The 144179-nt window shown below is 37.0% G+C and overlaps 1 protein-coding gene and 1 long non-coding RNA gene across 2 annotated transcripts in view; both read left to right on the top strand.

The window, feature by feature from the left end:
• LOC131502428 (uncharacterized) overlaps window positions 1-5242 on the top strand; it is a 16096-nt gene extending 10854 nt beyond the window's left edge. The window contains exon 4 of the long non-coding RNA XR_009257049.1: window positions 5061-5242. This is a non-coding gene — a long non-coding RNA (uncharacterized LOC131502428). The remainder of the gene's footprint in view (window positions 1-5060) is intronic.
• Window positions 5243-34356: 29114 nt separating this feature from the next.
• Window positions 34357-100303, top strand: MTX2 (metaxin 2). Its single transcript, XM_058713162.1, has 10 exons — window positions 34357-34570; window positions 57144-57191; window positions 58185-58231; window positions 80675-80747; window positions 85459-85535; window positions 86801-86893; window positions 87400-87438; window positions 87824-87949; window positions 88835-88911; window positions 99859-100303. The coding sequence occupies exons 1-10, from the start codon at window positions 34531-34533 to the stop codon at window positions 100040-100042; spliced, it is 804 nt and encodes a 267-aa protein (XP_058569145.1). The 5' UTR covers window positions 34357-34530; the 3' UTR covers window positions 100043-100303.
• Window positions 100304-144179: the final 43876 nt, after the last annotated feature.

Genomic DNA, 144179 nt, shown 5'->3' with positions numbered 1-144179 from the left:
CCTCCGTTCATGCTCGCTCTCTGTCTCAAAAATAAATAAACGTTAAAAAAAAACTAAAAAAAAAAAGAGAATGCCTTATACATTTGATAGGACAGAGTCCCAAAGCTGCCAGGCTCTGGCAAGCTGGGAGAGCATCTTTTATCCTGCACATAGTCAGAAGGTTCAACTCTAACCTTAACCTCCAAACCCATTGACTGTCCACTTAGCTACCTTTGTTTTTCTTAAATTTTTTTTTTAACGTTTATTTTTGAGACAGAGAGAGACAGAGCATGAACGGGGGGGGGGGGGGGAAGGGGCGGGGCAGAGAGAGAGGGGGAGACACAGAATCCGAAGCAGGCTCCTGGCTCTGAGCCATCAGCCCAGAGCCCGACACGGGGCTGGAACTCACGGACCGCGAGATGTGACCTGAGTTGAAGTCGGACGCTTAACCGACTGAGCCACCCAGGTGCCCCCTACCTTTCCTTTTCTAACTGCTTTATTCTTCATGTACCCTGCACTTTAGTACATGATTATGTAGAGGCTGCCTTTTGTTGTTGCTTCAATAGTGTATGTTCATTCATTTATTCAAGTACTTATTGGGTGGGCAGGGACTGGGCATCAATGGGCAGCTGTGAATACGATGAATATAGTTTCTACTATAAGTCATGGAACTTAAAATCTGTTGGAAGATACACACAAAAAGGTAATGACCCCTGGTTGTTTCTTGTTTCACCAACTTTATCATAAGTAAAAGGCAGAATTCATATCTACTGTTTTGTATCCATTGGCATTCAGTAGGTACTTTGTTTTATACATTTTCTGCTAATAGTTCAGAGTTTCTTACTCTGCCTGCCTTGGTGTCAAAGGCACCAGATACGGCCTTGAGGCAAAGAAGGAAATCAGATCAGAAACTGATGCTTGTTTCACTCTTTCTATACACTCTGGGACACCTGTCAAATCGGCCTAGAGAGCTCCAGATCCAATAGATTGGGCTAGTTCCCCCATCCTAGTCCTTCTAGGAGGCATAGCTGTACCCCTCACAGATGAGGCTCCCTGGCCCACTGCTTAGAACCATTTTCCAGTAAAGAAAACAAAAAAGAGGAAAGAACAGCTCTCAGGGATAAGAGATCATTCTCCAAATCACTTCATTATTTTTTTAAAAATTTGTTTTTAACATTTATTTATTTTTTTTATTTTAAATTGTTTTTTTTTTAACGTTTATTCATTTTTGAGAGACAGAGACAGAGCATGAGTGGGGAAGGGGCAGAGAGAGAGGGAGACACAGAATCTGAAGCAGGCTCCAGGCTCTGAGCTGTCAGCACAGAGCCCGACGCAGGGCTCGAACTCACGAACCGTGAGATCATGACCTGAGCCGAAGTCAGATGCTCAACCGACTGAGCCACCCAGGCGCCCCAAACATTTATTTATTTTTGAGAGACAGAGCACAAGTGGGGGAGGGGCGGAGACAGAGGGAGACACAGAATTCAAAGCAGCCTCCAGGCTGTCAGCACAGAACCTGATGTGGGGCTCAAGCCCACAAGCTGTGAGATCATGACCTGAGTCAAAGTCAGACACTTAACCAACTGAGCCACCCAGGCACCCCTGCAAATCACTTCATTAAAGGGAACAGGAAAGGAAAGACCCTACCTGAATCAGTGGAGTGTAGTCATAATCGATTCCTTTAGTTTTCTTGCTAAATCCTGGATATTTATTGCCACTGGCTGATATATTTGACTCTTGCTTTTTGTAGGGATTAACGTGCCCAGTTTTTCAAACCAGTATATTCTGAGATTGTTTGGGAATGGCTTGTTTCAATTATTAATTTAATTTCCAACTTTCTTGGTATTTTTTCACTTTCAGTTAAAATTTCATTTGTTGAATGCATCAGGATTTGCATGATGTTTGACATGATTCCTTGTAAAGGAAATTAAGTAGCTTAAAATGGATAGTAGCCCTTATATTAGCGATTATCATTTGGTATTAATAGCACTCCTTCCATCTAGACCCCCCAAAAGTCAAATTAAAGAGTTAAACCAATTACAGAATCATAATTACCTTCATAGATTTCTTCAAATTTTTAACTGTTATGCAGTTATCTCTTTATGTACCTTAACTTTCGTTCATCTTAACCACACTTAGGACTTTTCCTTACGATTATCACCTTAACCTGTCATCATGTCCAGCTCATATTTGTAGTAATTTCCTTATGATCCTAGGCTCTATTTTTCATTTTAAGGCCATTGGAACATCTCTCACTTGTGTCTGCAGGGAATTAGGTAAAGCGATCCCCTGCTGCTTACTCTGCCTCAGGACTAAATCTTACACTGCTCTTTCAGACCCAGTCGGGTACTCGTCCATCCTGCTGAGACTTTCTCCTCTAGTGACTCTAGAGCTCGTTTGTCCATCTAGTTTATTAGCCATCTAGTCCTCACCTTGTCCTTTGGGTTGGAAGCACACCACTTGTCTTCTGGCTCACAACTGTGGCATCTTGTGACTCTCCCATGCCAGCAAAAGCTTCAGTGGCTGCCACAGGAAACACTCTCCAGACCTCCACTTAGAAAGCTTCTATCAGACTTGGTCCAGGCTTGAGGTGGAATCCACATGCCCTGTTTCTTAAAAAAAATTTTTTTTTTAATGTTTATTTAGTTTGAGAGAGAGACAGAGAGAGAAAGTGAGTGCAAGCAGGGGAGGGGCAGAGAGAGAGGGAGAGAGAATCCCAGGCAGGCTCTACTCTGTCAGCACAGAGCCTGACATGGGGCTCGATCCCACAAACCTGTGAGATCATGACCTGAGCTGAAATCAAGAGTCAGATGCTTAACGGACTAAGCCCATCCAGGTGCCCCTTAAAAAAATTTTTTTTTGCCTGGGTGGCACAGTCGGTTAAGCGTCCGACTTCAGCCAGGTCACGATCTCGCGGTCCGTGAGTTCGAGCCCCGCGTCAGGCTCTGGGCTGATGGCTCGGAGCCTGGAGCCTGTTTCCGATTCTGTGTCTCCCTCTCTCTCTGCCCCTCCCCCGTTCATGCTCTGTCTCTCTCTGTCCCAAAAATAAATAAAAAACGTTAAAAAAAAAAAAAAACTAAAAAAAAAAAAAAATTTTTTTTTGCTAACTAAGTGTCAAGTTGTGGAAGCAGGTGGGATGGATAGGATCAGAAAGCAGACGAGAGGTGGGCTTAGAGCTGAATGCTTTAGACAGAATTAGAATATAAAATAGGTGGAATTCTTTAGCAGAATTAGAATACATATTGGCAGAAAGCCAATAACTGGTATTTGTAGCCATTGCGTTCATATCTGCAGCTGCTATGCTGTTTAAACCCTTTTTAAAACTAGAATTAACTGGAGCTGTGAAGAGCATAACTTTCCTTAAGGAAACTTTAGCAGAAGGAGCAGTAATTTTCAAGGTAGAAAAAAAAAAGTATAAATATTCAGACTGAGTTCATCTAAGACAGATGAAACAGACATCTCTACGAAAATGTATCAGTTAGGATTAGATCCAGCAGCAAGTAACAGAAACCCAAAATAATAGTGGCTTTAACAAGTTACAGCTTTATCTCTTCATGTGAAAGTCTAGAAATAAGCAGTTCCTGAAGTCATCAGGCATATATGCTCCTCCTGTCTTTCTGTTTTACTGTCTGTCTTTAGCGTTCTATCTCCTGGTCCAAAGTGGATGCTAAGCCCCTAGCTGTCACATTTGCATTCCAGCCAACAAGAAAGAAGGATGCTATATACATATTCTTGTTTATATCACATTAGATAAAATTTCATCATATGGCCATTACTAGTTGCTAAAGAAGCTGGGAAATGTCTTTATGCCAGGTGACCACGGGCTCAGCTACAGATCAGGAATCGTATTGCCAAAAAGAAGGAAAGAATAGATGTTGGGGAATAGACAAGTATGAGGCAACTGAGGACTGTTAGGAGTAAACAGATCCACAAGAATTTCATGAAAACAAGTTCCAAAGAATTTCTGCCTTCTAGCATTACATAACTAACTTTAAATATATGTTAAATCATGTTCAGGAACATGTCTGTAACAGAACCACAAGCCAACTCTCAAGAGTCTGGTATTAAAAGCACATCACCAGTTATTATTCCCATTGCAGGTGTTGAGAATGAAGAAGACTGAGTGAATGCTGAAAAAAAAAAAAAGATCTCAGGGACCTATGGATAAATGGACTCTGGAAGTGTGACAGCACCTATCACAACTTGAGGAATGATTTTGACCATTGTCAGTGGAGTTACTCTGAATCGCGGATTTGGGACTTAGTGAGTTTCATTTAGGTCAGATTCTCCAAAGCAGCATTTCTGTGCTTCGATTTTCAAATCAGAGACACTGAAACTTTAACTCATAAGGATAGCAGCTTTTTTCAAAGGAGCATTTTCCCTCCCAAATGAGCTCATTTTACCCCTTCTTGCCATTTCTGGCAATATTAATATTTTTATCCAGTGGTACTCTAAGTTAACTTAATGTGCTTAGCTTGTCATGAGGGAGTGATTTATGTACCACCAGAGGTAAAGTTCACTAGTTTGTGTGGGAAACAAAAGACTTGCCCTATGAGCCACCAGATCACGCACCAGCACATTTTGGCCTTAACTTGTTTCCTCTGGAGGGTTCGTCCATCTAAATCCCTTGAGGCCAGAGACCCTTTCTATTTCACTTGGTCTCCCAAGTGCCTAGCTCAGTGTCTCTCACAAGGCTAGGTCTTAATAAATATTTGTTGAAATATTCTGAAGATGATTCATCAGAGACAACGACAGAAAAGCACGTAACAAAAATTAACAACACAGTTTTGGGTTAGCCTTGGGTCATTTCTAGTAGTTGTAAGAGAAAAGAAAATTCACAGCAAGACGGCACTGAAAGTCTTGAGCATTTGTAAGGAAGTGGCGAAGGAAAAACATTTATTTTGACAACTGCTCTTCGGTGTGAAAAATTCACAGCTGTAAACGGCAACAAAGGAAAGCAAACCTAATCCGTAAGAGCCTAAGCACTTTACCATACTAGATTTCAGGACACATGATTATTCCTTTTGCTACTTGTTTGTGAGTGTCGCCCATTTGCCAAAATAAAGATGTTCTTTCTCCAGCCAGACCCGAGCTGCCAGAGTGAACTAATGACTTCAGAATGGAAGACAGATGCTTCCTGCAGGAGAATTCCCCTGCAGGCAGAGAACCCTTAACCAGGGCTGGTTTCAGAACTTGTGAGCCCTGGTGCTAAGTGAAAATGGGGGACCCCTTGTTCAAAAGTCAGGGGAAAAAGTGTCATTAAAGATACTAAAATATAAAGTTTTCCCCCTTCTCCCACAGTATCCTTTTGACTTGTCATGGTGTTCTTTTATTTACTTCATGCTGCTCTGAGTAAAGAAGACTTAACATTTTAAATTATTATTATTATTATTATTATTATTATTTTTTACCATTCATCTTTCTATTTTGGAATTCCAGTTTTAAATTTGTTCAGATATATTTATTGAATTATTTGGGAACATTTGTTTTTTTTCTTCAATTTTTAAATTCTTATTTATTTATTTTGAGAGAGAGAGAGAGAGAGAGAAAAGACGAGCGGGGGAGGGGCAGAGAGAGAGAGGGAGAGAGAGAATCCCAAGCATGCTCTGTGCTGTCAGGGCAGAGCCCAAAGTGGGGCTCGAACTCATGAACCGTGAGATCATGACCTGACCTGAAATCAAGAGTCGGATGCTTAACTGGCTGAGCCACCCAAGTGCCCCCAAATTATATGAGAACATTTAACTTGTATGCAGGATAACCAAAATTGTACAATTTGTGTTTTGTAGCTTGTACCTGCATGTGTATATGTTTTTGTTCTTACTACCACCCTGGATATGTTGCAAAAAACTGACTCACCTGTTTTTTTCTTTCACTTTTTTTTTTCAATGTTTATTTATTATTGAGAGAGAGAGAGACAGAGTGTGAGCCGGGGAGGGGCAGAGAGAGAGAGCGAGACACAGAATTGAAGCAGGCTCCAGGCTCTGAGCTGTCAGCACAGAGTCCAATGCGGGGCTCAAACCCACGAACCATGAGATCATGACCTGAACACGAGTTGGATGCTTAACCGACTAAGCCACCCAGGTGCCCCTCTTTCACTTCTCGATACATGCACATTCTCCTAACACTCTGCAGAAGCCAACAGCTTCAATAAAATGCTTGCCTTGTGCTTGCTTTGAGTCCCATGCTGGATCCACTGGAGTTCTGTATTCATGCAGCATCAGGAATGCTATATGAAAGTGGGGTGGCAAGAAACATCAGATAAACATACATTGTGCACATTCTGCATTATCTGCTCACGCCCTGCTTCTTTGTCCCTTTGGACTTTGCTTATGTAAGCCAAGTTCAAGGATTAATTATTATGAATTTCAACACAGTGATAGAGCATTAAACCAAGACTGGGGCTCTTTTGACCCTGGGATCTGTGTGCCTGCACGGGTCATGTGCCCATGAATAGCACTGCATGTAACCAAAGTAAGAGTCGTCTTTTCTTTTTCAGTAGTTTGAAAAATCAGTAACCATTGGAAGAACACAAAATGAGCTCACATTAATGGGGCCATATTGAAAAATAAGATTGTTTTTGGCTAACTGAAGCCTAAGCTGAATCTTGGAATATTGTAAAAGAAGTAACAGGAAGGGCACCTGGAAGGAAGAGCATTGGACTCTTGATTTCCGGGTCATGAGTTTGAGCCCCACGTTGGGTGTACAGATTACTAAAAAAATAAACTTTAAAAAAGCAATAAAAAGAAAAAAGGATTAACAGGAAAAAAAAGAACTTGTAGTTAATGTTCAATTGAGAATCATCTTAAGTGCAGTAATTACATAGTTGTGTGGAAAATGAGCGCATTAAAGTCTTTTAAATAATGTTTTTTATTGCTGCAAACCTTACAACTTAAAAAAAGGCTAAACATTACAGAGAGGTAATATAAAAAAAGCTGCTCTTACAATTTAATGTATCTTGAAAAAAGTGTTGCATATACCTATAACATAACCATTTTTACTCCTAATTCAGACAGATGACATAAGATTAAATAGAGATACCAATCTTGTTCTTGTCTTTTCATGCACTAAAGTTTTATATTACTTCATTGATGAGAGCACTGTAATAGCCCCAAAGGAAAATCCATCTAAACATTTTCAATTTGAAAGGTTGAAAGAGATAATAGGGGCACCTGGGTAATGCAGTCAGTTAAGCATCTGACTTCAGCTCCAGTCAACATCTGACATTTTGTGAGTTCGAGCCCTGTGTTGAGGTTTGTGCTGACAGCTCAGAGCCTGCTTCAGATTCTGTGTCTCCCTTTCTTGCTCTGCCCCTCCCCTGCTCGCACTCTGTCTCTCTCTCTCTCAAAAATAAATAAATATTAAAAAAATTTTTTTTTAACGTTTATTTATTTTTGAGACAGAGAGAGACAGAGCATGAACGGGGGAGGGGCAGAGAAAGAAAGGGAGACACAGAATCTGAAACAGGCTCCAGGCTCTGAGCTGTCAGCACAGGGCCCGACGCGGGGCTCGAACTCACAGACTGCGAGATCATGACCTGAGCCGAAGTCAGCTGCTTAACCGACTGAGCCACCCAGGCGCCCCTAAAAAAATTTTTAAAAAGAAACAATAAATAAGCCATTAATTTGTTTTCATGTTAATACATTTTCTTTTAAATTAAGGTAAAAAGTTCAGCTACATTTTCAAATGATCAATAAAAATATAAATAATTATATTAGAATGATATGGGAAATCATATGAGACAAGAGAGCTAAGATGAAGTTCTATGAATAGACAACTTTGTGGATATATAAATATTGCTGCAAAATAAAGATGCATTATATGTTCACTAATAATTGTTTATAATAAAATTAGCCAAAAGCCCAATAATTTTTGTGCTTATTTTAATATTCTTTGTATTCCCATACAACCATACAACCACATGTGCAATTACGCATTGAATGTTTCTGGAACGACACTCTAAGTGTTGATTAGGTGCTTCTATCTACTGAGACTGAATGTTGAGAGAAAGAATTTTACTTTTTGCCTTTTTCTGTCTTCTGTACTATTTGGACTTTTTAACCCTGAACATGGTTTTATTTTAATAACTTAAAAACTGGCTAGTTAAAAAAGGTAGTCATTCAGTGAGTACACACTAACACTAAAACATGTACTACAGTTTACGGGCACACATTGTACATAGGCATCTCTATCATGATTTCATTCCATTCTTAAGTTGGTTGGAGCCACTCTTCAGCCCAGGGGGATCTTTGCATTAATATAATGCCATTGAGGGTCTCCAGAGGAACAAGTGTCTGCAAAGGGAGGGTTTTTTGCAATAGTAGGGCTTAATTGTCAATCATGAGAAAGAGCAGTATCTGTGAAACTTTTCCTGTGTGCAAATGATATTCTTTCACAATCTTAAAACATTTTTTAAATGGAAAGGTTTGAACGTACACAAGGGTAGAGAGAAGCGAGCCTCCATGCATTCAGCAATAAGCTTCAGCAACGATCAATTCATGTACAATCTTATTTTGTTTATACCTCCCCATTGAATTATTTTGGAACAAAACCAAATATCATATCTTTTCATCTGTAAATATTTCAGTATGTATTTCTATAAGGACTAAAAAAAAAAATAACCACAATAATATTATCACATCAAAAAAAAATCCCCAAGAATTCCTTAACATTGTTAAATATTCAGTTATTACTAAAATTCCCCTGATTGTCTCATATATGATAGAGATGACCTTTCTGAAGTTTTGGCAGTTCTTTTATCTCTTTATGTAATAGGATAAGGTTTATTATTAACATTTTCTGGTCCTTGTACTTACATACTTTTATAGACTTTCTGACGTGATTAAAGGTCTTTATCATTTTGTTCTTGAGCTTGTCTGTTCAATCCTCACCAGAATTCTTTATTTCCTTTAATTTGTCTCATTGACTGTTTTACTTCCTGCACAATTCTTCTTCTCTTCCTTTTGACAGCCCAGGCAGATTTACGGACAGTCCTGTGTTAGCCATGCCAACCTATCTATTCAGTTTATCCTTGGGAGATTCAGGAGAAACCTGTTGCAGTCAGTGTTTAGGTGTTCTTATAATATTTACTTAACAAATGTGGCCTTTAGAAGATCTAGGTAGACATTGACTGGGTTGACAAATAAGAAAAATAGAGGGATGGCAAATGCAGGCACAGGTAGATGGGAGAGTCACTCTGGAAAGATGCTTATATGAAATGAAGAATATTTTCCCCCAATTGTTAGAAGAAGCTGTGGCCAAATCATTCATTTCTTCAATAATTTACAGAACCTTGGATCTCTTGAAGTATATAATCTATATATAGAACATATGTATGTAAATATATATTTCCCTTGACCAAATATAATATTATATACTTTGTTGTTTCATATTCTTTAAACTATTTAAAAATAATAATTCACTTAATACCAACAACACATTGTGACACACTTTAGGAACTACTGAATTTATAGGTAAAAAAGCTAATGCTCAGGAAGATGGCTTTCCTCTAATGGGAGAGCAGAGGACCAGGGGAAAACACACAAGCTTGACTCTATGCTCAAAGTCAACTTCTTACCCCATATACAAAGGCAAAATAACATATAGTCCAAACTTGAATATATTATATTATATAATACAGTATTTTCCTAGAGAGTAAGAATTGAAAGCCTTGGATGGATTTTGGTAAACAATACAGTAATGTGTAAATGTCAAAGAAATGAAAAAAAAGAAATCTTTAATCAGACCTCAGCCAGGCTTATGAGAGTCACGAAGGTGTAAGCTCAACAATGATTAAAAACTATAAAGCATTTGAGTGTCTTAAATGATAAACAGCTTTACAATCTTGGAATTACAAAAAGCCTTCTTAAATACCATTATCACCAACCAGTTTAAAATATTATCAGTTTAACACTGATTATCAGTAGTAAAACACTATCAGTTCAAAAGTATTTCTTGGGGCACCTGGGTGTCTGTTGGTTAAGCATCCGACTTCGACTCAGGTCATGATCTCACACTTCATGAGTTCGAGCCCCATGTTGGGCTCTCTGCTGTCAGTGCAGGACCTGCTTCAGATCCACTGTCTCCTCTCTCTGCCCCTCACCTGCTCATGTTCTCTCTCTCTCTGTCTCTCTTTGTCTCTCAAAAAACAAAACAAAACAAAACAAAACAGCCATTTAGAATGAACCTGGACCATTTTCTTACACCATATAAAAAAATAAACTCAAAATGGATGAAAGACCTAAATGTAAGACAGGAAGCCATCAAAATCCCAGAGAAGAAAACAGGCAACAACCTCTTTGACCTTGGCTGCAGCAACTTCTTACTTGACATGTCTCTAGAGGGAAGGGAAACAAAAGCGAAAATGAACCTTTGGGACCTCATCAAGATAAAAAGCTTCTGAACAGTGAAGGAAATAATCAGCAAAACTAAAAGGCAACCAACAAAGTGGGAAAAGATATTTGCAAATGACCCATAAGATAAAGGGGTAGGATACAAAATCTATAAAGAACTTATCAAACTCAACACCCAAAAAACAAATAATCCAGTGAAGAAATGGGCAAAATATATGAAAAGACACTTTTCCAAAGAAGACATCCAGATGGCTAACAGGCACACAAAAAGATGCTCAACATCACTCATCATCGGGGAAATACAAATCAAAACCACAGTGAGATACCCCTCACACCTGTCAGAATGGCTAAAATTAACAACTCAGGCAATAACAGATGTTGGTGAGGATTCAGAGAAAGAGGAACACTTTTGCACTCCTGGTGGGGATGCAAGCTGGTGCAGCCACTCTGGAAAACAGTATGGAGGTTCCTCAAAAAATTGCAATTACACTACTAGGTATTTATCCAAAGGCTAAAAAAAAATGCTGATTCAAAGGGGTACATGCACCCCAATCTTTTTAGTAGCCCTATCAACAATAGCCAAAGTTTGGAAAGAGCCCAGATGTCCATCAACTGATAAATGAAGATGTGGCATATGTACACAATGGAGTATTACCTGGCAATCAAAAAGAATGAAATCTTGCCATTTGCAACAATGTGGCTGGAACTAGAGTGTATTATGCCAAGCGAAATAAGTTAATCAGAGAAAGACAAATATCATATGATTTCACTCATATGTGGAATTTAAGAAACAAAACAGATGAACATAGGGGAAAGGAAGCAAAAATAATATAAAAACAGAGAGGGAGACAAACCATAAAAGACTCTTAAATACAGAGAACAAACTGAGGGTTGATGAGAGGCTGTGGGTGGGGGGATGGGCTAAATGGGTGATGGGCATTAAGGAGGGCACTTGTTGGGATGAGCACTGGGTGCTATATGTAAGTAATGAGTCACTAAATTGTATTCCTGAAATCATTATTACACTGTAGGTTAACTAACTTGGATTTAAATTTTAAAAAAATGTAAAAAAATATATTTATTGAATGTCTTAAAACTGTGTTCAGTACTTTCAAGGAATGCAGATGAAAATAAAATTTGCCCTTTTATTTATTTTTTTAATGTTTATTTATTTTGAGAGAGAGAAGGAAAGCATGAGTAGGGAGAGTGGGAGAGAGAGGGAGAGAGAATCCCATGCAGGCTCCATGCTGTGAGTGCCGAGCCCAAGGCGGGGTTCCATCTCACAAACTGTGAGATCATGACTTGAGCCTAAATCAAGAATTGGACGCTTAATGGACTGAGCCACCAGGCACCCCCAAATTTACCCTTTTAAAGAGATAGTAATCTTTCTTGAGTCACAAACTAAAGATATTTTGGAAGCTATTAATTTTCTTCTTAGAAAGTGCACATTTGAACATACACTCAAAATTCAACATTTAGCTTTTGGAGTTTATGGGCATTCCAGAGGCTCCTCCATGGATCCCGTAGGGGTGAGTTATGGACTACAGTTGCCTCTTATGTATTGGGAAGAAAACTTTGTAGGAGTCACATATGCCCCTAACTTGCCATCTGATCTTGACGAAGTCACTCATCATCTTTAGGACTCCGTTTCCTCATCTGTGAAGAAAAGAAGCATGGAGTAGCTAACCTTCTGGAAATAACCTTTTTTCTTTTCTAGGAGCTAATTATCTGGCTGGGGACATAAAATGAATGATCATAAAAATATTCAAGGCAATATTTTTTTCAACATTTACTATGAAAAATTTTAAACAAAGAGCAAAATGGAAGGAATTTTATAGTGCCTACCCATGTCTCCATCACTTAAATTCTAGCATCCAGTTTTATCATATATTTATCTGTTTAACCATTACTCTATCCATCCAGCAACTAATTAATTAATTTTAATTTGAGAGACAGGAGAAAGAGAGAGAGCGAGCATGTGAGTGGGAGAGAGGGGCAGAGGGAGAGAGAATCTTTTATTTTTAATTTTTTTTTGAAAGAGGGAGAGGGAGATTGCAAATAGGGGAGGGGCAGAGAGAGAGGGAGAGAGAGAAACCCCAAGTAGGCTCTGCGCTGTCATCCCAGAGCCCGAAGCAGGTTTCAAACTCTTGAACTGTGAGATTATGACCTGAGCTGAAATTAAGAGTTGGACACTAAGGGCGCCTGGGTGGCTCAGTCAGTTGGGCGTCCAAATTCGGCTCAGGTCATGAACTCACAGGTTGTGAGTTTGAGCCCCCCGTTGGGCTCTGTGCTGACAGCTCAGAGCCTGTAGCCTGCTTCAGATTCGTGTCCCTCTCCCTCTCTGCCCCTACTCGGTTCAAGCTCTGTCTCTCTTGCGTGCGCTCTCTCTCAAAATAAATAAACATTAAAAAAATTTTTTAAAAAAGAGTCAGACACTTAATTGACTGAGCCACCCAGGCGCTGAGAGAGTAAGGCAGAGAGGTTGGGGGCGGGGGGACAGAGAGAGAAAGTCTTAAGCAGGTTCCAGGCTCACCGCAAAGCCGGATGTGGGTCTTGATCCCACCACCCTGGGATTATGGCTTGAGCTGAAATCAAGAGTTGGATGCTCAACCAACTGAGCCACCTAGGTGCCTCTATCCAGCAATTTAAAAAGTGATTTCAAAGTAAATTACAGACATCTTGACTTTCTCCCTACAGTTTTCAGCATGCGTATCATTCAGTTCAATCTTTGTTTACAGTTTTCTTCCTTTGATGTAAAATTTACACACAAAGAAAGGCAAAAATCTAAAGTTCACATTTGTTGAGTTTTGGCAAAGTATATAGTCACTCTTTGTCATCAATTCCTTGCTTATACCTCAACTCTCGTGTCCCTTCTCTCTTTATTTTACTTCACCTGGAGAAACCAAAGCCTGCTTAAACACAATTCTCCAACCAATAAAAAGTTACCTGTGAGGTTGAATAAGACTAGACAACAACAACTATGTTAACTGTGTGTTTTAAATTCATGATTTCTAACATCAGGTGCTTAATGCTTCCCAGCAGTTATGCTATACTTGCTTCATCCAGTCTCCCCCACTAAGTGGAAACGAAGTGTTTCTCAAACTATCTCGGTGAAGGGTCAACTTCGTATATTTTTAAATCCATTTTGGAATAATACTTTTGGAAAATACAACTTAAATGAGTTACAAGAAAAATGAAATAAAACAGAGACATACAAAATGCAAGTCCCAAATTTTTATCATTAAATTTAGCAGTCATAAAATTATTTCATTAAATTGCTAAAAGCTTCTAAATGCTTACCCTTAATTCCTGTACTTAACCTTTTCATGGACAGATAACAAAGAATTTGTGAAAAAGCACTGGTCTGTAGACTAGCCTTTTTTTTTTTTTTTAATGTTTTATTTATTTTTGAGACAGAGAGAGACAGAGCATGAACGGGGGAGGGTCAGCGAGAGGGAGACACAGAATCTGAAACAGGCTCCAGGCTCTGGGCTGTCAGCACAGAGCCCGACGCGGGGCTCAAACTCACGGACTGCGAGATCATGACCTGAGCCGAAGTCGACTGCTTAACCAACTGAGCCACCCAGGCGCCCCTAGACTAGCCTTTTTGAGGAACGCTGCTCTAAATGACTAGACTACTTTGCACCTTCTCCTCCCTCCTCAAACGTCTCCCTCGTACTTGTCCTCCCTCGCTCTCAGCTGATGATTTTGCTTCACTGAGACACTTGTAGGAATCAGAAGAGAATTCCACAAGCTCTTACCATTATGTCTACTCATCTGCCCCTATCTATGCCTGTATACACCATCCTCTCTCATGTTGCTATGGATGAACTGCCATGCTTCTAGAAACGGCCAGTCCTTTCACTGCACACCGGGTCATGCCGTCTCAACTCAGGGATGTCACTCTGGCAATTGTCCCCTTCTCTTTTGCATCATGATCCTCCCTTCTCCTCTCTACTATGTCATTCACATTAGTATACAATCATGCTGTTATTTCTCCCATCTTAGAAAGCCTCTCAGCCCTCTCTCCCTGTCCAGCTACACACTTAACGTCCCTGTCCCTTTCCTGCAAAACTCCTTGAATTAGTTGTTTATGGCAGCCATCTTCAATGTCTTTGCCTGATTCCCTGTTGGACCCACTTTAGGCAGATTTTCACCCTCACTACTGCATTCAAACTGCTCTTTTTCTAAGGTCACCAATAGCTTTCACACTTCCAAGTAAGTATTCATTTCTCAGTCCTCAGTTCCTTTGGCCCATTGGCAACATTTGACAGTTAATGGTCCTGTTCCTTGAAACATCTTCTGTCTTCTAGGGTACCACACTAGTTTGCTTTTCGTCTGACTTTTCTGGTTTTTCCTTTTCAGTTTCATTTGGTGACTTGTTGACCTGGAAATGTTGGAGTATCCAATCCTTGGACCTCTCTCTCCTCCTTTCTGTCTACACTCATTCCCTACATGATCTCATGCAAATTTATGACTTTATGTACCATTTATAGACTGATGAACTTCAGGTTCCCAGAACTTCTCCCTTGAATCTCACTTAGATTGCCTATTTGCCATCTTCCATTGGTATCTAATGAGCAGCTGAGCATCTCAAACTGAACATGTCCAAGCACAGCTCCAGATACTCCTTTCTGCCTCCAAATGCTTTCTCAGTCCTCTCTACCTTAGTGAATAGCAACTCCATCCTTCTAAAGTCCTAAAATCTTGGCATCATCACTGACATCTCTTTTTTTTTTCTCCTACTCTACATCAAATTTCTCAGCAAACCTTGTTACTTATCTCAGTTTACAGGAGACCCAAATGAGGAAGTGTTTTTGCATAAAGATCAAAGACTAATGCTTTTTTATTTTTATTTTATAGAGAGACAGAGCACAAGCAGGGGAGGGGCAGAGGGTGAGAGAGAGAGAGAGAGAGAGAGAGAGAGAGAGAGAGAGAGAGAATCTTAAGCAGGCTCCATGCTCAGTGCAGAGCCTGATATGGGGCTTGCTTTCATGAACCATGATCATGACCTGAGCAGAAATCAAGAGTCCGATGCTTAAGCAACCGAGCCACCCAGGTGCCCCAAAAGTAATGCTTTTCAAAACAGAAATATTAGGAGAATGCCAATACAGTCTCCAGGCTCATTGAATATAAGGGATGGAAAATGAGCAGCCTCTACTCCACAGGGCTATAGCAGGGTGGCTGGGGCACAGAAAGTTCTCAAGTTCTCCATAGGCAAGAGATGAGTCAGATTTTGTGAAGAGACTGAAGGATGACAGGAAGTTGCTAACAATGAAATGACTTTTCCAGAGGGCAAAAGGAAGGCTGGGGAGATAACACTGGAAGGATACATCATCATCAGCATCATCTAGTCTAATCTCTCATTAAAAGGATAGTTAAGATACATATACACACAGGTGCATTATGTTAGGCCCTAATATCTTGAATGCAATGCGTGTAAGGCAATGTTAACTTAATAATTTAATGCCAAGACAAGGTAATCAATAACAAAGTCCCAAATAGTGGCTAATTTATAAGAATTGAAGAAAAAGGACGCATATTATAATAAGTCCACCTATATGAGATACCTGGAGTAGTCAAGTTATAGAAACAGAAACTAGTATGGTGGTTGGGGAGACAGGAGTGGTGAATGTACTTCATGCCACTGAACTGTATTTAAAAATGGTTAAAATGGGGGCACCTGGGTGGTTCAGTCAGTTAAGCATCCAACTTCGGCTCAGGGCATGATCTCACAGTCTGTGAGTTTGAGTCCCCTGAGTTGGGTTCTGTGCTGATAGCTGAGAGCCTGCAGCCTGCTTCAGATTTTGTCTCCCTCTCCCTCTGCCCCTCCCTCCTCAAAAATAAACATTAAAATTTTTACAAATGGTTAAAGTGGTAAATTTTGTGTTATGTATTTTTTAACACACGAAAAAAGGAATTGAAGCAGTGTGCGTTTTAATACTGCTAATCCAAGTCAGTTCAGAGAATGTCAATTGCATACCCTAATAGGAATCTGACACTGTGGAAAGTGTTCTATTCACCTCCTTTAATTCCATCCTCACTGCAGCCTAGTCATGAAAGTATTGTTGTCTCTATCATAGAAGAAGGAAAACTGGGAGCCCCAAAGCATTCTTATCCAAAGTCACAGAGCTAGTAAATAATGGACCTAGGAACTATACCCGCGCATATGTGTCTTCAAAGTCTATGTGCTTTCTATGTGCTAATTACATTACGCTGACATAGGGAAGATGTAAACTCTGCTGTAAGAAGTTCCAAGGTCCACGTTTTAAGCATGTGGCACAGTGGTGGACCACTGGCAAGCACTGGCAACAGATGGTTAAAGTCAGCTCCTATTAAACAAAAGCCAGACTGTGCTCAAGTTGAGAAGCTGGTTGTGTGAATAGGAGCAAGCTCTAGGAGAGATGATTGAGGACCTGAATGAAAGAACTCTGTTCAGTGGCAACACCGTGGAAGGGCTCCTCATCACACATCGGATTCATCAGCCATCTCCTCACACACAGAGACAATAATTGCTATCGTGGGGCATCACCCTTTGGTTAATGCACAACCAAAATATGATGTGCTCAGAGGTGAAATTAAAATTTCATATCCGTCCTTTAGAAATATAAGTGTTTCATAAATATAAGGCATTAAAATGATTTAGATTTCACAAAGCAGTCTGGAAACAGGAACGGTTTTATCAGATGGGTATCATAAAGCTCATTGACTGTCAAAACGACAGTGCCAAAAAGGAATTGGGGACAGACTACTCAGGGAAGCTTTGGATAATGCCAACTTGAACTTTTCTTTTTTTTTTATTCCCACCAAAGTATGTTTTGGAAAATCTATGTATGTATCCTATTGTATAGAGAACTTCAAAAGACTAAAGTGGACCACTGCAGAAACCTCAGAATACTGTCTTGAGAATACTTCAAATATTTCCAAAACACATCAGTATAAAACATCTGCACTATAAATTAAAGATGCCAATTGGGTTGCCAGTAAAGGCAAAGTTTAATATTCCCAGATGTTATTATATAGTATCTTATGATATGTTGGCTGAGTATAGTATGCACATTTGTACATCATGGTATTTTTTCAAAATGTAAATCTAGTCCCTGGAGATATAACAATAGCAAGACTGAATAAATTGTCTGAAAAGTAAAATTTATATATATTTTTTATTGTCAGTTTAAAAGATGGGGGAAGGGAAAGAGCAAGAAAACTAATTCTTCTTTTAAATGGTACTTCTTTCTTACTGAAGTAGAAAATTCTTTTTTTTTTTCTGAAGTATAATTGACTTACAACATTAGTTTTGGGTGTATATGATAATGATTTGACATTTGTATAACAGTGAAATGATCATAATAAGTCTAGTCACTATCCATCACCATACATAATTACAAATTCTTTTTCTTATGATGCAAACTTCTAACATTTACTCTCTCAACAACTTTCAAATATGCAATAGCTGTTATTAGCTATAGTCACAGTGCTGTACATTACATCCCATGACTTATTTATTTTACAACTGGAAGTCTACACCTCTTGACCCCGTTCACCCATTTTGTCCACTCCCCAACTCAACTTCCCTCTGGCACCCACCACTGGATCTGTGAGCTTGGTTTTTTGTTGTTGTTGTTCATTTTTGTTTGTTTGTTTGTTTTTTTGTTTGTTTGTTTTTGTTTTCCACACATAAGTGAAATTGTATGGTATTTGGCTTTCTCTATCTAACTTATTTCACTTAATATAATACCCTGAAAGTCCATCCATATTGTTGCAAATGGCAAGATTTCTTTGTGCTTTTTTTTAAGTCTGAGTAGTATTTCATTGTATATATATATACCATATCTTCTGTATCCATTCATCCATCAGTGGACACTTAGGTTGTTTCTATATCTTGGCTATTGTAAAGAATGCTGCAATGAGTGTAAGGATGCATATATCTTTTCATATTAGTGTTTTTGTTTTCTTTGGATAAATACCCAGAAGTGGAACTGCTGGATAATATGACAGTTCTGTTTTTATTTCTTTGAGGAACCTCCATACTGTTTTCCACTGTGGCTGCACCAATTCACATTCCCACCAATGATGTGGGTTCCCTTTTCTCCACATCTTCATTAACGCTAGTTATTTCTTGTCTTTTTGATAATAGCCATTCTGACTGGTGTGAGGTAATATCTCATTGTGGTTTTGACTTGCATTTCCCTGATGATTGGTGATATTGAGCATCTTTTCATGTATTTGTTGGGCATCTGTATATCTTCCTTGAAAAAATGTCTATCCAGATCTTCTGCCCATTTTTTAATCCGATCTCTTTTTTAATTGTTATTGAGTTGTGTAAGTTCTCTATATATTTTGGATTTTAACCCCTTATCAGATACATGATTTGCAAATATCTTCTTCCAGTTAGTAGGATGCCTTTTAATTTGTTGATTGTTTTCTTTGCTGTGCAGGTTTTTAGTTTAATGTAGTTCCATTTGTTTACTTTTGCTTTTGTTGCCCTTGCCTTTGGAATCAAATCTCAAAAATCATCTTTAAGATCAATGTCAAGGAGCTTACTGTTCAAGTTTTCTCCTAGGAGTTTTATAGTTTCAGACCTTTAACTCAAGTGTTTAATCCATTTGGAGTCAATTTTTGTGTATGATGTAAGATAGTGGTCCAGTTTTATTCATTTGCACATGTCCAGTTTTCCCAACACAATTTATTGAAGAGATAGTCTTTTCCCCATTGTATATTTTTGGCTTCTTTGTCATAAGTTAATTGACCATATATTTATGGATTTATTTCTGGGCTCTCTTTTCTATTCCACTGATTTATGTGTCTATTTTTATGCCAATACCATTCTGTTTTAATCACTACACTACAGCTTTGTAATATCGTTTGAAATCAGGGAGTGAGATGCCTCCAGCTTTGTTCTTGTTTCTCAAGATTGCTTTAGCTGTGCGGTATCTTTTACGGTTTTATACAAATTTTGGGATTCTTTGTTCTATTTCTGTGAGAAGGGTGATTGGAATTTTGATAGGGATTGTATTGACTCTGTAGATTGCTTTGGGTAACAATATTAATTCTTCCAATCCATGAGCAAGAACTATCTTCCCATTTGTTTGTGTCTTCTTCAATTTCTTTTTTTTTTTTTTAATTTTTTTTTTTTTCAACGTTTTTTTATTTATTTTTGGGACAGAGAGAGACAGAGCATGAACGGGGGAGGGGCAGAGAGAGAGGGAGACACAGAATCGGAAACAGGCTCCAGGCTCCGAGCCATCAGCCCAGAGCCTGACGCGGGGCTCGAACTCATGGACCACGAGATCGTGACCTGGCTGAAGTCGGACGCTTAACCGACTGCGCCACCCAGGCGCCCCTTCTTCAATTTCTTTAATTGATGTCTTATAGTTTTCAGTCTACAAGTCTTTTACCTCCTTGGTTAAATTTATTTCTAGGTGTTTTATTCTTTCTTTCTTTCTTTCTTTTTTTCTTTTTTTCTTTCTTTCTTTCTTTAGTATTTTATTCCTTTGTTGTAATTGTAAATGGGATTGTTTTCTTAATTTCTCTTTCTAATGGTTTGTTGTTACTGTATAGAAACATAACAGATTTTTGTGTATTGATCTCAGCAACTTTAATGAATTTGTTTATTCTAATAGTTTTTGGTAGAGTCTTTAAGGTTTTCTATGTATCAAATCATGTCTGCAGATAGTGTGAGTTTTACCTCTTCCTTTCCAATTTGGGTGTCTTTTTTTTTTTTTTTTAATTACATGGAGGACATTTTATTTTATTAATTAATTAACTTTTGAGATAGAGAGGATGAGGGTGAGCGAGGAGCAGAGAGATAGAGAGAGAATCCCATGAGGGGCAGAGAGAGAGGGAGAGAGAGAGGGAGAGAGACGGGGAGAGAGAGGGGGAAAGAGAGAATCACATGCTAACAGCACAGAGTCTGAAGCAGAGCTCACTGGAAGCAGGGCACGAGCGCACCCGGATGAGGGGCTCAAACTCACCAACTGCGAAATCATGACATGAGCTGAAGTCAGACGTTAACTGACTGAGCCATCCAGGTGCCCCAACTGATTTGGATGTCTTTTATTTCTTTTTCCTGCTTAACTGTTCTGTCTGGGACTTCCAACACTATGTTGAATAAAAGTGGCAAGACTGCACATCCTTATTTTGTTCCTTATCTTAGAGAAAAACCTTCCTGTTTTTTACCACTGAATGTGATATTAGCTGTGGGCTTGTCATATATGCCCTTTAATATGTTGAAGTACGCTCCACCCATACCCATGTTGCTGAGAGTTCTTATTATAACGGATGTTGTATTTTGTCAAATATTTTTTGGCAAATATTTTGTCAAATATTTTATCAAATATTTCTCCATCTAATGAAATGATCGTATGATTTTTATTCCTCATGATCCTTTTAATGTACTGTTGAATTCAGTTTGCTAATATTTTGTTGAGGATTTTTGCATATGTTCAAAAGGGATACTCCAGATTTTTAATAAGCATAGATATGAAATGAATAGTTTCTTAAATTTTCGCATGGATTATTCCCATTACAGACTTTTGAGAGGATGCAATGGAAGCTAAATATGCTTGTTTACTTAATAAACTCTGTTTTTGAGGTATTGACTATATTATAGCTTACTCCATTTTTAGAGCTTCCTATATTTCAAGACTATTGGTTGAAGTCTATCTAGGATGTTCAAAACAAAATGAAGCGTGGTAATTTCACAACACCAAAGAAGCCATATTTACATTATAGAAGTTATTTTGGAGGATTTAGTGATTCATAATATCCTTGACCTATGGGAATTGGTAGCAAGGATAAAATAGTGGAAGCAGTTTCCTTCTGGAAGTTTTCTCCTACTTTACTCCATTTGGAGCTCAGTTTCAGTGGTAATAACCATAAAGAACATTTTTAAGTTTAAAGTTATTTTGGTTAACTCAAAAGACTATTTTTATCCAGTCACTGTCTAGTTCAATTATTCAATAGATTTTGAACTCAAAATATCATTATTGAAAGCAGAAAGGGAAAGTTGTCAAGTATGTATGTCCTTTATATAGGTAATATAGCTAAGGTATCGGTCTCCAAATAGTTTGGCCTTATGCAAAAACCTTCAGGGATCAGTAAACTAGGTTTATCTAGACAAACTAGATTAAATCACTAGCTAGTTGTGCAACCTTGGAAAAATAATTTTGGCTTCCTGGAACTATGTTTCCTTATTTCCAAAATAAGAACATTGGGCTAGCCTGGGTTGTTTTTGACCTGCTTCCCCATCAGAAGATCTCATTTTAGCAGTTGTCTGGGGAATCCTAGTTGGGAACCTCCAATTAGCCTATGTAGTCAATTTGAGGACAAATGCACAATGCCCGTTAGATGTTAAGCCGGCATCATGGAATTGCCAAAGTTTCCTTCAAATTCTAATATTCTATGATCCTATGACTTATTTGGTGACTATCCTTCAATCATCATCAACAACGAGTTATTATCATGCCTATTATTTCACCATATTGGGCTAGGCAAAGGGGGATACCGAAAAGTTTAAAAGACTCCTCTTCAATCTGGCTGGGAAATAGGCTACATAGATAAAATTAAGGAAACAGGTTGATGTGTACTGGGTGGTAAGATAACCCAGGGCCGGAGTGTTCAGGAAGACCTTTTCGGACAGGACTTGAGAAAGGTTAACAAGGTAGAAGAGGGTGGACCTATGGGAAAAAGTGATAAAATCTTTCCGGGTAGGATAAATGGAGTCATCACAAACATGGGAACAGAAATATTCAATGCCTGTCTTGGAAGAATAAGCAGAATAGTTTGGCTGGAAAGAATTGCATTATTATTTAATGAGTCTTTAATCCCAAATTGTGTATAGCAGCTTAGCTGTTATTTTAGCAAATGTGGTAGCTATTATTGCTATATTTAGCCAGCCTGTGGTACATCAGACTATCCAACTGTTTACAATTACTTTTATTAACCCTAGGGAAATTATTGATGTGTCTCAGAATCTAACATTGACACAGTGGAACAATCGGCAAATATTTACTGCATCCATATAGTACAGTATGAGAGTCTTTATGAGGCATAAAGCTAGACTGGAAAGGTTCTAGCCCTAGGGGAGCAGACTAGCTGCTGTTGTAGAATGCCCTCGGGGGAAAAAAAAAACAAAATAAAATACAAGATCACACAGCCAATTTAGCACTTTAAAAAATAAACCTTCAAGCAGCCTATACTTACAAAACAATGATCTAACTCATACTTATGATGAGAATCAATCACTGATGAATCTAAACCTCTATCTCTAGTCCAGGTCACTTCTCATCCCCATAAGCTCTAAGACCGGATTTCCTTTCTTTATCACTCTGTAGATTCTCTACATGATGTCCCACAGCATGCCAAACTTTAAGTTCCAATAGAATACGTAATCTTCTCTCACATTAATTAACTCATTAAAAAAGAAAATAAAATGTCCTCCATGTTATTAAAAACACCATCTCTCTCCAAACAAAATATAACAATAGTAGAAACCACATTCATTGCCACTTCTATCATAAAAAGCGAGTCACCAAAAAAACTCCAAAGCAAGCAAAACCAAGGCCATCTTTTCTCTGGTAATTCCCACACTGGTGAATGGCAACAGCCCAGTTGCTGGGTCAGAAACTTTGGGCCCTGGAAGAAGGGCACGTTGAGATGGGGGAAGATTGGATACATGAAGGGGTAGGGATAAGAGACTGTTATGAGGCCAAGGGATATGTCTGTCTTGATTGCTGTATTTCTACTGTACCTGGCACTTAGCAATTGTCCAATAAAATATTTGTTAAATTGAGTAGAAACTGGCCTAATAGTGGAAATTATTGCTTTATCAAAGGGGGAGATACATTAATATTCATTCTTTTGCTTTTTCTAGATAGTGTAAAGTTTGACCCACAAATTCTTGAATTGTTACTATTTAGTACTTTGGTTCAGCTTCCTCAGGGGCTGAATAGAATTCTGAGAGCTAGCTTCAGAATCGAACCAGTATTTACAATCTAACTTCTGAGGGAAACTGTACTTAGTATTTTAAGCAGCCAATTTACAAAGATACTTTTGGAACACACTTGTTTGAAAATTGAGGATTCTCTGTTCCATATGATAAATGCTAAGTGAATATTTCAGATGCTACTCACTTAATTGGGTACTAGGGAGGGCAAGATTGCTTCCAGGGGGGTAGGTAAGAGAACTTTCCAGGATGGAAGATTTATACAGAACATTAAGAGTGGGGCAGGAGTCAGAAAGACAGAGAAAAGGAAGAAAGGCCTTCTAGATGAGAGAAAAATTACGAACAAAAGCAAGAATAAAAAGGGCACAGAGGTATAGAGGGTAAATGTCTGAATAGAGAAGTATCAGAGATATATAAAAAGAATGTTACTGCAAAAGCAGCATTTTTAGGAAGATTAATTGGTGGTTATCTGTGGCATGATTTGGAGCTGAGACAGACTGGAAATGTGGAAATTAATTAAGAGTCTATTTCATAAATCCTGGCATGAGATAATGGCCTAACCCAGAGTGGCAGTGGATATGCAAAGAACATGCAAAAAGATAACAGGAAATGAATGCTATTTTGTTATTTCACAGAGCAGAAATTATTTTCTAGGCTTTCTGATTTATAACAAATATACAAATGACAGTGAGATATTCTCTCAAATACATCATTGTAAGGCCTTCTCTTGTTTTTCTTGAAAGTAGTTTTTGTTTATATAAGTCATTTATATCATTATATATAATGATATATAATTATACTGATAGAGTAACCAGTTGAATTTTTCATTGTAAAAAAAGGCACCACTGACACTTCTATTTCCAGAAAAATTGTGGATTAAACAACGTGAAAACATCTCTCAGTATAAAACACTTGGAAATCAGGGTAAAATAAAACATCCCCATACACCAAAGTGAAGACTGAGTTGAGAACCAAAACAGGGTGGCGGAAGATGATGCTATGATTGCCCTGGAGAGTTTATTGGTCTTGTTAACCTAGAGCCTTGGGTTTATTTCCCATGCAAGAAAACAAGAGGCCTTGGGCCAGTGTTAAGTTAGACATCCCCACAATGCTAAGGCCCCAAAAGGTTGTGCCTTCAGAGGAAGGGCAAGCTAGCAAAAATCAACCAACACAAGGAGGCAAGCAGGAGCTGGATGCTTTACACCTGTATTTTGGGTGGACTAAAGTCATATCCACTTTAAATTTGTAACCATAGGTCCTCATACCGATTTGTCACTTGAATTTACACTATCTGTAGAGGCTCTCCCACACGGAGAAATCAACCAAAAAATAATGAGGTCTAGGCTACGCTGGCATTACTTCTGGAGTGCTTGGTAGAAGCAAAGGAAAAACCTTTCTGGAGGGATATGCCTTTAGTCATAGTTGCAATAATTTCCACAGAAAGCTTCACAGATTAAAATTATAGGCTACACAAGGAAATAATCTACTATGAGTGAAGGTCAGCAAATATATCATATGGCATGATTAGACCCCAAGAAATTCAATTAATGGGAAAATTGGTTAGATATTCAAAATATCTGATTTTTACAACTATTTACTTCATAGAAGAAATTAAGAACATAAGAAAAGAACAAGCTGTTAAATTTTTAAAAAGTATTTTGGGGCCTCATTCTGGGCAGATTTCTGGGAGAGGGGAGCTGTTTCGGCATAAGCAGGGCTAAGACTGATTGATGGTTGGGAGTTGTCAGTATTACAAATCATGATGTCCAGCGAACTGGTATGAACTTTCGTCCCAATTGATTAGTGCCTATATTAAAAATGTCAGATATTTGGGGTGAGGCCTTGTGGCAGGGATCTCCATGAAGTGGTGATAATTTAAGTCAAATGGTGAGAAAAGAGTGGCTGTGAGATTTCTGTCCAGTTGGAAGCAAGACCCCAGCAGTCAGGTAAAATGTAAGGGTAATGATGGTGTGGGAGGGTGTCGAGGTTAGCTGCTGACAAGGACTAGGGTGACTGTCAAGACCCCAGTCAAAAGGGCTTGAGGTTAGGGGCACCTGGGTGGCTCAGTCGATTGAGCATCCCACTTCAGCTCAGGTCATGATCTCACGGTTTAAGCCCCTCATGGGGCTTGCTGCTGTCAGTGAAGAGCCCGCTTTGGATCCTCTCTCCCCTTCTGCCTCTGCTTCCCCACTGTTCATGCTCTGTCTCTCAAAAATAAATTAATAACATTTAAAAAAAAAAGGTCTTGAGTTTAGGACAGATATATCTAGGAGAAAAATGGATTACCAAATAAATTGGGAAAAAAGTCCTGTAATGCAGAAGAATTAGGCATGCACGAAGAATACAGGGAGCAGGGAAGATGTAGGTCAGAGTATGAACTATAGGTGCCCTGGATACCAGACTTAGAATACCAAGACTAATTCCAGACCCTATGTATGATAGGAATGGGGCTTCCAATATGCTACCAGGCTTGGTTCAGACTTGGTCAGAACTGGAGCAAATTTAGGATCTGAAACTGGGTGAAGTTCCATGAGGCAAGCACTGATAAAGCTGACTGTATTTATATATATGTGTATATATACATACATATATATATACACACACATATATATATACATACATGTATATATGCATTAGTATTAGATAATCAATTGTTATCTTCTTTACTACAAAATATCATGCAAAAGTCGATACGACCCAAAGCAATCTACACGTTCAATGCAATCCCTATCAAAATAACACCAGCATTCTTCACAGAGCTAGAACAAATAATCCTAAAATTTGTATGGAACCAGAAAAGACCCCAAATAGCCAAAGCAATCTTGAAAAAGAAAACCAAAGCAGGAGGCATCACAATCCCAGACTTCAAGCTATACTACAAAGCTGTAATCATCAAGACGGTATGGTACTGGCACAAGAACAGACACTCAGATCAATGGAACAGAATAGAGAACCCAGAAATGGACCCACAAACGTATGGTCAACTAATCTTTGACAAAGCAGGAAAGGATATGCAATGGAATAAAGACAGTCTCTTCAGCAAGCAGTGCTGGGAAAACTGGACAGCGACATGCAGAAGAATGAACCTGGACCACTTTCTTACACCATACGCAAAAATAAACTCAAAATGGATGAAAGACCTAAATGTGAGACAGGAAGCCATCAAAATCCTCGAGGAGAAAGCAGGAAAAAACCTCTTTGATCTTGCCTGCAGCAACTTCTTACTCAACACGTCTCCAGAGGCAAGGGAAACAAAATCAAAAATGAACTATTGGGACCTCATCAAAATAAAAAGCTTCTGCACAGCAAAGGAAACAATCAGCAAAACTAAAAGGCAACTGATGGAATGGGAGAAGATATTTGCAAGTGACATATCAGATAAAGGGTTACTATCCAAAATCTATAAAGAACTTATCAAACTCAATACCCAAAAAACAAATAATCCAGTGAAGAAATGAGCAAAAGACATGAATAGACACTTCTCCAAAGAAGACATCCAGATGGCCAACTGACACATGAAAAAATGCTCAACATCACTCCTCATCAGGGAAACACAAATCAAAACCACAATGAGATACCACCTCACACCTGTCAGAATGGCTAACATTAACAACTCAGGCAACAACAGATGTTGGTGAGGATGCGGAGAAAGAGGATCTCTTTTGTATTATTGGTGGGAATGCAAGCTGGTGCAGCCACTCTGGAAAACCGTACGGAGGTTCCTCAAAAAACTAAAAATAGAACTACCCTATGACCCAGCAATTGCACTACTAGGCATTTATCCAAGGGATACAGGTATACTGTTTCGAAGGGACACATGCACCCCCATATTTATAGCAGCACTATCAACAATAGCCAAAGTATGGAAAGAGCCCAAATGTCCATCGGTGGATGAATGGATAAAGAAGATGTGGTGTGTATATATATATATATATATACAATGGAGTAGTAATCGGCAATCAAAAAGAATGAAATCTTGCCATTTGCAACTATGTGGATGGAACTGGAGGGTATTATGCTAAGTGAAATTAGTCAGTCAGAGAAAGACAAAAATCATATGACTTCACTCATATGAGGACTTTAAGATACAAAACAGACGAATGTAAGGGAAGGAAAACAAAAATAATATAAAAACAGGGAGGGGGACAAAACAGAAGAGACTCATAGATATGGAGAACAAACAGAGGGTTACGGGAGGGGTTGTGGAAGGGGGGATGGGATAAATGGGGAAGGGGCACTAAGGTATCTACTCCTGAAATCATTGTTGCACTATATGCTAACTAATTTGGATGTAAATAAAAAAAATAAAAAATAAAATTTAAAACAACATGCAAAAGATTTTTTTTTGCACACAATATGACTTCTGTTTAAATGAATGCAACATCTCAATGAACAGATTTATGATAAATCCATCCAACTCTTTGCTATCTATCTCTCACTGTCATTATAATTTCTTCCAAAGTTTTATTGAGAAGTCATTTTCTCCTGTGCTGACAAAATATTTCTTGAGGAGTGACTTCATTGAAATTTTTCAATTAAAAAGTTCATTTGGAATGTTTGGAATGTTCAGGATGTTTTCTGTTTGAGACATAGAATCCCATTCAGCCTTGTCCCCACCCCACCTGCCATGTTGTTACTCACCTACAGGCTTAGTCTGGAAGGGCCTTGGCAGGAACTTCTCCCTTCTGGAAAGAGCCTGCAGCTTCTGGACTCCCAGGGTTGGGGATTTGCCTCTGAGAACCACAGAGTTTTTCTGATCCTCCTGGGTCAGACCTCTTGGGAACTGTGCTGCCAGATTCCTTGTGAGTTTCCAGAAACTCCTGGGCCTCTTGACTCAAATGGCTCCTTGTTCTCTCCCCTGCCCTCAACAGAGCCGCTCTCCTCCTCAGCACTCCACTGTCTCCAGCTCTAGGAGCCTGCTTTAGAGTGGCTTTCAGTACGCTGTTCAGTTGCATGTTAGTGACAACACTAGCAGTACTCTGTGGCAATCTTCCAAAGTTAGAAAGATCTGTTTCCTGTAAAATAGAAATAAAATTCCTAGATTCTGTGTTTGACTTGGAGGGCAGAGAGGAGGCGAAGGAAACGGGTGTACAGAGTGCTCCAAAATGCCAAAGTGTGTTCCGAGATGCATCTCATCTTGAGAAATTCTTTTGGAGAGATTGGTTAAGGGAATTTTGGTTAGTTGGAAAAAAAAAAGTGTAGAAATCTGCATACTGTTCTGTATTATGGAAGCTCATAATTCTTAGGAGCATGTTTGTAGTTCTAAGAAGTCCTATAATAAAGAAACTTACTTAATTTGGATTAGTGCTTTCCAGACTTTTTGATCTCCATATTTTTTTATTAAAAATTTTTAACGTTTATTTATTTATTTATTTATTTATTTATTTTTATTATTTCTTTTTTTTAATGTTTATTTATTTTTGAGACAGAAAGAGACAGAGCATGAATGGGGAGGGGCAGAGAGAGAGGGAGACACAGAATTGGAAGCAGGCTCCAGGCTCTGAGCCATCGGCCCAGAGCCCAACGCGGGGCTTGAACTCACAGACTGTGAGATCGTGACCTGAGCTGAAGTTGGACGCTTAACCGACTGAGCCACCCAGGCGCCCCAACGTTTATTTATTTTTGAGAGAGAGAGAGAGAGAGAGAGAGAGAGAGAGAGAGCATGAGTGGAGGGAGGGGCAGAGAGAGAGAGAGAGGTAGACACAGAATCTGAAGCAGGCTCCTGTCTCTGAGCTGTCAGCACAGAGCCAGAAGCGGGGCTGGAACTCATAAAGCTGTGAGATCATGACCCGAGGTGAAATCAAGAGTGAGATGCTTACCTGACTGAGCCACCCAGGCGCCCCATAAAGTAGTTTTTAAATTCTGCTTTTTATACTTAACATAGCATCATTCATATTCTCCATGTTGTTATGTTCACACATATTATTTACAGCTTCAGAAAGTATATGTCCTTGTTAGCCAGCTCTGGAAGGACAATATATACACAATGGGATGAGACCATTGTGTACAGTGGTTTTTCTTTTTTGTTTTGAAAACCTGCAAGTTGGGGCATCGGGGTGGTTCAGTGGGTTAAGTGTCCAACTTTGGCTCAGGTTGTGAGCCCTGCACTGGGCTCAGGGTTGGCAATGCAGAGCCTGCTTCTCTCTTTCTCCCTCTTTCTCTGCCCCTCCCCAACTTGTTCTTTCTTTCTCTCTCTCTCTCTCTCTCTCTCTCAAAAATAAATAAATTAAAAAAAAAACCTGCAAGTTTACTGCTACAGTGATTTAAGGTTGTTCGCTCACTACATTTATGTGAAAGTAACTACTTCCATAATATATATAATAACATAGTATCTACGTAAATAATAAACGTAAAAATTCTGTTGAAGACATCCTCAGCTTTTCCTCTTAGTTAACACAGTCATCCGAATTTCTCTCCCCTTCCCAACTCTAGGGGCTGTAGTCAAGGCTTCATGACATTTTATGACCCCCTTTATGGAAATGAAAAACATTAAAGAGCTTCAGTGACCTTTGTAGTTTTTTTAAAAAAAATTTTTTTTTCAACGTTTTTTATTTATTTTTGGGACAGAGAGAGACAGAGCATGAACAGGGGAGGTGCAGAGAGAGGGAGACACAGAATCGGAAACAGGCTCCAGGCTCCGAGCCATCAGCCCAGAGCCTGACGCGGGGCTCAAACTCACGGACCGCGAGATCGTCACCTGGCTGAAGTCGGACGCTTAACCGACTGCGCCACCCAGGCGCCCCAGACCTTTGTAGTTTTAAAACAAGTGGTAGCCTCACTATGGCACGCTTGATTCTTTGTGGCCTGTGGTATATGGCATTGGTTGCCTGGTGTCTTTTCCATCATTTTCCTTTGTAACAGATTCTATTCCTCCTTTGCTTGGTCTATCGTGGAACCCATCCGCTTGGACAAAGTATTTGCTTCAGAGGTGACAACATCCAAGCGATTGTAATTCTTCCCCGGGATTATTAATTTATGGAAGTTGGGGCTGCCAACGTAAGAAGATGTGAGATTGGCGCTATCTGGGCAACTGTTTTCCCTGCCAGCTGGGAGAAGGTGTGCCTTCGGCTAAAGAGAGTAACACTGAACAGATATGAGAAGTGCAAAGAGAGACACAGAGCTGATACCTTGGTCCCTAGAGCGCTTCATTCAGTTTTGTGAATTACTCTGGTGTACTTTCTACCGCTATGATTTAAACTTGCTTAGCTGGGCTTAATTGTGTCTTTATAACTTGCAACCAGGAGAGTCCTAACTAATTCAGTTCCTACAATGGTAGATGAGACATCAACCACCAGTGAAAAGCACCACTAGATACGGTTAAAAGACTCAGATCCCAATAAAAACATAAAGCTATGAAAAGGAGACAACACACATATTCTGCCAAATTAGGCAGAAATCTATCATTTTAATTTCTATTGAAAACTGGTTAATATTTGAAGTATCTAGGCCCACTGTAATCAATAATGTAGTTATTTCCCAAAGTGTAGCGTTGTAGTCAATGTGCCTGTAGTTCATTTGAGGGTGTGCTAGCCTAAAATACAAGAGGGTGGGATCAGAAAGTGAGAAAATGGTAAGAACTTAGTTCCGGATCGATCATGATTTCTTAGGAATTAAACAAAATGGATGAAAGAAGAGTTGAGAGATGTAAGGATGAATGGCTGACACATTTCTGTACCCTTTAAAAAATATCTTTGCAAACCTGATATATTAGATTGCTTGTAGTTGTCTACAGTTCTGTTATTTTTATTTTTTTAATATTTATTTATTTTTGAGAGAGGGAGTGCAAGTGAGCATGGGGGAAGGGCAGAGAAAGATGAAGACAGAGGATCATCCCCTGTCAGAGCAGAGACGGACATGGGGTTCAAGCTCACGAATGGCGAAATTATGACCTGAGCTGAAGTTGATGCTTAACCAACTGAGCCACCAGGTGCCCCTCTATTATTTTTAAGGAAGTAAAAACTGTTAACAGATGAACAAAAACGTTCTGGGGCACAACATGGTTACCTCAGTGTTTTTAATTGCATTTACACTTTATTTGGATTGATAGAATTATCCACGATTATTTCTGTTGGTGAGGGTGGGAGGATGGTCTAATTTGAATAAAAGGCATGAATTTATTACATCATTGTCAAATAAGTAGTATAATCTTGAAGGAATCTCAGCCAAAATTTTATCTTGCAGCCATTTGTCAAGAAAGAAGATATTTACATTTAAAATATTAACATTCTGTCAGAGAAAAATGAAATGCAGATAAAATGCCTTAGTATTTTAATGTTAATAAAGTATATATTCATCATGACAGCTGTATATTTCCTATTTAATACAGTAATGTAAAATCTAGATTAGAGACAGGAAAATATTCTCATGATGGAACAGTTTTGCAAGAAAAGTGATTTTATTAGGGCAAACAATGTTAATAGCATGCATTAATATTTTATGTTAAATAATTGTGTGATTATCCTTTTAGTAACATATGGATTCCCTAGCACTTTTGTTTTATCATCTCATCCTTAAAAATTCCAGTGGCTTGTTTTCTTGTATTTTCCTTAATTGTGATCTTAAACAGATCCTCAGTTTTAAATCTGCCAGTTGTTCTGATACAGATGCATAAATACATTTTCTCCAGTTGGTTATTTATTTAAAGACAGCTTGTTTGTGGATACTGTCAGGACATCTGCATTTTATTGGATCTAATTTTTAGTAATAAAGACCTCCCACATTATAGATTCTTTCCAGTCTAAATTAGCCTGTGTGGGAAGCAAAAGAACCATCAGTCAGGGAGAAAAAGTGAATCCATATGGCGCTGATGAGTCTGTTTCCCCGACTACAATGATGAAAGGGTTGAATATAGACAGTGCCCCCAGCAGATCCATGTTTCTTTCTCAAAAGCTTGCTAGAACAGGATTCGTGTCAGTCTCAACTCAGTATCTTTGAGCCAGTCCAGTTCATCTATGCATCAAGCCATAGACACCTAACGAAATTTTGTGGGTGCATTCTCCTTTACCTTTAATCTTGCTCTTTTGCATGTATGTCCAGTCTCTGGCACTTGCCATTCTCCTTCCATTTTGGGGCTCACCTTTGCCTTTGGGACTTGTTGGATTTTTGATTCCCTGGTCCAATACTAAGGACTTTGGTTCAGGCTTCCACACAATCTCTATGTCATGGAGAAATCTTAAAGAAATCAGCATGTGTCAAAAAGTAGTCAAAAGGGGCATCTGGGTGGCTCAGTCGGTTGAGCGTCTGACTTTGGCTCAGGTCATGATCTCACGGTTTATGAGTTGGAGTCCCACATCTGGCTTGCCGCCGTCAGCCTGTCAATGCAGAGCCCGCTTCAGATACTCTGTCCCCTCCTCTCTCTGCCCCTTCCTCCACTCACCCTCTCTCAAAAAATAAATAAAACATTAACAAAAAAAACGTAGCCAAAATTTTTATTCCTGCTTTTAAAAAGGGACAAACAAAATGTGGTAATAGAACTTGAATAGGTGACAGGTCTTCACTTTTACAAGTTAAACTACTTCACTGTGCAGAGAAACAGACAGGAATTGAAAGTTTTTCTTTCAATGGACACCCAATACCTGGAACAGTTAATTTCTCCTGGTCATTACACCCATGGGCATAGTATATTCTTTACTATCAATGTTATCTCCCGTAGCACAAACCAGAAAAACCTGTGATTTCAGCCCTTCGTCAACTCTGAGTCTCGGCCAATGAGAAGATACTGTGTCTTCAAACATGGCTGGGTTTATGTTCATTTACGTTTATGGGTATGTTTAAACTTAGTTTAACAAGTTTCCTAGTTTCAGAGGTGATGCAAATTGATGACTTACCCTTAAAATACTTATTATTTAGTGCAGTGGGTAGAATTGTGTCCCCCCCCCACCCCCCACTCCCCAAAAGAAGAAAAAAACCAGTATGTTCAAGTTTCTACCGCCTGGCACCTGTGAATGCGAGCTTATTTGGAAATAGAGTCTTTGCAGAAGTTAATATGAGGCTATACTGGATTAGGGTAGACCCTAATCCAAGGACTGGTGGACTTAGAAGAAGAGGGAAATTTGGACATGAACATACTCTGCCATGTGATGAAGGCAGAGATTTGAGTGATGTGTCTATAAGCCAAGGAAGATCAAAGATTGCTGGCACTCCCTAGAAGCTACAATGAGGTAGGAAAGGATTTTTCCTGGAGTATTGAGAGAAAGCATGGCCCTCTGTACACGCTGACTTTGGACATCTAGCCTCTAAAATTGGGAGAGAATAAAATTGTTTTAAGCCATTTAGTTTGTGGTGATCTGTTATGAGTTTCTCATCAGTGAAAGGGGGCTTTGGCTTACCAGATGATCTCTGAAGTCAGTTTCACTTGTAATACTTTATGCCTCTAAATCTGTAACATATTCTGATTTTTCCTTAATTGTATAGCTTTGTATAAACTGTATAGAAAGTCACTTATGGATTTAATGTCTCCTCCTCTTTCTGTCCCTCTCACCCACCTCCAAAAAGGAGAAGTGTGTGAAACTAGAGTATCTTAGTCTGCAAGATGAGCTTCATTTCGGGTAATAAAGTTGATGGACAAACTGTCTCTCAGCTTAGGTGTTAGTCTAGCCTCCTCTCTAGCAAGCATGTTTGAATAAAAGAATAAACACTAATGTCTGTCCATGGACTGATCAACCTAGCAGTATAGTGGAACAGAGGAAAGTTAACGTGGCATACTCCCTGAGCAGGCAGTTTAAACTCTCTGTTTCCTTACCCTTAAAATGGCTATCACAATACCGGCTTACTGGGTTGTTGAGCTGACATGAAACAGAATGCTGTTAATACCTTTTTTAAAGTGCCCGGTATGGCGTGCTTAAAAACTTTACTTGCTTACAAAATTCTCGTTTACAGAAAGGATACTGAAAACATCCGGGATCCCCTTTTCTGGATTCCCCTTTTCCGCGGTCGGCAACCACGCACCCAGGTCCATGGAGCGCTTGGCTGCGGCGGGGAGATTTGCATTAGGAAACCGGGCGCGCGGGGGGAGGGGGGCGGAGTGGCGCCGGCGGAAGCGCTCTCGCGCCACTGTCAGCTGCGCCGGAAGTTCCTGGTCGGGCCTGGCGGTAACCTTGGGGTCCTCGCCGCCTCCGCCGCCGCCAGGGTGGGCTGCGCGAGTCTGAGCCTCAGCCGGGTCGGGACTGGTAGCAGCTAGGAGACGCCGGGGTTGTAGGAGAGGACGCCGAGGGCCGTGGGGACCAGGAACTGCGGGCGCAGGACCGCCCAGCCGACATGTCTCTAGTGGCGGAAGCCTTCGTCTCGCAGATCGCAGGTAGCGCGCGTGGCCCTGGGCTGCGGGTGGAGGCGGGGGCGGCGCAGGGCAGTCGCCGGGAGCAGCGTGCGGGTTAGGGCTGCAGCTTTGCCTCAACCTTGCGGCATTAGATGCAGAACCCAGGCCTGGGGATAGAGGCGGGCACGGAGTACCAGCCTCGTTTCACAGATGAGAAAACTGAGGGGGGACACTTGGCCAAGGTCACCTAGCAGGGGCGGGAATACCGCCTTCCTTCTCGTGGGCGTACTTTGGTTCCCCTCCGGTTAGGTCAAGAGGGGTTGGGGTGCGTGAAGGATGTCGTGGGTTGGCATGAGGGGGCGTGGCTACAGGGGCCAGGTCTTGTAAGGCTTCATTCAGTCTGAGAGTGAGGTTGGCCTCCGTCGTTGGACCTGAAGTTTAAAGTGATTGTCACTAATGAGTTGCCCTTGTTACCTAATGTTGTTGAGGGGCTACCGAAGATCTTGCTTTCTCTCCCAGCACCACGATATTGCCATCTGCTAGGTCTGCAGGATTCGTCGAAAAGTTAATCTACATATATTTTTTAGAAACACCTTTGATTTGATGGACTGAATGTAGCTGATGTAAATAAAATAGATTTATGTTTTCTGTTTGCGAGGTTCTTACTGTAGTGGAAGAAATTAAATATTGTTGAGGAAGTGAGGAGACTAGACACAGGTATTGTAGGTATGTATTGATGGGATCTTTAAATGGAGTTAATCTTAACTTCCCAGAAGTATTTTCAACATGAGTAAAGAGACAGTTACCAGGATAAATAGGTACATTTAAAATGAAGTCGTGTCTTGGAAATGGAAAGTACTGAATGTGTCCTAAAATTTGTAAAATGGTTTTCATTGCATTGCATTTGTGTGAACATAACGTTTCTTTTTTTTCTTTTTCACTTAAATACATTGTTTTCTGGCAGAGAGGGAAGCCCTCACTAGATTAAAAGCTTCATGAGAATAGGGATCTATTTGTTTTGTCCCCCATTGTATCCTGAACACCTGTTAGTTGGTGCTTAGTAGAATTTGTGACCCGAGTCAGTGAATAATCTTAAGATTTCAAACAATGATTATTTCTCTTTTTACCGCTTATGTTAAAAAAAAAAAAAGTTAGATCACTGATTTAATTTCCATTTCTGCAATGTTAAAAAAAAATCAACCATTTCATATTGTATGCTGATACTGGTATACTGTATGCATGTATTCCAATGTGTGATTTCTTCTAAAGAAAAAAATGATAAATGTCTTTTAGTAAACTTAATGAGTTTGGACTTTTGTGTCAGTTAGTAAAATTTAAGAATTTCTAGGAATTGAATCTGTCTGTCATCTTAGCTGTTTGTAATGCTCTATTACCCTAGAAGGAGGCATTTAAAGATGGAAAATTCAATAAATGGTGTTGGGCCAGTTCCTAAGTCATAACACCACAAGAATAAATTCCAAATGAATTAAAGATTTAAATGTAAAATAAGAACAAGAACCAAACTGTAATAAAATAATTAGAAAATATAGGTGGTAATTTTCAATAATCTTGGGTAGCAGAGGAAGCCTAAGGACACACAGGATCCAGAATCCTTGGGAGAGAAAATTGGCAGATTTGATTGCAGAAAAATTTAAAAAGCTTTATATGGTAAAAGACATACGTTTCTACAGATTAATGAAAATATCAGCAGAATCCAGGGTAAAGGATAGGAACAGGCAGTTCACAAACAGGAAATGCAGATGGACAATGAACATATGAATAAATGGTCTCCGGCAATGAAAGTAGATAGTTTTCCAGCTAGTCAGATGCACAAAAATGAGTATGATAATTTCTAGTACTGACAAAGGCATGGGGAAAACATCTACCCTCAAACTATTGGTGAGTCTATAAATTATTACTACTTTTTGGGAACTTAATATAGCAGTGTTTATTAAAATATCGTCCTTTGATCCAGAAACTTTTCAGGGAATTTATTTGATAAAAATATAAGGACTATTGTTAAAAGCAATATGCATTATAGCATTAATTTTAATAGCAAAAAACCAGAAATGCACTAAATATATGCCAAATTACGGTATGCCCACATTATTACAAATACTAGAGATCAAGAGATACATCTGTTAAATATATCGGCTTGAAATTTATGATTATCTTAAATAAAAACAAGTTATAGTATAATATATATATTGTATGAACCCCATTGTTGTTAAATAAACCCTATATAAACATGTATATGTTTATGTAAGCACAGAAAAATAGAATATTCAACTAATTTTAACTTGTAATTTCAGAGTAATAAGTGTAGGGAGTTGGTGGAGGGGGGAGGAGTTACATTTCTGAATTGTTTGAATTGTTAGAATATTTTACTTGTGTGGCTTAAACAATATAATTAAAAAAATTTAAAAGATTGTATCTGGACGAGCGGTGAAATAAGGGTGGCCAAAATAAACAATTTATATGAAACCCTATGTTTGCCTTGTAAGTGACTTTTAAGTGTGACTCCAATCCAACAACTATTCAGAGTTTTCTATTTCTGGCAATAATATGGTTTTCTCGGAAGAGATCAATCTCAGGAGATTAGAGGTACATATCTATATAGTTCTATTATAAATAGAATAAATCGTTGTGAATCTGTTCTTGCAGCTGAGAGCTTTATTAACAATGTGCTTATTCTTCTTCCTTTCAGTGGATGTGAGCCGACACACTGACATTTCTTTCAGAAACATTGAAAGGCATCTTGCATCTATCTGATATTCTTGAGAGCCTTATTATTTTTATTATTATTTAAAAAAAAATTTTTTTTTTAACGTTTATTTATTTTTGAGACAGAGAGAGACAGAGCATGAACGGGGGAGGGTCAGAGAGAGAGGGAGACACAGAATCTGAAACAAGCTCCAGGCTCTGAGCTGTCAGCACAGAGCCCGAGGCGGGGCTTGAACTCACGGACCGCGAGATCATGACCTGAGCCGAAGTCGGACGCTTAACCGACTGAGCCACCCAGGCGCCCCGAGAGCCTTATTATTAAAAAAAAATTTTTTTGAATGTTTATTTCGTTTTGGTGGGGGGGAGGGACAGAGAGAGAGGGAGACACAGAATCTGAAGCAGGCTCCAGGGTCTGAGCTGTCAGCCCAGAGCCCGACGTGGGGCTTGAACCCCACCCTGCCCTCCGAATTTCGAGATCGTGACCTCAGCAGAAGCGGGATGCATAAATGACTGAGCCACCCAGGCGCCCTACCATTATTTTCTTAAAATGCAAATGCGACTCTTGTTTTAACATCTTCATTAGTTCTGTATTGTTCGCAGGTGGAGTGAAGTGTATAAGACCTGTCATAAGTAAGCCTCATCTCTTGTCACTCTTAAATTCTCACCTTTCTAAACTGTTTTAGAGTTCATCTTTGGCACATGTTGTCCTCTGCTTGAAATGCCCACTTTGCTTTTGTAACTCGTTTGTCCCTTAAGACTCTGGGCACATTTTAACCTATAAATCTATCTTATGTTTTTTCTTGTCAAATGAGAACTGTTTGGTTTTTTTTCCTTTTTGTCTGATAATAATTATGATACCTGGCCTTGTAGACAATGAAATAATATGAAGAATAAAGTAAAAATCACCTAAAATCGTAACACCAGGTTAAGACTTTAAAGTTTCACCCTCATCATTAAAACTTTGGTGAGCAGAGCTATCTTCTTCTCTGCCCCTAAATTAAAAAACAAATGAAACAAATTATCGAATGTACATATTTTTTTGGAACCTGTTTTGCCATATATCATTGAGATCTGTTTCCATGTCTGCAAATTGAATTATTCATCATCGTTTTCTGTGGTTACATAGCATTTCATTGTAATGAAGAAATCATAACTTATCCAGTCTTATTTTGGTGGGTATTTAGAGTGTTGTATTAGTTCAACCAGAGAAGCAGAAGCTGTAGGATTTTGATCTCTAGCTCTACCTTTGGCTCTAGCTCTAGCTTTATATCTGTATGTCTACACACACATGCATGGACACATACATGGAATTGGCTTATGCTGTGGTGGGGGTAGGCCAACCAAGGACTGTGTTCACAAGGCAGGTAGCCAGGAATGGGAGATCCAAGGAGGAAGAAAGGGTACGTGCAGCAGGTGCTGCTTGCAGTGTGTGAGCTCATAGGCCCTCTCTTTAAAGACTTCAGCTGATTAAATCAGGCACACCCCAAGATGATCCCTCCCTTTTTTAAAAAAAAAATTTTTTTTTTAAACATTTATTCATTTTGGAGAGATAGAGAGATACAAGCATGGGTGGGGGGTGGGGCAGAAAGAGACACAGAATCCAAAGCAGGCTCCAGGCTCTGGGCTGTTAGCACTGCGGGCTGGAACCCACAGACCGCAAGGTAATGACCTGAGCTGAAGTCGGATGCTTAACCGACTGAGCCACCCAGGCATCCCGATCCCCCTTTTGATTAATGTAAAGTTAACTGATTAGGGATTTTATTTATATCTGCAAAATCCCTTCACAGCAGCACATGGCTAACAGAGAAGGAGTTTATATGCTACAAAATGGCTCTTCTCTTTTGTTTTCCCAGGGTCTGCTAGAAAATGTCCCTTGTAGCTTATCCTAATCAGTAGAAAGAGAATTCTGGCAAATGTGGTTCAGTCTAGTCAAGTTGATGTATCCTAAAGCCATCACTGGCTTTAGGATAAAATCATCACATATGATTTTTCTGTGATGTCAATAGTGCTTTCAATAGACATATTTGTGTATCTCCTGAGTAGTTTCTTTGGATAAATTTCCTAAAGTGGAAGAGGATTTTGAATTGTTCTTATTACTTAATAATATGGAAAGGAAGGGTAAATTATAATTTTGAATTTTAATTTTTTTTAATTTTTAATTTTTGAATTATAGCTTGGATCTCTAGGTGATGATATGCTAGATTTAGAACCTTGGAAGAGGGATAAAAATAGTCCTGGATATTGAATCATTTTCAAAATCTTTTGGAACTGTGTATTTTCAATACTTATTTGCTTTTTGTTGTTGTTGTTTTGTTTGTTTGTTTTATGGCAAGATTTTTCCAATACATCATAGGGGAGGGCTGAGTATCCCCATTTGGGTTGTGTGAGCCCATTTGGAGCCAAAGAGGATGGAGTACTGTGATGGACAGACCGGACTCTTGCTTATCCCTGTACTAGGAGTGGCTCCAGGCTTTAGGGCTCCGCAGACCCATCATACACACAAAAGGAGAGAGGTGCTGAGCCCTAAGCAGCAGAAATCTCCCACAGTGTCAATCACTTTTTTTTTTTTTTTTTTTTTAAGATTTCATTTTTAAGTAATCTCTACCCCTAAAGTGGAGCTCAAATTTAAGACCCCAAGATCAAGAGTCACACGCTCCACGGACTGAACCAACCAGATGCTTCATCAGTCAGTCACTTCTTTCACCTTGTTTTTACACTTGTGGTGGACTTTGGAGTAAGTCAGACCTGGCTACTCACTAAATGTGACGTTGGGTAAATTACTTGCCTTTTTAAGTCTCAGGTTTTTTGTTTGCAAGATGGTTTCAATTTTAATTTTAATTAAGAAAATTTTAAAGATGAGAAAATAATAATGCTTAACCTTGTATCTGACACACTGTAAGCATCCTTTTTTGAGCCACTGTTCTAGATGAATGATATACATAATTGCTAATATTAACAATTTGATCCTGTTTAAAAAATTTTTTTTTAATGTTTATTTTATTTTTGAGAGAGGGAGAGAGGGACGTAGAAGATCCTAAGTAGGCTCTGCAATGGATAGCAGAGAGCCTGATGCAGGGCTCAAACTCAAAAACCGGGAGATTCATGACCTGCCCTGAAATTGGACACTTAACTGACTGAGCCTCCTAGGCACTTCTGATCCTGTCTGATAGATATTATTCTTGTTTTATAGATGAGGAAATTGAAGCTCTGTTGGGTAGTAGAATATAAAGGTTAGGAACTGGGCCATTGGAGTAAGACAGAAATGAGTTCTAAGCTCAGCTGTCCCTCTCGTTCTGTGATTTTGGGCAGACTGTCCCAGGCCACAGTTTCCTTATTTGTAAAAGGGGATAATATGTTTTATAATATATATTAAGCACTTAGTATAGGGTGGTACATAGTAATGTTCAGTACATGGTAATTGTTGTTACTACTTTCATTGCCCGAGAGCCTCTGAGGATGTTCCATTGGTAATGTTATCCTATTGCCATTTTGGACAGCATGTTGTCCAAAGTATCTTTATTTTTAGTAACCCTATACCATCTTTCTGAATGACCTTATTACTTCACCAATGCCTTTCTATATTTTAAGCATATCAGTTAATTTCATCATACTGTAATTATTAATCTTTTGAAATCAGTATAATATCTGTTCTGTTCTTTATTTAGAAGCTCAGTAAACTATATAAGGGATAAAAAAAAAGAAGACTTTCAATATTTCATTTATCTTTGTGGACATGTGGGTGCTTAATTATTTAAGTTTATTAATAACTTCATTCTAGCAGTAGCATTAATTTATAGTATGATCTGGGAAAGTAGTTTTATGGATTCCATGGAATCCATTTCTAAGCATCTTCAAAGTATTATCAAAACAGGCATGTTTACATTTTTTAAAAATATTTATTTTGAAAGAGAGAACGAACATGAGTGGGGGAGGAGCAGAGAGTGAGAGAGAGAGAGGTCAGGGGACAGAGAATCCCAAGCAGGCTCCATGGTATCTACACAGCTCCCAGTGCAGGGCTCGATCTCACCAACTGTGAGATTGTGACCTGTGCCGAAATCAAGAGTTGGATGTTTAACCTAGTGAACCACCCAGGTGCCCTACAACATTTTGGTTTTATATCAGCAACAAAGTATTGTCTATTTCATCCCTCTTCCATGTAAGTACTAGGAAATGTGGACTTTGACCGCAGTTCAGAAGGGTACTAGAAGCTCAAAGTGGAAAACGTAGTTTAAAAGTAAAATCGAGGGGCGCCTGGGTGGCTCAGTCGGTTAAGCGTCCAACTTCAGCTCAGGTCACGATCTCGTGGTCAGTGAGTTCGAGCCCTGCGTCGGGCTCTGGGCTGATGGCTCAGAGCCTGGAGCCTGCTTCGGATTCTGTGTCTCCCTCTCTCTCTGCCCCTCCCCCGTTCATGCTCTGTCTCTCTCTGTCTCAAAAATAAATAAACGTTAAAAAAAAAATTAAAAAAAAAAAAGTAAAATCGATGCGTTGCTATTGCTCACAAGGTTTATTGAGAATGAAGAAAATGATAGTCAAAGCTCTTAATACCTGCATGCCTTATTATCTAATGATGAAGTTGTAGCAGATAATTGAAAATATACACTGTGTTCAATTCTTTTGTTCTCGAAAATAAAGATTTTTTTTAGTTATTTTCACTTAGTATTCTGAGGATTCTCCAGTACTGAGGAATGCACCTAGGAATTATTGAGACGTTTTCAACTGGCCATCACATTTCAGAGAATCTTCTTTCATTCATATCAGCCACATAAATAGTCTCACACTGTAGTCCTTATCACCCTGGAGTATTTGAAGATGATATTGAAGGGGCAGATGGAGAAGCAAAGCAAAGACAAAATAGGTTATACTTCAGATTAGAGGCAAAGGACAATTTATTGACAGCCGTGTGGCCTATTTTATTTTATCATACTTACATTCAGGAATAGGTTGGAAACCAAATTCTCAGAGGCAGTGTTTTGTTGTCTTTTAGAAAAGTTTGATATGATGTTAAGATAACTTGAAAGTTTCTGACCTTGAAGTACTCCACAGTTATTTATAATGTGAGTTTTAATTTTCTTGTATGCTTTATTAACATTCCGTGCTCTGAAATTACATGATTTTTAGTTGTTTTTGGTGATGGGTACCCCATAAAGATTTCATCTTATTTCTGTGATGACTTTTGAGTTATTAATTAATGTTAGCTCAAGCCTTCCATATATGAGTGAAAAGTGAAAAAAAAATCAAACTTTTTAACATTTTTCAAACATTTTTTAAATTTCTTGGTAAGCAGTTATCAGATGGACTGAAGATACCAAATGGAGACGAGATATTAAATTCAGGCTTCTCATTTTTTGTTCAAAGACAGAAGTAATAATATTCAGCAAATTCAGCTACAGACATTTATGTGTAGAAATATTTGCCTTGCCAGTAAGAGAAATGCATGTTTTAATTTTTTATGGCTTTGTAAATGATCCTTACTCTATTCTTGAACACTTTTCTTATTTTTGTACGCTCTATAAATGAATCATGGTTTTGAACTTTTCTACATCAGTAATAAAAATGAAATTTGATTGGTTAGTGATAAAGAGGGTTATTTTCATAAAAACAATCATTTTGTCATGGCAATTCCCATTAACTGTAACTGCGTTAGCAAAATGGAAACCGTAAAAAGCATTTCGTTGTGCTTACACACTTAGCTGTGTTTTTGTGCTGATTATATATTTTTATCTTTAAGAACTTTTATAAACCAAAGAAGTTTCTTTATGACTTAGTCTGCATTTGGGTTTTCAAAAAAGTTTGTTTGGTATATTTATCCCAGGGGATACGGTATCCTTAGATACTGAAATGGAATTGCCTCACACATGTCGTATTTCGTTACCTGTTCAAACTAGAACACTGACTAGAACTTCATACAAATAAATTGTATCATTTGTTAGGCCTGAAGAGGGCCATCATTACTCCAGCATTTATTTCTGTAAGTTAGTATTGGCAGCTGATGCTTTAATGATCTGGCCTTTTGACCTCCTTTTCTTTTGATTGTTAGCCTTTACGTTATAGCAGAATGTTTTGGCTTCGTGATTGAGAAGTTTCTGATTTTCTTGTTTTATCAATTAAAAAAAGTTTTTATGTCAATAAGAATGTAAAAATAAAAGCTACTTTCTTTTTTTCATTAGGCATTGTTATCATTGTAATTTTTACTATTCATCAATTTGATGACGTACTTTGGCTAGTGGATGAGAATTGGTTATATAATGTTAGGTATTTATGTAGTAGTTTCTATTTATTTTTTTGAGTTGAGATTGTGAATTATTCTTGACATATTTTCTTCTCAAACAGATTTCTCCTTCTTGTCATATATACTTGTACTGATTTTCCCACACTATCATGTGGTGGCTATTTGGAGAAGGTAAAATCATTTTAGTCTTAAATATTTAGAAAGGGAGATAATGTCTTAGAAGTCATGGGGTACAGTTTAAAAACAAATATAAAGTATGTTTCATTATTTACTGTTTTGGATTATCTTTGTATCATAGGTAAATGGCTTTACTGGTCTGCATTTTATGAAAAGATTATGGTAAGCTTTGAGTTTAGCTAGCATACTTAAATCATTTTTCTCTTGGATTCTTTTTTTCCTCATTTCCTGAATAATGTAGTAACTGCCAACAGACCAGAGTTTCTGATGGAGGTATGCCATTGTAGTTACTGGGTTCCAAATTCTGGAGGTCAGGGAGCAGTAATGTGGTCAGGAAGCTGGAGAGTGAGATTTCAGGAAGGTAAAGTTTCAAAGTAATGGATTAATAAAATGGAACTGACTAGAGGGAAGGTGAAAATACCAAAATCCATGCCTGAAGCAGTAAAGTGGGGTTTATAAATGTGACATGGTCAGGAGTCTGATTTAGATGAACAGAGGGAATTCTGAGGCTTCAGATGGATTAATATTTAATTCTGTCTTTAATGATAGATCTGTGACTAATATAACTATTAAAACTGTAACTGTTCAGTTATTATTGTAGTATACAAACCACACCACAGCTTAGGGATGTAAAACAGCCATTTTATTATGTTCATGGATTCTGTGGGTCAATAATTCAGATAGGCCACTGGAGAGATTTCTTGTTTCTACCTCACAGTGTGTGGATACTCAGCCGGAAAGACACAAAGGCTAGGGATGATCTGATAGCTGGAGGCTAGAACATCTAGAAACGTCTTCACTTACATGTCGAAGAATTGCCGATTAGGAACTCAGCTGTGATTGTCTTCTGGAATATTTATACATGGCCTCTCTATGTGGCCTGGACTTCCTCAGAGCCTGGAGGCCATAGAGAGGTCAGACATTTAACTCAGTTCTCCAAAGGCGTATGTTCAAGCCACCAAAGAAGAAGATATATCACCTTTTATGACTCTGCCTTGGAAGTCTTGAAGCATCACTTCTACCATATTCTGTCAGTCACAACAGAGTTACAAGTCTGCCCAGATTCAAGGGGAGGAGATTTAGCTTTCACCTCTTGATAGGAGGATGGGGTAGGTGGGGTGTTGGTGAGGTTCTAGAAGAGCTTCTAGAACAGGATATACTGTTGTGGCTGTCTTTAAGAAATATAATGTGCCGCGGTAAACAAGGTGGTAATAATACTGGTGCAGAGGGATCAGCTGAGTTTAATTAAATCTGAGAACTGACTAGTCCCATTCATGAACTAATAGAGGTTCTAAAATGAGGTGGGGGTGGATGGGATGTGGGTGTGGGTAGAATGGTGTGTAAAGGTGGTAGGGTGTTACTGCACATCACAATTATCTGTGGAGCTCTCTAAAGCCACGCTTGCATTGCATGGCATCTCTCAGACCTCATCCATGCACTTGCACACACATTCCCTTTTTTCTCACCAAAGGCCTGTTACATGTGAAGGTTAAGGACAGCTCTAGGACAAGGATATTTTCAAAACCTCCATAGATGATTGGGTTGTATACCTCGGTTAGAACCATTAAACAATTTGGGAGAGAAAATGAGTTTATGAGTTTTCACTGTTGAATTTAGTACACATTTTTGTTGAGATGTTAATTTTGTTTGATGATTTTATTTCCAGAGTTATAGCAACTTTTTGCTGTCAGATATTTTTCGGGCTTTAGATAGCAAAAGACCTGCTTGATTTCCTATAGAGTATATTTGTTAGGTTAAGTACTTAATTTGTGCTGGGTCCTCTGCTGGGTGCTGGGTTACATAGAAGAGCAAAACAGTTCTTACCTTTGATGAACTTACATGCTTATGCAGAACACATCGATTGAAACGGATAATTTCTTTCTTCCTTCCTTCCTTCCTTTTTTTTTTTTTTTTTTTTTTTAATTTTAGAGAGAGCGTTAGTGGGAGAGAGGGGCAGAAGGAGAGAGGGAGAGAATCTGCACTGACAGCGCAGAGCCTGATGTGGGGTTTGATCTCACCAACTGTGAGAACATGACCTGAGCCGAGACCAAGTGTTGGATGCTTAACCGACTGAGCCACCCAGGTGCCCCAGATGACCATTTTTTAAAAGAGAATTCAAATCTTGCAGCCCAATTATAAGGTTCATATCTATTCATGATCACATGTAGTTGACCTGCTTTTCACTGGAAATTAATGACAAATGGCTGATTGTTTTTATAATGTGACAAAGTCTAAACATGACCATTTGAGAAGATGACACGTGTACTTACTAAGAAAGAATGGAAGGTTTTATATTTAACTTGTATTCACTTTAGCTTCAGTTATTGGCTTGTTGATGCTGTGCATTAGTCTTCTTGACCCTTGTTAACCTTCAGAAGTTTGTTAGTTTTATGAAATTGATTTTTGAATGCCATTTTGAAATTGATCTCCAGTTTCACATAGATAGATTTAGATGGTTCATGTTCAAGTCTCATAATGATGAACTTAATTTTACTTTCCTATTGATTGCATCTAATGGAAAAACTATCATTTAACCACTTTGGTTCCAAAATAAGTGATGCTTCGGTTCATTAATCTTAAAGGCTTACTCTGGAACACTGTAAAATTGCAACATGCTAACTAAGGCATGTTTTAAAACATGACTTTAAGCCAAATGCGCAAATACTTAAGTAGAATAAGATGGACAGAAATCTTGAATAAAGTTAATCTACATATAGCCTCACTACCACATTCTGGGGCAAATGAATGAAAGAGGTGAAAAGAAGTTAATCTTAAGTCAGGTGCATTCTGTGTTTCAGGGACGGTCTTTTTTTTTTTTTTTTTTTTTTTTTTTTTTTTTTTTTTGTGGTATTTACAGACCATCTGCATCAGAGTTACTGGGAGTGCTTGTGGCATGTTTGGATTCTTGGTCCTCATCTCTATATGGTATCAGAATTTCAGAGTTTAGGGTTTGGTGGAAATACATAATTTTATGAAGTTCCACAGATGATTCTTACATACTAAGGGTTGAGAACCACTGTTGTAGGATGATTATAGTTGCTTTAATTCTAATATTTAATTATCACCCAAGAATGTTTATTTGTAGGCTGTATAAGTTGTTAGCTAATACAGCTGTGTGTTCACTGACTGGAACCAGACTACCTGGGGTCAGACCCTGGCTCTTAACACTTATTCACACTGTGACTTTGGGCAAATTACCTGTGCTTGTGTCTCAGTTTTGTAAATTAGGGATAATAATAATAGTCTACTTAATAAAGTTGTGAGATAGTTAACATGCCAAGCACTTAAGTGCACAATAGACACAGTAAGAGTCTTAAAATTTCGTTTGCCTCAACTTTATTGAAGTATAGTTTACATACCCTTTGAAGTGTACAATTCAGTGATTTTTTTAAATGTTTATTTATTTATTTTGAGAGAGAGAGTGCGAGCAGGAGAGGGGCAGAGAGGGAGAGAAAGAATCCCAACCCAAGTAGTCTCTGCACTGCCAGCACAGAGCCTGATGTGGGGCTCGAACTCACAAACTGTGAGACCATGACCTGAGCCAAAATCAAGAGTCAGATGCTTAAACGAGTGAGCCACCCAGCTGCCCTTCAGTGATTTTTTTTTAAAGGATATTTACAGAATTGTGATTATTACCACAATCTAATTGTGGACCATTTCCATCACTCCCAAAAGAAATCCCTTCCTCATTTACAGTCGCTTCCTATTCCCAGCCTGAATCAACCATTAATCCACTCCCTATCTCTGTAGATTTGCCTATTCTGAACATTTCAGATAAATGGAGTAATAGTTTGTTTTCTTCAGTGACTGGCTTCTTTCACTGGGCATAATTCTTTTGAAGTTCATCCCTTTTGTAGCATGTATCACCATATGGCTCCTTTTCATTGCCAAACGCTATTCTTTTGTATGGGTATGCCGTATTTTGTTCATCCATTCATCAGTTGATGGTCATTTGGGTTGTTTACATTTTTTTTGACATTGAGAATAAGGCTGGTGGGAACATTCATGTACAAGTCTTCATGTGGATATATGTTTTTTTCATTTCTTCTGGGTGCATACCTAGGAGTAGAATTGCTGAGTCATATGGTAATTCTGTGTTTAACATTTTGAGAAACTGCCAAACTTTTTATATTCCCACCAGCAGTATGTGAGAGTTCCAAATTCTCTACATCTTTTAAACATTTTTTATTTTGTCTTCTTATTCCGCACCCCCCCCCCCCCCCCGCCCCACCGCCCCGCATATTGTTGATTATAGCCATTCTGTGCCTGTGAAGTGGTATCTCATTATTGTGGTTTTGACTTGGATTTCTCTAATGACTAATGATATTAAGTATGTTTTCCTGTGGTTGCTGTTTATTCATATATCTCCTTTGGAGAAAAGTCTCTTCAGATCCTATGCCCATCAAAAAAATTGTGGGTTTTTTTTTTAATTTTTTTTTATTACTGAGTTGTAAAAATTCTTTATTCTGGATATCCGCTTTATGTGTCTTGGAATCTTAGCTGTTATCACCACCATCATCATTGTCATTACCTACCTAGATAGAAGTTTTACGTAGTGTTTGACCAGAACTGACTATGAGTTTTCTTGAATTTTCAATCTGTTTTGCTTTCTGTCCTCTGCTTTCTGAATGGCAGGTTATTAGAACCCATTTGCCTTGGATAGTAATTCTCCTGTATCATTCATCCATATGCCCTCACTTTGGGTCATTTTAATTGTCCCTGTAAAAGAGATCCCAGAATGCTTCTCAGCCCCTTACACCATGTGAGGACACAGCAAGACTGCAGCAGTTAGAATCTCAGAAGAAGGCCTTCACCAGAGCCTGACTATGCTGGCATCCTGATCTTGGACTTCCAGCCTCCGGAATCGTGAGAAATTCCTGTTGTTTAGAAGTCACCAGTCTGTGGTATTTTGTTACAGTAGCCCACAGGGACTAAGACAGTAGCCTTACTACTATGTTACAGAATGCTTACCTGCCAGTCTTTTCAGGTTTGTGGAAATGACACCATGGCACTGCACTTCTTTGTTCTCTAACGTGAGCCATTTTCTGACATGAACATCGATCTCTGTCTGACTTTTGAGGCGATGGGACAATGGTTTTAAACTCCTTTTATGGGAAGGGTCACTTCCTGCTTACACATCCTGTGTAGTGTCATTAAACATCCCCTATGAAACAGTAGCTTGGCGACATTGATATTTAATACTTTCATGATCAGTATTTTCTGGGATGTAGTGTTGTCTTTGAACTGTACTATAGTCTGCAGGTTAAATTGCTGTTAAATCTAACACATAGCTCTTAAAATTCTAGTTTTGATAAAGTCCCATGGCATCATACTTTAAACATCTTAAAAATGTATTTTATTTATTTATTTATTTATTTATTTATTTATTTATTTTTTACATTTTTATTTTATTTTTTTGAGAGACATAGAGAGACAGAGCACAAGTTGGGGAGGGGCAGAAAGAGAAGGAGACACAGAACCTGAAACAGGTTCCAGGCTCTGAGCTGTCAGCCCAGAGCCCGACACATGGCTTGAACTCACAAACCGTGAGATCATGACCTGAGCCAAAGTCGGACGCTCAACCGACTGAGCCACCCAGGCGCCCCTTAAAAATGTATTTTAAATGAGGGCTTTATATCATAACTGCCTGAAACTTGATAGATGTCTGTGGTGATATCATGGAGATCATCAGCATAATATTTATGTCAAACTAGTAAACTTACTTCCTTCTTTCTCTGTGTGTCTTGCAGTAACTTGTCCATGTTTATGAGCTGCCAAATGCTTTTTGAATATTTTGTTATCTCAGTATTTGCATTCATACCTTTGGCAGAAGGCCATCCAAATTTAGAGATAGGGTACACATGTTTCTTACTCCTTTTGTATAACACTGTCTGAGTAGTCATAGGAAGCTGAAGAGATGACATACAGGAAGGAGCTTTTGGAATTTAGTTGCCTAAGGATATACTGGGTTTGACTTCATTAGTGCACAAATGATAGGGTTGTGTAGAGTTATTATAGCATTAATCAATTTGATGGATTGGAAATATGACAGTACTGAAGCAGCATGTAATATTAGTGCCTATTATTCTACAAATTATGTCTTCACCTACATTCATATGCCAGAAGAGTCATGTTGTGCATTAAGAATGCAGAACTTAAAAAACAACAGAGGGCACTTCTTTCCATGGCCCCTCTCCTGCCCTCTTAGATGAGATCATCGAGATGTTTATTAGGTCATAGCATTTCCATACCGTGGAATAGTCTGTATTGAATGGCATAGATAGAACATCGCCCCTGGAGTGACCCAGGTTGATACTTGGGAGAATAATTTACCTGCAGGTAAAATATAGCATCTGTAAGAGACATAGGGATAGCTATATGTGAAGTTATGGACCAGTAGTCATTTCTCTAAAAGTTATAATGGACTAGTAGTAAAGAATATTGATTTTTTTGTTGTTATGTTGTGTTGGTTGATAAAGCTTAAAAATAGTAGATGCTTTAAACGTAATTAAATGAGAAGCAAATATGTATTTTGGGGGGGCTATGTGTATTGTTTTACCCTGTGTACATTTCTAACACTACATATGCTTTCGTTTATTTTATCTTAGGGCTTTCAAAAGTCCCAAGAGTATGTATCCTCTTTTTTTTCTTTTAAACTTTGTTCTCTTCCAACATAAATACTTAAAGAATGGAGAAAATTTCTTTGAAAAATTAAAAAACACTCATTTTGATAAAAAAGCTTACCATTTCACTGAAGACTGAAACTTGAAGAGGCATCTCCTTTGCTTCTGGTAAAAGAGGCACTAAATATAAAATAATCATGGCAGTTTTGCCTCTGCAGAATTTGAGAGTAGGTAAAAGGCTAAGTAGGTAAAAGACTTTTAATAATGTTAATCGGATAGAAACTTAGTTATGAGGTGCTCTCATATTTGCTTTATTTCTAGATTTTTTTTCTTTATAGAATAGGAATATGTTTTTTCTTTATAAAAATGATAAAAAAACTTTCATGGGTCTTTTGCTAGGGAATAAGAAGTCATTCTGATTTTAGATAATTAATGTCGGCCACTAAGTACCTTAGAGTAAGTTATTGCTGTTATGAAAATGATATAGTAGTTTCTTATTGTGAAAGAATTTCTGAAAGGTGGGTAGTTTTACTTTGAAACTGTTGTAATAAAGATATTAGCTTTAATGACACTCAGACAAAAAAATTAAATTCAGCTTAATTTGTATCTCATATTTTGGCCACATTCAGTTTGGAGCAATTGAGAAGCCAAGTCTTTAATAAATCTTAGGACCATGGGAATTTTTTTGTATTCTAGGAACTTACTGCTTAGAAAGATAAGGTATTGACATAATGATAGAATAGAGTTGAAAGTAATATATGATATAAAACAAGTACAAACTGTTATGGACAATATAGATAAAAGAAATTAGATTTGTTCAGTGCAAAAGCCTTTTTGAGGTAGGTGGCATTTAAACTTGGTGTTGAAAAAGGTGTAGGATTTGGGTATTTGTGGTGAAAGGAGTATTCTGTCCAGAGGGGAATAAGTTGAACAAAGTCACAAAGGTGAGAAAGCATGAAGTATATAGCATTAAGTATTCTGGTGGGGTATGAGGGTCTTGTTACCACCCCCACCCCCCACTTCCCCAGTTAATTTGTGTGTGTTCTTTCCAACCTTTTCTCATAGTCAAAAAAAGATGATTTCACTAGAATAGAGGACTCTTCTTTGTTCAAGTTTATGTGAGCAACTCGGTTCCCTGCTAAAATGTCAAATAAGTAGTTATTTAGGGGCGCCTGGGTGGCGCAGTCGGTTAAGCATCCGACTTCAGCCAGGTCACGATCTCGCGGTCCGTGAGTTTGAGCCCCGCGTCAGGCTCTGGGCTGATGGCTCGGAGCCTGGAGCCTGTTTCCGATTCTGTGTCTCCCTCTCTCTGCACCTCCCCTGTTCATGCTCTGTCTCTCTCTGTCCCAAAAATAAATAAAAAACGTTGAAAAAAAAAAAATTAAAAAAAAAAACAAAAAAAAAAAAAACAAAAATAAGTAGTTATTTAATTAGAGCAGTGTTTTCCAAAGTGGAGTGGGGTGTATACACCCTGTGTTATGTAAGACAATCCTTTCAAGTATAGGAAGAAAGTATTGGAGCTTGGACTTCAATTTATTTTTTAATTCTGTTTTCTTTTTTAATGTATGCTTTTTAATGTGCGTGATTTGTTAGCTTAGGAATACCAACCATATGATTCCTAAATCTGTTTGGACTTGAAATATTTGGACCTCAAATATTTTATCGATTGGGGTTAGATTTTAAAAAGTGGTAATGCCTGGGTTAGAGTTGTAGGATGTGGAAAGGGGAATACTGAGATGACTGGTCAGATAACTGAAGGCCTTTTGTTTGTCTTAGGAATGCTACAACAGGAATATCAAATGGGAACTATATATTTGATATGAAACAAAGAAACAAATTTCCAGGTTCAGGGTCAGTGCACAGGTAAGTTTATAGAAGTAGATTCTGCCAGTTATTTAGGCAGCTGCTTGATAGTTTTGTATTTGGGTTATTGATTGTAGTATTAAATTTACTTGGTAAAGTTTTTTCTTTTTGGCCATGTTTTGTAATTTCTTTATCTTGTCTGCTGCATTCTTTTTTTTTTTTTTTTAATTTTTTTTTTTTCAACGTTTTTTATTTATTTTTGGGACAGAGAGAGACAGAGCATGAACGGGGGAGGGGCAGAGAGAGAGGGAGACACAGAATCGGAAACAGGCTCCAGGCTCCGAGCCATCAGCCCAGAGCCTGACGCGGGGCTCGAACTCACGGACCGCGAGATCGTGACCTGGCTGAAGCCGGACGCTTAACCGACTGCGCCACCCAGGCGCCCCTTGTCTGCTGCATTCTTAACCCAAACAGTACAGAATAATAACAGCGCTGATAGTGGTAATAATAAAAACATTTATTCAGCCAACATTTACTGATTGCCTATTAGGTGCTCAGTTCCAGGGATGAAGTAATGAGCAAAGACCAGAAATGAACACTGGAGTCATGGTGTTTATGTTCTAGTAAGGGAGATAATCAACCAGGTAGTCCTCATATCAGTATAAAAATGTTATCTTTGATAAGTGGTACAAAGGACTGTGCGTGCTATTCAAGCTTGTAAAGAGAGTATTTGCACTATTTGGGGAGGTCAGTGAAGACATCCCTGAGGATAGGACTGGCAACATAATGTGTAGGGTCCAGTGCAAAATGGTAACATGGGGCTCCTTGTTCAAAACAATACCAAGACTGTAATAGCAGCGTGTAATAGACTTAAAATCAAGCGTGGAGTCGTTCTAAGTGCAAGCCATGTGCAGTTGCTCAGGTAGCACGTCCAGGAAGCTGGCCTGAGATCTCAGCATGTGTGAGCTGAGCCATACTAGGAGTGAAAGATAGTGCCAGGGCAGAGGAAACAGCACAAATGAATCTTTGGGTCAGGAAGGAACATGGTGCAGTCAGAAGCTGTCTGAAGGCCAGTGTAGCTGGAGTGTAGAGTTGTTAGAGTGGAGTTATGATGAGGCCAGAAGGCAGAAGGCCAGAGAGGTAGAGACGGTGATATATAAGGCCAAGTTGAGGATTCTGATCTTTATTCCAAGAGCCACATCAACCATTGATGTGTGTTAAGTATAAAGTTTACTTTTAAGGCACAAATAATACCAGTATCTTGCACCTTGATAGCATTGGACAGCATTCTCTCTCAGTCCCCATTTCCTACCATACTCTTTTTCAGAAGCTTTGAGTTTTACCTTCTGTATTTATTCCAAGGCTAGCCTTTCCCAAAAGTAAGTTTAAAAAGGCAATGAATTCACACCAGGGAGTACTTTTGGTGGTAGAAATTGAACATAGCTTAGGTGAGTCGTGACATTTTACTCACTATTGAATTAGTCTATGGTCTAAAACATTTTAGGTCGATGGAAGTAAAACCAGTAAGAGATGAAAATGTTTTATTATTAAGATGTTTTTTTTTAAATGCTACAGATTTTTAAGGTCTATTGTCAGCACCATAATTTTAAATTCTTAATTTCCCTCTCATTTACATGTGGTTAGGAGCAAGGGGTGGATATTGACTTGTCTAGCCTTGGGAAAGATGTATAGGGAAAGCCGTTGCATTTTTGGGCTTTGTCTTTCAATAATAGGCATTCTCAGTAAAGAAAACCTCAATTAATATTGCCCAAACCAAGGAACAGCCATTCATATGAACAGCCATTCATAACATTCGTATTTGTTATGTGTCATAATAATGTTCGTGATTCATGGATTTACTTATGAAGGCAGTTAATAGAGCTCATTTCCTAGAAGGATACCTGCATGGTTGGTTTATAGATCCATTGCCATGCCACACTTAGAATTTTCACTTTTGGCACTCTATTGAATAACACTCTAGGTATTTCTTCTCCCATGTCATGTTTAAAATGTAATTATTTGAGCTGGTTCCAGTGGGAGATGCACTTAAATCAGTGATGTTTGTATACTTTGAGTTGCTCAAGGGTGAGATAGGCAGTTGATCATTTCTTGCATACTCTACCATTTCTTGCCTCCTCGTCCACGGATATAGTAGAATGCCAGGCTGCTAAACACACACACACACACACACACACACACACACACACGCAATCTACTTGCCTTCTCTTTTTAAATGAAAGCTTCTATTTGTGAAGATAACATCAGATGTTTTGGCAGAGTTACTTTTTAGAGTTTATTTTCAACAGTAGTTTCTGAATTGGAATGTATTTTGTATCATGGATCAAGGAAAAACATCCAGTTTTCACCCCTTCACCCCAGTTTGCATCTTTAGTTCCTTATTTATAACAGAGATTTTAGTATTTGTAGGCAACTTCTTTATTTTTAATTGTAGTCAGGTGTTATGTCTCAAGATTACTTTCACAAATGTCTGTTGTATTAGAACTGGAGAATTCATGGTGGTGATAATAAATTAATTGTTACCTGGAACTACTGAACACGTAAATTGGTGTTCATATGAGAACTCTGCAGTTTTGCAGTGTACTTAAGTAGCTTCTGAGTAGTCACAGAATATTTAAATTATTTTGAGTATATGCTTAGTGCTAAGTGTATGTTATTCCAATGTTTTGAAAAGTAATCTTTGTTTAGTACATGTAAAACCCAGTTAACCATAAATTAAAATAAACCAGACTATTTAATTAGAACACTCCATTACTTTAGCCTAGTTGATAATGTTAAGTTCAGTAAAGCTTTGGTTAGCCTGAATGTTTAGGGAATAGAATGGTAGGTTTAATCAAATGTCTTCTTTCTTTCTTTCTTTCTTTCTTTCTTTCTTTCTTTCTTTCTTTCTTTCTTTCTTTCCACAATTACTGTATGCAAAACATGGTCAGAGTAACATATAAATGGGACATATCTGTGCCCTCAAGAAACTTAGTTTTGGCGTCTTTGAAATTTTTGTAGATTTTATTTTCTGCTTTATTGCTTTAATAAGATTAAGATGCATATAATTGAATCTTTTTTTAAATAATTGAATCTTCAATGATGTAGGATCTTATAACAAATGAACCTCATTGTATTGTTTCTCATATAGATGTAAACGGTGTAGGTGTGCTGACCATACAATTTATCTTAAAAGGTTATTTTTTAGTAATTTGCTGATGTCAGCTTGTTTTTGTTTTCCTGACTTTTATTTTAAAAACACTGTTACACAGGTTAATTGGGCTCTTATTGAAATTTTACTTTGTTAAAAGTTTTACAGTAACATACAATAAATATGTAATTTTTACTGCTTTTTGGTATGTGAGTTGAAATTCAGTAGCTTTTACATATATATATAATATTATGAGCAACAGCATACAAAACTATGTATGGTCCATTGTTTGCTTGATGATTTCATGGTATTATTCCTAAATATGAGTTTGATTTTGTATAGCCCAAACCAAACCAAAAGTAGCATTTATAATTTATAATGATACTGTGTTTTTCTTTTCATTCTGAAGTATGAGTAAAAACAAATTAAAGCGTTCCTCCCTCCACCCCCACTCCCTGGACTGTTTAGTGCATCTTAAGGAGAGGTTAAGAATTATAGTCAAGCCTGGACTCAGGCCTAACATTAGTTTTACTAGTAGCTTCATTTCACAGTGTAGGTACTGCTTCATCATGTTACACCACTTTATTTTTATGGAGTGGTGGTGGTGGGTTCAAGGCAATGGAATGTTCTAGAATACAGTAAGATTCTTCTGTAGGTTTAAATACCACCAGCTTATAAGGAAAGATGCATAGCCTGAAAGAGATATATTTGATTCTTTCATACAGTGATGTCTGTTTAAAACTTTACTTTCTTAAAAGTTTACAGTAAAATATTATAAATATTGTTTCACTTTTTTTTGATAGTGAATCAAATTCAGTGTCTTATAAGTAACATTTTGGGATGTCTGCTTTTTGGAGGCTAAAGTAATGGCATATAGGCTGTTTTAGTTTTTAAATTTTAACTTTTGATGGCTAAAATGAACAAATCAGGAGACTATAGATGCTGGCGAGGATGTGGAGAAACAGGAACCCTCTTGCACTATTGGTGGGAATGCAAACTGGTGCAGCCGCTCTGGAAAACAGTGTGGAGGTTCCTCAAAAAATTAAAAATAAATCTACCCTATGACCCAGCAATAGCACTGCTAGGAATTTACCCAAGGGCTACAGGAGTGCTGATGCATAGGGGCACTTGTACCCCAATGTTTATATCAGCACTTTCAACAATAGCCCAATTATGGAAAGAGCCTAAATGTCCAACAACTGATGAATGGATAACGAAGTTGTGGTTTATATATACAATGGAATACTACTTGGCAATGAGAAAGAATGAAATATGGCCATTTTAGCAACATGGATGGAACTGGAGAGTGTTATGCTAAGTGAAATAAGTCATACAGAGAAAGACAGATACCATACGTTTTCATTCTTATGTGGATCCTGAGAAACTTAACAGGAGGCCATGGGGGAGGGGAAGGGGGAAAAAAAAGAGGGAGGGAGGCAAACCATAAGAGACTCTTGAGAACTGAGACTAAATTGAGGGTTGATGGGGGGTGGGAGGGAGGGGAAAGCAGGTGACGAGCATTGAGGAGGGCACCTGTTGGGATGAACACTGGGTGTTGTATGGAAACCAATTTGACAATACATTTCATATTAAAATACATAAATAAATTTTCACTTTTGATTGGGCAAGATGTCTTCCACTTCTTCTCCATTAAAACAACAACAACAAAAGCAACAACAAATACAACCTGCCACCAAATAAGAAACCAAACATGCATGTAAAAGAAATTATCTAACCTACTTACACAGGATACCATACCATCTAAGGTGGTGTGATTATTGCCATATATAGAAGGTAACCTTGGCAATCGACTTTCAGTTAAATGCTCTAGGCAAATGTTTGTGCTTATTAATTTGGTTATTGATATGTGTTTGCCTTATGTACCTGATTATCACTGCCTCGTTTCCACAGCTGCAGAGCCTTGGCCCGAAAATGCTACCTTATATCAGCAACTGAAAGGTAGGCACTTGTTCACGATTAAAAATGGTTATGTATAAAAATGTACTTATTACCAAAAAAACCCGTTGATAATGTCATTTACCTCTGAGAGAACATAAAACATAAAGAAGGGATTCTCTCATATAATTTGTATTGGAGAGTTTGCCTAAACTTGTATCTGCCAGTGTAAACCAACTATTCATGGCCTATAAGGTTCTTAGTTTATTATTGACTCATTATACTGGCTGCTGTAGGCAGTGTAAAATGATGTGGTTGCAGGAGCAGTTGGCAGATTTACTGCACCAATAGCTGACACAGCAGATTTTTGAAGTCCTGTGGTAAAGTGGGCTCTCAGTAAAAAGGAACTGTTAAAATGTATAGGCTAGGATGGTTCAGGCTCCCTTTAGCAGCTCTTCATATATCATCAGATCACATTATGGACCCCATTTGGGGCTCGGCAGCCTGCTGCAGTTGTCAGAAGACTGCAAAGTAATGAAGACTAATAGGCAGCAGCCCTAGTCTTCTAAGCATGGAATTTTTATTGCTGCAAACTTGTCATCTTTCTTTTGTGTGACAGACCTAGACACTCTGTGCAATATTAACTGCAAGCTGGTTTTATATGGTTTTGAATGCTTTTACTTTTAACTAGAGGGGTTTGAGAACATACTGTTTTACTTAATGAAAAGAAGAATAATATTTCTTGAAAACTTGAAAAATGAATTTGTTTTTAAGTGAGTGATTTTAATTAAATATTGTTGATGAAATACGATAAATGGTCAAATAGTTTTGGAGGAAATAGTCTTGTTTTATCATTGTGTACATATTGTGATAATTTAATCAAAATTATGATTGCACAATAGCATTGATAGAGAACTTTGTAATTACTTTGATGAAAGGCTGTACCTTTTATTTTTCAAAATAGGAATAGTGTTTTAAAATCAAAACATTTATAAGTGTATTATACTTGTTTAGCAATCTCACTTTTGACTCGGACCTTTCGTTGTATTTCCACAGGGGAGCAAATTTTGCTTTCTGACAATGCAGCTTCTCTTGCTGTGCAGGTAAATATGTAAATAATGTAATATTTTTTCAATTTGAGTTGCAAGTGTTTTTTCCTCACCAGGAAGTCTCTGATGTCGTATGTGTACAGTTTTTCTGTGTGATTTACCATTATCAATATAACATCTCATCTGTGAACTGCAATTTTATTATGCAATATTTTCAGTTAATTGTTATCAGTATATAAAAGAAAAGTCTTCATTCTTTTTATAAAAATCACTTCTATGCTAGATGTATTCTCTTCGTAGTTTAGCTTTTGACTAGATATGATGGTGTTAATTATTTGTGGTGACAAGTTCATTTATGGATACAATTTAATAACTTATTTGTAAAGATTTATTTACCACATATTTTTAAGCATCGTTCTTTCATTGTGCTCATTCTAGCCTAAATCCTTTTGGCAATCTTAAAGTAGACATACTCTTCTCTGGCTATTCCTTTTGTATTTATGATTGTACTGGTATCTGTTACCCCCAGACCACTTACTGACTGCAGTGGCTCTTTACATTGTAGATCACAGTTGTGGAATCCAAAAAAAGGCTAGTGGTCCTGTAAACTTTACACTGTACTATAGGAAGAAGGGGATATGTGGGGATTATTTGCTTTAAAAACTAATATAACAATGTATATTAATTAACTGGAATTAAAATAAAAACTTAAGAAAAAAAAATTCTTACAGATATTGCTAAAGGGCCCGGTATAACCCTCAGTGATTCTGTTTCCGTCTCCCTTCTCTTTCATTGTACTGAATTTGCTTATCGTATGATTAGACTATCGATAACTTACGCATACATAAAAAGGGAACAAACCTAACTAGTATTATAGATCATTTTTTTACTTCACGTAAATTTAAACAAACTCTATATGTTGTTTGATTCTTTTTTTGGTACTTGACATTGTTTTTTATATTTGTTCATATTGATAGATGTACCTCTAATTTATTCATTTTTATTGATGTATGTTATCCCACTGTATGAATATCCCACAATTCACTAAAAAAAAGAAAAGAGAGAAATGTTTATGTAGATTTATAGAATTAAAATTATTCAGACGTTTTACAGTTAGCTATTATTTATTTAGTTAGCTTACATAGTTTGAATCACAAAGAGGATTTTATTGTGGAACACCTACAAGATAAAAGAGAAACCTTGAGACGTGTGACATTTTTGGAGATGGGACTGTGAGCTTCTGGAGGACAGAAAGAAGGGGAAGAGAAGGGCCTGTGAGCTTTTGCTGTGTTCTAGGCATGATATTAGGCACTTGGTCATCTCACATTTTCTTATTCAACTTGGTATTCTCTGGGTTTACTGACTGACTGGTCGCATGCCATTCAGTACATTTTTGTGTTCTTTAAGATGGGGAAAGAAGGAAAAATGGAAAGAAATATATTTGGACAATAATTTATTCATATGAGGATCTATGAGTATCTTTAAGTTTCTTTCTTTTAGATTTACTTTAAATCTTTTTACCAAAAAAGTAAATTACATTTACTTTATTTATTTACCTTTATTTTATCTTTAGATACTAGTTTTATAACTAGTGTATTTTTTTATTATGTTCACTTTAGAGAAGCAGAAATTCTCGGTGATTGTATGCAATAAATATGGACTTTATGCTGCTGTTAATCTTGTTTTTTCTTTTTTTGGTGAGGGAGAACTTAAGTTTAGCTTTCAGATACTTAATAAGTAACATAGTGCCTAGCATACAGGATATACTCAGTAAGTGTTTGTTGAATGAAAGGTTTGTAAGTGTGGTGCCTGATAACTGATAGCACAAGCAAATTATTAGCTGTGTATAAAATAGTATTTTCAATGTTTCTCTTTGAAAAAATAGCTTCAAGACACAGTGAATCTTTTAGTTGAAGCACTAATTCTTTACCCTTTTTTTTCTTTGCCATTTTTGGGATAACTCTTTCAGGACCTGATGAAAACTGTAAAACATGTCTCAGAAAACATGCCAGAGCGCATACACAAATGGAAACATACCTAGACTATTCTGCACGTGGTTGCAGGGGTTTACTGATCTTGCTGAGGCTATCTGGAGATCCCCTGTGAAGAGCCCCTAAAATTATTGAAGTAATTTTTACCAAATAAGAAGGTATTTTGAGTAGGAATAGACCAGGGGTTCTCAACTGAAAGAAATTTCTACTCCACAAAACACATTTGTCAGTGTTTAGACATTTCTGGTTGTCCTAACTGTTGGGGATGATGCGATTGGCATCTGTTAGGTAAATGCCAGGGATGCTGTTAAACATCTTACAATGCTCAGGACAGTCCCTTCACGACAAAGAAATACCCAGCCCCAAATGAAAATAGTGTCAGTGTTGAGAAACCCTGGAATTAACTAGTTTTCAGTGCAAACCAAGATACCAGTATATTACCATTAAAAAAAAAAATGTTTTAAATAATCTGGGGAAGGGAAGAAAAAAAGAAATCTTAGTGTGTACTTTATTTAGTAACTCTGTTTTTATGGTTCCTATTAATTTACTTTAACCGTGGCTTTTTAAATCATAGTTGCAATTAAATATAAAGCCAGAAAAAAAGAACCTTTTAAAAATGCAGAATTTTGCTTAAGCATTTCAATTTTTTTGTTATCCTACATATGTCACTTAGATGATAAATTAACCAGCATATATTAAAAATTCTTGGTTTTCTCCAATATTCTTTGACTTGACAGCTGATAGTAGCCATGACTATAAATGTGACTTTTCCAGATATCTGATGTAAACTTTATGGAGTAATTTTCTTCTATATATGGACCAGTATCCGTTTAGAGGAATCAGTTAAATGTGTAAAATTGATGAAAACAATGTGACAGGTATCCATAAACTGGATATTTCTAGAAGATACCAGATATAAAGCATCAGATATTTTAATAGTCTGCCAGTTAAGCCATCAGGAAATTTAAATTTTACCTACCACATAGACTTGGCATTTATTATATTCTTGGAACTAAGTGGTCAGATCTTTTTTGATTAAAGGAACCCTTATGATTTCAGTTTAAAAGAAAATAAATTTTTTTCCCATGGCTGGTATTTCCTCTTAGATTTGCTTTTTTCCCCCCTCATTCACAAATTTTGGTGTTACCTGAAGTGTTTGCCTAGTCATATAACAATCTTGTATGTTGAGTATAGTGACATATTGGTGTAGCGTGTTCCTCTGGTTCTCATGAGCAGTGTGTGTGTGTGTGTGTGTGTGTGTGTGTGTGTGTGTGTAGCAGTATATATGTATGTATATCTATATATACATCAATCTGTGTGTGTTTGGGAAAAGAACTTTGATAATAATTCTGTTACTATTGTCTCATTTCCTAAACCTAAACCACTGTCTGACAGATGTATAATGTATGTAAAGTAGGCCACATACGTGGTTTAAAATTTCGTAATAGTCCCATTAAAAAAGATAAAAAGAAACAGATGAAAGTAACTTTAATAATGTTTTATTTAACCCAGTGTATCAAAATATTATCATTTTCACATGTAATCAGTACAAAATTTGTTAATGGGAGGTTTTTCTTGTTTTTTGAATTTTTTTAAATGTTTGTTTATTTTTGAGAGAGAGAGAGAGAGAGAGAGAGAGACAGAATGTGAGTGGGGAAGGGGCAGAGAGAGGGAGTCTGAATCTGAAGCAGGCTCCAGGCTCTGAGCTGTCAGGACAGAGCCCAATGCAGGGCTCGAAATCATGAACCAGGAGATCATGACCTGGGCCAAAGTCGGACGCTTAACTTACTGAGCCACCGAAGCTCCCCTGATGTTTTACTTTTGTTTATATTCAGTTCAAGATTTGATGTCTATTTTACACCTACAGCACATCCCAATTTATGCTAGCCACATTTCAAGTGCTCAGTAGACACATGTAGCCGATGGCTCTTGTATGGAACAGCACGTGTCTAGAAATACAGTAAGCAAATACATATGAACTCCCCTGCAAGTTTTCTATAAAAAAGTCTTATTTTCTTCAAGAAGTTTAGGTCTTTACTGATTTGGAATATGCTATGTACAAGTGAAATGAGCAGTTGGTCTCTTCCAAATACAGCATACCTTAAACATTACTTTTTGTTTCAAGTTTCCTCATCTGTAAAAGGGAGTTACAATAGAAGCTCTTCTGTTGGAGGTCATGAGGACTGAATGTGTTAATATATAGAAAAAACACTTAGAAAAGTACTTGGCGTAATGTAAATACGCAGCTAATGTTGGTTATTATTTCTTTCTCTCCTGTTCATTGACAGGAGTGTATATAATCCATGTCAGCAGGAGGAATGCAAGTTTGCAGGCTTTATGATGTCCAACCACACCCGAGTAATTAAAATCAATGTTAGGCTTAAGAATTTTTTTTGACACATAGGAATTTGTGTCCAAATTATTAATACTGAATATTTTAATTCAAACAATGTATTTTTAAAACAATACTGAATAAGATTTGTTTTAAAAGTATTGAATACTTTTATTGATGAAGGCATTCTACTGAGAGCTTTTATGGGAAGTATCTCATTCAGTCCTTCCCATAACCCTAGTGGAAGGTACTCTTATGAACCTCATTTTTAAAGATGTGGAAACTGAAACGAAGGAAAGCTTTTTTGCCCAAGGTCACAGAGCCCACAAATTGTGGAGGTAACCAACAGCAACAGCATTGGCTGAGTACCTGCCACGTGCTCATCACTATGCTGAGAGCACTTAATTCTTACTAACTCATTCAGTCCTTACAACAACTAAATGAGGTAGTGCTATTGTAATCCGCATCCTGCAGGCAATGTTAATGAGAACAACCATAATAACCGAAGCTAAAGTTTCCACAGTACTTACTCCATGTGCCTTGTCTTGTTAAATGTACCTCAGGTATCAGAGATAATTTTCACAGCAACTCTAGGAGGTAGGTAGTATTATTATTGCCATTGTACAAATTAAGAAGGTAAAGCCCGTGGCTCAAACTTACATAGGTGGTACTTAGCAGGGCGGGAGTGCCAACCCAGGGAGTATGGAGTCAAGAATCCATGCTCCTAACACTTTGAGCATAACAGTCCAGTCCAGTGATGCAGGTCTTTGAATTTTTATCCAAAAATAAGTGGACATTTAATTCAAGAATCACTTCTGACATTTCTTAGCAAGCTGTATCTTGCAATTTATAGATTACATTAAGATGTGAAAAATAAATGTCTGTCAGCTTTTGGATCCCTGAAATGTGATAAACGCAGTCTTACCTATATTATGAGTTATTGTGAAGCTCACTCAAGTCAGATAATAAACGAGAAGTTCTTTTGAAGGCAGTGAAAGCAATAGAAATAGCAGTAGAAATACAAGATGATGTTGAATGTTGAATTAGAGCCTGTTTTGACTACAAAGATTTATAAATACGTATTTTGTGAATGCATATAATAAAATGTTACTTTCTAGTAAGTTTTAGAAGGGATTTTGTTTATTATATATTAATCCAATTTAAAAAGAAACCTGTTTTCCTTTTTTGTATGGCTTACTCTTATTGTAAAAGTTTGAATTTATGTTTGGAGTGTCTCAAACTGATGATCATTATTAGAACGCTGCATATAAGAGAATGCTGCTTTTTTACTTCACTTAATTTGTATACTCACTTCCTGTAAGAATGACATTTAAGCCCGGTTAAGGGAAATATCACTATTCTACTTAATTTTCTAGTTTTCCCCTACCTTTTTGTGGATAAATACTCTGTCCCTAAAAATGAAAGGTAAGACAACAGAAAAAAAAACACAAAAACCCCACCTGTTTTCTTTCTGTTGAATATGTTGTATCATTTTAAAAAGTCGACATTTTTATAGGCCCTCTTAATTCTGGGCCACGAACACTAACATGTCAGATCTGCTGATAAATTGTTAGCTGACCCTTGCCTTTTCCTTTTAGCAAATGATGCCTTTTAGGTGGGCATATTAATTAGCAGTTAAATGATAATATCCTCATGTAGTGATTGGGAAGAGCAGGAGAAAGGAGTAGCTCTCTCTCTTTTGGACCGCGAGTCCATTGATCTACTGGAGAAATAACAGTGATTATGAAAATAGAGCCACTGTAAACATGTCATGGCATTCAGATGGCTACCGTGGACAGTGTACCTTGACAGCTGTAGAGGAAATGATTTTGAATTTTCAGTTTGGTTGGATAGATTTTTTTCCCTTAAACAAGTTGGCTATGGTTGTATGCAATTTTTAGGTGTCAGTTCAAACCTGACAAAGATGACACCAGTGGATATATTTTAATAGAGAATTAAGAGGACACTTTTATGAAAAACATTCTTTAAATAGATGCATCTTAAAGTTTTTGGACGTTTGTTTATCTCTCCCACTTGAATCATCAGCTGCAAAATGAGGCTTCTGTATTTTCTTTCAAGATTAGAAGGGGGGGGAAGGAAAGCTTAGAGATAGAGGGAATTTAGGGAACGTTTGTCACATAAGGGGACTTGTGAAATCCTTTTCAGTATTCTAAAATGAGAAAAATGGAGGCTACAGGATGCTTCCTTGATATCACTGAATTTAAATTCTTCAGATTGAATGTCATATCACCTTTATAGACCAGGAGTATTAAAGTATTTTGGTGATTTATGCTTTTAAGGATTTAAGTATATAAAATGCGATCTTCAGAAAAGATAATTTAAATTGAGGTGATTAAAATTGAACTGAAATTACAAACAGAATTTAGCAAATTAAAAACACTTTCAGTATTAATTTCTCAGCATATGAATGGTATGGCATACATAAAACATTTAAATTAGTCTTAAAAGGATTTGGGAGAATGAAGTATATTCAGAATACAGTTAGGTGGCTTTTAGAGTTGTCAGTTTTAGTAATTAGTGAAATAAAATGGTTTTGTAGGGTAATGGTTTGCTAACCTAAGTATCTCTTTAACCTAGCAAAAATGCGCTTTCCTGCAGTCAGGAGAGATTGCAAGTTAGAATGTCAACCATATACTTTTCTGGTTAAAAAGTAAATAGCAAGCGGATTTTAAAATTTGTTGCTATTAAGCAGAACAATGAAGACCTAGCAGTAAGATGAAAAAATGGCAGTCTATTTTTAAATAGAAAAAGGCTAGAATTCTTCATTATTAGATACACAGTATCAGCATAATCGATCTAGCAGCATTATATTTGAGCTGAAAATACACTTAAATTTGAGGCCATAGACTAGCCTGTGTGAACGAAACATCTTTCATATAGTTCTAAGATGAAATTACCCTTGAATGAATAGCATCTTCATTTATCTTCAAACCTCTTCTGTGCTCTTAGTGTATCTACTCTTTCAACATTCTACAACAAGAATTACATTATACCATTATACCAGAGTACTTCTGCAGTGTGAAATAGATTGGTTTGGAAAATGAACCTGGCTTTGCTATAAATTACATTCTCAGGTACAAAGAAATTTGTTATTTTGTTTAAAATAGTCACAAATATAATTAAGGTCTTAATTTATGTTAAACTACAAATATGGCTATTACTTTAACTGGATTAGGAACTTAATCTGTCACTTCAAGAATGATACCTAACACTTTTCATTTGTAACCTTAGATACATTATTTCAATTACAGGGTCTGCAGCTGTTTGATATAAAAAATGAATTATTTTGTAGGTAGATTTGTTCATGGTTTTTAATTTTAAAACATGCCTCTTCAGTAAGGGGGAAAATAATTCTTTGGTTGTTGTCACAGATTTTCTTTTGTGTCCTGGTAAAACAAGATATGAATTAAAAATCAGAACCATTTTCATTTTGTGCCCTGAAAATGGTATTGCATGCTTTGGAATAGTCCGTAGGGAATTCTTACGTGAAATATTTCAAATTTAATTATGAAATGAATAGAAGCTTTGTCCTAAGAAAGAAAACCGGAGGTCTGCTGTCTAAGGATAGCTTTACATGGTTAGACTGAAAATTGCTTTTCCCTATCTAGAATTTGGTAACTTTGTTAATGTGACCTATATACATTTAGAAGCTATGTTTATAATCCCTTAAATTCCACAATATTAATCAGTATAAAGCACCTGATCTTTTAAAAACTTAAGAACAATTCCTTAAAATTTTATATTATTTAAAACAATTTTTTTAACATTCATTTTTGAGAGACAGAGACAGAGTGCGAGCAGGGGAGGGGCAGAGAAAGTGGGAGACACAGAATCTGAAGCAGGCTCCAGGCTCTGAGCTGTCAGCACAGAGCCCGATGTGGTGCTTCAACCCACGAACCGTGAGAACATGACCTGAATCGAAGTCAGATGCTTAACCAACTGAGCCACCCAGACGCCCTTATTTTTATATTTTTATGAGCAAGCAATGTTGATTTTATTGCTTAAACGCAAAGAGTATTCTTGTGTGTTTAACTTGTAAGACAAGTAGATGTTCATTTTGTTTTTGGAATAGTGAAGCGGAAAGAAAATAGTTGGTGCTGTTTATTGGTAAATGATCCAATATGGAGTTACTGTTAGTTTATCAAAATGAATACATTTTAGATCCCTGACACCTACTATTTAGCTTATCCTAAGAATTTAAAATTTGGTGGGCTTTTGTTGTTGTTATTTTTCTCAGTTGGGAATCTTTATCTGTAAAATATAAAACTTTAAAATACTCGTTATAGGAGCTCAAAAAAAAAAGTTTCCTTTCTTTATTCCCAAGTTGTTCATTGAGTGCCAAATATGCAACTGGTGTTGCTTTCGGTTCTTGGGTTGTAAGAATTATTCTTTCTGGGGGCGCCTGGGTGGCGCAGTCGGTTAAGCGTCCGACTTCAACCAGGTCACGATCTCGCGGTCTGTGAGTTCGAGCCCCGCGTCAGGCTCTGGGTTGATGGCTCGGAGCCTGGAGCCTGTTTCCGATTCTGTGTCTCCCTCTCTCTCTGCCCCTTCCCCGTTCATGCTCTGTCTCTCTCTGTCCCAAAAATAAATAAAAAACGTTGAAAAAAAAAATTAAAAAAAAAAAAAGAATTATTCTTTCTGTACCTTTTGACTAGTTTATCGCTCCTTATGCTTAATATTGACCTTACAACTTTTATTTGTATTTAATTCTAACAGGGAGAGCTTATATCTTTCCCTATTCTGGTTATCTTTATTTGTTGCTTTCCTTCTGAACTTGATTTTTTTCCTACAGCTGTCAGGTGTTGATGTATCTAAAGTTGAGTCAAATATTCCAAAAGTAGTTTTCAGGTGAGAGTTGTATTAAGGAAGATCTGTTCTCTGTTGTGATCTGTCTTCATACGTGCTTTCATTAGCTTTTTATGGTTTTGGTACCAGATTTGCTCTATTTAAAAGCTTTTTCTGCTCATTGAATTGTGGTTTCTGATAATGTTTTTTAAGTTAAATTCCTGTAACTATTTTTCTAAAACAATATCTGCTTACTGATATTTGTCATTTTATTGATTTTAAAAAATAACTCTGAATTTAACAGGAGTTACATCTAACTTTTTAATGCAGTAATATTTGGTTCCATGAAATAACAAAATGCTAGTCTTTGTTGTAGTTTACTAGTTTTCTACAAACTTAGGTATGTTTGTATTTATTGTGCATATCTATGGCTTATTCCTCGAGCAAGTGTTACATGAGAACCTATAGTATGCTGAGGATAAAGCAGTGAACAAGATAGACATGGTCAGTGTGTGCTAATAGAGCTTACAGTCTGGAGGGGAGGCCTGTTATCAATAATTTATCAGTTTTGTCAATGTGTGGACTTTGAAAAATTATTCATAAAGTAAGCGTTTATGTCAATATCAAAACATCTTTATTCAGTTGTTTTTGCCTTGTTTAAAAGATTTTATATAAGGTATGTACTGTAAACCAGAAATAATATATTTACTCTTCATCTTATTTTTTAAAAAAGTACTTTTTGGGGTGCCTGGGTGGCTCAGTCTGTTGAGCGTCCGCCTTCGGCTCAGGTCATGATCCCACGGCTTGTGAGTTTGAGCCCCATTTCGGGCTCTGTGCTAACAGCTCAGAGCCTGGAGCCTGCTTCGCATTCTTGTCTCTGTCTCTCTCTCTGCCCCTCCCCTGCTCGTATACTGTCTCTCTCAAATATAAATAAGCATAAAAAAATTTAAAAAAAAAAAGAAGAAAGCTTATCAGGTAAAGGACCTTTCTCTAACAGTCAGATCCTGCCCAGAGATGGCTCGCTGGGAGGCATCTGCTTTGTTAAGTCTTACTGTTCTGTCTATACTGATTCTTAAAATTGATGCAGAGGATTTTCATTTTTCAAAAGGCATTCTAGTCTTCTCAAACAGTATGCTTCTTAAGTCTGTACTCTGTTAGGATCCATTAGGTTATGCTAGGCACTTAACTAGTGACAAGTAAGGAGTGGGAATGTGCTAATGGTCACCCAGTCATTGGTATGGTGTATGAGTCAGCAACAGAAAGTCACCTTCCTCTAAATGATGGTAGGACAGAATGTCAATGAGGCAGCGTCCTCCCTGTGCAAATGTAGTAGCCAGGGCAGGCCTGTTGTTGGCTAGCTGTGTTTCCCTTCTCATAATTTTATGAACTGAATATTTTTATTTGCCCTTTTGTTTTGTTTGTTTTTTGTTGTTGTTAACCTAATGCAATTAAAAGATGTTTGATATTTCAGGTTTCTTAATATTGCAGATTCTGTTTTCCTTCTCCTGTCAGATAGCATCATATTTATTTCTGTAAAAGAAATTGATGATTTTTTTCAGCTTTAAATTTAATTTCATTAAGTTTGCCCTTCCAGATCCTTTCTGAGATATTTTTAGTATATTTCTTTGGGAACAAAGAGTTAAACTAGGTATGCGTAATTTTTGAAATGTTTTGTTTTGTTGGATTTTCTCATTAATATTATTCTGCTTACCTTATATTAATTATATGACCTGTGTACTTAATTTAAATCTCCCGAAGGCTCGTAATTCTCCATAAGGTACAGCACCATATAATGCTGTGTTATACCTTTTGTCCCTGTGACTTTTTCATCCCATAACTGCAAGCCTGTATCTCCCACTCTCCTTCACCCATCCCCCTCCTGTCCTCCCCTCTGTCAACTGTCAATTTGTTCTCTGTATTTGTGGGAATCTTTGTTTTTTTGTTTGTTCATTTGTTTTGTGTTTTAGAGTCCACATGTAAGTGATCTCATTCCTTTTTATGGCTGAGTAATATTCCATGGTGTGTGTGTGTATACAAACACTACATCTTCTTCATCCATCGACAGATACTTGGGTTGCTTTCATATCTTGGCTACTATAAATAATGCTGCAGTGAACATAGGTATACCTATATCTTCTGAGTTCGTGTTTTTGCCTTCTTTGGGTAAATATTCAGTAATGGAATGACTGGATCGGAATCTCTATGCTGTTTTTCATAGTGGTTGCACCAATTTTCATTCCTACCAATAGTGCATGAGGGTTCCTTTTTCTCCACATCCCTACCAGTGCTTTTTATTTCTTGTCTTTTTGATAGTAACCATTCTGACAGGTGTAAAGGTGATAAATCTCATTGTGGTTTTGATATACATTTCTCTGACGTTGAGCATCTTTTCATGTGTCTGTTGGTCATCTGTATGTCTTCTTTGGAAGGATTTCTATTCAGGTCCTCTGCTCAATTTTTAATCCGATTATTTGGCGTTTTTGGTGTTGACTTATGTCCGTTCTTTTTATACTTTGGGTATTGACTTTTCACTTTTTAACCTTGGTGGGCTATAGATGCAGGGAACAGAAGAGATCAAAGGTAAAAACTATCCATGGTTGTGTTTTTATTCTGCGTAAATAACTATAGCTCTACCCGTTTCTTAACACCTCAGTATTACCATCCTTGCAGGAAAGTGTTGACAAAGATTATACTGATTTGTAGGTACTTCTGTCACCTCTGTCCACAAAAGAAAAGGGTGTGGGTGGCCTTTGAGGTTGGGCTTCTCAACATTTCAGGAGAATCTGCTTATCTGGTTTCAAAGCATATAACTGCCTTCGTGACCAGGTCTTTGAAAAGAGAATAGAGTTGTTTCCTAGTCATTGCCTGTCAGGAAAGTTTGACAAGGAAGTGATGTTAGAGCAGTCCATCTAAAGACTCCTAAGTCTCCCTTCTCCCACCAAAACCTTCTCATCCTGCACTTTTTCCTATTTTGGTAAATGGCATTTCCATTGTTGTAGTTGTTTATGTCAGAAAGTTTGGGCCATCTTTGGAGTCCTCTTTTTCCTATATCCACATCCAGTTGTCAGCAAACCCTTTTGGCCCTAGTTTAAAAATGTAGCCAGAATCCGACTTCTTGTCCCCCCTAGCACTCCTGTCTTAATCCAGGCCACCACCATTTCTTGCCTAGATTATTGCGGAATCCTTCTTTTTTTTAATGTTTTATTTATTTATTTATTTATTTATTTATTTATTTATTTATTTATTTATTTATTTTTTGAGAGAGAGAGACAGAGTCTGAGCTGGGCAGGGGCAGAGAAGAGAGGGAGACAGAATCCACAAAGCAGACTCCAGGTTCTGAGCTGTCAGCACAGAGCCCAATGCGGGGCTTGAACCCATGAACCATGAGATCATGACCTGAGCCGAAGTCGGATGCCCAACCGACTGAGCCACCCAGGCGCCCCCAGAATCCTTCTAACTAGTGCTTCTGCTTCTATGCTTCTACTGTTTACAATCTAATCTCTGTATAACTGCTTATAATCCTTTAAAACGTTAGATTCCAGCAGTTTTCAGCTGAGCACCTTCTTGTAATTGTTCTTCTCATGCACAGTAAAAGTCAGAATCCTTACAAGTTATCTGTAAGTCCTACATGATCTCCTGGTTGTCTCATGTTCCCTGTTACCACTCACTTCCTTAATCTGCATTGTCGGACTGGTCTTGTCCCTCAGACACACCAGTAGAAGCATAAGACTGTTTTAGTGCCTTTGAACATGGCTGGCTCCCTAACTTTCTTCAGGTTTATGCCCAAATGTTACTTTATTGGTGAGCCCTCGTCTGACCACTCTACTTATAATAGCAATACCTTCATACTGCTTTGTATTTCTAAGTAGCAGGAATCACCATACATATTTTCAGGTTTTTTTGCATATCATCTCTCTCCATTAGAATGTAAACTCAGTGAAGGCCGAGACTTTAAGGTCCCTGTTCTATTCTCAGTGCCTAGAACAGTTGTGATACATAGTAGCTGCTCAGTAAATATGTATTGAATATGGGGATGAATGCATAAATGTTTTCCACTCATTCTTCTAGATATTTAGAATTGTGTCTTTCTATCAAGTTAGTTCACAGGAAGCTATGCATTGGACCAAATAAATTAGCCTTTTGTAGGCCTTATTGAGCTGTGTTTTAATGTTTTACCCCGGCCCTTTAGAAGAAAAATAACACAAAAAGCAATTTTGCATTTGGTGTATGTTGTCTCATGTCATTCAGTAGCCATACAGAAGATTCCAGATGAGAAATGTCTTTTGGAGTGTAGTATAAGAAGTTGGGTTGAGGAGCAACTCTATTCTTTTTTTTTCCTCAAATTTTTATTTAAATTCTAGTCAGGTAACATATAGTGTAATATTAGTTTCAGGAGTAGAATTTAATGATTCATCACTTACTTATAACATTCAGTGCTCATCATAACAAGTGTCCTTCTTGTTATGTTATGATAGCCTACCCCCCACCCACCTCCCTCCATCAACCCTCAGTTTGTTCTCCGTAAGAGTATCTTATGGTTTGCTTTCCTTTCTTTTTGTTTTTCCCTTTCTGTATGTTCATTTGCTTTGTTTCTTAAATTCCACATATGAGTGAAATCATATGGTATTTGCCTTTCTCTGACTTATTTTGCGTAGCATAATGCAGTCTAGCTCCATCCACATTGTTGCAAATGGCAAGATTTCATTCTTTTTGATGGCTGAGTAATGTTCCTTTTTGAGGAACTCCCACACTGTTTTCCAGAATGGCTGCACCAGTTTGCATTCCCACCAACAGTGTGAGAGGGTTCCCTTTTCTCTGTATCCTTCCAAACATCTGTTGTTTCCTGTGTTAATTTTAGCCATTCTGACAGGTGTGAAGTGGTATCTCATCATGGTTTTGATTGGTACTTCCCTGATGATGAGTGATGTTGAGCATCTTCTCATGTGTTTGTCAGCTGTCTGGATGTCTTCTTTAGAAAAATATCTATTCATTTCTTCACTGGTTTATTTGTTTTTTTGGGTGTTGAGTTTGAGAAGTTCTTTTTAACAAAATTTTAATGTTTATTTTTGAGAGAGAGCGCGAGTGAGAGTGTGCAGGAGTCGGGGGAGGAGCAGAGAGAGAGGGACACAGAATCTGAAGCAGGCTCCATGCTCTGAGCTGTCAGCACAGAACCTGACATGGGGCTTGAGCCCACTATGAGATCAAACCCCAGCCAAAGTCAGATGCTTAACTGACTGAGCCACTCCGTTGCCCTGAGTTTTACAGGTTTTTTATAGGTTTTGGGGCACCATTCTTTTTTGAAGACTACAAATATTCCATTGATGGATTCACCGCAGTTTACTGAATCAGTCTCTTATTGGTGGGTATTAGGCTATTATTATAAGTATAAATATTATAACTACAGTATAATTATACTATAAATAGGGATTAGGCATGAATATCCTAACATATATCTTACATGATTTTAGGCATATATGTCCATATGATAGATTTCTAACAATACAATTGTGGGGTCAGAGGATATGTACATTTAGGATTTTCATAGATGTTGCTAAGCTACCCTTCAAGAAAACTGCATTGATTCATATTCCAGCTAGTGGTTAAATATAAATTTTATGTTATGACTAAGCAGACTTTTAAAAAATGTTTTTATTATCAGGAGTTTCTGTTGCTACATCAAAAAAATTCACATAGGAGGAAAACTAGAAGATTTACTGAGTTTTAGACTTCTTTAGTCTTCATTTTGTGATTTGATGTATTGTTGAGATTTTCATGTTTGTTCATTTATTTATTGAGCTGATAATCATTATCTGGCATATAACTGGGAATTACAAGAGTAAACGCTAGTTTTATTTTTTTTTTTCAACGTTTTTTTTTAATTTTTGTTTTTGGGACAGAGAGAGACAGAGCATGAACGGGGGAGGGGCAGAGAGAGAGGGAGACACAGAATCGGAAACAGGCTCCAGGCTCCGAGCCATCAGCCCAGAGCCGACGCGGGGCTCGAACTCACGGACCGCGAGATCGTGACCTGGCTGAAGTCGGACGCTTAACCGACTGCGCCACCCAGGCGCCCCAGCTAGTTTTAGAAGACAGAGGAATCTGAAATGAGAAGTGAGAAGAATCAGAAGCTTGTCACCATGTTACTGAAAGAGTACTGTAATGGGATCCCTGTCTGTATTCCTGATACTCTGTTATGTACAACACTTGAAAAGGTTTTCCCAACATTTAAACTGTTAGGCTTATAATCTAATCAAAGCAATGGCATTATTATTAACAATAACAACTTTTGAATCTAGGATTTAAGGTATTTGTAATGGTCTACTTGACTGATAACAGATTTTTTTTGTTCTCTATACTTTTGGCTTCACTTTCACTTATATGCAAATAAATTTTATTCTTCAAGACCAGTTTTTGCAAAAAGATCTGAGCCATGGTTCCCAGAAGATATGATTCAGAGGTAATAATTGAAGACATAGAACTTAGAATCTTTATGGAGTATTGTAGGTATCATCTGGGACTGTTTCTGGAATTTCTCTGATTTAAAAGTTCTCAGTGAATGCTCTTTGTAAAGAATTCAGAGTTAAGAAAAATATATAATCCTCGTATATTTTTTCCTTTCTCATAATAGCAATTGGTGACATTGTATACCCTTTTTAGCTTAGAGTTAGGAATTGTATTTTATTTATTTATTTTTAATGTTTAGTTTTGAGAGAGGGGGTGGGGCAGAGAGAGGGGGATAGAGGATCCGAAGCAGGCTCTGTGCTGATAGCAAACAGTCTGATGCAGAGCTCTAACTCATGAACCATGAGACCAAGAGCTGAGCTGAAGTCAGATGCGTAATACTGAACTGATTGAGACACTCAGCACCCCTGGAGTTAGGAATTTTAGATTCAAGTTTGCTACTAATATTAATAGACGTTTGAGGTGCTCCCCGTATTTGATTCTTAGGATCAAGCTGCTTAAGAGCATTTTTGTATATGTGTATGTTAGTGGCTATATGCCTTGTTTCTTTTTGATATATTTCTGGGAATGGAATTGTTGGCTGATAGGGTAGTCATGTGCTTAGTAGAAATGACCAAACATTTTCAAGGTGGTTGGATTAATTTACACTCTCACCAGTAAGTAATGTATGAGAGGCTTGTCACAAATAAAAACAGTCCACTGTCCTATCCTTTTCCTATCCCAAATCTGGATATCCAGAGATAACTACTTTCATTTCTTTGAGCTGTATTATTTTGCCAGGTATTTACCTCTGTATTTTTAAGTAAGATGCTTATGTTACTACTTCATTTAAAAATTTTGAAATTCCCCTCTTACAACTCACCTCCCTCTCCTCCATCTTCCCAACAGTGTTTTCACTTTTTGGATTAAATTAATATTCAGTGTTTACATTATAATTAGAATATAAGTGTTGATCTCAATTGAGTGGCTCAGTGTACTATGAACATACTCTTTCTCTATGATTTTCCTCCCCTTGGGTTAATAATTGTTTTATTTAATTCATCTGAGTAGTTTTCTCTCTTAAACTCTGACTGATCTATACTACTCCCCCTCACAGTGGCCAAATACATCAGATCCTTTTTGTCTTTTCTCTCAGAAATACTACCTTGGAAACTCCTGTTCCTTCTGCTTTAATTGGAACAGTTCCTTCCTCTGTTGGCTGCAGGGCTGTTTTCTTATGACTGCTATTCATCATCATCTAGGGAATTCTTTTTGCTTTTATGTTGGATCCCCATATTCTCTGGATCCTGTATTCTTTTTTTTTTTCCCTTGGTTTATTATTTTTATTGTACAGCACATTCTTCATTGGCTTCCTGAGAAAGGATACTTGGGCAATAAAAATGTAAAGACATTGCTTATGTGGTACTGTTTTTATTCTGTCTTCACATTTCATTAATACCTTGGCCGCATGTAGAATTTTAGGCTGACAAGATTTTTTGAAGCCCTTGTATTACCATCGAGCTTTCAGAGTTGCTCTTTGAGACACTGAATGTCTTTGTCATTTATCTGCTCAGTTCACTTTTCTTTTTCCTTTTTTCCCCTTTCCTTTCCTTTCTTTCTCTCCCTTCTTCTCTCCCTCCTTTCCTCCTTCCTTTCCTTTCTTCCTTTCCGTATGCTTGTTCAGATCCCTTAACCTCTTTATATGTTTGTGTGTTCCCATATTAAAAGAGGCATATTTGTTGTACCTACCACTCGGACAAAGCTCTTATGCAAGTACCTGGTACCTAGTAAGTGCTAAATAAATATTAACCATTATAATTTTTCTTTGAAGTTGTCTTCTCTGTATTTTTTGTTTCCTGTCAGTTCCTTTTTTGTGGCTTCTTTTGGCTCTGTATTTTATGTTCGAGGCTTTCCTCAAGTATCTATTGATCTGTCCTAACAATTTATATTTAAGAGTGAGACACTAAAAAGCTGATGGGGAGATGAGGGACTTTTTGACGTGTGGACTTCACTGTAGACTGATTGCACGGTGAGCTGCCATTTTTGTTGGCGGCTCTCCCCAACCTCTCCCACCCCTACTATCATATCAGCATTTGTAGGGCTTTTCTATAGTTACCTCTCTTATCTTGGAGGTACTTCAATTCGTTACCAGCGTGAGAGAGCTGAGAGGGGAGAGGGGGTGCTGTGGGTCTCTTTGGTCGGTGTGTACACTCTGCCCTCATGTTCCTCTTTTCCGTATTACAGCCCCAACCCACCCAGTTCCGCCCTGCTGTGCTGCTTGAGCCTTGAGTCAGGAGTCTCTCTGGGTGGGTTTCTTCAGAGAATGGACCTCTGTCTCCTACCAGGTTGGAGGTGGACTAGTTGTGTGATACTCATACACACTTTCAGCCACTCTTATTTTTAGTCCTTTACCTCACCTCCACCCTCTGTGGTACGTGGTGCCTCCAGTTGTGGAATCTGCCTAGTTTCTGTGATGTGGACACATTGATTTTTTTCCTCTGCATGCTCTTGGGTTTCAGCTTCCTCTGCCCTAAGTCTGCTTTCCATCTGACAAAAATGGGCAGATATTCCTGGTCTGCTTTGGTCTCCTCTCCCCTTCTTTGTGTCTTTCTGGGTTTATCAGTTTTCTATTTCTTCACTGTTCTTTTGGTGGATTTTTGGAGGATTACAGAGATAAATGTGTAACTTCAGTTCTTTATGTTTAGTTATCCATGATCTGGTATTACTTTTTATATTTTTTAGGAAATAAAATGTATCAACATTGCTTCAATGAATTTTTTTGATGTTATGAATTTAATTTATTTAATATGTTGAAACTACATCAAGCTTATTAAATTTCAGAGTTTAGAAGTCAGGTACTGGGTTCTGTGTGTGTGTGTGTGTGTGTGTGTTAAAAAAATCCCTTACCATTCGGGGCACCTGGGTGGCTCTGTTGGTTAGGCGACTGACTTCGGCTCAGGTCATGATCTCGCAGTTTGTGAGTTTGAGCCCCGCGTCAGGCTCTGTGCTGACAGCTCAGAGCCTGGAGCCTACTTCAGATTCTGTTCTCCCCCCTCTCTATATCCCTCCCCTGCTCATGCTCTGTGTCTCTCTCTCAATAATAATAAACATTAAAAAAAAAATTAAAAAAAAATTCCTTACCATTCAAAGAAAATATATTTGTTGGCTGTAGTTTTAATTTATTCATTCTTAAATTCTTAGTTTTCACATGTTAATAAATTTATCTCATCATTTTATCAGTTGGAGTTGCTCAGAATAAACCCTATTTAGTTTAGTTTTTTTTTTAATTGAAAATATTGTGGTGCTTAATGCGTCACTGTCATCAAAAGTTGATTGATCAGGGGCGCCTGGGTGGCGCAGTCGGTTAAGCGTCCGACTTCAGCCAGGTCACGATCTCGCGGTCTGTGAGTTCGAGCCCCGCGTCAGGCTCTGGGGCTGATGGCTCGGAGCCTGGAGCCTGTTTCCGATTCTGTGTCTCCCTCTCTCTCTGCCCCTCCCCCGTTCATGCTCTGTCTCTCTCTGTCCCAAAAATAAATTAAAAACGTTGAAAAAAAAAATTTTAAAAAGTTGATTGATCAATTGCAGAGTTTATGAGCACTCTCATATTGTGCAGATTGTTTTTATAATATTTAGCCTGATCACTTTCAGATGATGTTAGCCTGTCTTGCTAAGATGTCTTCTGTGCACTGATTACCATTGCTGTAGATCTGTATTGTCTAATAGAACTTCCTGCAATGATGTAAATGTTCATACCAATAAATATGGTAGCCATTAGCCACATGTGGCTATAGGGCACTTGAAATGTGGCTAGTGTGACTGGGGAACTGAATTAAAAATTTTATTGAATTTTAATTAATTTAAATTTAAGTTAAATAGCCACCGGTGGCTGGTGGCTACCATATTGGACAGCACAGTTATTGAACATTATTCTGATAGTATGTGCTAAGTTTTTGGTGCAGATTATTTAAAAAAAATTTTTTTTTTAACGTTTATTTATTTTTGAGACAGAGAGAGACAGAGCATGAACAGGGGAGGGGCAGAGAGAAAGGGAGACACAGAATCCGAAACAGGCTCCAGGCTCTGAGCTGTCAGCACAGAGCCCGACGCGGGGCTCCAACTCACGGACCGTGAGATCATGACCTGAGCCGAAGTCAGACGCCCAACTGACCAAGCCACCCAGGCGCCCATTGGTGCAGATTATTTTATATTATTAATCACTTGAATTAGTTTGGAATAAAGCGTCCAGCGGAGGAATAGGAGTTAGCTGAGTCACCCTAATTTCCTTATTATAATTAAAACTACAGTTTTCTTTGGATTCACATGGGAATAAAAATATGCAGACTGCAATTTCAGAATTGAAAATAAAATGTGTTTTAGGTTGGTGTATCATTCCAACCTAAGAAGGAGATTGAAAGTGAAAGCGAAAATTGAAAATTCTATTTTGGGACCTCTCAGAAATCTTCTTCCATCCTACAAGATAAAGGAGAAATATTGTTTGGATCAAAGCTTGGTTTGGATTTAAAGTTTTTATATTCTCAAAGACAGTTATGGTAATATTCTGGTTTGCATTTTTAATATTTGAATAAAATGTTCTGTTTGTGACATCAAACTTCCTTATAAACTGCCGGTTAATTTATAAAATTTCTTTTGAATGAAGGATGAAGGTTAATTAATTATAGTAAATGTTGTAAAATTAATCTTTGGGTAACTAGAATTATGTCATCAATTGAGGTCTGTGGTGAATTGAGCATTGCTAAATTGCTGGCCTTTTTTTCAAGTAAAAAAGTAGGGGTGCCTGGGTGGCTCAGTCAGTTGAGCGTCCGACCTCGGCTCAGGTCATGATCTCGCGGTCCGTGAGTTCGAGCCCCGCGTCGGGCTCTGTGCTGACAGCTCGGAGCCCGGAGCCTGTTTCAGATTCTGTGTCTCCCTCTCTCTCTGACCCTCCCCTGTTCATGCTCTGTGTCTCTCTGTCTCAAAAATAAACAAACATTAAAAAAAAAAAAAAGTAAAAAAGTTAAAAATTCACAGGACTGGAAACATGGCTTTGATTGCAGAACATTACCATTTTGCTTAATTTTTTTGGTGAAATATAGCTTTTTGGAATAAAGATAGTACAGTTACCACTATACATTTAGTTTAGCAAAATATACCATATTTACTATTTTTAGAGTATTGTAATTGTTAACAGGGGAATATTATCCAAACATTTGAGAAGATAATGTTAAGATAATGTTTCAGATTCTTTTTGTTCTTCTTTGAAGGCCTCAATCCCCTTATGCCTTCATTCTCAGCAGATGATTTCTTCTCCCATTTCACAGGATGTGAGCATTCGCATTTTCTTGTCCTTCTTGCTCACCATCTTGCAGTTACCACTGACACTGACCACCCCTTGCATTGGAGTAGCAAACTGTCCTGTTTTCTGACAAATAACCAGATCCCTCTACCTGTGCTCTTACATCCCTTTTTACCTTCTCATGGATCTTGTATGCCTGTTGTTCTCCCTGTTTCTTATCATTTCAGTGTGTTTTTGCTGTCTTTTTTTTTTTTCAAGCTCAACCTTTCTCCCTCATCGAGTACCACTGCATATTAATAGAAGGAAGACCCTTCTAATCCCCTTCTTCCTTTCCTTCTCATCCATTCTTGTTGAAAGAGCTGTTGATACTTACTGTCTCTAATTCTTCCGTTCTGAACAATTTGTGTTTTAATAAGCCTTCCACATAATTTTGATCCTAGTCTATACCTGTGGGTCAGTCAAGTAGTTCACTATTATAAATTGGAAGCACAGGTTATGGTATTTAGATGACAGTGTGCACTTACACAGAATCAGCTTTTGGTTGGTTGAGGTGGGGTTTAAAGCTAGACACAGTAATTGTTGGTGCATTAGTTAGAATTAGGTTTGGCTAGGAGTTACAGAAGACCCAAAATAGTAGAGACTTGAAAAGATAGAAGTTTATTTCCTTTTCTTATAAACACAGGTAATCCTGCTTCGGTGATTACCAAGGAACTAGGCATCTTTCCCCTTGTTGCTCTGCCGTCTTCTCTCAGCTTCTGCTTCATGGTTGGGTTTGACAGCTGTGGCTGTAGACATCCTTTTCATATTCCAGTGAGCAGGAAGGAAAAAAAGAGGACAGGTCATATCCATTATTTTTGAAGAAACTTCCCAGCCGTTGCCCAGAACTTTAAGTCCCATTGGTCAGAATTTAGACATTGGTCACATCCAGCTGTAAGGAAGACTGGGAAATAAACTTATTTCATGCAGCCTTGTGTGAAGATACAATTCGTGATTTTTAAAAGGTCATTGCATAACATTACATGATTTGGATTCACCGTAAATAATTTACCTGTTCTTTATTGTTAGACATTTAAGTTGCTTGTGAAATTTTTGTTACTATAAACAAAGTGAAAACCAACAACTTATGTCTTTAAAAAGTGAATTGGTAAGCATAAAGCTACACATTAGAACACTGAGTATATAAGAGAGAACTTGGAAGTAACAAAAATAACATTTTGAGAATTTTCCTCTAAGACAAAGATGAAGATCCTGTAAAGAATAGTGGAATTAAGCAATACCTTGTAAAATTTGGACTTTATAGTCATCTATTAAAGAAGGTTAAACCAATATATAGTATTGCTGACTTATATGAACTAATGGAATAAAATAAGTGTGGATAATTTACATTTTTTAAAGTGTGTATAAACGCTCTAAGTGTCATACATACATTTACTGGTGTCTAAGTCCTTGATTTTTTTAGCACTGAAATGACATTTGATTTTGTTCGGACAAGTATTTTACTTTAAATTGATTCATTCTTTTCCAGTGAAGTGTTACTCTATGAGCTTTTGCTTAAGTTTAGAAAATAAATAAAAAGTTTTGTTCAAATACATATCTACTTTCACTAGGCTAATTATACTTATATTGACTTGCAGGCCTTTTTGCAAATGTGTAACCTGCCTGTCAAAGTGGTTTGTAGGGCAAATGCAGAATATATGTCTCCATCTGGTAAGTTTTTTTAAATTTTCTGTTAATATTCTGTATTGGTGAAATTGTAGTGATAGTTCAGTTTGTACCTAGATTTTTTTGTTTTGTTTACCCTTTGAAGACTTTTCCCATGGTTTTATGAAGTAACAATTGTAAACTTGATAATCTTTGGGTGGACATGGCTATTCATTTCAACTCTGCGGTCATAGATGGTTAGTGGAAAGTCACAGTAAATATTAAGAAATATTAAGAAAATACATAATCTCAGATATCCCCAATCTTATTTACATAGTGCTGTTTCCACTTCAGAAAACAAATTTTAATATTAATGAATCCATTCATTATTAAACACACTTCTCTAAACTATGTCCTCTTATTATTCAGAGGGAAGAAGAGAGTGTGGAATAATTAATTTGTCAAAGACCTTAAGGTCATCTCTGAAAGCTTTTGGTTTCTAATTATTTCTTTTTTATTTTTATTTCAACAGGTTTTAAAATACTTTTTATTAAGATTTTAGCCTTTCTGCTATTTTTTATAATCAGTGTTGCCTTTTCTGTGTGTCATCTATTAGTAGATTAGGGTACAATTTTAAATAAATATGGTTCAGATAAATTTTTTTTTAATTGTAATTTTCAGTTTTTTAATTTTTTAATTTTTTTTAACATTTATTTATTCTTGAGAGAGAGAGAGAGAAACAGAGCGTGAGAAGGGGAGGGGCAGAGAGAGAGGTAGACACAGAATCTGAAGCAGGCTCCAGGCTTTGAGCTCTGAGCTGTCAGCACGGAGCCGGATATGGGGCTTGAACCTATGAACTGCAAGATCATGACCTGAACCGAAGTTGGTCGTCCAACCAACCGAGCGACCCAGGTGCCCCTGGTTCAGATAATTTTTAATATAAAAATATAGTGCCACAAAGCTGATAAATATTAACTAAAATTGGTATGGATTATAATTATGGTTTTGCTGCTACAGTAATAACACAGAATCACTCCTTTATGGGTAAATCCACTGAGTATAAATTGTTGGGATAAGTGAGTTACATTGCTTTTAGGGAGACATTTATCTGTCTCCTCACTGTGAAAATAACTTAGAAATGACTTGTATAAAGCATTTTTTTCTTTTCATCTTCGATTCTTAAAGGTGGTAATAATTATCAAAAGCTGTGAAGACAGCCTCCATACACACTGAAAATTCTACATTAATAGTCTACATTTATAGATTTATGAATATACATTTTAAAACATCTCCATAAAAGAATTTCTAGATTTGTAAACATAGACATGTTTTAGATTCTTGAAGCCCATTAATTAACTCATTTTCTATTATTTTTGTATAGAAATTTTATAAACTTTCTGAATTCTGGTGAAATGAATTATATTGGGTTCTGTCCATTTTTTCCTTTATGTAGTCATACAAAAAGAGTGTAGCTATGCATACAAAAATGTTAATAATCTAATACTAAAGTTACTATCCTTGGCAAATGAGGAAAAGCCATGTGGTTCATCCACCTGTTTCCTAAAATGACTGTACTAAGTATCACCTAGGTGATATTATGAAAGACAAATAAATACTATAGAGGCTACAAACCATACATATATACGTATATACATATATACATTCATAGGGAGGAGTCTCCCGTAAGTAGATGAAAATGGCACTTTCTCTTAAGGCATTTATTTAAATTGTATCATATGACTAGTATTACTCTCTTTCATCATATGATTTGGGGTGATCAAGGGATGTTTTATTTGTTGGAATGATCTTGTTCTAGTAGATTTTTAAAGCAGAGAGCATCATGGAGTAATCAGAAGACTGCTTGGCTAAGAGCTACAAAATTTTTACTCTAATCCTTCTGTGACCTTGTCACTTATTAACAGTTTCCTTGGGAAATTTCCCTTCTCTTTTTTGAGTGTCAGTGACTTCATCTGTAATATGTGGTGATTGCATTAGATGGTATCCGGGGTTCTTTTTGTTTCTAATATTTTCTGAACCTACAAACTTGCTTGCTTACTTCTTGCTTCCTTTAAAGACAAAAATTCTTTTTTAAAAGCACTTTTTAAAAAAAAATCTTTATTTTAAGTAGGCTCCATGCCCAATTGTGGGGCTTGAACTCACGACTCTGAGATCAAGAGTTGCATGCTCTACCAACTGAGCCAGCCAGGAGCCCTTAAAAACAAAAGTTGAAAAAATGATTATTTTGCATAAAATAAGAAATAAGGCCCTCAGATTTTTTTTTTAATGGTCTTTGGTGCCAGCGAATAAATGTCTCACTGTGCTTTTGCCTGATACTTGCAATAATAAGGATGTAACAATGGCTCCACTTTTTTTTTAAGTTTGTTTATTTATTTTGAGAGAGAGAGAGAGTGCGTATGAATGTGGGAGGGGCAGAGAGAGAGAGAGAGAGAGAGAGGAGGAGGAGGAGAGAGGATCCTAAGCAGACTGTGCTGTTACCACAGAGTCCAAGGCAGGGCTCAAACTCATGAACCTTGAGATCATGACCTGAGCTGAAATCAGGAGTCAGATGCTTAACTGTCTGAGCCACCCAGGCACCCCAACATTGGCTCCACTTTAAGTCAGGCTAGTGACAAAAAACATTATTTACTTCTAATTTGTTGCCTTGATTTTTATATATATCTTTATATTTAGAGATGTATGAGTACTCTGCTTTCCTGCTTCATAATCTACAATACTGAAAAAATATTTTTTTTAACTTATTTTTGAGAGAGAGAGCATGCATGGGCAAGGGGCAGAGAGAGGGGGACAGAGGATCTGACGTGGGCTCTGTGCTGAGAGCAGAGAGCAGAGAGCCCCATGGGGGGCTAGAACTTGCGAACCAGAGATCATGCCCTGAGCCGAAGTCAGATGCTTAACTGAGCCACCCCAGTGCCCAATACTCAAAGTATTTTTAAGAAAAGAAATAAAATACAAACCAAACTCGTTATTGAAAATGAAAAATACACTTTGCTTTCAAAATGCTATGCCCTAAAAATAGCTTTAGTCTAGGCATTTATCCACACATAGTTTTCATTCTTAGATCATTTTATCTCAGACGACCTGTGCTATTTCTAGCATTATAGTACTTAACAAAGGTTTTATCTCAAGCTAAAAAACACTATGACCCAATACTTTTTTACTTACTGACCCAATAAATTTACCAGTACTTATTTTTAACTTAGTTTTTACTTATTTACTAATTTTACTTATTTACCCAGTACTTATTTACCCAAATAAATTCTCACCTTTGCAAGATTAGAAGAAAGGTATGTGGAATGCAGTGTTTTTATACTGGTATCATGGAAATGTCTTCTAAATACATCAATAGAGTTGTTTCCCCGAGGGACTGCCTTTCCCTTATAATGCACGTTATTTTATGGATGTAGGTGAAGCTTTTGTTGGTGCTGTGCACCTCATCCTTTACCCTAGGTCTGCATGAGGCCGAGAGGAGTCAATCTGTTGAAAAGGACCATGAAGAAGCCTGCTGTTAGTGTGAACTCTGAATTAGGTCTGACAGCAGATTTCATCCTCTAGCTTTTGGGGTGAACTTCATTGCTGTTTGGAGACTATTATCATCTCTGATAATTTTGTCAACTATTAGTTTTTATAAAAAATGAAATATTAATTTTTTAGTGTGACATTTATAGAGAGAAGCCAGTTTTTATAAGCATACTTTTATTTTTTTCCCCCCAAATATGTCTGGGAACATACTTTGTATTAGAATTCATAAACTAGCATACCTTCAAAGATTGTTAATTCTCTTAATTCCTGATTTTTTTTGAGTCAAAGACATTTATTAATGTACCGTTATATGCTTAAGATATTGAACTTACGTGTCTGAGGTTTAAAAGTAGATGTAAAAAGAAGTTGTCTTCTTTTTTTTTTTTTTTTTAATTTTTTTTATTTTTACGTTTATTTTTGAGACAGAGAGTGACAGAGCATGAATGGGGGAGGGTCAGAGAGAGGGAGACACAGAATCTGAAACAGGCTCCGGGCTCTGAGCTGTCAGCACAGGGGCCCGATGCGGGGCTCGAACTCACAGACCGCGAGATCGTGACCTGAGCCGAAGTCGGTGCTCAACCGACAGAGCCACCCAGGCGCCCCAAGAAGTTGTCTTCTTAAATGTAGTTTAAAAATAGATTGATTCATTGGACTCTGAAGAGAAAGACCCACTACATTTCTTACAAATCTATCAGTGGTTGTGGACCAATGTCCTGCCTATTCATGTAAATTGAATAATTGTTTACTGCTATAGAGTGACTTGTCAGTGTTAGTTCTGAAAAGGGAATATTATTGTGGTCGGTTACTATATGCAAGTGAGAATTCTAGAAATGAATCTCCTTTTTTTCTTTTAAAATTAGTAATTGTTTATAGAATTTGGGGTGCCTGGGTGGCTCAGTCATTTAAGTGTCCAACTCTTGATTTTGGCTTAGGTTATGATCTCAGTGTTCGAGAGTTTTAGCCCTACATTGGACTTCATGCTGATAGCTCAGGGCCTGCTTGGGATCTTCTCTCTCCCTCTCTTTCTAATCCTCCCCTGCTCATGCTCTCTCTCTTTCTCTCTGTCTCTGTCTCTCTCTCAACGTAAATAAACTTAAAAAAATAGTTTATAGAATTTAACATACACATTTATAATTTTCAAAAGTTATAGGATTACAAGAGCAGTATATTAATAAAACATTCCATTTTTATGTTAATTTACTGAAAGTATTTTCATACATTTCTTTTTCCTCAACAGGTAAAGTACCTTTTATTCATGTAGGAAATCAAGTAGTATCAGAACTTGGTCCAATAGTCCAATTCGTTAAAGCAAAGGTAATAAAAAAGATATTAAATATATTTGATCACAGTTACTCTTAAGTCATTCATCATTCTTTAGCATGTCTTAACATTTACATTGATTTTAACCTAGTTTCATAAAATGCCAATATAAACTAGTGGAGAAATATTTCTAAAGTGGAAGTTTTTTTCCCCCGTAATGTAAATCAATGGCAAAAGATGTAATTTGATCTTTACAAAATGGTAGATAAGTTTCTAACTTACACTTATGAGAATTTTGGTCATAAATGAAAACTTAGGTTGTTATAAAATGTTGAGTTAACCTTTGAGAAGGAAATATAGGGTATATTTGGAAGTTGAATATTAATATATACATTTGAATTATTCAGCTTACGTTTTAATACTTATAAAGGACAACCCCCCACTAACATTTTGGGGAACATCTTTCCAGACTTTTTCTTTGCATATATAGAAAAATATAGATCTTACTATTATGTGCTATTTTGCAACCTGCCTTTTAAAATCATCAATATGTTTGGAAATTCTTCCATGTTAATGACTACAGAAATACATCATCCTTTTAAATTCTTGTATAGTATTCTTTTATATGGATGTATTATAACTTATTCACTTAAGTCTTTATTGATGGGCACATTAAGTTGTAGTCAGGTTTTGGCTCTTACCGAGTGTTCAGGTAAATATTTTCTATACACACCTTTGTAAACTTGTCAGATTATCTTTTTAGGATAAATTCCGAAGAGTGATCCTGTGATGTTAAAGGGGGCGTGCATTTTTAAAATCTCACCACAGATGGTTGTATTGAACTAAAGGATATACTATTTTATGCCTTTTTTCATTATTATAGTATATTAGAATTTAAAAATTAATGTCTGTTTCCCTATACGTTTACTAACATTTTTTTCAACTTTGACCACTTTATAAGTAACACATGTCAATCTTCTAGCATTTATTTTATTACTAATAAGGTTAGTCTCTTAGAAAAAAGGTTTACTGATCATTTTTGTTTTCTTCTTTTGTGAAATAATTGGAAATTTAATTTTGTCCGTTGAAAGATACACTTTTATGATAGCATAGAAATACTACTTACTAATATTTTGTAGTGATAGCAGATAATTAATGATTTTTCATATAAAATTTTAGGACATATTCTAGAAGTTTATTGGACATTTGTCATAAAACCATTGATGTAAAAACATTTATATTATTTGGTAGTAAGATAACTGAAAGTTATTCTCTATTTAATACGATGCTCTTTTAAATTTTTTTTAAATTCCCTTTAGGGCCATTCTCTTAGTGATGGGCTGGATGAAGTCCAAAAAGCAGAAATGAAAGCCTACATGGAATTAGTCAACAATATGCTGTTGACTGCAGAGGTATAATAGAAGATAATAGGCCTTGAAAATAAGCTTTTCCTCTTACAAAAGATAATCTTTCTTATAGGTTATTTTAAAATTATTGAGAAATAGGAATATAGTCTGTCAATTCTCGGACTAGGATGGTTCCTGGAATTATTTGGTTATTATGTTTGAACAAGTTGCCTGGCATTTCAGATCTAGTTTTTCTATTTGTAAAAAGGAGTGAATCTTGCCCATTCGTTATTTGACTTTGGCTTGGGATGTTTACTTCATTCATATCTGTAAAATACTTTGATGATATTTAGAGATACACTACTATATGAATAAGAAATACTTTTATGCAGTACTACCATCAGTTAAATTTAATAATTCTGTATGGCAACATTAACCAAAGGAGGGCAACTGTCTTACGTGTGACATTTATAGGGTTGGCTCATAAAAAATCACCATGGCAGAAAATAATTTTCTTTATCCATTTTCTCTTTGGTGTTCTAAAGTTCTAGTGACTGTTCTTTTGTTCCTAGTTGTATCTTCAGTGGTGTGATGAAGCTACAGTAGGGGAGGTGAGTGGTTCTGCAGCATTTATCTTAATTAAAATTTAATGAGAAAACACTTTTGCTCAGAATCTTAAGTCCCTGCTCATAAATGAAACATTGTGGTTTATACCATTAGTGATATAGTTTTTCACTTACTTTAATTTTGCTTGCACATACATTTTAGGGAAGCTGTGTGTCATCGTTTGATATAACTGGTTGCAAAGTACATAAAAGTTTATATATTTTTAAAGGGAATGGCTTAAAATTTTAATTTTTTAGCTTGCAAGCTGTGTATTTTTTTCAGATTGCTGTGTTTGTGTTCTGAAAATATGTTTTCCTGAGTATTCTGTTTGTAAAAACAGGCTTTGTTTTTAGAAAGAATCGTGTTGATAACAAAATCCTTTTGTTCTAGATCACTCATGCTAGATATGGATCTCCTTACCCATGGCCCCTGAATCATATTTTGGCCTACCAGAAACAGTGGGAAGTCAAACGTAAGATGAAAGCTATTGGATGGGGTAACAAGACTCTGGACCAGGTGAGTTCAGACTGAAGTTGACAAAAGCCTCAACTTTAATGCATTAAGAAATTCATTTTTTATATTAATAGTTTTTTTAATTAAAAAAAATTAAGAAAATTTTTGCTCTTATTTTTTTCTGACTTGAAGTGGTTTTTATTTGTTTTATAAACAAATTACGTAACACAGAAAAATTCAAAAAGGAAATAGAGATTGCTTGAAATCCTACCACCTAGAAATTGCCACTGCTATTTGGAGAACATTCTTCTGGATATCTCTTAATAACACTTTCTTTAAATGGGATTATGTTATACCTGTCACTCTATAATCTGATTTTTTTTTTCCCATTCATTAAACTAATGTCTCTTTTCCAAGGCTCTGCGTAGTCCTAGCAGCCAGTTTACCGATGTGTGCCATTGGCCACCAGGGGAATTGGGTAAATGAATAGGGATTGAGTAAATGACATAAATCCATCTCCACTAGCAGGAAGACCACTCAGATGCTTTTACTCATGGTTAGGTCAGTAGTGTCATCTTTATGAAACAAGCTTTTTAATATATGTAAGATCATTTGAATATATGGATTCAGGAAAACATTTTTGTAGGGTGTGGAGTTTTGAGATAAAAACTTTCCTGACAGTAATCCTTACAAGTAACGTAAGTGTACTTGTGTTTAAAGGAAAGCTGTTCTCACATTGTCTTCCTGTTTGTTATATAGAAAGTATCGCTTATGAAAAAAAATATGGCTTATGTTCTGTATGTGTTCTGTAGTCCGATTTAAATATGTTATAAAAAGTTACCTACATTTATATTTTTGTTATAAACTGTGGTGCAGACTAAGTGTTAGACACATTTTATTGTTTTGCTAATTTAAATATTTTTCTTTGTGGTCCGTTGCCTTTGTTAGGTCTTAGAAGATGTAGACCAGTGCTGTCAAGCACTTTCTCAAAGACTGGGAACACAACCATATTTCTTCAATAAGCAGTAAGAAAGTTTATCTTTTTTGAGTTTCTTTTCTATATTGTTAGGTTACAAACTTATTCTATCGTAGAGGGATTGTTTTATCAGTATTTGTGAAAAGATTTTGGTATATTTAAATTCATTTTTGCCCTCATTAGACATTTACTTGGCACTTCTTGGCTATGAGACACAGCTCTAGGCTCTGGGAGACTCAAATTTCTAAAATGTAGCCCTTGCCATTAAAAATTTGTCTTCAGGGCAGACATGTAAACCAGTCATTATTGTCTGACAGGATAGAGGTGCTACTACGGGTAGTTCCAGATGCTGTGTTTGGAACTACATAATCTTAATAACATTCTGCATTTGCAAAGTACTGTTAAAACATGAAGTGTAGCTATACTTTTTTATGTAGGGTGATACCCTGGGGAGTAGAAGACTGAATAAAAATAAACAATTAAAAACATTGTTGGATGGACAAACACTATTATGAACTTATCTTTTAAAAGTTAATGAAAATAGGGGTGCCTGGGTGGCTCAGTTGGTTAAGTGTCCGACTTCGGCTCAGGTGATGATCTTGCAGTTTGTAGGTTCGAGCCCCACATCAGGCTCTCTGCTGTCAGCATGGAACCCACTTCAGATCCTCTGTCCCCCTTTCTGTGCCTGTTCCCCACAGGTTCTCTCTATCTCAAAATAAAGAAATAAACTTAAATAAAAATAAAAAAAAATAGGTCTGTAAGTTGTGCTTTAATTTTAAAAGTTAATGAAAATACTTGTAAAGCACAGAAATGAGTATGAAGGATGTAGGTTAAATATGTATGTATGTATGTATATGTAAATTGAATAATTCATGTTTGAGACAATTATTTTGTAATCTGGAAAAGAGTATCAAGGCAAAGAATGAATTTTCCTTTTTTTAAAAAAATGTTAAAATTTGGGGCACCTGGGTGGCTCAGTTGGTTAAGTGTTTGACTTCCGCTCAGGTCATGATCTCCCAGTTTGTGAGTTCGATCCCCCTGTCGGGCTCTGTGCTGACAGCTCAGAGCTTGGAGCCTGCTTCGCATTCTGTGTCTCCCTCTGTCTGCCCCTCCCCTGCTCATGCTTGCTCGCTCGGGCTCTCTCTCTCAAAAATAAACATTAAAAAACTTTTTAAAAAAATGTTACAATTTTAATATGGCAGAATCATCCTGTGATACAATTTAAGATGGGCCTAAATTAGCATTTTAATCGCACTGTTTTACATAGAAATTCTAGACTTTTCTTGGCTCTGTAATACAAATTTTTGCTTTTTAGATTGGTAATTTTAAAAAGGTTTATTTGCTATTGTTTATTATATCTTTCTAGGCATTCATCTTCTGTAGCCACGTCAAACATCTTTTGGTATAGATATTAATATTTGTAACAAACACAACTGTGGTGATAGCTTAGAAATATTTGTTATATTAAGGAAGGGATGCCTAGGTGGCTCAATTGGTAAAGTGTCTGACTATTGATTTAGTCTCAGGTCATGATCTCACAATTTCATGGGTTTGAGCCCCACGTCGGGCTCTGTGCGCTGACTGCGCAGAGCCTGCTTGAGATTTTGTCTCTCTCTCCCCTCTCTGCCCTCCCCCACTCACGCTCTGTCTCTCAAAATAAATAAACTTTAAAAAATTTCAAAAAAAGAAAAAATATTTGTTATATTAAAGTATACTACCTATAATTGAAATTTGGAGTCTGTTGATCTCTGAAGCACAGAGGTCAAAGAATTCATACCGTGAAATCCTGGTAGGTAAAGCTTCTACAGCAATGTTAGTAATGTTTGCAATGTAGATTCTGTATGTGCCTCAGAGATCAACAGATCTCTGTGTGTCTCTAACACAAAAGAAATGTATCCACATGTTAGTATCAAGTAGTTCCTTGTCTTGCTGATATAGGAATTCTTAGGGGTTGAAACACTCAGAAGAGGTGTGTTTTATTGTTTGAAGTGCATTGTTATGTGTTAGGAGTTAGTTTTGTTATACATGCTATCTTCATGAGAGGCCAAGAGAATATATCTTATTTTTCTCATTTGACTCAGTGTCAGGGATTTCATAACCAGGTATCATTTAGCATGTAATTTAGTGGCAATAGAAAGAATTTTTTTTTTCATATAATGGTACGATTATATTTAAGCTTGTAATGAAAAATTCAAAGTTTAGAACAGGCAGAAAACCAACGGTTGCTATGGAGGAACCGTTTAATATTAAGATGTAGGTTTCTGAAATAGTTTTCCCTTGTATGAGACTTAAATAAATATTTTCCCCTAATGATTGAAAAATGAATACATTTTATTTTTAACTTTAGTTTTACCCCATTGTCTAATGCTGAACTGGAATTAGGAAAATATAACTTGTATTTTCACTTTGATATGACAGAATTTTTCTCTTTTATGTATCAAGAATCATTACTTTGTGAGATACCTTACCTTAGTGAATAGAGCACTAGCTTAAGATACTTAAGATACTACTAGATAAGGTAGTATTGGATTCCAGGCCAGTGGCCTGAACTCTCTTCTTGGCTTTAATATATACCAGACTTCAGCAAGTTACTTTATTTCCCCGTGTATCGTCCCCTTACCCTCTAAAATTAGATTAAAATTTTCTCCTAGCTTACCTTCTGGGGATGTTGAGAGGACTCATGAAAGAAACTCAGTAGTTGTACTTGATGAGAGAAGGGGAAAGGGAGATGAGGGAAATCCTGCAGCAGGAATAGGAATTGGGAAAAGAGGACAAAGAAGATAAATGGTGGAAAGAAAAAAGGAAGGTGAAATTGAAAGAAATTAGAAATAATGCAAGATAGTTATTAACATCAGGTGGCCTCTTTATTCTTAATAGTATATAGTGTTGGTAGCATTTAAATCTTTAAATCATATTTCTGAAATGCAGTTAAACAAAATCTGTATTTTCTTGTTATATATAAACTATCTTGCTGATGTGATCTCTTTTAAGACACATACTGACAGACTACTGGGTCATTTATTCTTTTTCATGTGAGCATGGACTTGGAATGAAAAAGTAAACTTTTCTTAAAGGGTTATTTTTATGTTACCTTTTTCCCCCTAAGTATAGTCAGGATGAATGAATTACATTGTTGCAAAGCATTTATGAGCTCCTTGCAGGTCTGTGTATTTTCTAAACAAAACCTAGTTGGTAGCAGAGGCTCAGTAAGTGTTTTTTAAAACTAGCTTAAATTGAGGGGCACCTGGGTGGCTCAGCTAAGCGTCCGACTTCGGCTCAGGGTCATGATCTCGCAGTTTGTGAGTTCGAGCCCCGCATCGGGCTCTGTGCTAACAGCTCGGAGCCTGGAGCCTGCTTTGGATTCTGTGTCTTTCTCTCTCTGCCCCTTCCCCACTTGTGCTCTGTCTGTCTCTCAAAAATAAATAAAATGTAAAAAAAAAAAAAAAAAAAAACCTAGCTTAAATTGAGAAATTGGAAGAAGAGTTATATTTGAAAAAGAAAGAGTGTTGTTATTAACTATTAAATGGTAAAACTTGAAAATAAACTTTCGTATACTGATGGGAAAGGATATTGAAGAAATGCTGCAAAAATTACACATAGGAATCTTAAGATGAAAGATTTCAGAGGGGAATTGGATTTTATTGAGGTTTATTCAATAAAGAAATTACCAATTGATAATTTAATCAGTAATGAAAGAACTCCCAACAAACAAAAGTCCAGGACCAGATGGTTTCACAGGTGAATTCTACCAGACATTAAAGAAGAGTTGATACCTATTCTTCTCAAGCTATTCAAAAAAATAGAAGAGGAAAGAAAACTTATAAATTCATTCTATAAGGCCAGCATTATAGATTTTCTGATCTGTATCTTTTCTGATCTGATTTTCTGATCTGTGTCTTTGCCTGATACCAAAACCAGGCAAAGATACTATCAGAAAGAGAGAAAGAAAGAAAGAAAGAAAGAAAGAAAGAAAGAAAGAAAGAAAGAAAAAAAGAAAACCAGGTTAGTATCTCTGATGAGCATAGATGCAAAAAATCCTCAACAAAATATTAGCAAACTGAATTCAGTAGTACATTAAAAGGATCATTCACCAAGATCAAGTGGGATTTATTCCACGGTTGCAGGGGTGGTTCAGTATTCTCAAATCAATCAGTGTGCTAAATCACATTAATAAGAGAAAGGATAAAAACCATATGATCGTCATCTCAGTTGATCCAGAAAAAGCATTTGACAAAGTATGACATCTCTTCATGATAAAAACTCTCAACAAAGTGGGAATAGAGGAAACATACCTCAACATAATAAAAGCCATATATTAAAACCCAGATAACATCAGTTGTGAAAAAATAAAAGCTTTTCCTTTATGATCAGGAACAAGACAAGGATATCCACTCTTACCACTTTTATTCAATATAGTACTGGAAATCCTAGTCACAGCAATCAGATAAGAAAAATAAATAAAAGACATCCGGATTGTTAAGAAAGAAGTAAAACTGTCACTGTTTGCATTTGACATGATAATATATATAGGAAATCCTAAAGACTCTACCAAGAAGCTATGAGAACTGACAAATGAATTCAGTAAGGTTGCAGGATACAAAATTAACCTGTAGAAATCTATTGTGTTTCTATTTACTAGTTACAAAGTAACAGAAAGAGAAATTAAGAAAATAATCTCATTTACAGTTACACCAAAAAGAATAAAAATACCTAGGAATAAATTTAACCAGGGAGGTGGAAGACCTATACCCTGAAAGCTATAAGACATTGATGAAAAGAATTTAACATGATATAAACAAGTGGAAAGATATAGTCTGCTCATGGTTTTGAAGAATTAATATTGTTAAAATGTCCATATTACCCAAAGCAATCTACAGATTTAATGCAATCCCTATCAAAACACAAATAACACTTTTCATACAACTATAACAAATAATCCTAAAATACGTATGGAACCACAAAAAACCCTCAAACATCCAAAGCAATCTTGAGAAAGAAGAACAGAGCTGTGGAAGTGTCATAATCCCAGATTTCAAGATATACTACTAAGCTATAGTAATCGAAACAGTATGGTACTGCCACCAAATCAGACACATAGATCAATAGAACAGGATAGAGAGCCCAGAAATAAACCCATGCATGTATGGTCAATTAATCTATGACAAAGGAGGTAAAAATATCTAATATGACAAAGGAAGAAAAGATAGATAGTCTTTTTAATAAATGGTGTTGTGCCAACTGGACAGCCACATGCAAAAGAATGAAACTAGACCACTTTCTCACACCATACATAAAAATAAACTCAAAATGTATTAAAGACCTAAGTGTGAGGCCTGAAACCATAAAACTAAAAGAAAATTAGGCAGTAATCCTTTAGACATCACCATTAGCAGCATATTTATGGATATGTCTCCTCAGGCAAGGGAAACAAAAGCAAAAAATAAACTTGGTACTACCCCAAAATAAAAAGTTTTTGCACAGTGAAACCATCAACAAAACCAAAATGAATGGGAGAAGATATTTGCAAATGATATATTCGATAAGGGGTTAATATCAAAAATACGTAAAGAACTTCTACAACTCAACATCAAAAAACCAGTCTGATTAAAATAGGCAGAGGACCTGAATAGATATTTTTCCAAAAGACATACAGATGACCAACAGACCCATGAAAAGATGCTCAACATTACTTAATCATAAGGGAAATGCAAATCCAAACCACAATGAGATATCACCTCACCAGTCAGAATGGCTATTATCAAAAAGACAAGAAATAAAAAAGTGTTGGTGAGGATGGAGAAAAGGGAACCCTTGTGCACTGTTGGTGAGAAAGTAAATTGGTGTAGCCACTGTGGGAAACAGTATGGAATTTCCTCAAAATATTGAAAATAGAAATATACAGTAATATTACTACTGGGTATTTACACACATACACAAAAAATAAAACACTGATTTGGAAAGGTACATATTTATTATTGTTGATAATAATTGTTGATAAATATTGTTGATACATATTTATTATTATTTATTATTGCAGCATTATTTACAAAACCCAAATTATGGAAGCAACCCAAGTATCTATCAATAGGTGAATGAATAAAGAAAGTGTGTATATATGTATGTATATATACGTAATATATAATTAAAATATACTATATATAATATGTATGCATATAACATGGAATATTAATCATAAGGAATGAGGTCTTGCCATTTGCAGCAACATGGATGGACCTAGAGGGTATTAGGCTAAGTCAAAGACAAATACCATATGATTTTACTTACATTTGGAATCTGGAAAAAAAAAAAACCCCAAAAAACAGAACAAATAAACAAAAAAACCAGACTCTTAAACCCAGAAACAAATTGGCAGTTACTAGAAGGGAGGTGGATGGGAAAGATACACAAAATAGATAAAGGGAATTAAGAAGTACAAACTTCTAGTTATAGAATAAACAAGTCATGGAGATGCAAAGTACAGCATAGGGAATATAGTCAGTAATATTGTAATAATGTTGTATGGTGACTGTAGTTATTGTGGTGAGTATTGTATAATGTATACAATTGTTGAATCAATATGTTGTACATCTGAAGCTAATCTAACATTGTGTGTCAATTATACTTTAGTGATAGTAATTTTAAAAATCACCACCTGAGAAAATTAAGGAGGAATTGCTTAAAATTTCAAAGGTTAGATATAAAAAGGGCTGGCAAGGGACTTGATTTACAAACTTGAATGACAGTCTTAAAGATCAGTGATTAGTATATAAAGAAAGAATATGTAGATTATTGCTAGAGTATGAAGACATGGCAAGTTAGTAGTGTAAGGGAGAGAAAAACTACTTGAAAACTGAGACAAAATTAATGTGTTTTAACTGAACTAACTATAAAAGGTATCCGAAAGAAAGAAATATGCAGTCATAATAAAGCAAAAAAGTTGAGTGCAGAGAAATTTAAATGGGAAAGATTAAGAAAACATTCACATTTTACAGTATTTTTATTTTGATATTCAAATGAAAGAATATTAGATAACCGATGGATGGTAGCTGAACCTTTTAGGATAATCATTTCATAATATATGTAAGTCAAACCACCATGCTGTACATCTTAAACTTATACAATGATATATGTTAATTATTTCTCAATAAAAATAGGAAGAAAAAGAATAGTAATAACCAACAGAAATGTGGGAAGAATGATAATGCAAGATAAGGAATTTAAAAATGTATTTATGACCTTTGAATGTTTTTCTAATAAAAAGTCTATAAAGCTAGATGTAATAATGTATATAAAAGATGTTAAAAATCTTAGGAGGAGAGTTGCCATCAGTATTCAAATTACAATCCACTACTTAACAGAAGGGTAGAAATGTTGTTTTTCTTTATATATGGTTTAGGAAAAATTATTAAAACTGGATGTTCATCAGGATCTTGGCTCTTAATTCAGTAGAAATACTGGGCAAAGTGTGTGTTTTGTACTTGCATATGAATTGCAAATATTTTCTGAGTTTATTGCCTTTTTTTTTTTTTTTTTTTTTAAATCAGGGTTAGGGGTACCTGGGTGGCTCAATCCGTAAAGCCTCTGACTCTTGATTTTGTCTCAGGTCATGCATGATCTCTTGGTTCATGGGATCGAGCCCTGCATTGGGCTCTAGGTTGAGAGCATAGAACCTGCTTGAGATTCTGTCTCTCCCTCTCTCTCTGCCCCTCCCTGCTTGTGCATGCACATGCACTCTCTCTCTCTCTCTCTCAAAATAAATACACTTAAAAAAATTAATAATTAGGTTTAGGGGTGCTTGGATGGCTCAGTCAGTTAAGTGTCCTACTTTGGCTCAGGTCACGATCTTATGGTTTGTGAGTTCAAGCCCTACATCAGGCTCTCTGCTTGTCAGCACAGAATCTGCTTCAGATCCTCTGTCCACCCCACCCTGCCCTCCCCTGCTCACACATGCACGCTCTCTCTCTCTCTCTCTCTCTCAAAAATAAACTTAAAATTTTTTTTTAAAAATTAGGTTTGTTACGGTATTTATATATAGTAAAATTGACAGTTTTATGTTTACATCTCTGATGTTTAGTAATCGTATACAGTTGTGTAACTACTATCACAGGTGTACTTTTTAAAAAGAAAGAATTGTAGGAATTGGTAATTTATATGTCATATATATATAATTAAGTAATGGCTGAAATTTGTAAAGATTACAAAAAATATGCATTAGAAGTTATGTATGTTTCAGTTGATATAGTATATTGTATTCTACTTCCTGTTAGATGTTCTAAAGTAACTTGCCAAAGAGTTCCTATCTTTATGTAACATAAGATCAATTTCTGTATGCTCATTACCTGTATAATTCAGCAACTTTTGAATTATGTGGATGTTTATTTGCAGCAAATAACATTTTGACCACTTCAGGGGTACTTTTAGACCACTCTAGTTTGAATATACACTTAACGCTTGAACTCCTTAAGAGCCTTCATTTATTGATAAAGGATGCCCATCTATACCACTTGAATTTGCATCAGGAAATAAATTCACCTTTTTTTATTATCTAATTCGAGAAGCAAAGAGTCGTTAATTCTAAACAGGAATTAGGAAAGATTGGTGAGATAAGATACATCTTTTAAGAAATATGTTTAGGGACATGGAAGAGTTAGTGTTTATATTAATTCTCCCAGAGTGCCTCAGCTCTACATTTGTCCACCTTCTATATCTCTGGTTCTTTTCAGGCATCCCTTTGTTATTGATTCTTCATTTATATGATAGGATCATGGTGCTATTAAGTCCAAGGACACGTTGGCTACCCTCACCTGACTAATAATTCTTCATGAATGCGTCAAAAAAGGGAAGGCTTTGAAAGAATGTGAATAACCACTATTGAAAAATTAAATACCCTGCATACCTTAGGCAGGATGCATTTCTCCCTATTTGCATCCAGCATATACAGGTTCAGTTCCTGAGATCCTTTTCCAAGAACTGGGGATATAAAAGATATATGCAGTGTTATCTTTAAAGAGCTTGGAGTAAAATGAGGGGAAACACGTGAACACAGTTATAGTGTGGTAATATAAATGCGTCACGTTTTTATTCATTCAAAACATAGTAAGAACCTACTTTGTACCAGGCATTGTTCTAAGTATTGGGGACACAGCAGGAAACAAGTAGGGAAGATCTCCCTGGTAGAGGGAGACAGACACCTAACAACAAATGTTAGATAGTATTAAGTGCCACATGGAGAATTAAAATGGATCACGTGGTAATAAGTGACTGCATGTCCACTTTAGTTTGGGTGTTCAGGGGAGGCTTTAAGATGTGACATTTAAACCTTATTCTGAAAAATAAGAAGCTGGTAATGTGAAGTCAAGGGAAGAGTGTTAGAGGCAGCAGGAATAATTGTGTCAAGGCGGTAAGATGGGCTTGAGTTTGTTACATTTGGATGGAAGAAGCAAGGCTGTTATTAGTAGTATGTTGACAGTGGTGGGAGATGAGGCTGAAGAGGTAAGCAGCAGCCAGGTCATCTAGGCTTTGCATGCTTCATGTAATGAGTTTGGCATATTACTGTAAGTGGGATGGATATTCGTTGGAATATTTTATGCTTGGAGTGGTACGGTGTGGTGACTTGAAACAAAAAATCACTCTGGCTACTCTGTGGACAATGAATAGAGCCAACGTTAGGAGGCTATTGCAGTGGTCTAGCTGAGAGATGATGGTGGCTCAGAGTAGATGAGAACGGAGGGAGAGAATTAGTAGTAATCAGGACATATTTGGCGGCTGTGCCTCACAACACTTGCTGATGGATATGAGGGCAAGAGAAGGAGAGGACTCAATAGTAACCCTGAGATTTTTGGTGCAGATGGCTGAGAGGCTAGTGGTGCCTTTTAGTTTGGGAAATGAGATGAGCATGTTTGAGATGCTTATTCACCATTCAGGCGGAGATGTTATGTAGTATGTATGTGTGTATGATTGAGGAATTTGGAAGAGGGACTGGGATTGGAGACAAATAGTGGGGACTTAGTGGCATAAAGAGGTATTTAAAGCCGTGCAGCAGCATGAGGTCATTCATCATTAGTGATCAAGGCCACATAGCTAGAAAGGAAGTGGCAGCATTAGGATTCATACTTAGATTTGATGGACCCCAAAATCTATTCTAAACTAGATCACTGCAACATACTTTCACATTTAGGTAGGCTAACACATATTTTCTCAAAAGCTTTATCGCTATGGGACTGACACCAATAATTAGCTCCTAATTATGATGATATTTTCCCTTTAGTAAGATAGTGCTGGCAATTATTTTAATATAATGTAGTTTGGTGATGCCTCATTCATAGACCATTAGTAGTGAGGTAGATAAATTTCAATTTTTTGTTACTAATATTTAATTAAAGGGGAAAAAACCCTGGAAATTTTTTTATTGAAGCTATGTTTATTTCTCTTTCAGAAAGCTAAGTGACTTGAAAAGTGGTAAAGTTAAAATTAAATCATGTTTTTGATACATGATTGGGTAATCAGGTGTTACTTGTTCCCGCACCACAGTGAAATCCTGTGCTTCGATACCATTTTGTTTATACATCTATTACAGCACTTACTAAATTGTGCTGTGGTAATTTATGTTTTGTGTCCCATGTCTTAGAATATCTGTGGTGTTCTCGTAGCTCTCGCACCTAGCACACAGTTCCTGGCGCATTGAAGACCTGTTTAGTGGATAAATTAATGAGTAAAATGAATATAAACGATTGTGCCAAGGTTATTTTAATGTCTTACTACTTTAAAAAGCAAGCCACACAACTAGCAAATCATGACTTAAAAAGTTTTTTTTTTCATGTCTTACAACAGAAACTCCCAAGTAAAAACAAAATAAATTCTATCAAGTTGAGGTAGGATTTATTTCTCATGTGACTTTCTTTTAAATAGATGAATAGAATGTTTTAAAAAGTAGTGTATATTCTACCATACAAGTTAAATGCTGTTCATGTTACTCTCATTTCTATCTTTGTTTTAGGCCTACTGAACTAGATGCACTGGTATTTGGCCATCTGTATACCATTCTAACCACACAGTTGACCAATGATGAACTTTGCGAGAAGGTAAAAAACTATAGCAACCTCCTTGCTTTCTGTAGAAGAATTGAACAGCACTATTTTGAAGACCGTGGTAAAGGCAGCTCATCTATCAGATCATCTTAGAGATATGTCTTAATTTAGTGATGGAAAAAAAATTAACTTGAAATATGTGAAAGACCTAGTAAATGATACCAGAATTTTAAAACCAAAAATACTGCTTTTTGAAACCTCAGAGTAAATTATATAATGTATCCTATACATGTACTTTATACTGTTAATTAAAGCAATTCTGAATGATTTCATTTGCTATGTTGTACTCTATATCTTGAAATTTTTGTTTTCCTTGAAACGTATGCCTATAAAAATAAAGCTCAAAGAACTGTATGGCTGGTGTATTTATTTCCTTTTGCTCTTTCTGAAAGCCACTCTTGAGTTTTTTTACATGGAATAAACGGTCTTTTCTAAGGCGAGTAATTTATGCTCCATACTTTTAAGATTACTTTAATAGGTACATGGTGAACCTAGGCATGGGAAAAATGTTCTTAAGAAACATGCACTCAGAAAATGTAAATAATTGGAAGGCAATTAAATCCTGGAACAGATTACCGTTTAAGAGAATTCTTCATATCTAAACCTAGTTGAAGTTTTATTTATTTTTATTTCTTTATTTTTTAATGTTGATTTTTAAGAGAGGAAGAGAGACAAAGCATGAGCAGGGAAGGGGCAGAGAGAGAGGGAGGCACAGAATCCGAAGCAGGCTCCAGGCTCTGAGCCGTCAACACAGAACCCAATGTGGGGCTCAAACTCTCGAACTATGAGATCATGACCAGAACCAAAGGTGGACGCTTAACCGACTCAGCCACCCAGGCACCCCTTGAATTTTTAAACATCTCATCAGAGCAGCTATAATTTATATTTGATAAATGGATAGTTTCAAGGACCTTATTTTTTTGAGACAAGATTATTTTAATGATGTTTTATTCCTCTTGTGGGGAAGAGAGTATAGTTTTCACTGAGGTATCAACAGGAATTTATATGTAAGTACTAAGGATTATATGTTTTGTCCCTTTCAAATTTTCTCATATTTTATATAAAACCAGGGATGCTATAAAGAGATGTGAAAATCATGTTAATTCTTGAAAATATCTAGAATAATTGTACATTTGTATTTTCTGTCTATGTAATACCAGGCATTTTTACTTCATTTAATCCTTACAAAAACAATATGAGGGATATTATCCTCAATTTACAGAGGAGGGAATGGAGACCAAGAAAGCAATAATGCCTTGCCCAAGGTTATAGAGTTTTAAGCAAGTGGCAGAGTTGGAATTCAAACACAGGCAGTCTGGCATCGGTTTGGCCTTTAGCGAACGCTACACTTTTTGTTGTCAAGATCATAGATTTATACCATATAAGGGATATATTAGGTTCTCCTTGGTCTAAATCCCACGTAAACTTTGGGTACTCTCTTTGGACTATAATGCTACTTATAGCCTTCCTGAACTAGTTTTGTAATGTATATTCTTAAAATAAAAAATCCCAAGTTAACCTGTGTTTTTGCAGAATTTTTATGACCTTTTTTTTGGTGTATATTTTTGTATACTTGTTTTGTACTTAGTGATTTTTTTTTAATTAAAAAAAATTTTTTAATGGTTATTTATTTTTGAGAGAGAGAGAGAAAGAGACAGAGTGCGAGTGGGGGAGGGGCAGAGAGAGAAGGAAACACAGAATCTGAAGCAGGCTCCAGGCTCTGAGTTGGATATGGGGTTTGAACTCACAGACCGAGAGATCATGACCTGAGTCGGTTGGATACTTAACTGAGCCACCCAGGCACCCCAATGCTTTTTTCTTTTAATATTACTATAACATTCATTTAATTGAACCAGAACCATTTGTACTTCAGTATATACATCTAGACTCTTTTCTTTAAGTTGTTTAATCTTTATCTTTTTTTTTTTTTAATAATTTATTGTCACATTAGCTAACAGTGTATATACAGTATAGTCTTGGCTTTGGGAATAGAGTCCCATGATTCATCACTTACATACAACACCCAGTGCTCATCCCAATAGGTGCCCTCCTCAATGCCAATCTCCCATTTTCCCCACTTTCCCAACCTCTCCCCCCCCCCCGGCCCCAGTTCTCTATTTTTGAGTCTCTTATGGTTTGCCTCCCTGTTTGTAACTTATTTTTCCTTCTCTTCCCCTATGGTCTTCTGTTAAGTTTCTCAAGATCCACATATGAGTGAAAACATACAGTATCTTGGTCTGACTGGCTTATTTCACTTAGCATAATACCTTCCAGTTCTGTCCCCGTTGCTGCAAATGGCAAGATTTCAATCTTTTTCATTGCTGAGTAGTATTCTAGTGTGTGTGTGTGTGTGTGTGTGTGTGTGTGTGTGTGTGTGTGTATCTATCTGTCTATATATACATAATCTTCTTTATCCATTCATCAGTTGATGGACATTTGGGCTCTTTCCATAATTTGGCTATTGTTGATCGTGCTGCTATAAACATTGGGGTACATGTGCCCCTATGAATCAGCACTCTTGTATCCTTTGGATAAATTCCTAGTAGTGGTATTGCTGGGTTGTAGGGTAATTCTATTTTTAATTTTTTGAGGAAACTCCATACTGTTTTCCAGACTGGCTGTACCAGTTTGCATTCCCACCAACAGTGCAAGAGGGTTTGTTGTTTTGTTTTGTTTTTCACAGTTACCCAGCAGTTTTTATTAGGACATGGGCCTGGCTCCCATAGGAGGGGGATGGGGGAGGCCAGGGTCCCCCAGACATGGCAGTCTGAGGGAAGGAGGTGCTGGCTGACGTGAGCGGAGTCCCCATCAGGGAGGACACAGCTGGCGGTCCCTCTCAGGAGTGGCTGGTCCTTTGGGCCTTCTTGATTTCCTCGGACAGTGCCTCCTCCAGGGCCTGATAGGCCTTGTCCAGGTTGTCATTGATGATGATCAGGTCATCAATGAGTTCTTGCCACATCCTTGCCAACATCTGTTTCCTGAGGTATTAGTTTTAGCCACTCTGACTGGTGTGAGGTGGTATCTCAATGTGGTTTTGGTTTGTATTTCCCTGGTGATGAGTGATGTTGAACATCTTTTCATATTTCTGTTAGCCATCTGGATATCTTCTTTGGAAAAGTGTCTATTCATGTCTTCTGCTCATTTCTTTACTGGATTATTTGTTTTTTGGGTGTTGAGTTTGGTAAGTTCTTTATAGATTTTGGATACTAACCCTTTATCTGATGTGTCATTTGCAAATATCTTCTCACATTCCGTTGGTTGCCTTTTAGTTTTGCTGATTGTTTCCTTCGCTGTGCAGAAGCTTTTTATCTTTATGAGGTCTCAATAGTTCATTTTTTGCTTTTATTTCCCTTGCCTTCAGAGACATATCAAATAGGAAGTTGCTGTGACCGAGGTCAAGAGGTTGCCTGTTTTCTCCTCTAGTATTTTGATGGTTTCCTGTCACACATTTAGGCCTTCCATCCATTTCAATTTATTTTTGTGTGTAGTGTAAGAAAATGGTCCAGTTTCCTTCTGCGTGTTGCTGTCCAGTTCTCTCAGCACCATTTGCTAAAGAGACTGTCTTTTTTCCGTTGGATACTCTTTCCTGCTTTGCTGCAGATTAGCCGGCCATACATTTGTGGGTCCATTTCTGGGTTCTCTATTCTATTCCATAGATCCATGTGTCTGTTTTTATGCCAATACCATACTGTCTTGATGATTACAGCTTTGTAGTACAGGGTGAAGTCTGGGATTGTGATGCCTCCAGCTTTGGTTTTCTTTTTCAACATTACTTTGGCTATTCGGAGTCTTTTGTGGTTCCATATAAATTTTAGGACTGTTCTAGTTCTGAGAAGAATGCTGGTGCTATGTTGATTGGGATTGCATTGAATGTGTAAATTGCTTTGGGTAGTATTGACATGTTAACAGTATTCTTCCAATCTATGAGCATGGAATGTTTTTCCATTTCTTTGTGTCTTCAATTTCTTTCATAAGCTTTCTGTAGTTTTCAGTGTACAGATTTTTTACCTCTTTGGTTAGGTTTATTCCTAGGTATTTTATGGTTCTTGATGCAGTTGTAAATGGGATCAATTCCTTGACATCTCTTTCCGTTGCTTCATTATTGGTGTATAGAAATGCAACTGATTTTTGTACATTGATTTTATATCCTGCGACTTTGCTGAATTCATGTATCAGTTCTAGCAGTTTTTGGTGGAGTCTTTCAGGTTTTCCATGTAGAGTATCAAGGCATCTGTGAAAAGTGAAAGTTTGACTTCCTTGCCAGTTTGGTTGCCTTTTATTTTGTTGTCTGATTGCTGAGGCTAGGACTTCCAACCCTAGGTTAAACAACAGTTGTGAGAATGGGCATTTCTGTCATGTTACTGATGTCAGGGGGAAAGCTCTCAGTTTTTCCCCTTTGAGGATGATATTAGCTGTGGGCCTTTCATATATATGGCTTTTATGATATTAAGGTATGTTCCTTCTATCCCAACTTTCTTGAGGGTTTTTATTAAGAAAAGATGCTGTGTTTTGTCAATTGCTTTTTCTGCATCTATTGACAGAATCATATGGTTTTTACTCTTTCTTAATGTGATGTATCACATTGATTGACTTGTGAATATTGAACCAGCCCTGCAGCCCAGGAATGAATGCCACTTGATCATGGTGAATAATTCTTAACAATATACTGTTGAATTCAATTTGCTACTATCTTGTTGAGAATTTTTGCATCCATGTTCATCAGGGATATTGGCCTGTAATTCTCCTTTTTAGTGGGGTCTTTGTCTGGTTTGGAAATCAAGGTAATGCTGGCTTCATAGAATGAGCCCAGAAACTTCCCTTCCATTATTTTTTTGGAATCTTTACTACTGCCTGTATTCTTATTTTAAAATGAGGAACATTGGGAGACAATGGTTATTTATCCCAAGTTGAGTTATTTACTCTTTCTTAAGACTTACTGTATCTATGGATCACTCTGGGGGGCCTTGTTTTTCTCTAGTGTTGACTTAATCACCATCAAAATAATGCATTAGAAAGTAGAAACCTTGACCATCCCATTATGGTGATTTAGTTACCTGCTTTTATCTTTTAAATTTGGGTCCACAAAGCCAGTTTATAGTAGCTAAAAATGATCATTGAAAAGCTGGTTTGCTGTCCAAAAAAGTTAAGTGTTGTTTTACTGACAAAATACCTAATGTATATACTGAACTTTAAAATAAGTAGCATGATCCTCTATTTAAATTAAAATTTAAATTATGAGTAGTGAGAAAGTTTAAATCAAGATAGATGCAGTTTACAGTGTCATTTGATGACTTCTGAATGATGTACATTAAGGATTTAATATATCTTGTATTAAACCCTTTAGAAGTCCCAACTTGTTATTTTTAACTGACTTGACTACTGGACAAGTAGCCATTGTATTAACTAATTCATTAGGAGCCCAAGTCTAGGAAAGGTGAATTATAAAATGTCAGTCTGTTCATTTAATATATCTTGATACTTTTTTGAAGAACAGATAATGAGTAGTTGTTTTTATTGCTGTTGTGTATGATTGTCCCTTGATGAGGATGGGTAAAATGTAGCTGTACATTGAGATATTTCAAGATACTGTGTTCTAAAGTAACACTTAATGTAGTAACTTTTTTGAACTTATTTGAACTTCTTGTTTTAATTATAACCAGTTGCCTCTTATGAGCTAATGTATGTATTTTGAGTCTTAAAAGGAAACATTAAGAAGATTGATTATATCTAGACTGATATAAATATTTTCCTAATCTGTTTTTAAGTTTTTAAGAATTGGGGTTGAATTTATATCTTCAGGGTTTTTTTTTTTTTTTTTTTACATTTTTATCAAATTACAGTAATTGAATTTGTGGTAAACTATAGTAGATTCTCTGGATTTTCGACTTTGACAATCCTGTGTTCTGTGAATAGAAATGATTTTATTTAATTATTTCTAATCCACATGCCTTTTACTGGTTTTGTTTTGGTTTTGTTTTGCCTATAGCACTGACTGGGATTTCCATTACAGTGTTGAACAGGAGTAATGAGAATGGACATCTTTGCTTTATTCATGATCTTAGGGGGAAAGTATTTAGTCCACCATTAAGTATGATTGTAGGTTTTTGTAGATGCCCTTTAACAGATTGAGAAAGTTCCTTTCTGTTTCTGGTTTGTAGAGAGTTTGTGTGTGTGTTTAAGTTATGAATGAATGATGTATTTTATCAAAGACTTTTTCTGTACCCATTGAGATGATCATATCTTTTTTTTCCCCTTAGTCTGTGGAAATGAAGAGTTACATTAATTGATTTTCAAATGTTGGATCAGCTTTAGTTTCCTGGGGTAAATCCCATATGATCATAATGTGGTTGGATGTGATTTCCTAGGTTTTGTTAAGGATTATTGTGTCCATATTCTTGAGAGATGTTGGTCTCCAGTTATCTTGTAATACCTTTGGTTTTGGTATCAGGTTAATGCTGGCCTCATTAAATGAATCAGGAAGTATTCCTTCCTCTTAGAAGAGTTTACATTTGGTATTATCTTTTCCTTGAATTTTTGGTAGAATTTATCAATGCATGAAAAGAACGGCCCTTATTTCAAATGACTGCCCTGCCTCAGTTTGAAACTAAAGTTCTCTTTTCTGCTCATTATAGATCTTTGATAAAAAATTATATATAATTGCTGAAAAGTCCGTTTTGCTTGCTGTTTGCTACAAGTATTGTAAAACCTTTCCTGAATGTAACCCGCCATGTGTGGTAAATGGGTTATAAACCTCCTTAGGTAAAAGTCTGATATGTAATGAAATAAGCAATTATATGTAAACTAACCGGCATTTCTCGCTTCTGTAAACCTGCTTGCTTAACGCTTTCCCCACCTACCCTACCCCTTTCTCCCTTCCCCTTTTTTCTTTTCTCCCGCCACGAGTAACAGACAAAGCCTTCCCGCCTAAAGGACAGACAAAGGACGCCCAATCAGAAAACAACGAATGTCCTTACTTTAAAATCAGCCAATCAGGCCCCTTATAATTTAAAACCTCCCCTATGCTATTTGTCTCTGTCTATAAAAACGCTGTACCAACCTTGTTCGGGGCCCCTTTTTAACACCGGCGACGAGTGTGTGGGGGACCAGGTTCGAACCTGCAATAAACGATCCCTGCCACTTGGCTTTGGCTCACGACTCTGGTGGTCTTTTGTGGGAGATTCCTGAACTTCGGGCATTACATGCAGCTGGCTAGGCCTGGAGGTTTCTTCGTTGGAAGATTTTAAACTTAAAATTTTAATCTATTTAATAGATTTAGGACTATTCAAGTTACTGGTTTTCTCTTGAGAGAGTTTTGGTGTGTGCCTTTCCAAAGAATTTGTGTATTTTTCTCCATAGGCATTGAGTTCTTCGTATTCCATGATTATGTCTGTAGCATCTGTAGTAATATCCCTTCTTTCCTTCTTTATGTTTGTATTTTTTGTTTTCTCTTTTTCTTAGTCTGGTTAGAGATTTATCAATTGTATTGATTATTTTTTCTGAAATCCAGCTTTTGATTGCATTGATTTTCTGTGTAGTTTTGTCATTCTCAGTTTCTTCTTTGTTCTCATTATTTCCTTTCTTTTACTTCCTCTACATTTTTTTTTTAAGGTTTATTTAAGTAATCTCTATATGCAAGGTGGGACTTGAACTCACGACCTCAAGATCAAGATAGGGTCGTGTTGGGTATGCTCTACTGACTGAGCCAGCCAGGTGCCCCTACTTGCTCTACATTTTATAGTTTTAATGTGGAAGCTTAGACTGTTTTGAAAGTTTCCTTTCTAATCTAAGCTTTTAATATTAAGCATTTTCCTCCAAGCAGTGCCTCAGAAATCTGAGATATTGCGCTTTCATTTTTACTCAGTTTGAAATATTTTCCAGTTCCCTTATGCTTTCTTCTTTGACCCATGGATTATTTATAAGTGTATTTTTTTATTTGAAAGTATTTGAGGATTTTCCAGATATCATTCTATTATTGATTTGTAGTTTAATTCTGTTATATTTCTAGAATATACTTTATATTTCATTTCTTTTAAATTTGTTAAAGTTTGTGTTATGGTCCAGGATATAGTTGATCTCGGTAAATGTTTCATGTGCAGTTGAAAGGAATACTTTGCTATTGTTGGACAACTGTTCTATATATGTTTTGAGTCTAGTTGGTTGACAATATTATTCAGGTCTTTTATATCCTTATATTGATTTTCTGCCTACTTGTTCTACATTACTGAGAAGAGTGTAGAATTTTGTGTTATTTTTTTTCTCCTTTCATTTCTATCAAATTTTTTTCATACATTTTGAAGATCTTCTGTTAGTTATATATAGATATTTAAGGTTAGTATTTCTTCTTGGAAAACGAATCCCTTTATTGATGTGTACTGTCTTTCCTTATCTCTAGTAATGTTTCTTGCTTTAAAGTTTTTTGTCTGATATTTAGTTATTTTGGTTACTTTAGTTATTTGATATAGCTCCTCTATATTTCATGTTACTAATATTTGCAAGATCTCTTTGTTTTTATCGTTTTACTTTTAGCCTACTTATATCCTTTTATTTAAAATGTTTTTCTTTTTAAATAAAGAAGCCTGGGTGGGTCAGTCGGTTTAGTGTCCCAACTTCAGCTCAGGTCATGGTCTCATGGTTTGTGAGTTCATGCCCCACATCAGGCCCTCTGCTCTCAGCGTGGAGCCTGCTTTGGATCCTCTGTCTCTCTCTGTCTCTCTCTCTCTCTCTCTCTCTCTCTGCCCCTCCCCTGCATGCGTTCTCTCTCTCAAAAAATAAACATTCAAAAAGATTAAAATGTTTTTTTTTTAAATTTTTTTAACGTTTATTTATTTTTGAGACAGAGAGAGACAGAGCATGAACGGGGGAGGGTCAGAGAGAGAGGGAGACACAGAATCTGAAACAGGCTCCAGGCTCTGAGCAGTCAGCACAGAGCCCGACGTGGGGCTCGAACTCATGGACTGCGAGATCATGACCTGAGCCGAAGTCGGACGCTCAACCGACTAGCCACCCAGGTGCCCCTAAAATGTTTTTCTTTTAAATGGCTTAGGATTGAATCTTGCATTACCTGACAATTTCTGTCTTGTAATTGCTGTGTTTAGGGTGTTTACATTTAAAGTAATTATTGATACAGGTGGATTAAAACATATCATCTTACGAGTTATTTTCTGTTGGTTCTACTTGTTCCATGTTTCTTTTAACTCTTCTTTCAGATTGGGTTTTTTGTTTTTTGTGTTTGTTTTTAATGAGGCCATTTTATCTCTACTGTTGGCTTATTACCACTATTATTTAAAAAAAAATTTTTTTTTTAACGTTTTATTTATTTTTGAGACAGAGAGAGACAGCATGAACGGGGGAGGGGCAGAGAGAGAGGGAGACACAGAATCGGAAGCAGGCTCCAGGCTCCGAGCCATCAGCCCAGAGCCCGATGCGGGGCTCGAACTCACTGACCGCGAGATCGTGACCTGAGCTGAAGTAGGACGCTTAACCCACTGAGCCACTATTATTATTTATACCTTAATTTTTTTATAGTGGTCACCCAGGGTTTACAATATGTATTTAAAAAAATGTTTTTTTAATTTTATTTAAATCCAAGTTAGTTAACATATAGTGTAATAATGGTTTCAGGAGTAGAATTTAGTGATTCATCACTTACATATAACATACAGTGTACAATATATATCTTTAAGCAGAGCCCATGTTCAAATAATATATACTGCTTTACTCCCAGTCTATGCTTGTCTTTTTATTTACTCAGTGGTGTCTTTAGAAGAGCAGAAATTTTTAATTGTGATGAAGTCTAGTCTATCACACTTTTTGTCTATGGATTATGCTTTTGTTGGCATATCTAAGAAATCTTTACATAATGCAAAGTCCTAAAGATTTTCTTCTGTGGTTTCTTTTAGAAGTTTTATTGTTTTAGCTCTTACATCATCTAAGTCTGTGATCCATATTAAGTTAATTTTAATGGGGTGAAGTAAGAGTCTAAGTTTTTGTGTATTTGTTTGTTTTTGTATATGGATAATATAATTGCTTTTGTTTGACACCTTTTGTTCCATGTGAGAAATATGGGAGAAAGATCCAGGTGAGAATTTTGTGCCTTTCCTGCAACTACTGCTGTTCTCACCAAGGGACCACAAGGGACACTTACTTTCTTAGATTCTCACTGTGTCTCCAATTTTTTTTTTTTTTTTTTTTGTAAACTTCCTATGAGGTCCTTGGACAAGAGCCTGGCAGTGAATGTGAATTCCTCTTTTGCTGTGGCCCCAGGATTTTAATAGTCTTTTGTCAGGCCACACTCAGCAGTTTATTAGAAATTTTAGCTGAGTTCTTACCGTTGTCCAGTAGTGTCTGTTTATCTTTTATATTTCAGTAGTGTCTGTTTAAAATTTTTTTTTTTCAACGTTTTTTATTTATTTTTGGGACAGAGAGACAGAGCATGAACGGGGGAGGGGCAGAGAGAGAGGGAGACACAGAATCGGAAACAGGCTCCAGGCTCCGAGCCATCAGCCCAGAGCCTGACGCGGGGCTCGAACTCACGGACCGCGAGATCGTGACCTGGCTGAAGTCGGACGCTTAACCGACTGCGCCACCCAGGCGCCCCCAATAGTGTCTGTTTAAAGTAAACAAATGCTTGTGTGTCTTCTCTCCTTAGACCTGGTTAGTTGGCCGTGCAGTCTCAGCTTTCTGCCGGTCGAGAACTGGGGTGAATTTGTAGACGGCCAGTTCATCATTATTCTGAGGGTGGGAGCAGTGCGTTTTTCAGCTTTCTACATTCTAAAACTGAAAATCTGGAAATCTAGGCTGCTTGTTAATCTTGAGATAAGAAATGCTTATTTAGAACTAAAAGTGGTAAATTCTTAGAGGTTTTAGTATATAAAATTTTAAACATACATAAAAGAGAAAATAATAAAAACTCCCATGTACCAATGAACCACTCCTTTGCTTCAGATGCTCCCAACTGAGGGCAGTCTATAATCCCATTATTTTTATAAGCTTTATTTACTTAATATATGATGTACATAAGTTCATAGAAGTTTGCTTTTGAAGATATACAAACATGTTCTTTTATCTCAGTGGCTTAATATATTGTTATGTGGATCGTATTCACACCGGAGTTAAAAAATAGGACATTTACTAATATCTTAAAGACCTGTGTATGACACTATTTTCACCCAATCCCAGCTCTTTACCCTACCACTGGAGTTTGCCACTATCCTGAATTTTGTATTAATCATTCCCATGATTTAATTTTTTTGCTTTTGATCTTTCTATAAATGGAATTATACTATGTGCATTCTTCTGTGTTTTCCTTCTCTCCCACAATATTACATTTTTGAATATCCATTTTCTTGTGCTTAGCAGTGGTTAATTATATAGTATTCTTTTATCCCGAAATGTAACACTTGATTTCTCTGTGCCCTTGTCCGGACGTTTTGGTTATGTCCAGAGTCTTGATGTTCTAAAAAATGTTGCTTATGAACAATCCTTTACATATCTGGTATAAATGTGCAACAGTTTTTACAGGGTATATGCTTTTCCAGAGTATAATTGCTGTGTTGTCAAGTATGTGTATATTTAACTTAACTAGGTAATTCCGAATTGTTTTCATAAATGTTTGTGCCAGTTTGCACTTTATACCTATCTAACTCTTTGCCAAAGAATTATTAGACAGGTTTTTCCTAATGTGGTTATAATTTGTATTTTCAAGATTCCCAGTAAGCTAAGTATATATTTATATATTTATTGCCAATGCTTTTTTTCCTTTTTTTTTTTTTTTTGTGATATGACTACTCATGTAGGCTTTGCCTGTTTTTCTGTTAGGTTGTTTGCCGTTAGTAATTTATAGGAGTCCTCCTTGCATTACAGATATTAATGCCTACTTGGTTCTGAGTGCTACAAATATTTGTACTCCTAGTTTGTGGTTTGTCTTTTCACTCCCTTTATGGTATATTCTAATGTTCAGAAGTTCTTAAGTTTTATATAGTTGAAAGGTTAGTCAGTCTTTTCCTTTATGAGTTGAGCTTTTTGTGCCTTGTTTATAAAAAAAGGACACCCTTTCCCATCCTTGTGTATAATTCAGGGATCAGTTTTAGTGTCCCATCATTCATGAGAATAAGAAGTCCTTATTGTTTTCCTTGGGAGGTGACCCCTAAGCCTTTGTGGCTGGTTTATTTTCTGCATTTTAACCTATCAGGTAGACACAGTCTTGAGAACCAATATGGTTATAGTGGATCGCCATGTCATAGAGCCCATAACTGGAAACTAAATGTGCATTGTGTGATGTTGAGTAGAATATTTCTGTGTATTTTAGTGTTCCCTTTGTAAGCTTTGCTTACTTTATCAACTTAGGGGAGACCTTAAAAAATCATATATCAAAAGTAATACAGGCAAAGGACACTTTGTGTAATTCCTAAGCACAGTTGAAATTTGTGGAGGAAGACAATGAAACTGATATCAGATATGTTGACAAAGATACAATTTTCAACTGCATCGCATACTTATAAAAGTTAAGAAAAAAAAAGTCAAGTTCTTCACATACTGATTGGCCTGAAGGATTGTCCTACAAAGGACTAAACTCTGCTCACCTGGGTCTTGGGTATTTTGATGACAACATATGATGATCCTGTTAATGAACAAATCTTTTAAAACATTAAGAAGCAAAACTAAACAAAAGCCCACTGGAACTTATTCTGGATAGTTTAAACAAGAAGGAATTCATTATAAGATGTTAATGGCTTACAGAATTTTTGAGAATGCTGAAAGCAACATCTAGGTTGTACTTTCAGGAATGATTCCATAGGACTCGGTCACCAGTGAAGCTTCTGCCCCTTACAGTCGGGAAACCGTGGGCTCCACAACCATTCCATCACTGCTGTGATCAACAAGCTGCCACGATCGGGATGCTGTTGGCATGCTGCAGCGTGGATCAGGAGTCCAGCAGTGCCTGCTGTAATACGCATTGGCAACGTGGATGTCCACACCCTGCCTCTTAACTTCACAAAGCTAGTGACTAGATTACCAGGCCTCTGCTGATGCTGCTACAGAAAAAACCTTTATGGAATGAATTGTACCTTGCCACGTCACTTTCGCTTTTCAAATTTTTCACAAATGCATCTGGTTGAACCTAAGTAACATCCAGGGCCCTTCTTGTAAAGCCCGTCTGGAAAATGTAAGTTTTAAATTTCTGGCTTCTGCAGGAGAGCATAGCACCCTAAAAGGATGGTGTCACGGGTGTTGAACATCAATCCACTGTATTCATCAACTGTGAGGTTATAAAGCCACTCCTCAATATTTTCTTATACAAGTTTTGCCTTTCCTATTGAAGTTCTTAATGTACCAGGAATATCTTTTTTTTTTTTTTTTTTAATGGTATGAGGTAGCTATTTAATTTCATTCTTTTCTCAAAATGGATAATTAATTTTCCCAGGACTGCATATTGACCTTCTTGACTGGCCAGAGTTTTTCTGGCTGGTCCAAAATCCCAATTCTATTACCTATCCCATTGCACATAGGATTGTTTCTTGGCTATACTATAACATTGTTCTATTAAGTTGACTATTCTACTTTGCGTCAAAATCAAATGCTCAGGGTGCCTGGGTGGCTCAGTTGGTTAAGCGTCTGACTTCGGCTCAGGTCATGATCTAACGGTTCCTGGGTTTGTGCCCTGTATCTGGCTCTGTGCTGGCAGCTTGGAGCCTGGAGCCTGCTTCAGATTCTGTGTCTCCCTCTCTCTCTGCTCTTCCCCGACTTGTGTTCTGTCTCTCTTGCAAAAATAAATAAATATTAAACATTTTTAAATAAAAAAAATAAAAATAAATGCTCATAAGTGTAGTTATATAAAGTTTTGGCATCTGATAAAGCAAATATCCCATCTTATTCTTTGTCTTCAGGAATTGATGTTGGATCTTTGTACTTTCTTGCAAATTTTAGAATCAACTTTTAAAATTTCACCAAAAACAAAAACTAGGATTTTGATTGGATTTATACTGAATCTCTGGATTATTTTGGGAAGAATCACTACCTTTACAAAATTGAGTATATTCTTAAATGTGTCTTGCTTCCATATGTTTCTTTAATGTCTTTTGATAAAGTTTTTCTCCACAGAGAAATCTTGTTTGTTGATTTTGTTGCTGTTTGCTCACTTTTTCTATTTTTAGTTACTATAAATGATATTTAATTAAAATTTTAAATTGTTGATATAAAGAAATGTTCTTGACTTTTATGTGAAATCTACCCTGTAATTCTGTTGAACCTTGTTATTCAAATGATCTTTCTAAGGATCTTTTTTTGGTTTTCTATGGATAAAATAATATAATTCCTAGAAAAAGGCAGTTTTAGTTCTTTTACACTTTTGTTTCTTTTTCTTGTCATATTATGGTAACCAGCACCTCTACCTTAATGTTAAATAAGAATAAAAGATCTTTTTACTTGCAGATTAATTAGATGGGAATTGACATTTTAAAAAAATACTGAGTTTCCTGTCTCAAAACTTGGTAAATCTCTCCATTCATTTAGATTTTCTTTTGTTTACCTCATGAAAGTTTTATGTTTTTCTGCATATAGACTGGTTTTTTTTCTCCTTATTAACAGGTTTTATCTTTCTACTTCTTTGCATATCTGATAACTTTTCATTTGATGCCAGATATTGTGAACTTTATCTTTTGGGGACCTGGAAAATTTTGCATTCCTGTGACAATTCTCAAGCTTTGTTTTGGGATTCAGTTAAATTACTTGGAAATGGTTTGATCCTTTTAGGTCTTGTCTGTAATAATTGTCAGACATGAGAGCAACAATATTTAGTCTAGGGCTAATTATTTTCTCTTCTGAGACAAGACCCTTCTAAATACACTAACATTTTGTGAATTATGAAAATTTAAAATCTCACTGGTGGGAATAGGCACTATTCTTACCCTTATATGTCTCTAATCATACTGCCCTCTCTAATCCTTTTAGGTGTTTTTCTGGCCTTGGCCCCAGATTATTTCCCCATACATGTGTACTGATCAGTATCCTGCTAAATATTCAAAGGGGATCTTCTGTGGATCTCTGGAGTTCTCTTTTCCTTCTACTATTCTACCCTGCAAACTCTAGCTACCTTTGTCTCCCTGGACTCTCCCCTCTACCTCTCCAATTTAGGGAGTCTGCCAGGCCCTGCTCAGGTTCCTCTTCCCTGTGCCCTGTCCTGGAAACTCAAGACAGTAATGCGGGCAAGCGTAGAAATCACTTTGTTTCTCATCTCTCAGGGATTGATGTCCTCTGTTGCCTGATATCCAGTGTCTTGAAACCATCGTTTCATGTTTTTGTCTGAATTTTAGGTTTTGTCTGGTTTTAGGTATTTCAGGCTGGAGGGTAAATCTGGTCCCTATTACTCTTGTCTTGGCAGAAGCTGCTATCCAAATAAGAGTAGTTTTAATTTCCAAGATTTTTATGTATCTTTGTTTCACACTTAACAGAATTCTCTGGAGTCTCTAAGAATTTATTGTTGGTTGTTATTTTAAATTTATCTTTGGTTGCATAAGTCACTCTTTTTGGATGAAGCCTTCTCTTTTGAATTTGGGGTCTTTTTCTCATGGGGTTGGTTTTCTTTGTATGTTTGACAATTCTTGGTTGTCTGCTAATCTTTGCATTTGAGAATCGCTGATCATTTCTTTGCAGATGCTAGTAATATAACCTTACTTGGTTCTCATTTTTCACAATAGGCTTCTAAATAGAATTTGGTGGTGGTTTGTCTTGTGAGTGTGTTGTTTCTCATTCTTGGGATTAGTTGTTCCTGTGTGCTTCACTGTCTCTCTGATCCCAGGTCTGTGCTCACTACATCATCTGAGAGTAAATACTGCTATTGAACACTTGCTTTGTATTCTAAGCAAAATCTGGAGAAGAGCTTCATTAGCCTGGCTTCTTAAAATCCATTTTTCTAATTAATCACTTGAATACTGAGGATCCCTTCCTGTACTTTGTATAACATGCCACTGACCTATGTAATTTCCTTAGATCTCATTTTTTTGATGATAACCTTCTGCTATCATTTGGAACTTTGGTTTCTTTCAAACTTACTTCTTTGTAGATCTAATGCCATCTGCTTTATTTTTTTCCAATCAGGAGTTCTTCAGAATTTCTGACCCTCTGGGAGCACTTTTTCTTGCTTTTCACTGTTGTTATGAATATATATTTAGAACACACACACACACACATATATATGTGTGTATATATATATACACACACATATATATATGTGTACATATACATATACACACATATATATATGTGTATACATATATATATATATATATATATAGGCTATAGAATAAAGGAGATGTGGACACATGTTCAGTGGTTCCATAAGGTTTCATTATATGAAGATGTGCCATTACTAACAGATTTTAATGGTTTACAGTATGTATAAGTTACATTATAATGAACATTGTTGAACATATATCTTCACATGTTTATGTAAATATTTCTGAAGGATAAATTTCAAATGGCAGAAATTTTCTGTCAGAGAGTATGTGCTTCTGGTTTTTAATACATTTTAAAACTATATATTATCAAATGTCTTTTTAAAAAGTATATTTACATTTGTCCAGGCTCACAGAATGTACAATACCAAGAGTGAACTGTAATGTTCTGTGAATTGTGGACTTTGAGTGATTATGATAGGTTTGTAAATGTGAGTTCATCAGTGGTAACAAATGTACTCCTTGGGTGGGGGATGTTGACAATAATAATGCATGTGAGGGCGGGAGTATAAGGGAAGCCTCTGTTCTTTCTCTTCAACTTTGCTGTGAACCTAAAACTACTCTAAAAATAAAGTCTGAATTTTTAAGACATATTTATTTAATAAAGACATACAGTGCTTATAGTGTATGAGGCCTTGTTCTGAGCTCTTTACAGATATTAAATAATTTATTCTTCACAGTAAACCTATGATTGAATATCATCACCTTTTTCAAGATGAGAAAACTAAGGAGTTATAGAGAGATTAAGAAATTTGTTCAAGGTCACATAGCTAATTTATATCAATTTAGATTCCCATAAAACTGTTTCACCGTGAAACATGTATATCTGCCAATCTAAGTAAAAAATATCTCATTACTCTTGCATTTTGTATCTTCAGTTTTATAAGTGAGGTTAAACATTTTCATATCTTTATTGGTTATTTGTAACCTCTGGTTTTGTCTTTTGCCATTTGGATTGTTTCTTATTGATTTACATGGCATGATCTTTGTGTCATAGATAAATTAATGCATTGTTCTCATAGGTGTTGTGGGTATTTGTCCTCGGCTTGGCATTTGCTTTTGACTTTATTTTTTCCAGAAGTAAATTTAAACATTTTAAATGTATTGTTTTAAATGTAAATAAATACATTAATGTAAACGTAAATGTAAGTAAATACATAAATGTAAATGTAAATGAATACATTAAATGTAAGTGTAAATGAATACATTAAAATTTAAGTGTATTTGTTTTCATTGTGGCTTTCTGATCTGTGTGCTTCTTTTGGTCTGTTCAGAAATTTCAAGGCAAGAAATGAGAGAGTTAAGGACTTGGCTTTATTTTTTGTATATTTATTTACTTGTTTATACAAATTTCTAGGCTGTTGTCCCAATACCATTTTACGAATTCACTGATTACAGTTGCCATATTTAGGGGCTCCTGGGTGGCTCAGTCAGTTAAGCATCCAACTTTGGCTCAGGTCATGATCTCGCAGTTCACGAGTTCGAATCCCATATCGGGCTCTGTGCTGACAGCTCAGAGCCTGGAGCCTACTTCGGATTCTGTGTCTCCCTGTCTCTCTGCCCTTCCCCTGCTCATACTCTGTCTCTGTCTGTCTCTCAAAAATAAATAAACATTAAAAAAAAAAAAAAAGAATTGCCATATTTATTGCATTAAATCGTAATTTGAAATTTGGTCCAGAAATGTTACAGTGACTTTAGTTATTACAGTAAGCTATAGCATTTCTTGTTACATGGATTATCAGTTTTCAAATAATTAAAATGCAATAGAATGTAGTTAACAATGAAATTGCATCTGGCATTATTTGAATTTCTCAGAATGAATCAGAAAGTATTCTAGGATATTGTAATGCTTTAGGGTTATTTTTATTAAAATCAGTTATAATTAGAATGAAGAACCTTAGTGCCAATTAACTGATATAGGTAGTTGCTAGAATGCTAGATACACGTTTAAATCATAATTGTTAACCTTTCTAAAGTTCTAAAACTTTGTTTTGCCACATCATTATTTATCTTTTTTCCTTCCAGTTTTATTGAGCAATAATTGACATATAGGAGTTGAAGGCATACAGCATGATGGTTTGATTTATGTATTTGTGAAATGATTACCACAATAAGTTCAGCTACTATCCATCTTTTTGTATGTATTGAAGAAGAGAAAGGAAAATGGAAAAAAGTGTTCTTGTGATGAGAACTCTTAGGATCTACTCTCTTCACAACTTTCCTGTATATCACACAGCAGTCTTGGCTATAGTCATGATGTTGTTCATGGGATGTATTATATCCCCAATACTTACTTATTTTATAACGGGAGATTTGTACCTTTTGACCACTTTTTTCATATTGCCCCTCCTCTTACCTTCTGCCTCAGGTAACCACAAGCCCTACTTTTTTTCCTATGAGTTTGTTTTTTTTTGTTTTTGTTTTAATTCCACATGTAAGTGAGGTGACACAGTGTTTGTCTTTCTCTGTCTGACTTACTTCACTTAGCATAATGCCCTCAAGGTCCAATCATGTGGTCACATATGGTAGGCTTTCCTCAATTTTTAGAGCTGAACAATATTTCTCCTGGCTTAAAAAGTTTCTGTTGAGAAACCCGCCAATAGTGTTATGGGAGTTCTCTTGTAGGTAACTTCTCTCTTTTGCTGCCATTAAAATTCTTTCTTCGTGAGTCTTGACAGTTTAATGTGTCTGTGTGTGGCCCTATTCAGGTTCAACTTCTTTGGGGTCCTTTCAGCCTCATGGATCTAGATTTCTCTCCCCAGGTTTGGGAAGTTTTCAGCCTTTTCTCTTTAAATATAGTTTCTGTCCCTTTCTCTTCTCTTTTTTTGGAATTTCCATAATGCAAATATTGTTTCTTTTCTTTGAGTCCCATAATTCCCATAGACTTTCATTCTTTTATCATTCTTTTTGATCTGTTCTCCTCTGGGTACTTTCCAATGTCCTATCCTCTGGGTCACTGGTTCTTTCTTCTGCATGGTCAACTACCTGTAACTCTATTCAATTCTTCAGATATTGTATGTTTCAACTCTAGGATGTCTGTTTTTGTTTTTTGTTTTTTTCCTTTTTTTAATGGTTGCCAAATCTTTGTTGAACTTCCTGTTTTCTTCCTGTATTGTATTCCTAATCCCACTTAGTTGTCTGTTTTCTTATAGTTCACTAAACTTCTTTAAGAGGATGTCTGAATTCTTTGACAGTTCATAGATCTCTATTTCTTTAGAGTTGTTATTGGAGCTTTAGTAATTTTCTTTGATGGCGTCATATTTACCTGATTTTTCATATCCTTGATTCCTTACATTGGAATCTGCACATTTGAGTAATCAGGCTTCTCTTTCAGACTTTAAAAGTTTGCATTGGTAGCCTAGCCATTCAGCTCATTTTGGGTTTCTAGATGTGTCTTCTGGTAGTGTCCTTGGGCAGGTGAGGCCTGCTATTATTTATTTTGGGTGAGGCAACTGTTTGAGCTCTGAGGACTGGGATGGTGGGGTGTGTGCCCCTGGCTGAGAACACTTGGGTAGTCTGCCGGCTTGGTTCTTTACCCAAGTGAGGCTGTAGGATGGGCTCCATGGGTTATCTAGGCTTACTAGATATTTGGGCCTGGGTACCATAGTAATAGATGGGGTTGTGAATTAGCCTTCCTGCCCTGGCAGGGTGACAGGACAGGACCCAGGGCCTATACAACTTGTTGTTTGGGGACCCAGTTAAGTCCAGAGGGTGCACTTCATTTTCTGGTCAGGTGAGGCCACCAGTTTTGCTCTAAAGACAGGAGAAGCCCCAGGCAGCATTCCCTGTTCAGGTTTCCCTGTACCTAGGGCTGTTGAATGGGCTTCACAGCTTCCTGGGTGCTCTGGTTAGGTTTCCTGATCAGAGAAGCTGAAGGCTGTATTCAGCAATGCGCAGGGCTATGAATTAGATTCCCTGCCCAGGCACAGTAGGAGAAATAGCTCTAAAGCTGGTGAAGCTCTTTGTTTGTTCTCTTTACTCCAGCCGACCCACACCTCAAGTTCCCTGACCGAACAGGACTATCGGCTTTGTTCTGCAAACTCTGCCTGCCTCTCAGCTCGGGCGGGCGCTGCTGGGCCAGCACAGCTCTCAGAAGTTGTCACCAGCCCTTCTGGTCAGATGGGACTGGCAGACACTCCCAAGTGGGGCTGTGATTCAGCACCTTGCCTGGGCATGAGCGCCTGGGCTCTAGGGCCAGCACAACTCCTTGTTTGAGGATCTGGATCAGGCAGATCTGCACCTTATTGAGTTTCCCTGGTCAGCGTGCCGCCCTGACTTGGTTCTGCAGATGAGGAAAGCCACTGGCTGGGATTACTACTTGGGCACCGCAGACGGGCACTCGGTCCGCCACCATCTGCGCGCTGCTTGTGCCAAGCCCCTCTTCTCTGTCATAGTCACGTTCCCAGTGCCAGTGGGCCCCACAGATTCCCCTGCAATCTTGTGATGCAAGATCAGAGTAGAGGTTCCTACAAAGCGACCCACAATGCAGGGGAGGAGGCTGGTTCTCTTTTCCCAGTGGAGGAACCAGAGGCTCAGGGGAGACCTCTCTGAGTGGTGCCATGCTGGCCTGGGGAGGGGCAAAGTGGTCAGCATGTAACAGCTTTTCTCACCCTTCTAATGTGGTCTTTCTTGGTCTCTGAAGTGCTGGGGTGCTTCAGTCTCACCCCATGTTCTAGGATTCTCTCAAGGGTGTCTTCTCTTCCTCCCTCCCTTCCTCTCTCTTCCTTCTTCTGTCTTCCTCCTCCCTCCCTTCTTTCCTCCCTCTCTCCTCTCCTTTTCCTTCCTTCCTTCCTTCCTTCCTTCCTTCCTTCCTTCCTTCCTTCCTTCCTTCCTTCCTTCCTTCCTTCTTTCCTAGAGAGAGAACACATGTGCATGCTTGTGAAAGCAGGGGAGGAGAAGAGAGAGAATGAGAGAGAGAGAGAGAGAAAGAGAATCCCAAGCAGGCTCCATGGCCAACACAGAGCATGATGCAGCAATGTAGGGCTTGAACTCACGAACCATGAGATCATGACTTGAGCAGAAATCAAGAGTCAGATGCTTAACTGACTGAGCCACCCAGTCACCCTCTTTTTTTTAATTTTTAAGTAAACTCTATGCCCAACATGGGGCTTGATCTCACAACACTGAGATCAAGAGTCGCATGTTCTAACCACTGAGCCAGCCCGGTGTCCAAAAAGATGTCTTGTTCTTGAGTAGTGGTTAATTGTTCTTGTGAGGGGGAGTGAAATCAGGAACAACCTATGTCATCATCGTGGTGATGTCACTCTAGCATTCATATCCCATTAAAACACTAAAGATATATAGCATTCATTTTATCCTTGCCTACCTACTGATGAGGTTGTGTTGGAGGAAATAGTATTATTTTAATTTGAGAAATGATGTTTTTCCCTCCTGACTCATACTTTTTTCCATTAGTGTGAGATGCTCAAGGACTATACCTTAAAAAAAAAAAACTAAACACTTTGTTATTTACTAAGTATTTTGAAAACTTTACCAAATATCAAATTACTGAAATACGAACTTAGGTGATTATACTGACTGTTAGATCAATGTCCTAAGTTTGGTTTATTAGGTATTTATTCAGTATTGTTGTGGTTTTTACACACAATATGTGTTTAATATGTGCACTTTCAATGATTATTGAGTTAAAATTGTGTTCTTGAGAGGAGAGCATACTCTCTGCTCCCATATAACATGTATATTTTGTTAATGTTGAACATGTAATTATTTCATTTTGGTTTAATAATATATTCTAAAGAAATACCATTCATAGGCACAAAGTTGTTTCTGGGGGATTAGTTCCTTATTGTTTTTCACTGCCTAGGTTTTCAAATTAAACTTAACAAAATTCTTTTAAAAATAATAATATGTAAAAGAACTGTAAAATAAAACTCTTAATTTTATGCTGTTTTTTCTTTAAATCAGAGATGTTGCCTTACTGAGCTTAGTTCAATATACTTTCATCAATGTAATGTTTCACGCCTGTAAAACCAGAGAGAATTAAGAATAAAACATTAAGGATATTAGTATTTTTAGGTTTTTGTTGTATGTATTTGGTTTGAATTCCTGGTCCTATTTATTTTTTTCTGTTGGAATAAATGAGGTATCATCAAAGGAATATTGTTTAGAACTAGTACAACAAACACAAACTGAAAACCAAGAAGCAAACACCGAGAGGAAAAACAAATAGCAAGTCTCATTAACAACCATACATGGAGTCTCACAGTAAAAAGACAAAGCTAATAATGAAATTAAGTCAATTAATGATTTTTTAAATGTCCAGGCTTCTAATGAGGAAAGATCACTCCCTAACTGTCTAGTTGTTTATCATGATAAATAGTTGATGTTTTAAATAGACTGGAAGATTACTTAATCTATGATATATTACTGGATATAAGGCCATAATTATGTAAATAATAATTTAACACCTTCATATAATGTAGATTCACAGTAGCATTTATTGCCAGTCATTTGACTATATGATGTTAAAATTTTTTTCCAACCAAAAGCAGTAACGTTTTAGACATCCGTTACCTATCTGTTCCCTCAGAGAATCTAGAGGTGCTAAATTTCTCATTGGACAGCACAGGAAGCAATTCGTCAAGTTCTTGAAGACCCACGTTGTCTTTCTCTTGGTATCATATTCTTATTGCATCACTAGCCTAATACTCTTGAGACTTAAGTTCCAATGAGATTTAATATTTACATTCCCCAAAGTGCTTATTTTCATTTATTTAGTAAAAATCTTTAGTCTTCAGGGTCGGTGCAAGGTAAGTTGTCTGAATAAAGATCTGCCTAATTTACTGCCCCTTATCTCCAAGAGTGTACCTACTTGTTGAACATATGGTAGATACTCAACAAATAGTTAATGTGTGAATTTAGGTCAGGGATAACCCCTGATGTTTGGAAATGAAACAACACACTTCAAAATAACCCAGAATCAAAACCAAAATCACAGGGGTGCCTGGGTGGCTCAGTCGGTTAAGCCTTCAGCCTCAGCTCAGGTCATGATCTCATGCTTCCTGGGTTTGAGCCCTCCTGGGTCGGGCTCTGTGCTGACAGCTGGGAGCCTGGAGCCTCCTTCAGATGCTGTGTCTCCCTCTCTCTCTGCCCCTAATCTGCTCATGCTCTCTCTCTCTCTCTCTCTCAAAATAAATAAATAAGCTTAAAAAAAAAATAAATGTTCATATTAGAAAAGGAGAAAAAGTTTATGATCAACGATCTTAGCTTCCACCTTTAGAATGTAGAAAAAGAGCAATTAACCCTTAGTAAGTACTATGAAGAAAATGATAAATAATGGAAATCAATAAAATATGAAATGGACATACAATAGAGAAAATCAGTGAAAATGACATAGAAAACAGAAATGAATAGAGAATAATCTATAAAACTCTAAATAATTCCAAAAGAGAAATGGATAGCCTTTTAGACAGATGTTTCTGGAGCAACTCAATATCATATTAAAACAACAACAACTTCCTCAACCATACACAAAAATTAACCCAAAACGTATTGTAGGTCTAAACGTAAAAGTTAAAACTCTAAAACTTCTAAAAGAAAATACTAGGAGGGGTGCCCCAGTGGCTCAATTTGTTAAGCATCTGACTTTGGCTCAGGTCATGATCTCACAGTTCATGGGTTCGAATCCTGCATTGGGCTCTGTGCTGACAGTTCAGAGTCTGGAACCTGCTTCGTATTCTGTGTCTCCTTCTCTCTCTAGCCCCTCCCCCGCTCACACTCTGTCTCTCTGTCTCTCAAAAATAAATAAACATTAAAAAAAAATTTTTTTTAAGAAAATACTGGGAAAAATCTTCATGAGTTTGGGGTAAGCAAAGATTTTGTAGATAGGACGCAAACACTTATAAAAAATGAAAATATTAAAAAGTTGGACTTCATCAAAATTAAAAGCCTCTGCTCTTCTGGAGACACTAAAAAATGCAAAGGGTTGCCACAGAATGGGAGAAAATATTTGCAATAATGTATCTGATAAACGTCTTTTATCTAGAACACATAAAGAACTCTTAGAAATCAGTAAAAAGACAACCCAGGTTGAAACTTGAGCAAAAAAGTTACACAGAAATTATACCATATATATATATATATATATATATATATATATACCCATATATATATATATATACCCATATATATATACACCATATATATATATATATATATACCATATATATACCATATATATATATATATACTATACATATATATATAGCCAATAAATGTGTGAAAACAAACTTAATGTCAGTTATCACATAAATGTAAATTAACCACAATGAGATACCATTACGCACTTATTAAAATAGCTAAAATTGAAAAGTTTGACATTAACAAGTGTTGACAAAGATGGGTAGTAACAGTTGGAATTCTAATACACTGCCAGTGAAAATATAAATTGGTGTGAGCCCTTTGGAAAACTAGTAGTTTTTTTTTTCAATTAAAAAAATTTTTTTAATGTTTGTTTATTTTTGAGAGACAGAATGCGAGCAGGGCAGGAACAGAGAGAGAGAAACACAGAATCTGAAGCAGGGTCCAGACTCTGAGCTGTTAGCACAGAGCCCAACGTGGAGCTTGAACCCACGAACCGTGAGATCATGACCTGAGCCGAAGTCGGTGCTAAACCGACTGAGCCACTCAGGCGTTCTAACTAGCAGTTTCTCAAACATGCATTTACTATATGACTGAGCAAGTCCATTTCTAAGTATTTGCCCTTGAGGAATGAAACCATATCCAAATAAGGATTTGTACCTGAATGTTCATTGCAATTTAATTGGTAATAGCCTAAATTTTGAAAAAGATCCAGAAGTCCATCTATAGATGTATAGATAAGTTATGGTATGTTCAAACAGTGGACTACCACCCAGTAATAAAAAGGGACGAACTCTTGTTACTTGCAACAACCTAGATGAATCTCAAAACCTTATTGATGGTAAGAGGCCAGAAATGAAAGTATATACTCTATGTACATATATATGAAATTCTAGAGTAGGCGAATTTAATTTATAGTAATGAGAGATCAATGGTTGCATGGGGTAAAGTGCTTTGAAAATTTTTATTTTATATATTTTCTTAATTGAATACAGAGGGGCACGAGGGAACTTTTTGGGGTAATGGAAATGTTCTATGTTTTGATTATGGTGTTGTTTATAAGATGTATAACAAATTCTGGCAAAACCCATCAAACTATATTTTATTCTGTGAAAATTATACCATATTTCAATAAAGATGATTTAAAGAGATGAATTGGGTGACACTTTCTCTCTCTTGTCTGAAACTTATATAAGGTAGGGATTCCCATTCTTCAAAGTTACTGGATTTGGGGAAGGAGTAGAGAGTAGAGTTTTGACTACCAGTTCAATTTATATTTTTGGTCATTAATTTGTTTAGGTTTTCAATTTCCTCTTTAAATTTTAAGAGAAAATCAGTGATAGATTAGTATTCTAGATTCCAATTTAAGGTACTTTACTTTTTATTAAGAATTATGAGATATTATTGAGGGAAGAGGGTTCTCCTTTCATCCTGTGTCTCCACATACTTCAGATTCTAGTTAGGACTATTCTTACGAGTTACCCTGAGTTCTAGACTTGGTTACCCTCCCCTCTTCTTCTGTGTTTCCATATCACTTACAACATTGTACACTTTTCAAGTGGTTTTGTTAACCATGCCAGGCTTTAGCCTGCTTCTTATGATGAGGGCAGAAGTAAAATATTTCTTAACTGAAGAAATCGATGCTTATATAACTTGTGAATCTTGAAAATCTTTGGATATATTTAGCCACATATCCCAAACCCAGATTTTTCTTTTTTAAGGTTTTTTTTTTTCTTGTTTGTTATTTAATACTTCTCCATTTAGCCAGGAATCACAATTTCAATTCAGAAGCCAGGCTTGTAATGAATAAAATGAGATAGACTGGATATTAAGACAATAGGGAATAGTGGGGGCTGTGCCAAACTGGAGAATGCATCCCTCTACCCAAAGCATTAAAATAACATAAGAAAAGTTAAAACAACTTGCCTGCCAAACAAATATGTCTGTAGGCCATATTAAACTGGTTGACCGCTATTATGAATCCATTGACTTGTGACTTAGATAGTGCCACTTAAAAAAGTTTCTCAATTAGGAAGCAAGGAATATTGTGGGAAGCTTTTCAAACAATATATATTCCCCTTACCATTTGCCTAATTGAGAACCACTGGTACACTACCTTACTATGTAGTCTTAAATGACAATAATCAAGTTGATGGCACCATGTGGCTTTAGTTACTGGCCATTGCTAACAGTTTTCTTTTTGCCAGCAGAGAATGTTAATTTTGCTATGGGTTTGAGCAAAACTACATTTGTGCACAATTGCATTATTAGAGAAATGACAAGAGATAACCATATGTAGCTCTCAAATGACCCATATCACAATGTCGAGTACTTGGGCAAAAATTCTGTTTTCTCATTTATTATTCATTCATCCATTCAATAAATATTTAAATGCATGCAAAAATGAGTTAGTGGTTTCTTTTCTCTGAAGATACTTAAAACTTAGTGTTGGGAGGGAGAAAATGGAGCACTGGTATTCAAATGGCGAATGTCGCTGAGTTGGGCTTAATGAAGCCTCTTAGGATCAGCTGGCCTGCTAGCAAACGCTTCATTTCCTGTGGATTTCTTTCCTCACAGGCTGAGCAGAGCTCCAACAGTCCTCACAACAATTATCGCCCACTTGTTCTGTAGGTCTCAAGTTTTTTTGCATTAGTCAGGTTGAAGGATTCATGGTATTAATCACGACTGAAGTTGTTATTTATCACCTGCTGGGTGAGAAATAATAATTTTGGCACTAGTGGGGCAGCAGGCCAGAGGTACCAAATTAAGTAAAACATCTAAACACTAGCAAGGATCATTTCTCTGATTAATGAATTGTTACAAAGAAAAAGTGCTACTCATTATCTGGTCTTACCAATACAAAGTGGGGCATGTAAGGAAAAAAAAGTACCAGCTTGCTCAGACCAATTTTTCTGTTTGTTTCTTCTTTCTTTTTTGCTCTCTCTCTCTCTTTTTTCCCTGTGACTATGAACAGATTTGTATAGCCAGTCACGCTATTTTTTGATTTTTCTACCAAATAACACAAAGGGAGAAATACCTTATATTTTAATAGTATATCAGAAAATATTTCTGGCCGCTGAAACAATACAATATTCTTTGTGACCTTTAAGAAATGAAAATGATTTCAAAAGGTACATCACCTTTAAAATGTTGCATTACCTCCTCATACACGTATTAATCAAGGATTTTACTCTAAAGAGTTGGTGCATTTTACTTTTTCTGTTCTGAACTGAATATCGTTGCTAAAGGGTTTATTTTAGAAAGGGTAAATTTCCATTTCTGTTGGGTTTTTTGTTTGTTTTGTTTTTGAAAATTCCCCCCCCAAAAAGCTCATTTTTACTCTGTACCCTAGATTAACCCTCACCTTTCATAATGCTATCTAAGAACCTTCACTTTTAGTCATGATAGGAGTAATGGGCACTGGATTTATTTTCCTGCCTTAAACAGCTTTAAAAAAAACCAGACAAAATATAGGAAACAATGGTTTTCAGACACAAAACAGTAGTAAGTTCAGGACTGTGATCTTTGCGTGAGGGAAACAAAGTGAGCCCTCCCATTGCTCCAGCTTCTGCTTAGTGAGCATTTCTATCTAGGCTGCTTACTGAGGGGGAACCCAAACAAAGCCCACTAGATTCCCTGGGTTGAGAAGACAAGAGTTCAGAGTTCAAGAAGGCCAAGGTGGCCAGAACACAAAGCAGAGTACCAGAGAGAGAACAACTGCATAGAGAGCTTTACATGTCTGTAGAGAGTTTTGCTTCTGGTCTTGACTGTTGATCATCACATGCATATGAAAAAACTACCAAGACTCAGGAAAGAACTACCGGAAAAGAGCAAGAAGAATGATCCTTAAGACTCATGGTGGGTTGGAAATAGTTTGTGTTCCAACCAGACAAGAATGGAAAAATCACCTGATACATGTGACATCGAATTGAGTCTTTAGAAAGGTTTTGGCTCAGAAGAGGATTAGGGCCAAAGTAGACCTAGACTGAAGGCTGTGTGGACCTTCATAAGACAGCTTCAAAGCAAGCCTCAGAAGAATTTAATTAATTCCAAGTAACTTACTTTTATTTCAGAGCAAAACCTTAAACCATTTAAGGATAAAACTCTGTAGCACCTAATAATGGAAAATTCACAATGTCTGACATCCAAGAAAAAATTACCAGGCATGCAAAGTAACACAAGAAGAAAAATCAATCAGTAGAAATAGACCCAGAAATGACACAGTTGACAGAACTAGCACATAATAGTGTTACAACAGCTATTATACATACTCCATATGTTCAGGAAGGTAGATGAGAGAACCCTATATAAAATAAATGTTATTCTACATTTATAGTTGATATTAAGATGTTGGAAGTTTGCTAAGGACCCAATAAGTGCAGATAAGCCAGGATTCGTATGATTGGCTTCACAGAAGATACACTTCAATAATATAGAAAACGTTGAAAAAATTTGTTATTTGTATTTTCAAACAATAGGAAAAGAAAGTTATCCTTAATGGCAAATTGAAATGCTTAACTTTATCATATTTATGCTTGTGTCGAAATTAACTTAAGATGATTAATAATACATAAAGGAATAAAGTGTAGGCAAATGTCCACTTCATTCGATATGTTGTCAAAGCTTTACAATTTATACAATTAATAGTATTGATAAGTGACATTTCTGCTATAGAAGTTATTTCAAGTGGTTTTCTAATAGAAGTCAGTGAACACCATCTCTGTGTAAACTAATCAGAAAATAATGTGTCACATGAAAACTTGATTTCTAGAAGAGACTAAGAAAAAAAGTTACTTTATTTTAAACTCCTCATTTGGTGATTATTAATAATGTAATGTATATAGTATTTAAAGTAACTATAATTAAAAAATATATCAAGTCAAATGGAAAGTATCTAAGAGAGGGGAGTCAAGATGCCTGTATATGGCACCCTATTATAAGGCCAGAATGGAAATTCCATCTAACAAGACTCAATCAAAATGAATTTAATTCATATTAATTCATTAATTCATATTTAATTCATATTTAATTCAAATATTTGTTTAATACAAATATTTACTGAACATCTTTTATGTTGCATTTGTTAGCTTCTGAAGGAGATACAAAGACAGACACAGACCATGCTCTCCAGCAAATTATAATCTATAGGGATAGATAAGGCAAAGATATGTGCAAAGGTAAATGAGATGGCAAAAAAGCAAGAATTTAAGAAGAGACAGAAGGTCATATATAAAGGAGTATTCCAAAAATGACAGTTTGAGCATGTGAAAAATTATTGACATTTAATGGAATGGTTGTAGAAAGCTTCATGGAGAAGGCAGACTGAATTGTATTTTATTGATTGATTGATTGATTGATTGATGCTTATTTATTTTTGGGAGAGAGAGCACGGGCAGGGAAGGGGCAGGGAGAGAGGGACAGAAGACCTGGGGCTCAACTCATCAACTGCAAGATCATGACTCGAGCTGAAGTCGAAGTGGGATGCTCAGCTGACTAAGTCACCCAGGCACCCCTTGAATTGCATTTTAAAAGGTAGGAAGGTAGACTTTGAATAGGGGAGAAGACTTTTATTAAAGGGTCACAGTATGAGTAAAAAGTGCCCAGCCAATTCATGGATGGTAGGTAAATCAGTGTGGTTGGATCAAAGGTTTCTGCAGGATAACCATGAAAGGTGAAGTTACAAGTATGAATTTGGACTAGGTGACAAATGGCCCTGAGCATGCTTAAGCAGTTTTGACATTTAGGCAACGTGCCGTCGTTGGACAGTGTGGTGTAATGGAAACTGCTCTGGGCTTAGAGTCAAAAACCTTGCCTCGGACTCCTGGCTCCAATTGGTAACCGTGTAAATGGTCTCAGGCAAGTTATACCCTCTGCAAGTTTTATCTTCCTCATCTACAAAACGGAAATGGAAATGTTAATACCTGTTCTGTCCACCTCACAGGCTTGGTGTGAAGACCAAGCAAATTAATTCACATGAGAGTGTTTTGTGGATGAAACTTAAATTTTATTCATTTAAGTTGAGGTAATGAGTCCTTGGATTAGGAAGGTTGCCAAGAAAAGGGAAATAGAGGGGCAGATCTGAGAAAAGTTTGGAAGGAAAAGGTTACAGGGCTGATAACTAATGAGATGGGGTGTAAGAAAAAGTGGTAGCAAAGATTTTGAGGCTCAATGGCAGAAGAAGTATAGTTGATAGAAAAATACACGCATGAGGTGCCTGGGTGGCTCAGTCGGTTGAGCGTCCGACTTCGGCTCAGGTCATGATCTCGCGGTCTGTTATTCGAGCCCCGCATCGGGCTCTGAGTTCGAGCCCCACATCGGGCTCTGTGCCGACAGCTCAGAGCCTGGAGCCTGTTTCAGATTCTGTGTCTCCCTCTCTCTCTGCCCCTCCCCTGTTCATGCTCTGTCTCTCTCTGTCTCAAAAATAAATAAACGTTAAAAAAAAATAAAAAAAAATAAAAAGAAAAGTACACGCATAACACACTGACAGTCTGGAAGCCAGTTTGGGATGTGTGGAGCTGGACATCCAAATGGAAATGTCCAGTGGGCAGTTTAAAAAGACGTTGATTTCTACAATTCTAATTGAACAAATCACCCGAAGAATCTTCCATACATAAAAGAGACTTTACTATCCATGCCCTTGGTATTTTGTAGGATATAGGAGAACAAAAAGCCGGGGTGGGGGGGGGGATGGAGGAGGGGTAAACTGGGTGTAATTTAGCTCTGCCAACTTTGACAATGCTCATTTTAAAACATGTAAATTAAACTTGTCAGAATAAGTTCCTAGGGGGCTGCTGGCCACATCTTAAAAACTCCCAAATGTAAATTCACAAAATCCATCTTGCTTGTTTTTCTATAATTTTATTATTAACATATGTATGTTTCCATTTTCTTCCCTCTTGTCATTAATTGAAAGAATTACAGGTAATCAAAAGTGGCAAATATTGATGGAAATTCTGTTAACTGGCTGTTATTTCCAATTGAGAGTATTCATTTTTCTGGAAATCATATCCTACTGAGTCACTACGAAGATGGCCTCGATGGCTTCTACTTCACTTACTCCCATAAGCATAACTGGTCCTAAGTGGGATTTTTTCATTTTGGTAAGTACATAGATATTTGATTTGTAAATTAAATTTGAGGAATGATTTCTTTTTATTAAAAAAAATGGTACTTTTTAAAGGTACTTTTGCTCAAGTTTTCAAAGTCCATGTTTGACAGTTTTTTTGTTTATGTCCAAATATGGTAAATGATAGAGGACAAGAACTAAGTATCACATGTCTTTGTTTAGTGCCCCCCCCCCGCCATTGAAAGAGGGGGGTCAGGGAGATATTTTATGTCCATGTGAATTTTATAGGAAAATAAATCCATATGTTTCTGATGAATTTACACTTAACTCATCAAAATGTGTGGTTTGGTAAAAAAAACTATTTGATGTCTAAACAGATCCCTTTGGGACAATCTTTAAACTTCTTAGTTCTTCTCTGTTGCTCCCTCACCCTCCCTGATAAAAACAGAGGATCATAGTAAGAAAAAAAAAATACTGTATTCTGCCTTGAATCAAATGTCTGGATTCTGGAGAGCATTTGCAAGCAAAAAAAAAAAAAAAAAAAAAGGTTTAGAAATTATGTGTTAGGACCTCACTTTTACCCTGTGCATGTGTGCACATGTGTGGATGTACATATACATAAAAGAAAATCTTACTGAAGTGTTCCTCAAATTTTAGATCTGCAGAATCATGTCATTGCACCGATGACAATTCCCCCCCACTGCTTCTGGTCCACAGTAATGGCAAATCCCTAAAACAAATTACACCTTCAACTTGTAGGTGTAACCCTTTCTGTTTATGGCTGATGACAACAAGTACACCTCACACTACATCCTCTTCCAGAGGGGCAAAACACAGGCCGTTTCGAAGGCCTTTGGCACTGCCGCGGACCCAGGGACAGCGGGAGCGCCCTCTGCTTTCCCCTTTATCAAAATATATTCATTCCAGTTTTCAAACCGCTGTTTTGGCGTCCTAAATCTCTCCCCGCACTAATTTCTGCAGGTCAGACTTTGACCCTGATTGCAACAAAATCCGGAGGCAGATATTCACACCGGAGCGCCCCGCCTCCCCGCGTGTCAGAAGCCATATCGCCGCAAATGCCTCACACACCTCGGAGCGCAGCTTGTGGAACTGATGAGGTGAGAGCGCGGCACAGCGGCGCGGGCCTGGTAATCACAGGGCTGGGGAAACACATACATCATCTGCCACACAGGTTGGCATTTCAAGTAAAAAACCTTCACACTGTGTAAGATGTTGGACAAATGATGGCCATATGCATGTTTGTCTGGGTGCAGATGGCCCTGCGTTCTCAGAGAGGAGAAAGCTGAGCTCGGCTCTTTTTGCAGACAGTTTAATATTGGTGACACAGTTTATGTCCTCTGCAAAAACAATAATGGGGGAGAAGGTGACATAAATTATTTGCAAATCGTTTGACATATGCAGGGCATTGTCCTTGCAATAATCACCATCAGTCTGTCAGTTTAAGATATGAACCGTGCCACTGCCATTTTATATCACTGTGTTAAGCTTTCACATGTTGTAATTTTACAGATTTGTTCTTTGGAGAGCCACTGCAACACAAATCAAATTGGATTATGTTTAGTCATGTACTGTATCATGCACATTGCTTAGATAAAAATAAAAACGCGCGGTCCATGGGATGGGGATCTGGAGGCAGTCTTCCAGTCCCTATCTCTGTGAGGGGGTAGTTAAATAAACCTCTCCATCTGCAACCATTAGTCACCTTTCGTTCATCTTTCAAGTTGGCGGGGTTATTTTTGAGACTATGGACTTCCGTTTCCTCACTATAAAGATATCTAGAGTGTGTAGAAGATGAAAATGGCCCATCAGAAGGATTTTTGTTACGTTTTCTAGTAAATTGAAGAAGTTAATATGCAAGTGTCCAAAGATATCTCATGGTCACCTTTCATTTTTTTATGTGGTATTATTGGATTTCTTGCTCAGCCCAAGAAAATGACTAACAATGGTGATTAAATAGATGCGTTGTCTGGGTTGCTATAGAAAGAACGTCATGCCACATGACACATTTTGTTTACCGAGTTCCCGATGCCAATTGATGTTGAAAACCGCGTGTGACACTTTAACCACACATAGCAAATGTTGTGAGCACTCCTAAGTCCTTGTTCTCTTGTATCTGTTTGGACTAATTGATGAATGAAACTTAGAGACAGTTTCTCTATTTCCCAGAGTTTCCAAGAAAACTATCAATTCCAAAACAGACTTCGAGTACAAAGATTCCTAAAGAGAAATATGATTTGTTTTCATTTGGAAAAGTTACCTCCATTTACTTACATCAGCACAGCTGCACCTCCCTTCGCTCTCTCATTACACAGCCCTTGAAACAAAGATTTATTGCATTTCCCTCTCTGAGATAACATTTTTTCTCACCGAAGGTAGCCATTATCACTATACCATTTTATATTTATCCTGGTAAGCACAGTGAGGCGAGCATTTGTAAATAAATTACTTTAATCTATCTTAAATGATGCCCTTAAATAGTGCATCAGGGAATTTGACATTAGGTCCAGATGATTTCACAGAGTCTTTATGGTAGCATTAAATTGGAATATTCTTTACTTAGCATTCAGGAAACGTTTAAAGACATAAAAATGTAAACTCGATGAAGATGCTGATAAAAGAAAATATGGTACTTGTAGGACCAAAGTGTAAAGATGGCAATTCTGGCTGTGTTCCAACAAACTTAACTAATCGTTTATTTTGGAAGTCGTTGCCTGTATGCTGATGTGACCTCCATCTAACCTCCTGTTGTCCCTGATGTCCCATGAGCACCTCAAATTCTCCAGTCCTTTCTAAACTGCTCTTCCTCCAGTGTTCCCACCATCTCAGTTAATCTCACCATCTATTCAGTTGCTCCTTAGTCCATGTTCTCTTACAATGTTCACGCTCCGTGTATTTATCAGCTTTATTGATGCTCAGATGGTCTCGTCTTTGGCCAGTGGGAGGGTCTCAAATTTGACTCTGAATCCTTTTGACTGGGGTAGTATTTGGTGGCATCCAATGTTTGTTTGGCTTTTATTGTGATCCATTTATACATTTCCTTTCCCTGGCCTAGGATTAGCTATCTCTCTTAAGAACTCTTAAGAACTCTGGCTTTTTTCTCTTTCCTTCTTTCTTTCTTTCTTTCTTTCTTTCTTTCTTTCTTTCTTTCTTTCTTTCTTTCTTTCTTTCTTTCTTTCTTTTTTGGTGGGAAATGGTATTTTGAGAACACAGTTGAAAAACTCCTGGCTACTGGGTTGATCGTTAGTTTAGGAATTTTCAGTGAATGGAAGTAGGAAACAAAATATAAGCATATTCATACATATAAATAAAACACAAGGCATATTCAGAGAAGTCTGGCCTGTATCTCTGTCCTGAATATATCATAGTCTCCAGGTATTTAGGTATTTTCCTATTCTGTTTTCTATTGCAGAACAAACCGTGCTTTAATGAAAAGTTGTGTATATATTTTTTTCCATATTTTTGTTAATATATCTTTGGAATTGATTCCTAGAAGTCAGATATATGGTCATTTGGTCGTTACTGGCAAATTCCCTATGAATGATCTAATTTTGCATTGCTGCTAGTCGTGTATGTGTTTCTATTCCCTTTATATCAACAAAGTATGTTTTCTAACTCTTTGATTTTTACTAATCTGAGAGGTAAGAAATAATATCTCAATCTAGTTTTTTTTTTTTAAATTTTTTTTAACGTTTATTTATTTTTGAGACAGAGAGAGACAGAGCATGAACAGGGGAGGAGCAGAGAGAGAGGGAGATACAGAATCCAAAGCAGGCTCCAGGCTCTGAGCTGTCAGCACAGAGCCCAACGCGGGGCTCGAACTCACGGACCGTGAGATCATGACCTGAGCTGAAGTCGGACGCTTAACCGACCAAGCCACCCAGGCGCCCCTCAATCTAGTTTTTTTAAAATGTTTTTAAATATTTACTTATTTTTGAGAGAAAGAGAGAGAGAGAGAGAGAGAGAGAGAGAGAGAACGAGAGTCAGAGAGCAAGGGAGACACAGAATCCAAAGTAGGGTCCAGGCTCTGAGTTGTCAGCACAAAGCCCGACACGGGGCTCAAACTCACCAACAGTGAGATCATGACCTGAACTGAAGTTGGTCGCTTAACCGACTGAGCCACCCAGGTGCCCTTCAATCTAGTTTTTAAGATCAACTTTACTGAGGTATAGTTTACACATAGTAAATGTCAATGTTAGGTGTACAGTATTTAGGTTTAGAAAAATGTACATTTCTGTGTGACTACCACCAACATGAACATATAGAACGTTTCTGTCATCCCCCCAAGTCCTTCATGACACTTTGTAGTCAATCCTCACTCCCTACACCACTCTTGGTCCCAGACAACCACTAATTTGCTTTGTACCTCTATAGATTAATTTTTCCTATTCTAGAATGTTATATAAATGGGATTACATGCATGTACTTTTGTGTCTGACTTCTTTAATATGAATTGAGGTTCTTTTTTTTAAATGTTTATTTATTTATTTTGAGAGAGAGAGAGAATGTGAGTGGGGGAGAGGCAGAGAGAAAGAGGGGGAGAGAGAGAATCCCAAGCAGTCTTCACGTTGTCAGCACAGAGCTCGACATGAGGCACAAATCCATGAACCATGAGATCATGACCTGAGCCAAAATCAAGAGCTGGGCGCTTACCTGCCTGAGACACCCTAGGCGCCCCAATATGAATTGAGATTTCATGTGAGATTCATTCATGTCGTTGCATGGAGCAGTTCATTTTTTAAATGCATTTTGTAAAAATATATGGCTAGAGTATAGTTTGTTTATCCATTCACCTCTTGATAGACATTTGTGTTAAGTGTTTGCTGTTTTGAGAAACGCTTTTGTGAATAATCATGATCATGTATAAGTTTTTGTGAGGACATGTGTTTTCATTTGGGTAAACCCCTCGGAGTGGAATCGCTCAGTAGTATGGTAAGTATATATTTAACTTTATAAGTAACTACAAAATGTTTTCCAAAGTGGTTGTACTATATGGCATTCCTACCAGCAGTATTTGAGAATCCTGGTTGTGCCACATCTTTGCTGTCACTTGGTATTGGCACTTAGTTACATTTTAGCCATTTTACTACATGAGTAGTGGTGTTTCATTGTGATTTTATTTTGCATTGTCCTGATGACAGTGATGTTGGCATCTTTTGTAGGCTTACTGGCCAGTCATATGCCTTTGGTCTGTTTAAATCTTGCCCAACGTAAATTGAGTTCTAAGAGTTTATTTAAAAAAAAAAAATCCTGGCTATAAATCCTTTGTCAATATTATTAATGTATTTTCCCGGGCTGTGGCTTGCTTTTTCAATTTTATAAAGAGTATTTTTGGAAGAGCAAAAGTTGTAAGTTTTGATGAAGTACAATTTATTATTATTTTCTTCCTAGACTTGTGCTTTCTGTGTCCCATTAAAAAAAAAAAAACCCCAAAAAACAAAAAAAACTTTCCCTACCCCAAGGCCCAAAAGATTTTCTAAAGTCTTAGCTTTTACATTTATTTCTGTGTGTGGTGTGAGGGGTAGAGTCCATTTTTTTCCCCATATGGATATCCAGTTGTAGCAGCATCTGTTGAGAAGACTATTTTTTTCCACACTGAATTACTTTGGTACTTTTATTGTAAATCCGTTGACCACATATGTATCTGTTTCTCAATGCTTTATTCTGTTCCGTTAACCTATATGTCTATTCTTATGCCAATACCACACTGTTGTGATTACTGTAGCTTTGGAGTAAGTCTTGAAATCAGGCAGAGTACATCCTCCTATGTTATTTTTCTTTAGCAAAAAAGTTTAAGTGATTGTAGGTCCTTTGAATTTCTATGTAAATTTTAGAATCCATTTGTCAATGTTGACACATACACACAAACTTGCTGTGATTTTTACTGGGATTTCTTTAAATTAAGGGAGAATTTACACCTAAACAATATTGTTTCCTCCATCTAATTATCATAGTATTTATTTAGGTCTTCTTTAATTTTTCTCAGCAATACTTTACAGTTTTTAGCGTGTAGTTCTTACTCGTGTTTTGTTAACTTTATCCCTAAGTATTCCACGTTTTGGATAATGTTACCGTTATTGCTTTTAAATTTCATTTTTGAATTCGTTGTTGTTAATATATAGACATTCAATTTTGTGTATTTCTCTTGTACCGTACAACTTTGCTAAGCTTACTTACAAATACTAGTAGCTTTTTGTCGATTAGTTAGGAGTTTTTACTTACACGGTCATGTTACATCTGCAAATAAAGACAGTTGACTTCTTCCTTTTCTATCTGTATGCCCCTTATTACTTTTTTCTTGCCGTATTGTACTGGTTTCGACTTCTAGTACTCTGTTGAATAGAAATGGTGAGATCAAACATCATTATCTTATTCTCAATATTAGGATCTCAGATGTTCACCATTACCTGAAATTATTTGCAGTTTTTTTCCCCGTACCTTCTTTTTATCAGGCTGAGAAAGTTCCCTTCTATTAACTTGTTTGTTGTGTCAGATGAACTTTAATCAACTTACTTAACCCCAGAAGTGAGAGGAAGATATGTGGAAGGTAATTATTGTCCCAGAAGGTACAGATCTGTAGATTAAGTTCCACTTCAGGAGCATGTTTTTTGAAGGTCAGATTTTCAGAAGCAGGTGTTGCATGGATGGGTAATTGAGATAAAGGTCATTTGGGAAGTTGGAACCTGACTGAGATATTAACCTTGATGTTTCAGCAAGCTAGTACAAAAAACCAAAGAACAGAAATCCAAAAATAACAATGAAACAAATAATGATGTATCTTATTCTTTTGGTACTAATTTGATTTTATGTGTCCCATTGCAGTTTTTAGTGACAGCTAATTTGGCCAAACTTTGGCATTTTTCATCCTGTAAAGGAAGAGAATTGTCTACTGCCCTTTCAGATAGGAAAAGACACGGCCAATCCAGTCTTAGTCACATATATGCACCAAATTGGCTAGCTACTAGCAGAGATGGTCTGCCGTGAGCCATCTGCCCTTGGGGTAGTGGGGGCATCATGATACTTGGCAAAAGCACAGCCTTTGGAATCAATCAGACCTGGGTTCGGATCTTACCACCTCTGCTTCCTAGTCATGTGACCTTGGGAAGTCAGTTTCCCTAATTGTAAAACGAGCACATAATACTTATGTTATAGGTGCTGAGCTGGTTAAATGTGAAATGCATAGTAGTCTCCTTTCTCTCCTGTCTTTTATTAAGGTATCACTAATGCAGGTGAGTAGGAAGGGCTATGATTTATTTTCATATCCTGGTCTTTCTCTGTAGTCTGCTGATTGACATATCCAGGAATCAAAGCTTTAGTTTTGGCTTTAGTTTTGGAAAGTTTTGGCTTTCTGATCACTGCATTGGTGCAGAAACTTGAAATTTATATTTCATTTCATTTGGAGTTAGAATGTTAGAACAAATAAAGAATGTGTTTCTCTTTGCTGGAATAGTGTTTGAAACAAAAGCTGGCAAAGTAGAGAATAGTAGGTAAGCCTTCTGGGCAGTCTCCTTGAAGATGTGAATAGATCCAGGAATATCTGCTGTTCTTTTTCCACAGACACAAATGGAATCTTGCCTGGATGCAGAAAAAACCAGTACACAATTTTGGAGAGAATCTAAAGCCAAACTAGGGCTTGACGTCGGTTTTCTTTTTTTTTTTTTAATTTTTTTTTTCAACGTTTTTTATTTATTTTTGGGACAGAGAGAGACAGAGCATGAACGGGGGAGGGGCAGAGAGAGAGGGAGACACAGAATCGGAAACAGGCTCCAGGCTCCGAGCCATCAGCCCAGAGCCTGACGCGGGGCTCGAACTCACGGACCACGAGATCGTGACCTGGCTGAAGTCGGACGCTTAACCGACTGCGCCACCCAGGCACCCCTTGACGTCAGTTTTCTTAGACTCCAACTATACAGAGTTTTAAAAAAACTCATTTCAAATCTTACTCAACGAAACCTATGCTAAAGGGCATTCGACACTTTTAAATATTGTGTGTACCATCTGAACTATTTTCCAAACAAATCTTTCTGGAATCATTGACTCATTCATTTAACACAACTTCCTGAGCACCTGTGGGTGAGTCAGTCACTGCTAGGTGATGTTCTTACGCTAAAGTGATTTCTAGATAAATAGAGGGAAACTAATGTGTGTAATAAAGAAGTTCAATTTCAGTTTTATTTTGAAATCAGTGTCTGATTTCCTGATGCGTAATGGGAAGTAACGGGATTCTATATATACTAAAAAAACAACAGAATACCAAAGAATATAGGAGACAGCTGAATAATTTTCTTATTCTCTAAGACGTCTTTTGTATTTGGAAATGAATTATGTATGGTAATCTTTGATCTTTGAGTCACCTTGGTATTTTTACTACAGTTAACTTCCTAATTTACACTTGATCTTAGCCAAAAGGCTGAGAAGCGATTAACTTCCTAATTTAAACAAATGTTTAATCAGAGGTGTTCTATGCCTTTTATAGGTACATGTTTATTAAAAGAGATATACATGTTCTACATTGTCTAAACTATTTATAATTTTATAATTTTTAATGCTGACTTTAACAAATCATCTGTTTCTATCAATGCAATCAGTGCTTTTCTGATTGTAAGGAGAAAACCCTCAAACACACACATATACACAGACACACCAAACCCCGAACAATAAATAAACCCACCCCAGGTTTGCCCATCTCAAAGCATGAGTGCCACATTGACAATCCCTTCTTTCTCTAATTTAAATATAACTGAGGTGTGTACTTAGCCCCTTGTCACTGTGGTCTTGTTGGCAATGCATGTAGACTCCCGTAGAGATGGCGATCTTCCTGTGTCGCACAGCTCCTACAAAATGCAAAGTGTTATGGCTTTGTGTTGTATTAAGGGAATTTAACAAGAATAAAAGCATTATGATAGTATGCAATGTCCTTCTACTTTAGGCAAGAACAAGATTATCAGTGAGGATTTCCTTTGCATCAAGTCTCCTGCTTTCTGCCAAGTACTCATGTGTTCAGGTAATATGGAATGAGGTAAATTAGTGCAAATTTTGGTTTCTTACCTGCAGACTCAAGTGTGGTGTCCTTTTGTGACAGTGAGCTCGTAGAGTATCAGTAAAACGTAGGGTGTCCAGTTAAATTTGGAAATTTGGAGATTTACAAATTGGAAATTTAAAACTGGAAATTCATGCCTCATTGGAATGAATATATTTTTCGTATAAGTATGGCCCAGGTAGTACATGGGACCTACTTATACTAAAAAAAATTATTTATCATTTTTCTGAAATCCAAATTTAATAGGTGTCCAGGATTTTGATTTGCTAAATCTGGCAATCCTAGTTGTTGGGCTTTTTGGAAAGAGACCATTCTTAAAAGATGCATATTTATATATCTCTGAAGTTTAGCACAGAAGTATGTCTAAAATAAGCCCAAAATATTTGTTTATTTTGTTTTTACCGACAACGGTCTGTAAACCCTGTCCAGAGGTCCTGGCACAACTCACCTGTTCCACAGTTAGAACTTTTAGAATGATTAAATAATAATGTAAAATATTCTGGGAATGAAAACGCTCCTGGGATGCTTGCCTTTCTCTCACCCCCAGTCCATAGGGAGTTACTCTCAGCTGGATTGCACGGCCACTTTCTGTTGTCTAGCTCAACACGAGACTGGGTGTTTCCATTTCATTTCCAACAGGTCACAGTAGGAACAAAGTCTTCTTCCTCAAGTCCAAGTTCAATATTTGCCTTTTGTTACATATTTCACAACTACTGATGTTGCATGCCGGTGTTCCTTTTATTGGATTTTGATATCTGATTCTGTCTCCATAGGAATTGAATCTGTTCACACAAAGATTCAATTTGAAACTTGTTATAAGGAATTCCCCCCGCCCTCCCCTTACATCTGGGTATCTGGGGCCACCAGCAATGGTATTGTTCTCCTATGTTACTCCCATTGTAATGAGTTTACAATCCTGAATCTTTAGATCTACGACAAGTTTAGTTGAAAGAAACATTTCAGCATAAGATCTATTATTCAGTAAATTGAAGGGGAAATAAAAAAAATAACATTGATATATGTCTGGGGTCCACAGACATACCAGATGAACAAATATATTGGCTCATAATTTATTTTGAAAAGGGTCTTGTAATACAAAATGTTGAATAATGAAAAGTGGTTGATAGGTGCCTATGACTAAGGCTGACATCTTTAGACAACTATCCCCTTTTCTAGCTAAGTCCGCATCACAAGTGGCCAGTCCTTAATTATATGGAGAAACAAAAGTGACAGAGTGAGCACATCCCATTTCTGGGCAAGCATCTGAACAGGAGAATTACCATTATCAAAGGCATGTACATTGTCACATGAAGGCAATATGTGTTTTAAAAATAACAGGTCATGCATGGGAGTGCCTCACTTGATGATGGATTCCAGTCCCTATGACATTCATGTAATTCTTTTAAGAAGTCACTTGGCTGTAGCAGGCTGATTCTGATCTTGGCTGGCACACTAGATTAAGTTGTAAACAGAATTTTTACAACGGTTGTGTTTGCTTACCATGTGAGAAATTTTTGCCCAGAAGAAACTTCTCTTGGTCCTCTACGTTACCCAAGAAGAGGTCCTACCAGAATTTTCAAGAAGCACCCACGCACCATATTTACTAAGTAAGCTTCATATGTCTTCCACCTGCTGGTGGCTTATGCAAATCCAAGATAAGCATTATCCTTTCCTAGTGGTTCACAGGATGCAGAAGCCCCATAATTTTATTGATTTGGACTCGTATTTCAAATGCTATCAAGCTGAAATTTGGCAAAACAATTTCTATTGTAAATTTTTTAAAAATTTGGGATACTATTTAAAATGATAGTCATGAAAGTTAAAATCCACAGCAGGTGATTATCATGCCTTTTAAGGCAGATTGCCTTGTAGCTGCACAGTGCTGGGTAAGTTAAAGCCAGAGTGGAAATGCAGTGCAAATCCCCATTGCTTCCTCAGCCATATATGGTCATGAAGGTTGAAGGAACAGGGCTGTAGAGAAGGGCATCTGGAGGGAGACTGGAGGGGAACACAGGAGGACAGCTTCCAGGTAGAGCCTCCCTTGAATGGCCTCTGAATTTTTAGCTTCCATGATGATTCTTGAGAGGCAGACTTTGAATGGACTTGCTTCTGGGACAGAACTTGAGGAAACCACAAAGAACATCTTGAAGGAGGCTAAAGTTTTACATAAGCCCTTGCGATACAGTCAAACTTTGTTACTTGGACTCCAGAGGCTGGTGAGGCCGGTGAGATCTCAGGTCAGTTGAATTATCCACAAATAGCCCCAATCAGCATGGAATATCCCATATCACTGAGAACCTTCTTTACTTTTCATCAGTGCCACCACTCAAGGGGATCCAAGCTATCTGATGTAGTGCTAATTGTTATATTTGAGATGAACCACTGGCCAGGTGAGAGAATTTTTGCAATTAATGTTATTGATCCTAGGAATTTCCAACCTATACTTTTAGAATAGAGTTTCTCAAATTTGCTATAGCATAAGAACCATCTAAGACATTTGTTAAAATACAAATCTCAAGGCACATCTTTTGGAGATTCTGTTTCAGGAGGTTGGTAGGAGGGTGAGGTGGGGTGGTGATCACTGGAATGAGGTCTGGGATATGTATTTTTTTTAAATGCTTATTTATTCATTTATTTTGAGAGAGAGAGACAGAGACAGAGAGACAGAGACAGAGATTGAGAATCCCAAGCAGGCTCCGTACTGCCAGCACAGAGCCTACGTGGGTCTCAAATCCACAAACCATGAGATCGTGACCTGAGCTGAAACCAAGAGTTGGCTGCTTCACCAACTGAGCCACCCAGGCGCCCCTGGGGTGTGTATTTCTAACAAGCTCCTCAGGTAATCCTTATGATCAACAAGTTTAGGAGACATTGACTTTAGCTGGATTTATGTATGACATGCCCTGGTTGACTAGATTTTATCTAGAATCTGATCTCTGGGATTTGATGAGCCAGCACATCGTGTTACCCTACTCATTATTTATCTTAATTTCATAGACTTTGGTACATTTTTCCTTTTAGCCTTTATTGGACAGAGTCAACTTTTTTAGTATTTCTTTCTATGAGAACTGTTTCACCCACATGATTATTTTAGTTGCCTTTTATCCAAGCCTCTGGCCATGCGTGGATATTGAATATGAGGGGCAGAATTGTATACACTTTTCCAGTTGTGCTTGTACCATTGTTCCCAAGAGGGTAAGAGCAAGCAAGCATTTACGTCTTGCCCCTCTTTGCTTCCAACCCCCATCTCTCCATCTCTATATTCCAGCCACTAAGAATAGCTTCATCAACATCCCCATAGCTTCCGCATGGGCTTTATCTCTTGTAGTTTTTTCTTTCTGGGACACCAAATCCTTTGAACCCATCTACCTCCAGCTAACTCCCACCACTTCTTTTACCTTACTTGACCCCAACCATCTAGGCTTTGAGTTCTTTTTCCATATTGCGTTGTGTGGTGCATTTATGAGAGAATCCATCACATTCCATCAATTTGTTACCCTGTAAGACCAGATGCTTTGCATATCCAATAGCAAGCATAATGCCTTGCATATAATGTATGTTCAGAACATGTTTATTGAAAGATATAGTGTTTATTTGTTATACCATATATTTGTTATATGGTTTCTGATACCATCCACATTTATTCACCTCTTTGCTTGCAGGTAATGGCAGGGGGCAGCGTTTGTAGAGAAAGCCCTTAAACTCTTTGGCAAGACTGAAAGCCCAGATCGTGGAGTTTCATAGAAACTGACACTCATGTTTCAATTTTATAGC

The sequence above is a fragment of the Neofelis nebulosa genome, chromosome 2 (assembly GCF_028018385.1).
Source record: "Neofelis nebulosa isolate mNeoNeb1 chromosome 2, mNeoNeb1.pri, whole genome shotgun sequence".
Taxonomy (NCBI): domain Eukaryota; kingdom Metazoa; phylum Chordata; class Mammalia; order Carnivora; family Felidae; genus Neofelis; species Neofelis nebulosa.
The sequence above is the reverse complement of the archived record's forward strand: the minus strand, read 5'-3'. Positions and strand labels throughout refer to the sequence as shown.

Coding starts and splice junctions, on each gene's coding strand:
- MTX2 (XM_058713162.1), top strand. CDS start 34,531: ATGTCTCTAGTGGCGGAAGCCTTCGTCTCGCAGATCGCAG. Junction 34,571..57,143: donor CTTCGTCTCGCAGATCGCAG/GTAGCGCGCGTG, acceptor TCGTTTCCACAG/CTGCAGAGCCTTGGCCCGAA. Junction 87,439..87,823: donor ATGAAGCTACAGTAGGGGAG/GTGAGTGGTTCT, acceptor CTTTTGTTCTAG/ATCACTCATGCTAGATATGG.